The 144,179-nt window shown below is 41.3% G+C and overlaps 2 protein-coding genes across 2 annotated transcripts; both read right to left on the bottom strand.

The window, feature by feature from the left end:
* Nucleotides 1–15,587: 15,587 nt before the first annotated feature.
* On the bottom strand, nt 15,588–30,380 carry MATN1 (matrilin 1). Its single transcript, XM_088140228.1, has 8 exons — nt 30,028–30,380; nt 26,753–27,099; nt 22,115–22,337; nt 21,084–21,209; nt 18,711–19,118; nt 18,033–18,185; nt 16,058–16,149; nt 15,588–15,644 (listed from the first exon to the last, which is right to left on the bottom strand). The coding sequence occupies exons 1-8, from the start codon at nt 30,110–30,112 to the stop codon at nt 15,588–15,590; spliced, it is 1,491 nt and encodes a 496-aa protein (XP_087996354.1). The 5' UTR covers nt 30,113–30,380.
* A 24,452-nt stretch (nt 30,381–54,832) lies between these two features.
* Nucleotides 54,833–128,393, bottom strand: SDC3 (syndecan 3). Its single transcript, XM_088140059.1, has 5 exons — nt 127,877–128,393; nt 74,002–74,128; nt 70,823–71,379; nt 65,426–65,678; nt 54,833–63,704 (listed from the first exon to the last, which is right to left on the bottom strand). The coding sequence occupies exons 1-5, from the start codon at nt 127,970–127,972 to the stop codon at nt 63,538–63,540; spliced, it is 1,200 nt and encodes a 399-aa protein (XP_087996185.1). The 5' UTR covers nt 127,973–128,393; the 3' UTR covers nt 54,833–63,537.
* Between the last annotated feature and the right edge of the window lie 15,786 nt (nt 128,394–144,179).

Here is a 144,179-nt window from a genome sequence, read left to right as displayed (position 1 = left end):
ACAAGTCACAAAGAGTGCCAATCAAGGGCTGGCTCAGGGAGAGCCACGGCTGAGCAGTAGAGCATCTGTTCGTTGAGTGGGAGACATTCCAGGTTCATTTGCAGGCATATCACCACAAAAAATCAGAAAAGAAGAACTGTTCCTTTCAAGGGCTGAATTCTCTTGAGGCGGAATTGTGTTGGACAATTTGTGCTTTGGCGTATTGTGGGAACCCATCCATGGTCTTGGTGAAGCCATCATTTGGTTTAATTACACAGATACAGCATCTTCCCTGAACAGAGCAACTGTGTTTCATAAACTTGGGTTTAGTTTTAGTGCATTGCACGAACTCAGTCATGTACAACCTAAAGGCTCCATGGTTTATTTCCATTTCTGCTCTTTGAACATCGTTTGATTTTTAATTTACCGTATCATGTTTGCTCATCTCAACCCCCCAATGCAATGGTGTGCATTAAGCATATTCTCTTTTAAGACTGAAGTTCAACAGTATGTCAACAAGCTGCTCTAGAATGGATTAATGCTAAGCTGCCTGATAAATCTCATCTTCACACTCCTATTATTTCCCAGGCAGTTGGCAATTAGCACCATACACTAGGAAGACAATCGTGCTTTGCTTTGTGCAATGAGCTGCCAGCCTTTGTGCTGAGAAACAGCAAAAAGAGGATTAAATTCCATTAGAAGAGAATTCTGCTTCCTGCAGCTTGCCTCGCTTTCTGCATTTCCCCTATGCACAAATGCACATGCTCAGGGCAGAGGTAGATCAATATGTCGCATCATGCCCAGTTTGTCATCGATCCAAGAACATTCCAGGCAAGCCGGTTGGAGAACTCCCACGGTTGCCAACAACAGAAAGGCCCTGGCGAGCGGTCGCTCTAGACTTCACCACTGAGCTACCTCTGTTAAAGGGAGCCACCACCATATTGGTGGTCATGGACACTCTTGCCAGGCTGGCTCATTGCATCCGCTATGCAGGTCTACCCACAGCCAAGGAGACAGCAAGTCTATTTCTCAATAATATCTTTCTTCTGCATGGATTGCCTGAACACCTGATTTCAGATCGAGGCCCACTGTGCGGTTTTGGCAGGCACTCTGACAGTTTGGGGGTGCAGGTCTGTCTTTCCTCCACTCATCATCCCAGTCAGACAGGCCAACTGCATGAATGCCATTCTTGAGCCGTAGGTCCTTGTTGACTCTTGATGCACAAGCAAGTACCCATCATTCCAATGCTGCTCCTCCACCACCTATTATGGTAGACAATGAGCCTGAATATGAAGTGGCATGATGGTCGAACATAATATATGGTGGCTGAAAAGGGATATGTCCCTTCTGTCTGTCCGGCTCCCATCCAGATCGCTGTCTGTCCATCCATCCATCTGTATGTCCGTCCATCTGTCCACCTGTCCGCCCGTCCATCCATCCATCCATCTGCCCATCCGTCAGTCCATCTGTCCACCTGTCTGTCCGCCTATCCATCTGTCTGTCCGTCCATCCTTTCATACAACTTCTGCATGAATTGTCTCATTCACACCGTTAGCAGACTTGGAAATTAGCAACAAATGCTCAAGCTGGATTCTACACAGAAGGACCTGTTTTCCCTGAACAAAAAGGGTTGTTTCCCAGAAGCAACCACTTAAACCATCTTGGCCTAAGCATAAGCAAAATCCTTACAACCTCACACAATATGGTCAAGTTATTCTGAGCTTTTGCCAAAGATTTCCTAAATATCACCAATGGGTGCCACTTATCATCATTCCCCAGATTGCAGAATGTTATAAAGCTGGGAAGATTGTACATAAAAGTGTGATTTTCTATCCGTAAATGGCTTGTAATTTGGGATAAAGTATGTTATTACCTAGATCAAAGCCTCTGTTTAGATGCCTGCTTAAAATATCAATTAAGGGAAGTGTCTAGTTCAGGCGCATAAAACAAATAGCTAAACTCATAACTCAGATCACCTGAAGATTTCAGAGAGACCATCAATGAAATTGTGATACATTTCTATCTCCCCTCAATCTTTGTTTTTATTGTGGCCAAGCATAAAAGATTAGCATTTTAATCCATTGCTAAAGCAGCCCTTTTGAAGATAATTTGAACAAGGTGGGGGAGAAAACATAATGGAAATTACATCCCGTGGCATTATGGACCCAAGAGGAGAAAGTGGGAGGGATCGTTTTATCAACCTGCCCCTCCATTTTTGCATACAGCCTTTTAAAATGTTGCTCACTCTTGCTGGTTTGCTTTTTATTGGCACTTACATATATATTTATTACTCCTTTGGTGGCACAGCATACGGAGGCCGGCTCCTGCAACCCACCAGGCCTGCTCAGCTGCGCTCAAGTATCAATCCAAGAAAATTGCTTTTAATCCATCAGCTGTACCATTTCAAAAGAGAGGAGATGAAACGAGAGAAAAAGAGGGGACCAAAAGGGGGTTTAAGAATGCATTGATGAGCTTAGTTGCTTCCGATGAGTACATACCAGCTGGAAAGGACAACAAAATAAAAGACAGCCTTTTTATTCTTGTCTCGTTTGTTTTTCTTTTCCATTGTTGCTTCTTGTCTTACATAGTGTCTTACTTCTGGAACATTTCATATATTTTACAACCAGCTTCAGCTTCATGCACACATGGAAGAGGCTGCGCATTAAAAGCCACAAAGGGTATCATGGCAGGTAATGGAGGCAATGACGAGTCAATCTGGCAGGAGGCTGCTGCAGACCACTGAGGCTAATGCTGCTTGCCTGCAATGTCCCATTTTTAAAAACAAGTGTCCTTTTTTAACTATTCCAATCCAGATGGAGTTATTCCAATCCTTGATGTAGATACAAGTGCAGATATGTTTTTGGTTGTTACCTTAAAACCAAGATAAAACCAATCAACAGTAATAGGTGACCTCGCTTGCATTTGTACCCTTTCCTGATGGACATGTATTCATCCAAGTTCATGTGGTTTCCTTAGCAACACTTTTTAAGTGTTTGCCATTCCCTTCTTCCTAGGGCCCAGAGAGAGTGACAGGTTTATTTATTATACAGGTAGTCCTCTCTTAGCTACAACAATCTGTCCGTCTGTCTCTCTATCTGTCTGTCTCTGGCCGGCCATCTGGCCATCCGTCCGGCCATCTGGCCATCAGCCCATCCATATGTCCGTCAGTCCATCTGTCCATCCATTTGTCCGTCTGTCCATCTGTCCTCCTGTCTGCCATCCGTCTGCCCGTCCATCCATCTATCCATCCATCTTTTCATACAACTTCTGCATGAATTGTCTCATTCACACCATTAGCAGACACTTGGAAGTTAGCAGCAAATGCTCAAGCCGGATTCTACACAGAAGGACCTGTTTTCCCTGAACAAAAAGGGTTGTTTCCCAGAAGCAACCACTTAAACCTCAGAGTGTATATCTTGGCCTAAGCATAAGCAAAATCCTTACAACCTCACACAATATGGTCAAGTTATTCTGAGCTTTTGCCAAAGATTTCCTAAATATCACCAATGGGTGCCACTTATCATCATTCGCCAGATTGCAGAATGTTATAAAGCTGGGAAGATTTCATCAACAGATGCCAGGTGATCTCGGGGTGCTTTGTTTACTCATGGAGATGGCCTTGAGGGAAATATTCAGTGGCTGTTGCAAAAAACAAAAAGGGCAGAAGCATTCCTTAAGCCCTGGGAAAAGAAACACTGTTAGGAAGAGGCTCAGGCTGGCTCTTCTCCGACTCACTAGGATATAAGCAGGAGGGAAGGAAAAACACAAGCAGACTTGCAAGTTTCTGTTAATATAAATCAGTAAAGCTTAGCTTTTGTCTTCTTATAGACTCTACTTCCTGATCTAGACAACTTCGAAGACTGACACTCTGTATCCCATTAGGTTAAAAAGATAATCACTCAACACTTATGAAATTCCAAAACTAGTTGTTAATCACAGCACTTTTATACAATATATGTGTGGGTTTCTCATGATTTATATAAAATACCAGTATTCGGGGTGGGGTGATCACCATAAGGTGATTTATTAGGGAGGAGTGTTAAAAATAATTGTTTTGGTCCCACATTCTTTTCTGTAGTGGGGATGGAGGCAGTAACTGAAAACTTCTTTCATTTCCCTGAAAATTCAAATCACATTTGTTTTGTTCTTTTGTGGTTCATGTGTTCATTTTGTAAACTTGCATCTATTTTCCCCCTTGCCAAAACAGACTGGTTGGAATTAAAAGCCAGAAGGAATGTAGTAGCATCTTTTGTGACAAATTTTACTCAAAGGCTTTTGTGCATCTGATGAAGGAAGCTGTAGCTCACAAAAGCTGATGCCTTTGAATAAAACTTGTTAGAGTGCTACCAGACTCTTCCTGACTTTTTGCTTTTTTTTTTAGACTAACACAGCTTTCCTCCTACAATGTCTCTTTTGCCTCCATGAATACTCTTCTATTGTTCATTGAGCAAAGTCAGAGTTTATTTCTAGTATTTCTGGAATTCTTTGGGCTCTGAGGGATTGAATGGATCCTTAAGTCTTATCCTGGTGTAAAGCTTTTCTGTATGGATTGTTATTATTCATTATGGTTACCGTGTCATTTTTTTCTTTCCTTTCTTCTTTCATTTTATTTATCACCTGTGATTAGAGATGGATAGAGATGATAGATATAGATGATAGATAGATAGATAGATAGATAGATAGATAGATAGATAGATAGATAGATAGATAGATAGATAGATAGATATAGGATTCATGATTATGTGCCATCAAGTTGGTGTTGACTCTTAACATCCACATATAATTTGAGTCTGGTTATTTGGGCCTCAAGTGAGAAGTCTGGGTTGATTTGTTTTCTTGATGGCTGCCCATGTTATTCTCAGGAGTCCTCTCCAACACCAATGTTCAAAAGTGTCAACACTCTTTCTATCCTGCTCCTTCAAAGGTATATACAAATAGACAGATGGATAAGTATTTGTAATGGACGGACGGACGGACAGAAGGATGTCTGTCCATCCATCTGTCCGTCCATCCGTCTGTCCATCTGTCTGGATGGATGGACAGACAGACGGACAGACACAGACAGAAGGGCCATATCCCTTCCAGACCACCAAATAGTGTGATTTGTGTCACTGCCATCATGCCACTTCATATTCAGGCTCATTGTCTACCATAATGGGTGATGGAGGAGCAGCATCGGAATGATGGGTACTTGTTTGAGCATCAAGAGTCAACAAGGATCTATGGAAAACCAGGTACAGCTTGATTGATGCAGGTAGTTTAACCCAATAAACTACATGCTTAATCCAAACCAAGTCCCCAACTGACACGGTGGCTCCAGGTCATCGCTGTTGATCAGCAAAGTGCTTATAGGATTCCTTTGCCTTCTCTACCTGATCCTGAAGAGCTTGGTGGATTGCCTTCAGCTGCTGAAGGAATTGATCTGCAGCTGGGATAGATGAATTAGGAGAATCCAGAGGGAAGAACTGAGGGTGAAAACCTATTCCTGTTAGCAATGAAACTTCATACTGGAGCAAAAGATAGAATGTGGAAAGAGTGAAGCCAGTAGAGAGATTTTTCTGTCTGGTTAATAATATTGACTTTGTTCTCACTCTCTGCTAAAAAAAAAAAAGGTGAAGAAAAATTAGAAGAAAGTAAATGGCCCATAAGCGACTTTGAGAAAGTAATTAAATTAATTAATTGTTCTCCAGGCAGGGATCCCCTTGATCCTGGTGCTCACCAAATGTGTTAGAATCCAGCTACTATTACTGTTCCAGCAATATATGCATTACCCTGATGATTGGGTGAGTGGAAGTTGGCATCCTGGCCCAACATGTCTCAAGCACCAGGTTGCAGAAGGCTGGAATATAATAAATTTACAGAATATTTTGATCTGAGGTTGTGTTCACTCTCTTGATGGATGGATTTGACCACAACTTAAATTACTTTACATGTTTTATTGAGCATCAGTATGGTGCTGCACGTTCCTTTTTTTCTGCATTTTTAAAATGTATTTATACTTATTTAGGGTGGACCTGCATGTTCATGCAACAACTGCAGCAACAGCCACATAACAAAACTAGAAGAAGCTAGAGTAGAACTATCGATCATGGGAAGAAAGGATTCACACAAACTGAAACAGATTCAAAGAAGAATGACAAAGTTGACCAGGAGACTGGAACAGATTAATGGAACTGGGTATTGCATCTGTCTTCATAAGGCACTGGCCCAAGACACTTGATCATTGTTACTCTTTTTCACACTCTTGTATCCAATGTTTAATCACAGAAAGTGTGAAGGAAATCACAGTGAGAGTGGTAGAATTTGGCTTATTAAATGAGCTTGCACACATACATACACACAGCTATTCCAAAGAAGGGAGGAAGGAAGGAATTTCTTTGCACATAATGCTTTAGGAAATCTAACGTAGTAGCAAGAGGCTGCCTCTTGCCTCCAAAATAAGCTAATATAAAGATTAAATTTCCTTTGTTGAACTTAACTCCTAGTGGCTTCAGGGATATACCCATGCAATTTTCTTGGCAACAGTATAGAGGAGGCTTGCTAATGCCTTTTTGGGGGATGTGTTCTGACTTCCCAGCCCAGCCTGCAGCCTGGAATTCCCTGGTCATCTCCCATCCAAGTACGAACCAGGCACAACCCTGCTTAGTGCCTGTGGTCAGATAAGGCCAGCCGTGTTCTATTCCCTGGGATCAAATCCATCAGACTTTAAAAACAAATAGGGAAGGCAGCCATAAGATGGGTCTCACTGATGCCAAGGGCCCCTCAAGACAGGATTTTGCTAAGCAGCCCTTCAAACCTCAAGGTAGCCCAACTCCGAAATAACACTTCCTTGATTTTTGTTCTAATTCGAGCCATGCAACCATACCTGCCTTGGTCTCATAACTTCCTGTCTTCTTCTCACTGGCTGTCATTAAAGAAAAGCTCAATGATTGCTGCTTGCAATGCAGGAGAGTATTGCTGCTTACAAATGAGATTGTGCATCCTTTCATGTGCAACTGCCGTATTCTCAGCAGCATGTTCTTTCATCGTGATAGTTAATAACAAGATGTGAATACAGTAGCACTGCCTCCTGCTCCCTGGGACTGCCTACAAATTGGTGGCTCAGATGGGGATATTGCTACCACAGGCCTTAAACAATTTCCTCATGTGTCTGGTTATGTGTATTCATCATGAGCTACCCTGAGCCAAACAAAAATACTAAAAATAGCTCTCAGCATGCTTGGTTTCAAAAATATCCATACATGGCAAAGACAGTGATGGACACAGAATAAAGGAGGACCCTGTGCGGAGGAAAGTGAATAAAATGTTGATCGACAAAGCAAATACTGCCTAGCTTCACTGCGCATTGGATTAAAATTGGAAATGAGTCTGACATCCATTACATCTTCCCCAGACTCTCCTTCCATTCAGGGTCTAGAGCCAACACTAAAATACCAGAAGCTAAAAGGAGATGTCAAACTGTCAAGAGGAAAAGAAGGGGACTGAGAACTAGGTCTGGTGGTAGGACATCATCTGAATAAGAATCTGAAATGGAAAAAAAATGCACAGGAAAGTTCTGAAAGAATAATTGGAGAGAGTTGAATAGGACTGAGAAAGCTCAGCACTGACCCTCCCTTTCCAAAGAGCAAGCCAAACCAAAAATAAGGCAGTATGAACAGTAAACTGTATCAAACACTGAAGAGCCATCAAGGGAAATTGGATGGGAGAATCAGAGAAGGTCAAAAAGAATGTAGCAAGTGAAAAGTAGGAGGATTAAAAGAGGATTAAGAGAAAAAGAATGAGAAGAAGGGTAATAGCTACACTGGAAAAAGATCATTTCTTCAGATCTTTCTGTAGACGAAAGAAAGATGGCACCTGTTTCAGACTGAGCCCATACATGCCGGCGTGATTTACAAGGGGTTTACTGAGGTATAATACCACAAAGGCAGCTAAAAAGCCAGCTGTGCAAGTGTACACATCACTCCAGGAAAATACAGGGAAGCAAGACTTTACCTGGTAGGTGGATGGTTAGAGAGTGAAGTCCAGAGTCAAACAGGCCATGGGTTCAGAGAGGTCATCTTAGCCAGTGACAGTCCAAGACTCAAATGTCAGCCAGTCTGGGTTGAAGAGTCAAGGAACAAAGCAAATGCAGGAACACAAGAACCCATGTCCCAGATTAATGGGTTGTTCCCAACAAAGGGCCACTCACAGGTAGCTGTTCTTAAATATGCCAGATGCAGCTTCAATTGCTTCTTGAGGAGCCAAGCAAAGCACCCTGGTGAGCTCCCCAAAGCTGGCAACCTGTCTTTGGAGACTCTGCCAGGATGTGGTCCTTCATCACCTAACTCCTCCTGGACCCGCTCCTCCTAAGTTTCTGCTGCGTCAGCCTCAGGTGACTGATTTATGCTGACTCCTAAGGATGCCAATCTCATGGATCAGGACCCTCAGCCTCTGGCTCCAAGCTAATAAGAGATTGGGGGTGGGGGGATCCACAAGGAGGTTTTGAACATAGAATTGGAAAACAATGGCATGTTTAAAACAAAGAAAGAAAGAAAAAAAGAAGACTTTACTGGAATAAAGATAAATTCCAAATATGAGCATGAGATGAAAAAACAGAAGCAGCCACACATGAGAATCCTGTTACCTCCTTATTGAGAAACACAGTAATAGCTACTGAGTCATGTATAAGGTGGCTTATTTCCAAGAAAGCTTTATTTCTGGGGCGGATAGCCTTTGGAGGGACATCCACATGGGATCAGCAGCATCAAAGTGGCAAGCAAAACCATGGTGATCAAAGCCCGCCCCATTTTACATGTGTGTGATGCATGTGAAGCATGTTAAAAGGGCTTTGATCAACCAGCCACACCCACAGTTTTGACACTGTTGACCCCCCCCCCTTCCCCATGAATATGCTGTGAAATATGATCTCCATTCTACTTTTACATCATTTCCTGGTTTCCTTCTGATCACATCACCAATATTTAATGTCACAGTTGATCATTCAGCGGTAGCAGTTTAGCTCGCACCATAACTTAAGAGAGCAGTTTTCTACCATCTTCAGATGGAAAAGTCATAGAATAAGCTTAACAAGAACAACCCCCTGATAAAAGTTAAAATAATTCCTAGGACTGTTAATATATATCAGATGGCACAACCCACTTATTTTGCCCACCATGGACCTTGTCTCCTCCAAAGAGAAAATGAAACACATTCAGCATCTATCAAAAAGTTTGACTACTCTTGCTTCAATTGCGTGAACAAAGCAACAAAAATTACAAGAGGAAACTGGATCAAAAGGACAAGATCTAAAGTAGAACAACACAGGAGAAAAGTAAGATTAAAGATAGAAAAAGAAAAAAAGGAAGTCAAGTAGGAAAAGAGTGAGCAGGGCCCAGCTTAATGCTATTTGAACTGAAATAACAAGCAACTGAAGCTCAACCTGACATGCACATATGTGTAATGTGTAGTTCAGCCCTAGGTGTAGTTGAGCAGAGGCTGAAAGAAGAGTAAAAACATTCCAACCGATAAGACAATACCAAACATCAAGAGCCATTGTCCATGCAGACAGAATGACAGACAGATGGACGAACTGATGGATGGACAGACAGACAGACATTTGGGATTCACAAACATTGCAAGAAAACTAGAAGGAATGCTCCCCAATCCTCTGATGGAGTATATCAAATAAGAAACAATAAATTGCTTATCAGTTCCTGAGGCTCTCATGTGTCCTGTGCTTTGCTCTGATTCACTGCACCTGGGAAATTCTCATTCAGCAGAGCAAGGAAACAGCTGATGTTGAAAGATGCGGAAAACAGAAGGAGGAAGCGTGTATGATGCCCAGGTTCATAGGCACACACACACACACCCAAAAAACTTTGATTCAGTGCAAACGACAGAAGGCTAAATGGTGTTATTCTTAATTATTGTCCATGTCTGGTCTAATCACTACGAGTCTGGCAAAAAGGAAAGAGGAGATGGAGCCCTGTTTATCTGAACTGGGAAAGAGAGAGCACCACCTTGATTTACATTCCAAGGGTACCATCTAGTGGTTAGTGTGAAACAGGCGATATTGGTTGAGGAGGAAAGTGATTTGCAAAGCTTATTACAAAAGCAACCTGTAGAGGACTGCTTATTTATTTACTTACTTACTTATATTAATGGTCTTGGGAAGAATTCTTTGCAAAGCTAGCTTTGATGATCGTGCAGATTATGTTACATTTTATTTTTCTATATCAGCACTACGTTGACTCAGTTTGGACAACATGTTTCTTGCATGCAAAGCTTATTAAAAGCATGGAGGCTCTAATGAATGTGCCTCAATGGATATAATGGTAAAAGATAGTGGAGTTAGGGTCGGGCTGAGAAGTTAAAAGAACAGCAACAACAACAAAGCCGTGTTCAAAAGGAAAGTGGTTTGTCACTTCCATTCTCAGGAAACTGCATGGATACAGTCACCAGGAGGTGATCGTATTTATGTAAGGACTGATATGGCCATCCAACAACAGTGTGACTCCAGGCAGCATACAGCAATAAAAACAAAATTACACTGTCCCCAGTTACAAAAACAGCCCAAAATCAACAAGAAGAAAACACAGTACGGATACACAAACATACACTACACCTTGCAGGGCAAGTTTATCTAACATCCTGGCCCCAACACCCAAGGCAGTAGCCAGGTCTTCAAAGCTTTTCTGAAGGTTTTGATGGCCTTTCTGAAACCCAGTAAGGTAGGGGCCATCTTGATCTCTGGGGGAATGATATTTCAAAGAATGCAGGGCAACAATTGAAAGGCCGACCTCTGAGGCCTTTGAAGGCAGCAATTTCTAAATGAAGAGACCTGAAGTAGTCCTTCTACCAAAACTTATCAGATTGGAAGAACAAATTAGGAGAAGGTATTCCTGAAGATATTCAAATCCTATGCCATGAAGTGACCAACACCTTGGTTTGCATCCAGAAGCTGTCTGGTAATCAGCGTAGTTCTTAATAGCAGTATCCCAAGAGTAGATCATGATGGAACCATCACTACTCAAGCCACATTCTAGACCAGCTATAGTGCTCAGGTAGTCTTCAAGGGCAGCCTCGTGTAGATATATTTCACTTGTCTTCCATTTTGTTGGTAAATTCCTTATGAAATAAAAACTGGTGCAGTCAAACAATTTACACTGTTTCTTCAGAAACCAGCACATAGTCTGTTTAAGGTTGTCTTTCAAATTGCAAATTCTGCATTATAGAGCGGTCATATGTAACTTAGAAAATGCCTGATTCTTGGTAAGGAACACACATTCTAAGGCATTTTAAATTGATATGCCTTAGGATGCAGTCATTTATAAATCACACCCCGCTCATCAGCAACATATGGATGAATTCAACATTGCACGCACTACCTTAATTTCTACATAATTAATGTGGATCGTGTAATTAAAAGATTACAAATGTGCCTGGAACGAAGGGTCTGTTGGTGTCAGAATCTGGTTTGAATCTTTTCATAAAGTCTAATTATATGCCAAACATTGTTGCCTAGTCTAATGTCTAATTAACATTAGAAGCAAGAACGCAACTTTTCATATTTTAAACTGGGACACATGGAGAAGAGGGGATTAATTAATTAATGTTTCTGTCTATCCACTTGACCAAAAACAAAGCAGAAAGTGGTTTTCCAACTGCTAATATATTCTAGCTATTGTGCTGTTTTGTAGCAAAATAGCTGGAATATGCATATATTGGCATTAGATTTGGCTCATAAAATTACTATTGTATATTTTGCTTGGGAATTTATCTGGGTCCTTAAGGCTGTTAATATGTCTTGCCCTGTATATGAAAAGCTGGCCATACATTAATATTCATGACCTTGAAGAAACATTTTGATTCTAAGCAGAAAGAAGTAAACATAGATCATGGCTGGTCCAGTATCTTTGCCATCCATTTCAAATTCCATATGCAGAAGCCCACCAGTTGGCAGTTACATCTTATTTCAATAGGCATGAGGGCACAGCATTTTCCTAAAGGCAGCAAGGAGTTTTGAGGGTTGGGAAGGCTACCTCTCCGTCCCATATTGCCACTGCCCAGGTCCATAAGCTGCTGTCAACTGAGAAAGCCATCTCATTCATCCTAATGATATGTCCATAAATATGGATTATGTCCATGAAGGCAAACTATCTGAGAATGCACAAAAGCTGACTACTTCTTGAAGGTTTCAGCCAATCAACTCTATCTATCTATCTATCTATCTATCTATCTATCTATCTATCTATCTTTATATAACCGCCCATCTCACACAAGGTGACTCTGGGCGGTGTACAATTAAAAAATAAATACATAAAAACAATTACACATAAAAAACTGGAAAAGCACATAAAACAGGAAGGGATAAAATTAATAAGGGAGCCATCGTAACATCTCCCAGGTCCCCTGCGAGCCCCATCACATAACCAGGTCTTGAGGGACTCATGGAATGTTAAGAAGGATGGGGCTAATTTCACTTCACTTTCTATATTTCCCCTCAAGCCATAATGGAGGCAGAGAAGGAAATGGCCTATGTGTCATGTTGCCAATAACTCCATTATCCATCATGGTTCATTCTCTAATGCCTTAGCAAGCTCACCACTATTCTTCCTGCCTGACCACAACTTATGAAACTTAAATGAATTCAGCTAAATGTTAAGTTCTATCCAGTCTTTCCCAGTTTGGATACCCTCCAGAAGTACAGATTTTAACTCCCAGAATTCTCCAGCTAGCCAGGCCATCACTGAGAATCCTGGGAATTGGTCCACACATCCAAAGGATGCCAAGACTAGGAAATGGTACCCTATGTCTTTATGTAGAATAGCTCTAGCTTCAGAAGTTTCCTCTCCTCTCCTACCTTTTGCCACCCTTAAAGCAGGTTAAAACTCGAAATACAACTTTCTTCCAACCACGACTGTCTAGACAGAGCTGTAAAACAGAACATCAGCTTCTCTTCCGAACATATTAGCTGCAGCAAACCAGAGATTGACTAAATTGTATACTTCAGTAAATCTCACCTTCAAACCAAAATCACACTCCTCTTTGGTTACTTCCCATAGGAAACATAACTTTCACATAAGCAGATATATGAATGCCATCTTGGTCTCATATACTTCCATTATTACTGCGTTCATGTTCTATATGTACATGAGAATAGAGGATGGAAACTCTGACCACAAAGTTGGTAAAATATTGAAGCATTAAGCTATAGACTAATGGAATCTCAAAACTGCATGGGTGGATAGGAAAAGATCAAAACCAACTAGGCAGAAATCTTTTCATCTCCTCCTATTTTAAGGATTCCAAGCCAGGTCCAAAATTATGCCTTTTGGTGGTGTGCTGGGAGTTGCACTCCAAAATGTAGGTGGAGTCAGGATAAAAAGGTAGGTAGGATAAACTCTAAAGTTGATCTGATGGAAATCTAACGGATGTTTAAGTTAATACGGTTAATATGATTGTATTCCAGTACTTCATGTTTGTTTTCTATTACATTTAAGAATACTGTTTATGGCTGGAGAGCTCCAGGGAATACCTGTGTGTCTTTGAGAAAGGCACACGTGTTCCTTGCAGTTTAGGCTTCAGATTCCTGTCCCAGCTCATCTATTGTACAAAGATGCTGTAAGTTGCACCAGAGATCTTCTGCAATTCATTGGTGACTTTTTACCTTTTTGATTTGCAAGCTTAAAGGTATGGGTCTGTTTCTTATGGGCATATATATGTACAGAGCCTGATGCCATTTTGGAATGCTTTTAATATTTTAACCAGAAAAGTGGGATTAAGATATGAAGAAGAGAAAAATGGTCAGTAAAAGCCACAAAACTCAGGGTTAACTCTTCAGTGACCTTTATTTTTTCCTACACAAGACACCATTCATTTAGCATGATATTTCTGAAAAGGCCTTTTATGTATCCTCAGGTACAAATATTTTGATACAAAACCTTTTAAAGGAAAAAAGGAACTGAAGTTCAACCACTTGGGCTCACCGTGGGAGAGGGGCAGTGATGATAAACAAATGTGAGATGGACAGCATGGCTTGAGGTTCACTTTTTAGTCTTCTGAAGCCAACAGGAATGGTAGTATCCCTGGGTGGCTGGTAGCTTCAATACCATCTGAGATGATATCCTGCCTTGGCAGAGAAGAATGTGAATTGTGTGACATTATAAAGGTGACAAAAACATCATAGCTAGAGTCTCCTTCAAAACCAGTGTCCTGCACTTCCTGCTTGATTTGACTATGACACTTTTGTTTGCTGAGAGTGTAGTCAGCATTCAAGGTTGTCCTCAGGGTGTGGTCAAAAAAAGTCAAGATGATGGCCGCCAGAATGCAATTGAAGCTCCACCCATTTTGCATGTGTATCACACGGAAAAATGGGTGTAGTTCAATCACACCATCATGGCTACTGTCTTGATTTTTTTTACCACACCCTGAGGACATCCCTGGTAACATTAGGAGGGATTAGGTCAGCAGCATAATTGCCATCATTGTAAATACGTTCATAGATGAGTCCATTGTAGAAAACTCCAGATGTGACCTTTTAATACCAGGTGTTATGCTGCTATGAGCAGAAATATCAGCCTTGGTTATTATTGTTCTTGTTATTATTATTAGATATCTAAACTCACCTTCTTTTTCCAGGCTTGTAGCAGATGCATCTTATTCTAATATGTCCTATCAAGTATTATATAATTCTTTCATCTACTCATAGGTATTTCATAGTGAATTATATATTTACCATTTTTTTAAAAAAATCATAACATTCAAAGTCACATAAGTCAAATTAAGTTCTTTAAAAAAACTAAGGGCACAACGGACCCCCACCCCCCAAAAATACAGAAAATCCCAATTACCATTCACAGAACTTGCAAAAAGAATGCATTAAAACATAAAAGATGTATATATTAAGCTTTGATTAAAATGATTCTTCAGGTAATTAATGCATGCATATTCTGTGAGGTAAGAAATGTTTAGTGTCATTCAATAAACAAGAACATACAAGCTTTTGCTGTGATTTATATGCGAAAGATTCAACTTTTTCATCTCCCAAAACAAAGACACTTCCAATAGTTGGACCTTGGGTACCATCTGAAAGAGCTCTCCAGCTGTATCAGCAGAAGTCTTCTGGTATCCTCATTTTAAGTTGGGAAGGAGCCACATTATCCTACATTTTAAACAGTGATCCTGTTTTCTAGAATGGCAAGCTTTTTTGATACAGCTTCAAGTGAGCAAGAATTAAGGAATAATATACATAGAAAGAAGATGAATATCTTTTCAATGGCTATGTTATGGAGATGGACTGAATAAAAATCATGAAATACTGTACAAAGAACAAAGATATATAAAAACAAAGTTGCTGGATACAGCTACGAATCCTCTAAGCCAGTATTTCTCAACCTCAGCAACGTTAAGATGCATGGGCTTCAACTCCCAGAATTCACCAGCCAGCATGGGACTTGAAGTCCACACATCTTAAAATGGCTGAAGTTGAGAAATACTGCTCTAAGCAAAATAGAAATATCAGCTGTCCTGAAAAATGGTTTGCCCAGTTGTTCCCCCATCACCACCAAGTTCCTGCTGCTGATCCCAGAGATCTCATACATCCCTGGATATAGTCCAAGAATGAACATTCACTCTTTGCTGAAAGTCACATTCTTTTGAGAATGATCTGTTGAAGGTTCTAATGTCTGCCAAGAGTGGAGGTCACTTAAGCAAACAGTGGGGAGGGGTGAGAATGGCATCCTTCTGTCTTTCTGACCTCTCCATTGTCTTTCCAGTATCATTTTCTTCCCCCCCCCTCCCTCCCTCCCTCCCTCCCTCATCTATCTATCCTCAGCAGAAGATATAAGTAATTGGATCTGGCATGGATTGCTGACAGAAAGCTGCTTTTGAAATAAGGTCAAGGTCTACACAAAATAATGCTAAACAACATATACAGCCTCAGCTTATTCATCATTGCATAGGAAGAACCATAAATGTCCTCCTATTCAAATCCCAAGCACACTGGACAAGTGCAACATCTGGTGTAAATCAAGTTTGTGCTTTCCATAACCATTCCAAGCCAAAAAGGTGCCCTAATGCACTCTATTCCAAGTGGTACCCAAAGGATATGTTTTCGTGTCAATGCCTTTATGAGGTTGTCTACCTTTCTCTGGAATTTGACAATGGCTTCACATTCACATGGATCTTCTTCTGGAGGAGGCAAGATAAAGTGCTTCAGTAAATTAAATATTAGAAGAAGGTCTTCCTAGTTGGGCATTATGAAATGATAGAGGCTTATGAAACATATTTTGTCTAGTCCAGGGACAGGCAGCCTGTGATTGTAGACTGCAAACAACATGAGATCACAACTTGGCATCATTGAAATTCAGCAATAGCCAGTTCTCAGCAGCACAATTTGTGTATTTTGTTTCTTCAAAAGTAAGGGTGCAATAGGACCAGGGAGCCTTTGATGAGGGAGAGCAAACCATTCTAATTTTCTCTCAAAGAGCCCCAAATTGCACTGCTGAAATTCTGTCATTTGGCAACTAAGTTTCAAGCGTGCAATTTTGGGTCATTTTGGAGAAATTTTGATATGTGTATGTGTGTGTGTTTTAAGAGTAGAAAAGGGAACAATATGATTTTCAGAGATTTCTCACACCAACCCCTACCCCTAAACCCTTTCTTTCTTTTTTTAAATAAATTTTAGTGAAAGTTTTAAAGAGAACATAAAAATGAACACAAACTAATACAGAATAAAGAAAACAAAGAAAGAAAAAGAGAAAAATCAAAAGTGCAAAAAGAGAGAATAAAAAGAAATAGAAAGAAGAAGCTAAGCTCTTTCCAAAACAATACAAAGCTCCCCACCCCTTCCTCTTGCACATTAATTCATCCGGTAAGTTTACCTGTGGATCTGCAGCTGGTTGAGGGAGCAAATTGCAGTTCTCACTTTTGGAAATTTGGTCCCCCCTGTTCTAGCCCCTACTTGTTTCACAGAAAGAAACTGACTGTAAGCACTGGGTATATTTTAACTCAAGATGGGAACAGGCTAATCCTTGCTGAGAAAATGAACTGAGCCCTTTGAGCATTCATTTGATTGCTGGACCACCCTCAAGAGGGTTAATTGAGCATTTCAAATAACTCTTGAAGGGATCACCTCTTCCTACCATCTGCTCAGGGCCAGACTGAAGTACTTTGCAATCTGAAACACAACAAAGAACAAGACTCTCCACCACCATCATTTTTCTTGGAGATGTTCACCAGTTTAGCAATTTAATCTTACTTCATTGTTGGCAATGAGAGTGTTCTCTACCATCCTTGAGGGAAACAGGTTGGAAAGATACTAGACAGATTATTTGACATCCATTACTATGTCCTCTAACACATTGTCTTCCCTTTGCCTGAAACAGATGCTTAATTTTATCTAATAGTAGGGCCAGTTTTGTGTCTACTTGACAGCCTTCATCTTTAAGAATGGGACAAAACTCACCGTGAGGGCAGGATAGGGTAGCAAGCAGTGAAGACTGCTTCCTCAAATATAGGTAAAGCCTCTGGGCTTCTAACTCCTTCCCCCAACTTATAGAGTAAAGGCATTGGCAGCAGTTCTTCCATGCGGGGATCCTGAGAGATGAATTGTACACATAGGATCTTCAGTGGGATATGGTGCTATCAGTCCATTGAGAGTTATAGTAGTTCGGGGAACCAGCAGGAAGCCTCTGCTCTGAAGATCTTAATGTATAGATAGTTCCACAAGGAGTGAGGGGATAACAATACAATAAGCGTAATATGAACCACTTTGGAATGAGCATCCCACAATGAAGGCCCACCATTAAGAAACCCTCTCTGCAATAGCCATCCATCAGGTGACGGAGAACCTATAGGAGACATGATCACTGAAGATGCTAATTTAGAAACTTATGGAGGCAATTGGTATCAATAATGCCAGAAGATGCTATCATGACAATAATGGTTCCTAGAAAAATCAAGACAAAATAACAATGGAACTGTTACCTTAGTCATTATATAAATGGAGTCTGCAATTATTTGTCAAACCAAAAAGTCACAGTGTTGCACATCCTATGCACAGCTTCACTCACCAACACATATTTTAGTTTGCAGCCTCTTTCCAATTTGATTGATGGTTCGGAAATCAGCTGTATAGAAGTAGTGCTCTGCCACTGGTTCAGAGGCAATTTCCTTGAGTTCATCTTCAATAGCATTGCCCACTCCAACAGCAAACATCTTATATCCTGAAACAAACAAGAACTAATCATCCGTGTGTTATCACGTTCACGGAAGCACAATAAAAGCGTTATTGATCAAAAGCCACTGTGCTGCTATACTGTCTTTCCCCTCAAAATGTGAGTTTGTGTGTGTGTGTGTGTGTAAAGATAAAAGAAATCTGGAAAACACAGAGGAATTACAAATAAAAAACATTCATCTGGACTGTTCATCTCCAGGGGCCATCACCTTATCTTCTGACAATGATTTTCAGGTGTTGCATCAGGCAAATTACTTTGTTATGTATCTCCTTGGTTTGCCAATTTCACATCTAGCTTAGTAAATATAGTTACAGTAAATCATAGCTGCATGATTTGGATGCAACAGAAAATAGTGGGTTGATCAATCCCAGAGGTCTTTCTTTCTGGAGGAGAAAAGGCACTGGTGTAATAATCCTCCTTGATATAATACAGTGTTTTCAATGTATGAGATTGAAGTAATTGTGTCTAAACTGAGCTCTAATAAAATCACGGTCCTAATTGCCAAGCACTTACCTAATTCTTTGGCTTTCTTGGCTGCATCATTGATGTAATCTTGGGAGCGTCCATCAGTAAACACAATGGCCGCCTTGGGGACTCCAGGCCTTGCTCCACTGGAGATGGCAAAGGAATTGTCTACTAAATATTTCAAAGCCTGGCCAGTCATGGTGCCTTTTTCCATATATGACATCTTTCTCACTGCTGCTTTGATATCCTTCTTGTTTTTGTATTGCCCCAGTGGGAACTCCTGCTTGACTGAGCTAGAATACTGGACCAAGCCCACCTGAGTGTTTTTATCTGACACATCCAGAGAATCCACAATCTGGTTAATGAACCTCTTCACCAGCTCAAAGTTTTCAGGCCTAACACTTTTTGATCCATCTATCAGGAAGATGAGATCCATGGCAGGTCCTCCAATACACACTGTAGAAAAGAGAAAACAGAAAGCGGGAAGAAAGCCATTGCTGAAAGAATCACCTCTTTAATTTAAATGACAACACTTCTTAAAAACTGACTTTAACAAGTATTTTGAACCGGATCTGCATCTTTGGAGTGGAGCACACTCACGAAAAGCAGTGGGACAAGTCATAAACGCAGTGGGACAAGTCATTTATGTTTATAGCATTATAATTTCTGCTTGGCCTCTTATTTTCAAGAATGAGTCGCTCGGCTATACACTGAGTGAGAGCAGTTCAGAAGCTAAGATTCATGTGTGTTCTTTGTTCTCTTTGGCTATTCAACAGAGTGACAGTTTATCCTCAAAAGAAAATGTGGAAAACGCATTTTAAATGGCATGTAGTAGACGCAGAATGAGCCTGCTTTGTTGAGGGAGGGGGCAGTATTATGGAACCTTCCCAAATCTGCTTTAAAAGCTGAGTTGTGCTTCAGTGATTGGACCCTCTTCCTAGAACTCCTCTGATTCAATGTTTAAGTTATGCAACATGTTTGTATATTTCAGTAGTTTGGCCAAGGGCAACCTGTGCAAAGTTTTATCTGTATAATCGGAACTCTCTGCTGCTCTGAAAGCTTTTTAGAAGCTTGTCCAGAAAGGTTATTTAAGGATTCCACAACTGATCCAAGCAGAGTTATTTTTGCTGGGGTAATGAACAGTGTCCTGAACAAATTACTCAGGAAACAGATCCATGAATAAGTCGCTTTCTATCACTTTTTATTATGACTTATTGGCAGGACCCTAGCCATTGTCCCTCTGCATGGAAATTCAATGATGATGATACTTTAAGAAGCATGGAAGTGGGGCAAAGGCTATGCCCATAAACAAAGGCTTGTATCTGTCTCAAGAAGCATTCTGTCACACGCATGTAAACATGTGCTATCTAGGATTCTGTTTTTAATGCAAGGGTGGGCAACTTGTGGCACCTGAGCTGCATGTGACCTTCACCTAGTGGCAGCACAGTGATTTTTTAGAAGTGCAATGTTTACTTTTTTGCACAATTAAAGCATTAAAATGTGTCAAGCCTCTGGGACACCTAATACGTAGTCTTCATGTAGGTGTCCTTTTAAAAAGTGCAAGGCTGAAAATATTGACCTGGCCACCCTGTTGACGGTTCTTTCACCATCACATTTTCTGCATCCCTTGTAGGACAACTGCATGAATTCCCTGGCCAAAAACAGTTGCCCAGGGTGTTAATTTAATTCCACAGTTGGCCTAATTTAATGTTCTCCTCCTTTAAGATTAAAAAAAAATGAGAAAGATGGGTTAAAGGGTATGAAAATGATGACTCTATTGTATCATATCTTCAAAGCTATTCTCTATCCCCAGCCTTAATAGATGCAGGTCCAAGGATATCAATCCAGGTGGCATCATTAAACAGTTCACTATAGCCTAGCCCTGACTTCTCCTTTCTCTCCTTCTTCGAACTCTGGCACTGATATTGCTTTCAGTTCCAATTTCTTATTTCTTGTATGGATTGTCAGGAAGTCACACATTCACCAATAATGGATTTTTGTGGGTTGACTAACAGAAGGTTAAAAGAGAAGATCTGGGGCCACCCATCACCTATTCCATTGGAAAGGCACAGTAGAAGAACCATGATGAAGATCTAACAGAAACCTATACCTGGCCCTGGACAGACTTAACTAAGATTTTCTGGAGATATAGGTTTTGCCAAAGCAGAAACAATATCTTCATTATCATTTCCAAGGAGAAACAATAGAAAAGGGATCCAGAAACTGAACCTTACAAAAATGTGTTTCAACCTGGAGTATCTGCTAAATAGTACAAGGTGTTAATGCACTGCAGAAGCATATCTACATGGATATTTAACTTGAACAGTGATGTATTTCACACATTGTGAATTGGGCATGCATTTCCATGATTTGGAATCAACTTGGGTTCCCTTTACAAAGTTTTAAACAAAACTCTTTTACCACTGCAGGTCTTCCCATCATTGTTAAGAGTGAAACCCGCTTCACAAGCACAGGTATACGAGGCTCCTGTACTGACACAGATCTGCTGGCAATCATGGTCTCTGGTGGCACACAAATCTGACACAACTGTAAAGCAATAAAATAATAAACACAGTAAACAAGCAGGGTCTGATCTTAGCTTATAATATCATTATTCTTGTGCAAATCAACTAGAAATGTTAGCAGTTCAGGTCTCCTGGAATCAACATCTGAGCTTATAAACAATCTGAATGTTCCTCTCTTCATAATCTTATAACCAGGATCAGTAATAGATGGCCCATGAGCCACATGCATCCTTAGAGCTCCCTGCAGAGGGAGGCTTCTCATCATAACACGCACTTCCCAAAAGTCCAATAGTCATTCCAATTCCCCCAACATATCTCAGGGCTCCTGAACAAAGAAGGACCATGAGCCCCCAGAACCTAGGCAAGAGGCACTTCACTGTAGAGTATATTTCATTAGGCTTAGCAGGTGATAGCACTTGGCTGATTTTGTGTAATCTCCAAAGCTAAGCAGGATCAGATATGGTGAGTATTTGGATGAGAGACTACCAGGGAATATCAAGACTGGGCAAAGGCAAACCTTTCCTCTACAGTTGCCAAGAACACTGCATGTACTTCAGATGCTTTGGATAGAATCTCCCACACTTTTTGACCGTAATACAGTGTTAGGGCTGGGTGAGCTACCATAAACCAATCCACTTGTGAAATGGCCAATGTGGGTTTTCTTTGCCTTCTAATTATTTCTAATCATATGCTTATTTTTAACAACAAAATACAGGTAGTCCTCGGGTTAAGAACGCCCGGGTTACAGACAACCCATAATTAAGAACGGAGTCTATTGTAGCAAAATTCGGGTTAAATACACACTGGTTCAAGTTCATTACACAATACTATTTATACCACAATACTCTTCTGGCTTACAGAAACATCTTGTAGTTGAGAAAGGGCAATTTCTTGTATGCATTGCCTTCAGTAAAGTTTAAGACTTACCACAGAAAGCTTCTTGAAACTTTTTGGTCAGCTTCTCAATGACACTATAACTTTCAACATAGTCAACATGGTCATCCAAGGGCTGACTAGCTATCTGTCGCAAGGTATGCATGTCGACGCGGCCCACGCCAATGGCAAAGATTTCAATCCCGAGAGCTCTTGCCCTTGCTGATACATCTTTCACCCCATCCTGGGGATGACCATCAGTCACTACGATAGCCACCTTGAGAACGAGACAATGAAGACTCAATTGATTTTTCCAACTGGGCCCAGCAAGGGGTGGAATGGGGGAATGTTTGTCCTCCCTTGGATGGTGTCTATCGTACACAGTGAGATTAGTAACTCATATTCAGCTATCTTAACCACAAAGAGAAACAAAGAATCCTATTCCCTAGATATTGTAATAATCTCTCACTCCTTTATTAAAAGGCACTTTGCAACAGAGAAGGCTCCCCAGAGAACATCATAAAAGGGCAGAATGTATCTGCGCCTTAAAAGTGATGAACGATAATGCAATGCAGTGCTCCTTGATTGCCAGGAGGGAGAGCCATCTATTTAACCAACTGAATGAATGAATGAAAAGTGAAAAATAAGGTGAGTGAGAGCATATATACATCAAAAAGAAAAAACTAACGAGCAAGAAAATATATCTATATCTATATCTATATCTATATCTATATCTATATCTATATCTATATCTATATCTATATCTATATCTATATATACAGGGATTTTGTCAATTAGAACAAATCCAAAACAGCCTTTTCACAGAACATTCCCAACAATGCAGGTGCATTCTTCGTTTTTTTTCTCTGAAACACTCACAATTTGATTTTTGTGGACAGAATCAGGTACAAGTATTCTTCATCTTAACATTACTTTGTTCTCTTTTCTCTCCAGTTCTTTAGAGATTTTCATTTTCACCCAGGTAAGCTTCATCTGGATATTTGAATCCTCAAATGAAGGATCATTTCCTAATATCTTACAGCAAAAAATTATTTTATCCTCACATACAGACAAGATGCCCCCAAAAGTTAAGATGGCACCCAACCTTTTTTAATGTGTGTCATACGTAAAAAGGGGTGCAGCTTCAATCGTGAAGTTGACCCACCCTCTGCAGATGCCCCTTTACATAAACACTTGTCATATGACTGTAAAAGGCCACGTGCAGACCTGACACACACATAAACACCATTTAGCATATTCGATGCCTCTTCTCTGCATTTTCAAGTACCCTCTCTTCTTCTAACAAGGTTTCAACCTGTTATAGCCTCATTGTGTTCAGACTTAAATGCAGCTACAGCTGTTCAAATTGCTGGATATAGGCCTGGCTAAGTTAGGTGAATAAATGGTGTAGTACTCTAAATAATTAAATCAACTGAAGAACAACAGGAGGGGACAAAAGACATCTGAGAGGGGGGGATGCAAATTTCTTTTACTTCATACAAGCGCTTGGCTGAACAAGTCAGTTTCATGGTGTCATTTGCTCTGAAGAGATCTTCATTGCTCCTGCTTGCAGAAGTGTTAGATGATGCAATTCACCTGATTCATATGCTCAGTTACCTCCAGGACTTTTCTTAAGGGCTCGGTCACAAAAAATGCAAGAGCAGCCTGAGGGATTTTAAAAATAGGGCACCAGCCAAAGTATTTTTGCAGAAGCATTTGGCTGCTGCAGAAATGAGTTAGCAAGGAATGTCTCTATTGGCTTGCAAAGGACAGGGATCTAAGGGATTGCTGGCCCTTCGAGGTAGTCCAGACAAGAAGCACAAACCATGAGTACTAACGCTATCTTTATTGTGAGGTTACATTAACAGAATCTTGCACAACTGAAAGTGCTTCTCCCCTCCTTTCCTTTTACTCTCTGGAAAACTAGGGAGGGTCCCTTCTGAAATGCTTCCCATACCTCCTCTCCTTCTGCGGGCTGAGAAATCTTTTACATACCAGATGTCCAATTTGGGGCTCTTCCTCCTGTCTCCCAAGGTCATTCCCACATACCATTACACTAATTCTTTCTAACAGTCTCACATTAACTTTTAAAGCACACACAGACTCCTTTTAAGCTCATCATGCATGCTTCCCTGTGGTGTCGATGAGTTGAACATTAAGGAAATGTGGTAAAAAATTGAAAAATGAGTTGCCCACATAGAACTATATCTTAACTGTATCACTATACAAGTACCTCTTCGAGAAATAGAAGTAGATTGGCGTGTTCCAAACAGTGTAGCTTGTCAGTCTCAGCCATAGGTGGAGCTGTAAAATCTCTTACACCTTCCTCAAGACCATGCAATGTTTGCAACCTCATATCTACACTAACAAACCCTTTGTGCCTTCAGCAATCCATTCATGTAGTCCGAGGAGTGCTGCAGCAAAAGAAATCTCCCTAGGAAGCATTCTTCCCTGCTATGAACATGCAGGAGATCAAGGGAGCTTGAACAGATTTCCTGGCCATGTCATATGTTGAGAAAAGCAAATGCAAATTCCTCCCCACCTGGCAATTTTTTTCTATTTTTTATTATTATTTTTTTAAATGTACGAAATACTGAATCAGCCGGACCTGGACTGCCAAAGCAGAGGATCAGATTTTGAATGAACTGCTCATTCTAAGCTAGTGTTTCTCAACTTTGGCAACTTGAAGATGGGTGGACTTCAACTCCCAGAATTCCGCAGCCAGCCTGGGAGTTGAAGTCCACACATCTTAAAGTTGCCAAGGTTGAGCAACTCTGTTCTAAGCAGACCAGAAATGCTGAGCCTCGACCCCAAATTAAAGGAATGGCTTCATTAGAGATTTAACAAATAGAACTTAAAAAGAGCCATGGTTACCCAGGGACAAGCAACAGAAAAGAGACTGGTCCCGATAAACTTTTGGTCTTGATCTTCATGGATAGAATGAAGACAGATGGGGAAATGAGATGATCAGTTTCCATCTTTAGGCATTCCTAATCAAATACCTATCAAAAGACTTCACACATACAACTTTAGGCACAAAGGTTCTTACAAATGTTGAATGAACATCTGTAGTCATGAATCAGAGCATGACATCCAGTTCCCCAAGTCTATTGATTTGACATGAATCAATATTTGGAAATAGAAAGGGGAGATCATGTTGCACATAGTGTTCTTTCAGAGTTGTCCCTTTCACCTTGTGAAATTGAAACTCTGTTTGGTTAAAAACAATGGGATGCCAGCTAAATTGTGGTCTACCACTTCTGCCCTTAAGGACAAAGGTTTTCATGATATATAAGGTTCCTTTAATGAAGTTGAAAAGGCCTTCTGTTTGAGTTAATTTTTTTTTCCTGCACCAGAAATAGTCACAACAATAAAAACAATAGCAGTAGCAGGTATCTGGAAAAATTAAATTCTTAAGGACCTGAAAGGGAGATTTTTTGAAATTTCTTAGCATTTCAAAAACGATCTCTCCTGCAAGAGAGAGTTGTCCTACCACTGACTTATGGCTCTCCCCAAAGAAAACCTGAGTTTAGCAACTGGTATACATTTAGCTTCTAGCTCACCTGTAAGTGAAGTTCAAGGAGGTAACAGTCAACTATATTTAGCTAATTTTAAATCCCCAAAGAATGAAATGTTCATAGAAAAGGGCATTTATGCATAAAACCTAAACACTCTAAACAGCCACTCACTTTAACCCAACTCTCTTCTTCAAAGAACCACACCTTTATATCTCATCTCAACCAACTGAATGTCACAGCCTGATGAATCTGTTGACAGCATCCACAAGGCTGAGGTATACCCATTCCCCAAACTCCAGGCTTCATGGCTTTGTGCCTAGCTCTACAAGGCTAGGGGGTTTGAAGTGGTGCCTCAGAAGATGACCAAAGCAAGCAGGAAAGGACATACAGAAGAAGGCAATCTTTGTTCCTCATGAAGGAGTGTGAAGAAATGTGAGGAGACATTTCTTCAAAAGGTTGTTACTCTGAGTTGTAACTAAGCATCAGTTAGGTAACTGGGAAGCAGAAAAGCAGTTGTGAGAAGAGAGGAATGTTATGAAATCAAACACACAAAATAAAATGACTGCAAACATTTGTTCAAGGATAAAATTATATCCCTCTTGGGCAAGAGTACTCAACTGCAGGTCCGCAGGCCACATGTGGCCTTTCAAGGCTTGTTTAGATGTGGTGCACATAAAGGAACTCTGCCCATTTTTCCTACCAGCTAATAACAATGGAAAGGCAGCTATCTACATTAACTTGCTGGGAGGAGATGAGGCCCCTGGGATGGGAGGATATGTTCTTTGGAGACCACAGTTAGTTGCTGTGGGATATGTCAGGAGCATTAAGTTTCCACACTTCCCACTTGCCCTGCAATTAAATGGTTGAAATCCATTGAGATATTATTATCATCATCATCATCATCATCATCATCATCATCATCATCATCATCCTGTTTGAACTATTACGAGATTTCTAACAAGCATGCCAAAACCTCATTAGACTTTAACCATTTTTAAAAAAATATTTAAGCACCCACAAAATGTATGGTACTTTTGAGGAGCCCCAGTGCTCCTGAGAACACAGGTTGCAGACAAGAGAGACAGAGAGGTCTAAGTTCACATAAGAGTTGCAAAAACCACAGGCAACAAGACAATGAAATCAAGCTTCTTGACAATCTACAGACTTTCCTCACCTTGTTGATCTCTGGGGATCGCACCCTGGCTCCTTCCCCTTCACTGAATGCTCTGTTGATGGCAAACTGTATAGCCAGGCCTGTCATGGTCCCTGTGGAGAGAGGCTCAATCCTGCGAACTGCTTGTAGCAGGCTGGCCTTGGTATGATGAGTTTTTAGGGACAATTCATTCTTGACAGCACTGGCATAGTTGATGACTCCAATCCGAGTTGTATTAGGACCTATATCAAGTGCCTCAATGACCTGAGACACAAAAACCTTGACTTTGTCAAATTCATTGGGGCGCACACTTCGGGAGCTGTCAACAATGAACACCAGATCGGTAGGTCTTGTCCTGCACTGGGCACCTATTTGAGAGAAGTGAATAGCTTTTTTCAAAAATGAGAAACAGGACAACTCAGAAGTAGGTCCCACTGAATTCATCTGGACTCACTCTTAGCTAAGTGGAGATATTCCAGCCTTATGATCTCTTTCCATATGACTTTGAAAACCACAGAGTCTCTTCCTATGATTGCTTCTTTTATGCTACAATCCTATGGCGTCCAGTGTAGGCTACTGCATATTTTATTATTTATTTATTTGTTTATTCAATTTGCATAGCCACCCATTTCAAACAAGTGTCTCTGGGCAGCAATGTTTATTTATTTGTTTGTTTGTTTATATTTCAAATTTGTCACCGCCCATCTCACTAAAGAGAGACTCTGGGCAGTTTATAGTAAAAACAGAATAAATATTAATTAAAATAGAATAAATATCAATTAATTAATTAAAATACACTACAACAACAAGATTCCTAGATAATACTTCCAAGAGGCTGATGTTAATTAGGTGTTAATAAACTCAGGGAGCATCTTCATGTTGTATGTTATGTTGCACTTTGTATATTATGTTGTATTTTGTATGTTGTATTTTGTGTGGTATTATACTGCATTATATAGATGTTGTATTTTGTATGTTGTGTTGTATTTTGTATGCTGTATTTTGTATATATGTTGTATTTTCCTCTGTGAAGTCAGAACTGGAGTTCTCTTGGAGAGAGAAATCCCAACACTAGTTCCTCCTTCTCTCTCCTCATCAGCCTTTATTGCTGACTTTGGTCAATAGTGGGACATCCAGACACTGGAACATCTGAACTTGAGGTGTCGTGGAAATGGAGCTGTGGGCAGAACAGGAGGTGGTTTTTACCCCAAACCATTCAAGATCCCTACCCTACCCCAAATCTAGGAGATATATGTAAGTCCTTGACCTGACCTAATTCCCCCTTCCCCATTTTTCTACTACTGGTCTGTTGGCAGCAAGCTTATGGCATGTCAGAGGACTCCAATAACAGAGTGCTTTCCTTTAGGGCTGTTCTTTCCAAAATAAACCAAAACCACTAAGGTAAATATTTCAATCCTTCTGAATAGTCAACATTCAAAACACTCATTTATGTTACACATAAATCCTTGACCAAGTTTTAGGATGGACTGAAGGTTTTTTGGCTTTCCTTCCTTAGAGGAAGCATTGTCTTTACTCTAATAGGACTTGAAATTCAGAATGGATTACTTTTCTGGGATTTACTTTAGTGATGGAGGCGTTGCCTTTCTTCTGATTTGCCTTCAGACCTGATCGCAAGACATTATTATAAAGCCAAAAGGAAATAAGGGCACAATCTCCGTCCAGACATTGGTGTCTTGCAAAGAAAAAGAAAAACAAGACCACCATCATATTTTTGCCCACACACTCTCATCCACACCTCTCTCCAAAAATCACAGAAATCCACACCCAGCAACCCAAACAGTCATGGGTTGAGTGGGGGCTATTTTGGCCCAGCACTATATCTTATGTTGAATCCTCTTGCAAACCAGGTTTTGAAATGTTTACAAATCCATCACATCTTTACACTGCAGTAAAATATTTTTACTACCCATCACACAATACTTGCTCCATTCTGTGATCCCTAGAGACTGTAAGCAAATATAGTAACTGCCTGAAATCTTCTGCCAAAGGAGTGTGGTGGAATAGCTAACTCAAGGTCAAAATAAAATTTGATCTTAAGAAGCAAGAAAAGTGTGTGAGTCAAGGCAACTCCATTACTTCTTCTAAAAGACCAGCTCCCTTTGCTTTTCCTCCATCACCAAACTGAATGCTGTTTTCAGTTCAGCAAGGCATAACAAAAACTATCATTTTAATCTTGTGTATCCAGTATTTGAGATTACAAGCCTAAGAGCAGGAAACTCTTCAGGGCTGTAACTGAGTAATACGGTAACAATGAAAACATGCTAGAAAGAGGGGAGAGAGAGAAATAACTGCTGTGCCTACTAGCCATTGATAAACCTAGCTTTTGATTATGACTTTCTTCTACTTTTGTGGAAAATAGAACTAAAAATGCATCAGTATGTAAAGAAATACTTTTATACATTATAGCTTGCCCTGCATTCAGACCTTCTTCAAATCCATTCTTGGATCAACTACCCTCCACAAAGAATCTACCCAGCAGTAGGGTACTAAACGCTTCCTGGTACAAGGAGTCTTGCAGATTAATCAGTGAGGTAGTTTTCTATTCTCCTGGATGATCCCTTTCTTAACTCCATCGACAAACCTTTTCATTATCTCTCATGCAATCTTTGAAAGTAGATTTCAAAGTAGATGTCTCAGAAGACAGGCAGCTCTCCTACCCTCTACTCACAGGATGTCAGTTGAGAAAGCTGAATAGGACACTTGGTCATAGTCCTAGGAAACTTATTTTACTGAGCTGTGCCATGGCATTATAGTTTCTCTCACAATTGTCCTATGGGAATCTCCAGAAGCAGAATTAAGGTTGCAATCCCCCCAGCCAGAAAAGGCTCAAGACTCAAATGTAAAATCCCAGGGCTTCGTGAGATTATTTCTTTCAAAAGGAGGATCTGCAGCCAAGTTACTGGAGAGATTGACATGCATGTACAATTTCTACATGTTCTACAGAGGCACCCAGTTCACTCCTGAACTGGAAGAACTGATCGAGAACCAAAGCTCTTGGACCAGGATTCTAAAGCTGGCATCCATGGTAATGGAGCACTGGAGTAAAGTTAATCATGATGCTGTGTTAGTGGGGGGGGGGGTTCCAAAATTAAGAGGCAAGCATCAGCTGGGAAGAAAGCCTTATAGTGAGATAGCCTAGGAAAAGGGAAGGGGATACGTCATATAAATATCTAAGCCACAAAAATTCACACCGCTGCCTTTTTCTGTGTTCCCCTCCTGTACCACTGCTCTAACCTGGCAAAGTTTTGTAAATGCTAAGATATTCTGTGACTCACCTCTCAGCTGAGGAGGGACCCCATCAACTCCCTGGTTCTGGAAAAGAAGCGGGAGCAAGAATAGGAAGCCAGAAATGAGCATCATTATGGCTGCTGGGATGGAAGCAAAGTGGATTGTTTCAGTGGTGGCTTTGAGGTATTAAGGGGCCTTTCCTCAAGAAGGCAGTGGGCCAACCTCTGAGATGCATGAATGATGGGGGAGTGAGAGGGAGGAGATGGAAAGGATGTGTGGAAGGATGGCAATTGACAAGGAGAGGTCCCTAGGCCTTTTCCAGTACCTGAAATCACCACAACGGCTTCATTGCTAGACTAGGAAGTGGGAAGTTGTAAAAGAGACCAGCGTCAGGCTTGGAATGCGGGGAATTTGAGCCCTGAACAGTGAAGGCAGTCAACTAAGGCTGAAGAAAAGAGTTTATCTGCCAATCACCAGCTTTAATCTGGCCCAAGGGCTGCCACAGTAAGTAAACTGTTTCTACTGTCTTGAGCCAATGGCCTTTTCTAAGCTCTGGAACACTGGGGACCGAGGCAGGGTTGCACAAATAACTATACAGGCACATAAAATGTTTCTTAAAAAGGCATTAGGAATCAGCAGCGCTCTTATTCATTTTTTTTTTTAACGTGCCTGGTTGTTTTTTTAGGAAATGTGGATTGATTGATTTGGAAAGTAGAGAACTGAGGGAAAGAAACAGAGGAGATAAAAACTGAAAATCCAAAAATGACAGATGAGTTTCACATTATAACGCGGTTCTCAATCAAAACGTTCCTCCTGACGGGTTATGAAGAAATACAGCGATAGAAAGGGAGAGAGAAAAATGCATTAGCTAGAGAGGTGCCACTTTATTTATTTATTTATTTATTTTCCATAGTAATATCGACTAGGACTGTGAAAACTTCTCTTTGGAGATGACCTTGTAAGGTGAATTAGTATAGATTGAAAAGCTGAGTTGAATGCTTCCCAATAATTCTGATGATTTAGAAAAGTTTTGTGCATGTGCACTTTTTAAAAATTGCTTTGGAAAAAAAATTACTCGAGTCAAAGTTTCAAACATATCAAATCTAATGTTTCAGACAAAATCGGTGATTTGAATCTAAGCTGATCCCCTTCATGGCTAATATAAAACTTTTCACACCGTTGGGATATGACACCTTTCCACATACGCGTGAGAATATAGAAAATATATAAGCTCAGAAGTAGTTCTGTGTGAGGAGGCCACAATTTATTTATTTGTTTGTTTATTTTATTTATTTATTTATTTATTTCTCTCTCTGTCTCTCTCATTTTTATTAAGAAGTTTGATTATAATAGTAAAATTTAAAAGACATTTTTGCTGCATTTTTTCCCTACTAGTACTCATTCAATTGGATAAAAAAAGAATTTGCTTTTGCATTTTCTTTCAAAAGAAAACAGAATTTTAGAGACTTATGGTGTGTATTTTTCTTTATTTTTTTAAAAGTACAAGGTGTTCAAGGGCTGTGTATGACTTTTTGCCCTGTCTTTAATGTTCAAGTCATCTCTCTGGTACAGTTTTTCTCAACCTTGGCAACATGGCTAGCTGGGGAATTCTGGGAGTTGAAGTCCACACATCTTAAAGTTGCCAAGGTTGAGAAACACTGTTCTAGTGGCTTACTGCCTCCCTGGCATCTCATACTTCTACTCAATCCCAAAGAAAGATATCAGGTGAAAACTTCTCCAGTAGGGCTTTTTCAGGGCAGTGCTAGGGTTAACACCAAGAGGGAGTTTTATTCTTGAGAAAAGGCTGGAGAATCCTTTTCCCTCTAAAGTTTTAGCAAAATCATCTTCCCATCTATCTTTGCTTACAAATTTGCTCCCCCAAAAGTTCCAACCTGTATCAAATGCACATGGATATATCTTATGTGCATACTGTATATAAATCTACACCTTACAGTCACTTAGGAGAGAGTATGTTTGAACTACCTCTAGATAACGCAAATGTTATTCCAATTAATTTAAAATAGTCCTCATTCCCATATAAACATTCTACAGCAACATTATTAGGGAACAAAGCGAACTTTAAATGTACATGTGTCCCTCTCCCAGAACTGCATATATTTTTTTTCACCCATTGCCTTGTACACAAAGCTCTTTTGGTATAGACAAGTACATATGGTCATGAATGGGATTCATTCACAGCCTCCTGTAAATGAACTCTCTATGGCTGTTCTTACTTTGAAAAAAAAAGTCTGAGTTTTCTTTCTGTGATTTTTCTGTTAATGAGCATAGAAAGATAAATACGTTGCTGGGCATTTTTTTTAGAAACTGTGGTATACAAGAAACATTAACATTCTAAAAACACAGCAAGGCGGCTTCAGTTTTTGTGCATCAGTATTTATAGATATGTGTAAGGCAAAGAGGGAGCATGTTTGGTATCAAAACACAGATCATTTTCCCCTGAGCTTCAAAGGGCAAGATCATGGCATCTTATTTACCTAAAGGAAAATGTGCACTCCTGGATTCTTCCCATGTCCATTTATAACAAAATGTATGAACTTTGAAGAGCGCATTAAGAAAGAACAGCCCCACCATTTGGTATAATTTACAGCAACCGCCTGTGTCTCTTGAGTTGACTTAGCACCTGCATTAATTGGTGTTTGCTGTTCTGCCAGTGAACTGAAGTTTGCTTCAGAGGCCTGGTTCCTTCTATTCTTGACTTCTGAGCCTAACCAACTGGCTTATTAGACAGAAGGCCTTTTCTGCAATGACATCAAACTGTGAAGCTACAAAAATGATGTGGTTGTCCACAGGAAAGAAGCTATTGCCCTAGCAGTTGTTCATAGATACTTCCTTTTCTACTACCAGCACATGGCAGTGATCAGATCTTCCTACTGCATGGAAAGCTACACATCAGCTCTTGCTCTGTCGAAAACAGGGAACAAGCAAAAAATGTAGTCCAGTAAGTAAAGATCAGGAAGCAAGAGACACTCAAAACAGAGGGAAGGCAACAAGGTTAGTTAAAGTCTAATACAGCATTCAGAATAGCAGAGGCAGAACCATAAACCTAGAGGAGCAGGCACAGAACATAGTCAAGTTTGATGAGATCTAGGAGTCCAAATGAGCAGGCATGAGCCATTCTGGATGCACAAGTACTAGAAAGGTTATCATCAACATTACTTTAAGAAGTTGATTGTCTTCTGCTCAAGATCTTTATACAGAAACAGTTGAGGTCTCCACCTGAACCCAGCTGGTACTTCTTAAGAGAGCATGATCTCAAGAAACTTAGCCTTGAAACTTAGTACTTCTGCACCATTCTATTTGTTGCTCTATGATCCAGCAATAAGACTGTTCTCATAGGCTGCAGGATTGTGAGGTATCTCCTAAACTGCAGATTCAAAAGAGGCTGAAGGAGCTACTTTGGGGACCCAAGTCCCTGCTCAGATCTCCCTTGGTTCGTTCTCCAACCTTTCTATCCCTTCCATCTTTAATACGAATTCATCCAAACTGGTTTATGACACATATTGTGCATGTGAACACTTTTCCCTCCCAGAAGCTGATAAGACAGGACAGCTGTAGGCAGATGTGAACACCACTTTCCAGGCTGATAAGGATTCAGGAGATAATTTTATAAGCACCCTCTGAAGAATGAAGAGGACTGCCAGTTCTTCACATGCCATTCATTTACCAGAATTCTTGTAACCCTATACTGTTTCTTCTGAGTAAATCTAGGTAAAGAATCTCTGTGAGAAATATGCTTGGAAAAAGAATTACTTTCATTCTGAGGCAGATGCCAAGTGCTATTTGCTAGAGGTAAGTCCAAGAGTTCCTCTCCCAATTTCCCTGTTATTCCCCACGATGTGTCAGAGGGCATTTCTAGAAGGATCTTCATCTAGAAGGATCTTCTAGAAGGATTATTTTTAGGACAATGGTGCCCAACCTCTTTGACATCAAGGGCTGTACTTGGTTTCTGAGTGGCTACAACCTGTTCTCTGTTATCATAGAGGGTAGGATACAAACGAATGCATTTACAGCACAGGAAGGCAGATTTCAGCTGAATGTCAGGAAAAACTTTTGAAAAGTCAGAGCAGTGGAACCAGCTGTCTAGGTAAATAATGGCTCCTGGACAGCAAATATATTTAAGGAGAGGTTTCCTGGAAAGATGAATACATGGGATGTTTTAAACTGGATTCCTGCATAGGTGTGGGTTTGGATCTTCTGGCCTAAAGACGCTTCCAATTCGTGGATTCTACAACATTCCTTTTGCACAAGTAACTTGCAAAAACTCTGATGTGAATACAGATGGATGGTTAGGATATTAATTTCACTTGTTGAATCAGGCATGCAGGAACAGCTTCAGAAGAAACAGGTCTGAACCATACTTGCGTTTATTTGGTCCTGCTAAACACACCTCTGAGTAATTGGAGTTCTAAGTTCAGACTGTCCATTCTTCATGTTCCACTTCAATGGATATTTAATTATCCATCATGGACCTCCTGAGTTTTCAATCCTAAGCACTTAAAGCCTGTGTTCACAGAATACATTTAACTAGATCAATACAAACTTACACAACATGCTACACTTTAATGCTAACTCTGGTTAATTCACTTTTCAACTGGAAAAATGAAAAACAGAGAGACACCAAAATTATAAAGTTGCAAAAAACCAACCAACCACCACCGTTGAAATGGAGATGAATCAAAAGTGACAGATTAATTGATCCTTGGTATTTCTGTGAATGGCCTCTCTCACAAATGATTTATTGGGGAGCTATCTTCCCCCCTTCCTATAACATCTCTTCTGCCTCTGTCTGGGAGTTTTTATAACAGCATCAAGTCATTGGTTAGATTCACATAACATGACCCATATCTTGTTTTTCAGCAGGAGCAACTGTGTGTGAGAGAGAGTGAGTGTCATTTTGGGCATAATTTAAAAAAAAAACTGGAAAAAAATGCACATTTGAAATGCCCATGAAATATCACCATCACCCCATTTGGGCCCAAAGAAAAGCTTATTTATTCAGTGATTAATATCACTAACAAGCCTTTCCCACTTTTGAGAATAGCTGTGTAGCAACTTTGCCAAAAAGATTGCTTGTTTATGTGTACATGTCTTATGTACATATGTGGTATTTATTTGAAGTATTTATAGACCCCATCCTGTTCCAAATAGCTCCAGGTGGTTCACAACAACAATAATATAAAAAAGCTAAGTGTTATCCCCACTTGCTTTTCTTAGAAATCCAGAGCTGAACAGCTTTGTCTGATTTTTTGAAGGAATAAGTGAACTGATAACCATTATTAGCAGAGCCTTCACAAATCAGACTGAGTATTCAGAGCAGCCATTTCAGTAAATCTGGCCCCAAAGTAAAACAGTATAGCTAAAGCCACTCCCAAAAAAGACCTTTTTAATCAGGTTCAAATAGAGCATTGATACCTCGTTGCTTGACTTATTATTAGCCAATTTGTGTCAGCTGTCACTTAGTTTGGATTGGCTAAAGCATCTAACCTTTCTTGAAACCAAATTCTTTTCCTGTCTAGCACCCAGCTTCTGGCCTGACTGAAAAACTCACAATAAATCCATACATTTCTTTAAAAAGAGTTTATTTTTTTAAAAAGGGCCCTTTTGAGACAGCTTTATTTTCAGTCCTGAATCTCAAATAATACTGAAAATGAAGCAGATCGAATGGTTTTGCAAGCCTGCAGAACTCATGTTCATTTATAAGTCCAAGTACCCTTGCTTCATCGTAGGCTCAAAAAAACAAAATGCATCTTCGTGCATCATGTGCTGCACGGAACATCCATTTTGTAAAGTATTTGAAATGGGCAGTCAAGAGATTAGATTTCAAACCAGGAAGTGAAATTCAGCCAATGCACCACAACAGGTTTTTGTTCTTATTTCCTACTTAAAGATTTCAAGGTCACAGTGTTTTTAACTGTGTAACATTTCTCTAGTATACCTTCTCTCATTAGTTCTTTCCATGGAATTTAAGTGCAGCATGGGAAGTCAGAGAGGGGGATGACTGCTGGGAGAGAAGATTGCCTGATTGAAAGACAGAACAATTACTCACATACCCCTTATCCACATCATCTTTCAATAAATGGAAGAACACCTTACTCCACCTATGAGAAGGTCCCTAAAATTTCCTTCTCCTTTGAAAGAAATTTCAAAACCAAACCAATATTAATCAGATTAAATGAGAACTGGTAGAAAATAATGATGTTAATCACATATCTTACATATCATGTGATGCATGTAAATAAGGGGTAGGGCCCTACTTGCATGGTTGTGTCATCTTGACTTTTCTGATCCCCCCCTGAGATGCTGCTGATATCCACTACTAACCTTTCTGAAATTTTGTGAGATCACAGTTCATTCTATAATCTCACTCAAATGTTTGCTCACCTTGCAGTTTCATCATGATTTCAAGAAGTGTCTTGAAGTTTCCTATAAACTGGATCCATAAAGCTAATTTAATCCTAATACACTCCAACAATTTTCCAGTGTCACTGTTGGTAACACTGACATATACCTGTTTGTCAGGATCCACCTATGTCTCAACTATGGATTGGAAGTAACCTGCTCTACAAAAGACCAATAGGATCACACTATAGCCCCAAACTCAGACTGGGAGCACAAGAGGCTGAAGGACTAAGCACATCTTGCTGGTTGCTCCCTCCCAACTCTTTGTCCTCATAGCCCAGAACAACAAGAGCAAAGTCAATATGAAATTATGCCAAAGTCAAGTAAATGAGCTTTGAATTGCTGTTTTCATCCCACATGTTTAATCAGGTTATATAAATAATCCATATTCTGAATTTGCACAATACACTGAACCATAAATTAACCCAACCCATAAATTAACCCCATTTCATAGCACCCTAAGCAACAACAGCAAAGATATCAAGTTAAACATCTACCAATACATCAACACTTGGGTTTGTTAAGTGTTAAGAGCCAAAATGTAGCAACTATGGGAAATGCTTGCTTGGTATACAGTATTTATATTCCAGAATGTCAAGTACATATTATAACATACAAATCGATATCGTAATGCACCAGTTGTTGAGGCTTAATAGAGGACTGCAGCTATCTGGCCTTGGAGTCCTGCTTAGTGAAGCAGAATGGCACTACCATCTTAGATGGCAGAATCCAAGGAGTGAGAAATGGTGGCAAGATATGGCAGGCCTGAGCTATGTGTGCCATGCAGCACTGAGTCACCAAAATTGTCTTGCAGACGGTGCTGTCTACAGAAGAGTTCTGAGCTTCCATTTCATACGCCAGGAAACTGCAATTGGCGGGAGCCTCCCTTGTCCTCATCTCAACTGGGCACGCAATCACAGGGGTATGCAAATGAACACTGAGCCTTGCAGAGAAGAGCTGAAGCTTTCATAGCTTTGCGCCAGACCAAACATTCTTCGCCATATTTAACTGGATTTGATGTGTCTTGCCCTCCTTCCAACCACAGAAAAATAGTCCTGAGTAAATACGAACACATCCCAAATGGTGCTGAAGTAAGAGGAGGTTATGTCACACCAACAAACAAGGATGAAAATAAACAGGGATGAAAGAAAGAACTTGCCCAAGAATTCATCATATGAATGAGCTGTCAATTCCCTCTCTCTTGTGTTTCCTCTTAGGAGCAGGACCCTGCCATATTCCAGGTTAGTGTGTTTGTTTCTCCAGCCCAGTCATGTCTGCTCTGACTGACCATAGCTATCCAGGATTTTAGGCAAAGCAATGATTTTGTCAGGTACCTTCTATTTGATCCTTCTAATGAAATGTTCTGAGTTGAAGCTGGCATCTTCTAAAAGGCTCTGCCATAGAGCTATGCTCTTTCACTTTATACTGGACAATAAATAATGAACCTAGTGATTCTGTTTTAGGTTAACATCATCATTTATTCAAGGGGGAGGGTACTTTCCCCATAGGAAAACTAGTGAAACAAGAATGGATTTTTATATCTTGGTTCTCCAAGTGTCTGAACTGACATGAGAATAAAACCCATCCTAAGGACATTGCTGAGCTTGGCAGAAGACAAACCCAACTTCACAGCAATTTGGTAACACCCCAGACTTTGAAATAAGGGGTGCACCTGTAATACCTTAGAAATTATTTCAGATGGGAAAATGCTCATTTCTCATTGCCAAAAGACTTGTCTCCACCTGCAGGAACAATTTCACGCCACTCTGGGAATGAGTCCTCTGATCATGCTGATTAAGAATGCTTTCAACAAGGGAACTCAGCCTTCCACTGTATGTCTCCAAGTCAGTGTCAATAAACAAAAACTCCATGGCAGTTTTTCCTTATTTGTGGCTAGTCCCATAATAAACACTGAGGTTCCATTTTGGTTGGTCTAGTGGGTGAAACAAGCACACTTTATTTTTTTCAGCTGTAAACATCCATAAACACTTATAGGCTAATCGGGTGCCTGAAGAATTATCCTATACTTATCTATCAGAATTTGTCATGGTATGTAGGAAAGACCTTGGGAGATGAGGTGAAAAGATCCTGTTAGGGGATGGTCAGATAAGAGAGGACATAGCCCACAGCTGGATAGTGGGTGGGGCAAGAGGCTCAGAAGAGACCCTCCCGAGGCAGCATCTCTTTGCCCCATCTCCCAAGGTCTTTCCCACATACCATTACAGAATTGTTATCCAAACAATTCCCAAATATATCAAGATGATTTGTGCCAAAATCTGGCAATGACATGTGATCATAACGAATGATCCATTAGCTAGCCATTCATCACATCCAGGATCTGCCACCTAAGGTGACCTCCTCACTCTGCCCATTGTTCCAGGACCTGTTGAAGATGGAAGCATTCAGTGTGTGCATGTGAACATTTCTGAAAGCAGGAATCTAAGTCATGATTATTGAAGCAGGTTTTATAATTATAGCTGAAAGGAGGTTTTGTTTTTGTTTTTTACAGGAAATGCATTTTTTGTTGTTTAGTCGTTAAGTCGTGTCCGACTCTTCGTGACCCCATGAACCATATTGCGCCAGGCCTTCCGGTCCTTCACTGCCTCCCTGAGTTTGCTCAGTTTCATGCTCATTGCTTCAGTGATGCTATCTAACCATCTCATCCTCTGCCGTCCTCTTCTCCTTTTGCCTTCAATCTTTCCCAGCATCAGGGTCTTCTCCAAAGAGATCTCTCTTCGCATTAGGTGACCAAAGTATCTGAGCTTGAGCTTCATTATCAATCCTTCCAATGAGCAGTCAGGGTTGATTTCCTTTAAGATTGACTGGTTTGACCTCCTAGCAGTCAAAACATCCCACCAGAATGAAAGTCCAAGGACATGTTCTAGGTGCATGCTTGGCAAGAAAGAAAAAAGTAGATTAGTAATCTTATTGACAAAGAGCAGCTAGAGTAATAGACAAAGAGGAAACACAGTGTAATCCTCTATCTCCAACCTATTGGGTCCCTTGTGGTCAGTAGATAATGAACTGAAGAACAATCAGTGCCATTGGATTTGCACCCCAGCAGATGCAACAACAGAACTGCCCATCTGGAAAGGCACAGTTCTAATAGATGTTCACCAGTTTTCATTCTATGGAGATGAATGGATCTTCACTACATCATGCTCTCAGAGCATTCTTCACCTGTTGACTTTTAGCAAGCAATTGTTCAAGTTCCAAAAGCATCAGTCCATAAATGTGTCATCCTAGCTTTATGGATCTGGAATACAGCACAAGAAAAGAGATTCAGTTCCGTTCCCTATAATATAGCCTTTGGCTGAGTTTGGACTTTTCTGAAATCAGATTTTTTTTTCAGGAACTAAGTCACGGTGCAAATGAATCATTCTCATGATATACCTAAATCTTTATCAGAAACACCTTCTTCTCCCAAATATAATCAGATCATTGTGGTGGTTTCATGAATTAGACAAGCAATTACTTGGGGCTATGCCAAACCACAAGGCCAATTTTCATGCCAGAGTGTCAATGAAGTTTAACACCTGGCCTCAGGGGGTATAAAACCTACAATCCTGCCCTCTTTGAGGATCTCAACCACAGCTATGTGGAAATATTTAAAATATATCATTCCTCCCTCCCATCTCCCCCTCTACAAGACAAGTTTCTATAGACAGTGCTTCTACCACTGAATTAGGGCTTATTTTACAGGAAACCTTAAATAAAAATGAGGCAGCGGGTATAAATGGAATAATTTTTTTTTTTTATAAAACCAACAGTGTTTGGGTGGGCCCAAATTACTCACGTTGAGTTGCGTTGGTCCCAAAACTGAGGATGGGAGAGTTATATGAAATACTCCAAAAATTGTTCAGGGTGGGATTTTAAATGTGTTTAAGGAAAAAATTGCTTCCTTACTTTCTGTTGCCATTTCTGCTCCCCCAAACCAATGGGTGGGGGCCCATATCTTGCATCAAGGTGCAATATCAATGGCATCAAATTGGGGACATAAAATGGCAAACAGAAGAGTTCCTATAGAAGACTTTTTTCCTTTCTTTAGAGGCAATGAGAGAAACATTGTGAAACTTAAATTTGGAAGAGTAAGGAATGACCCCGACAAAAAGAAAACAAATCAAATTATTCTTCTCCCCATAATATACCAGTGTATAAAATTATCTGAATTTAAAGAATAGTGCTGTCACATGATGCCAATATGAAATTATGCTTATTTACATATTCAGCCATTACAAATTCAGCATCATGAATTTCTGGGGGTTTCATCTGGCACATCCAAGAGACCATTTCTTAAAGTGCTTGCTTGAATTGTCTCCAAAAGCTTTCAGGGACAATTGAGTCACTTGGATAAAGTGGGGATCACCCCATAGGATAAAACACTGAGGACCACCCCGTAGGCAGGAATTTCAGAGGAATATTCAAGCCTGTGAATAGTCATCAGTGCCCCCCTCCCCAAACTTTTACCCTAGCAATTCTCCAAAATCTGAAGGTAACAGAACTTCCCACTGGAACTGACTCCTTGTGGTATCTTATGGAGCATGGGTGAACTGAACAAGAGACCACAAAAATGGTTCATGCAAATGTAAAAGGCTGTCTTTATGTGAAAGAGATTTGATGGGAAGGGAATCATGGATGAGAAAGAAATTAGTTGGAAGTTTGCTGTCAATTCCCAGAATGCTATATATAGTTGATCCCCTATTGACTATCTTATTGACCTGTGGAATGGACTGCTGTCAGACATGATGTCGCAGAGAAATAATTCTGTTTTAAAGAAAATGTCCTTTTTAAATGTATGGTCTGCAGAAGTAGGTGCTCAGCCTGAAACAGACCTTTGTTAAAACAGTTTTTGGTTTAACTGGAAGACTACAGAAGAGAAAGAGAAGAAATTAAAATATATCCCATTCTCAGATATTTCTTGATTGAACATTCCTCATATTGTGAATATGTATGAAGAGTTACAATTAGAAAACAATGAAAATGTGTGGGGTTTTTTTTAATGATAAATATCTCAAGGCATCAGAAGAGACGGCAGTAGACTCCTGTGGCAATTCATAGCACCATGTTGACTGACTGATTGATCATATTTGTATAGCTGCCCATCTCACAAGAGTGTGACTCTGGGCAGTGTACAACACTCACAAAACTCATGTTTGCAGTACAAAATGCTCCCACTAATCTAGTTTCAAAAAAGACCCAGTTTGTATGTTAAAAGAGGTGGAGAAAAACGCACTTTTTCCATTTTAAAAGGAAAATGGGAATAATCTTCCTTTCTTCCTTCCTTCCTTCTCCAACATCTCCAATTTCCTTGCATAAGCAGAACAGTGGGTCACTTATTTCAAGAACTTACATTTGTTCTCCCAAAGTGAGCAAGCAGGAATCAGAAGAAAACATAGGTTCCCTGTCTCATTTTCAGCCTGTCTGGAAATACTGAGGACTGAACCTGTAGCCTTGAATCTATTTTCTGACAGAGAGGAATGGGTCCACAGCTGGTGGTATCTCATGAAGCAAATTAACAAGGATAGAGTCCCAGATTTTGCTCCCTTCCCACATCAGGCACTTTCCTATTATTCCCTATATCAGAATCCTATTTCACCAAAACAGCTTCATAGATTAGGTCTATTTTGGCAAATTCCATCAGAGGGAATCATTTGCACTGTATATTACATGAATTTCCTTTCCTCATCCAACATACTTACTTATTCCAGTTTCTGAGTTTGGAAAAGCAGAATTAAACAGCTGTATATAAAGTTAATGAAACAATTGTTGTTAGAAATCTTATGTGAAAGGAAATCTTTAAAAAATGATTATGGGATTGGAGAAGATAATAACTGGAAAATGAGATAAGTGAGAAAGATTGCCTGATTTGCCAGTAACTGCTGGAGGGAGGTTTGAAGAACATTAATGAAAAAGCTGTGCCATGGAAGAGCTACAGAATAAGTAGAGTTGTAATTAGATGTCCTGCTAGGAATGGAAGAACCTATGAATACACACACTCACAAAAGCATGTATAAATTAAGCCTGGATATAGTTTAATTAGATTATTGCAAATATTGTCCAAGCCATTCAAATATCTTTCTTACCCTAGGAGTAGCAAGATGAAAAGAGGTCTGGTTACCAAGCCCTCTGAGGAACACTTTTAAAGGATCTGGGTATGGTTAACCTAACAAAAGGCAAATGAGGGGAGATATGATAGCAGTCTTCAAATATCTGTCATAGAAGAGGTAGTGGATTTTATTGCTCCAGATGACAGAACCAAAACCAGTCGATTAAAAACACAAGGTTCAACCTAGACATCAACTTTGGACTGAATGACCCATGAACTGGTAAATTCTTCACTAGAGATTTTCATACAGAGATTGGATGCTTATCATTCGGAGATGCTCCAGGGGATCCTGCACTGATCAGGGAATTGGACAAGATGTCCAAGTGTATGATTCTATGATAAAAAATTCAGATTTCCTCAGGAATGAGCGCTGTATGTTGCATCCCATCCCATGATGAGTCATAGAAGTCTTAAATCTATAAAACAAGGATAGGGAATGTGGGCCATTGGATGTTGCTGATCTATAACTCCCAGCATCTTTTGCCATAAGCCATGTCCCCTGGGGCTTCTGCAGGTACCCAGTGGCCCTGGTTCCCCTCTCCTAAAATAAACAATGAGAAAAAAACTATCAATGCAATTATAAGGGTAAAAAGCAGAGGCAGATGCTTCATGGAAGATAGGAATGATGATGTAAAGGACAGGTCTGTGAAAGGGCAGCAAGGAATGCACCTTTGTGAATAGCCAAGTTTTTTCAAGCATGATCAACCTGGAGATACCTGTGTTTTAGCCACTGATTCACTATGCGCTCCTGTCTTCCCACAAGAACACTTCCATGGTAAGCAATAAACCAGGATCTCTGATTGGCAGTTCCTGCGTATATCACGCTATCTGGATCACAGTGTTCCAGTATGTTGTTAACCTTATCCTCTTATCATCACTGGCAATACCAGCCTATTGAAAAACAAGGGTGTGTATCGTGCCTTTACAATAATTTATCACTTCTGGTTTGGAAGTCTGCAACTGAATGAGAGAACAAGGGGGTAACCTGTAAACAAGTTTTTATACATGGATAAATATTTGAAAGATCAGCCAGGCACTTACACACTATGTTCTGCCAAGTGTTTTGGAGAAGGTCTCCACATATTTTTTTCTCTCCCTCTTCAGCATCTCCTAATAAATTTGGGAGATGTCTGAGCACATCTGCTGCCAGATCTCCCTTACCTCCCCTGCCCCCACCCTGTAGCTAAATTAAAATATTGCACCGAATCAACATAGAAATGCTATATCCTTGGTACAAGATCAGTCTGTGCCTTAATTTTTGGAAGGTTGACAGTAATCTACCACTGATACCTAACAAATCCTGTGCAAAAGCCTACCTAAACATGCTCCTCCTTTGACAAAATGCTTTGCAGGAACCATTTTGATAGAGTACCCAATCTGAAACCCTTCAGTGCCTTCCCACCAGGAAATTAGAAGAAGGGCATCTTTGCAATCAGATTATTTCCAAAACTTTGGATTCTCAAGGGGAAAAAAACCTTGAAACCCAGGATTCAGACTGTATTTTGCAGGTAATCCATCCCAGAAATTGTTTTGAAAGCTTTATAGAGCCTCTCAGAAGCCACCACCAGTGGTCTATGTCTGAGATGAAGGAGGCTCTATAGTTGTCCAGTCTATAGTTCTCTATTGCTTTTTTAACTTCAACTCAACATGTGTGGAAATATGAAAACTAGTGCCCCAGAGATCCACATTTATTCAGTGCTTGAATTATTTTGGAGGGAGGGAGAGGCAAGATGAAGTAGGCCAGGCCTCCCTCTTTTTCTTCTTAGCTACCTTTTCAACAAGCTACGTGGAAGCATGATTTGGCTAACTTCAGGAAAAGACAAGGGTGAGGTTTGTGAAATGAATAAAGAGTCTCCCAGATCTTATCCCAACAAGCCATAAGAATGGAGACCCTGATTAAGACTCAAAGAAGCCTGGGAGAAGAATGTTGCTTTGAACTCCCCCTTCTCTTATTGTATCCTACAGCAATGTATTCCTCCCCTCTTATTCTTGTCCCCTTTGAGGTCCATCAATCAGTAAAAAATTGTGAAAAATCTCAAACACTGAAAGTTCTCTTGGATTCTATGATGCTTTATTGCTTTCAATGAAAAGTATTCATCCTTCAGAATAATTTCAGAGACTGATCAACTTCCAATGAGGACATGGAGAGCTAGACATCCCTGAAGGAGCAGGGGCAGCATTACAGCTGAAATTGGTGGCCAGAGGGTGGATCCTGGCCAATGAAATCTCTCCAGAGAAAGGAGAGATTGTGAGATCATCAACATGTACTCTGGACAGCTGCTCCTCATGAGTAGACTGTGGGAACCAAGGTTTTTGTATTCAGCTGGTGACTCAAGTGGCTGAGAATCGAGGGATTCCATCTAACCTCACAGTCATAATGTAGCCTATATGGACATAAAGCTTGGCCATGTGTCATTTCTTAATCACCTTTGGAATTACTTTTTTTTTTTTTTACTGCTTTTCCAATATTAAGAAGCTTCAGAACAGCAAGTTTTATGGCATTCACTGGGTGAGTTTCCTTCAGTCCTTAATGAAAGAAGTTTTAAGTACAAGTTTAAAGAAAAAAATCTTTTTGGGGGGAATAAATGGCAAAAGTGTGATTAGAGTATTGTTTTTTTAAAGTTGCAATGGACTAAGGGTCCAGATGGATTTGAAGTAAGATTTTGAAATTAATTATAAGAATCCTTCCCATGGGAAACAGCTGTTGTTTTGAATTCTGAAAAAAAAAAATGATAGGATGGCACTTTGAAGGTTGGACACTAGAGGGAACCAGAAGGAATTAAAGATTATAATTAAAGGAGAAGAACACTTAAATTTGACTAACACAGAAAAGAGCAAAATATTTTAACACTGGGCATATTGATGGATATTTGTGAGCAATGGACTCAGAAGTTAATGTTAAGAATCTCTGCCATCATAGATAGACTGTGTGTAAATGATGTTATGGAACATGTTCTACTGGACAAGACTGAAACTGATTTGAACACAGAATTAAAAATGACAAGCTACAGGAATGATCTGGAAAAAGACAATATACTGGACATACAAATGAAACCAGCTGATGTCTTAATAGTTAAAAGGGATATACAAATAACAAACCAGAAGAATAACTTGGATAACTTTCCTATATTGGATTTACAAAAGAGACCTATTAAAGTTTTGAAGCATTTGGTGAGAAGGGACAAAGTAAAAAGGAAAAGAAATCAAGTGCTAGGACATTATTTGAAGGGATTAACTACCAAGATTGTTAAAAGTAAAGGGAAGGAATATAAAGTTGGTTTATTTGATCAAGGTTAAAATAGATGTTGTTGTTTCTGGCAACCCTTAATGGACTTTTGCTGACCAGGACTGAATGATGAGGTTTTAAGGATTTGTTTATAAAGAGATGAGATATGGGATAAAGAGACTGTTTGTTGTAACAGAAGGTGATAAATTGTTAAAATTGTTTATACTTGTGAAGAAGGGGGAAGTTACTTCTTTATATATTTTTTCTTTGCTATACTTTTTCTTTTTCTATTTTTCTTTTTTTTTCTGCACTATTTTTTCGTTTTATTCCTTTAGTTTTTGTATTAATTTTTCTCTGTATAACTGTAATGCTTAATAAAATTATTATATAAAAATAATAATTTCAGAGAAATTGGGCAATTACACTCTCCACAGAGGGCATCTTGCACAGGGCTCTCTCAATATTGGCAGTATTTTGAAGGCTGGGAGGCTATAGGGATGGTCCCTGCTTGAAGGGGAAGGCCTGGAGAAAAGTTGTGCATCGTTCTGAATGAACATAATCCGGGGGGGGGCGGGGGGAGAAGTATTCTGTTAGATAACCTATGAATTAACTGGTAGGAACAAGATGAGACAATACAGAAAAAAGTAACGGACTATTCAGTGATTAAGAATGAATGAAAATTGATGAGTATCTAATAAGAAAAAGGTCCGCTTCAAACATGTGCTGCTAATTCTGTATGGAAATCAAAATAGGAGGCAGCTTCCTGTGCTGGAAAACTCATCCAAAGAAACACCAATTGGAAAGGACCCATCAATTGTTTTATTAGTTCTAAAACTAGCAGGTTACACTGAGTCACAGGTCTGTTGAACTCAAATAAGCCAACAGCAGCAGCCTCATGGGTATGTAGCACTTCTATGGAATGTGGATCACAGATGATGTGAGCATGAATATATACTAGTAGAGTCCCCAAATACAGAAATCATCAAGAGTCTCATAGCATTTTTTCAGACTACCACAGCTTTTCTCCCACCATGTCCAAAATACAAAGATAATTGCTTTACAGAAGATAAAAATGCAAGATAAGGGACAAGGGGAGACAGGTGTCATTCAAAGTGTGAAGACACAACTGACACATTCTTTGAAAGGTACCATTACAGCTTATATGATAATATAATTATATTATATATATTATATGAGAGGCGCCAAGTCTTTATGTAATGCTCTCAGAATGCTATATATATAGCCCACCTTTCCTTGACCCCTCAGAGCAGAGAAATACAGATGTTATAAATCATGTCCCATGTACGGGGTTTACATGATTTCCACATGCCCCCTTGGAGAGAATGTCTTTATTTTTCTCCAGAGTTTATCTTGTGTGATGTTTTCAGCCTCCTGATTGCCACTGTAACTCAAGTGTCTAAGTGTTATCCTAACTAACCAACTCTGTGTTGTACTGCCAATGTGTAGAGAATAAGGAAGATCACCCTGCTGGAGATATGCAGAAACTGTTGCCTAGACAAAAGGGGCTAAAACATTTTTTAAGTCCAGGATGTCCAGATAACATTCGGAAAACTCAGATAGATGCCTCCCTAATGCACTGAACTATGAGAAGGAGGTGGTGGTGCAGGGCAATCAGATTTGTCAGCCTCACTCAGTAGATCGGGCCATGAAATCAACTCCACATGAAGGCTAAATTTACTTTTATTAAAATTGGCTATACAAGTGAAACTCGAAAAATTAGAATATCGTGCAAATGTTCATTTATGTCAGTAAGGCAACTCAAAAGGTGAAACCAATATATGAGATAGACGCATTACATGCAAAGCGAGGTATGTCAAGCCTTACTTTGCTATAATTGTGATGATTATGGCGTACAGCTTATGAAAACCCCAAATTCACAGAAAATTAGAATAGTGTGAAAAGGTTCAATATTCTAGGCTCAGAGTGTCCCACTCTAATCAGCTAATGACTCCATAACACCTGCAAAGGGTTCCTGAGCCTTTAAATGGTCTCTCAGGCTGGTTCAGTAGGAATCACAAGCATGGGAAAGACTGCTGACCTGACAGTTGTGCAGAAAACCATCATTGACACCCTCCATAAGGAGGGAAAGCCCCAGAAGGTAATTGCAAAAGAAGTTGGATGTTCCCAAAGTGCTGTATCAAAGCACATCAATAGAAGGTTATGTGGAAGGGAAAAGTGTGGTAGAAAAAGGTGCACAAGCGGCAGGGATGACCGCAGCCTGGAGAGGATTGTCAGGAAAAGGCCATTCAAAAGTGTTGGGGACTTTCACAAGGAGTGGACTGAGGCTGGAGTTAGTGCATCAAGAGCCACCACACACAGACGGATCCTGGACATGGGCTTCAAATGTCGTATTCCTCTTGCAAAGCCGCTCCTGAACAACAAACAACGTCAGAAGCGTCTTACCTGGGCTACAGAAAAAAAGAACTGGTCTGTTGCCCAGTGGTCCAAAGTCCTCTTTTCTGATGGGAGCAACTTTTGCATCTCATTTGGGAACCAAGGACCCAGAGTCTGGAGGAAGAATGGAGAGGCACACAATGCACGATGCTTGAAGTCCAGTGTGAAGTTTCCACAGTCTGTGTTGATTTGGGGAGCCATGTCATCTGCTGGTGTTGGTCCACTGTGCTTCATTAAGTCCAAGGTCAACGCAGCCGTCTACCAGGAGATTTTGGAGCACTTCATGCTTCCTTCCACAGACAAGCTTTATGGGGATGCTGACTTCATTTTCCAGCAGGACTTGGCACTTGCCCACACTGCCAAAAGTACCAAAACCTGGTTCAATGACCATGGGATTACTGTGCTTGATTGGCCAGCAAACTCGCCTGACCTGAACCCCATAGAGAATCTATGGGGCATTGCCAAGAGAAAGATGAGGGACATGAGACCGAACAATGCAGCGGAGCTGAAGGCCGCTATTGAAGCATCCTGGTCTTTCATAATACCTCAGCAGTGCCACAGGCTGATAGCATCCATGCCACGCTGCATTGCGGCAGTCATTGCTGCAAAAGGGGCCCAAACCAAGTACTGAGTACATATGCATGCTTATACTTTGCAGAGGTCCGATATTGTTCTATTTCCAATCCTTGTGTTATTGATGTCATGTAATATTCTAATTTTCTGAGATTGTGAATTTGGGGTTTTCATAAGCTGTACGCCATAATCATCACAATTATACCAAAGTAAGGCTTGACATATCTCGCTTTGCATGTAATGCGTCTATCTCATATATTGGTTTCACCTTTTGAGTTGCCTTACTGACATAATGAACATTTGCACAATATTCTAATTTTTCGAGTTTCACCTGTAATAACAGGATCTTGCAAGTCTGATTGCTTCAGATATTCAGTTTCTGCATATCTCCATCAAGGTGATCTTCCTTACTCTCTACAAAATGCAGAAAAGAGAGAAGTCAACCCTACGTAGCCTTGAATCTGCGGCTTAACTAAAACATAAATGCTAACAGTATTTGAATTATTGAGAACGCAGCAGCCGTAAAACTTCAATCTTAAATGAGCATATGTAAGTAGATACACAGTCACACGAATAAGAGTGTATGTGTTCAGTGCAACTATTAAAGGCACATAAGCAAATCTGGCTGAATTTCAGATCTTGGCAACAGCTTCCTCCTTCAGATAGTCCTGGAAGAATTTAACGTTTGGCACTCTTAGGTCTAGTAAGGTCTTTGCCACTCAGGGTATAGGTCATGCCAGTTAGTGGGACTGTGTCAGTGGGACATTTGTTATAGCACTACCCACTTTATAAGGCTTTGTGCTCTGTTTATTACATTTCCTTCAGAGCATACTTGGGGGAAGAAACTCATATCAACCCATCTCTTATCAGCTAAATGTGCTGAAATTACAATGTTGCCAAGTGTAGCTTAATAGCCGTCTGTAGACATCGTGGATTGCTCAAAGTAGTTTAAGTGTATTAACATTATGTTTGTCGCTAATTGATAGGTTGTGGGCTGCCTTTTGTAAATTTTTAATATGCTTGCCAATCTTGGATTGTGGATTGGACTTTCACTTACTCTGCAGAAGTCTTCTTTTCTTTCTTCAAAGGATGTTACAAACTCCTCCTTTTGAGGAATTAACTCTTCTGAGAAATTTTTGAGAGTCACTTGCACTGCAGCACCCACCCCCCTTTCTTCCTCTTTTCTTTCTTTTGTACAAACACAGCACGCAATGCCAGACTTCAGTGCGACAACATTGACTTCTTAATTGGAAACAGAACTAGGAATTCACTAACCTGTCTGCTTCTATCAAATTTGGACACCTTTATAGCATTTACATGTATCCTGCATAGATATCCCCATAATTCAGGAAGGAAGGATCGCTTAAGAGTAATACAGAGAAAGGGAGAATGTGCTCACAGCCTTCCCGCTTCGTTTCTTTGCAACTATGAGGACTCTTCTTAAACTTTCAGTTAAATTGGCTATTCTCACTATTTTACATTTAGATTGCAAGAAAGAGACAATACAAGAAATCAGCAGTTTACAGGGAGCAAATAATATCCCAGCTGTGTATGCTATTTGGGAAGGCATTATAACCTTTCATTTCATGCTTATAATATGGTGGCAGTTGTTTAAAACATACATTTCCATATGATTGATTAATCGATTGAATGATGGAGCAGACAACTTACAGGGAGAAATCTACCAGCAATTTCTGGTTTGTAATCAAAACATTTGCAGCCTATGATTGATACCAACTGCTCTTTTTCCTTTTCTCGAGGATTTTGCAACAATCCTAAAGGCACTTCTCTCACATATTTGAACTGCCAATTATTTCTACATAGCCTGTCACTTCTCAGAGGACAACTCTCCACTTTTCCTTCAGAGATAGTACTCCAAGCATTTACATTTCAAAGAATCAACTGAATTAATTTCAGACAATATGTAAATAAGGCACCTGGATTCTAATCAAGAGAATAAACAGTCATCTTTTTCTTTTTTGCATGAATAAAAGAACATGTAAATGCAGGGACATCATGGTGGCACTTCTGTGGGTATGGGCTACCCCACAAACTTCTTTCATTAACATAGTGGGAATGAGCCAAGAGAGAGAGAAATAAAGGAGAAAGAATATTCTGTTGGGGAGGAGCAACATATAATCCTTGTTTTCTGTGCAGCCTTCCAATTATTTTCTGAAATTAGTAGAAAAGCCAATAAGCAGCAAGCCTTCCTTTAGAATTAGCACATGTTCCAAATATGAAAACATTCCTCAGCCCCCTTCAAAAGCCAGTCGAAATGCTGATCTCACCTATTTCAAGGCTGTCACGAGCTCAGTGGCCCCCCATTACAGTCCTTGGCTATCCCTCCATTCCCGCTTTAAAAATTGGCTCTTAAAACATGACCCACTTCTTTCTTCACAAGTCCCTGTCTCTGAGGGCAAAAGTGAGTGCAGAATTACACATTGCACATCTTTTGTGAGTTGAATGAGAAAGACACATCTGAGGAGATTGCTTGAAAGCTACTGGGGCCTAATTTTAACTACAGGAACTGACCCCACCAGAGCAAATTTTGACTAATCAAGAAAACTACAGTTGGGTTCACAGAACAGGCTTTGTCAAACCTGGTAGCTGCATTCATACAGCATGCTAACCTTTGTTGAGTTTAATTTTGATTACTTTTTTTGTGGCTTACTGGATTGTCTTCTGTCTTCTTGGTGTTTCTGATAAAGCTCTTCTAGTGCAGGAGAGCAAGCTTTCGGAATATAGGAAATGGTTTGATGTATGTCCTTTTCAGCCATACTGTTCACTAACACTAGCGGTTCAAGGTTTCAGCCAGATATTTTCCCCACCTACCTGGAAATGCTGGAGATCAAACTCAAGACCTTTTCCATACAAAGTACTCTGCTACTGAGCTATCCCAGTGTCTCAGAATTGTCTAGTATAATCGTACTATGCTGGTCTATGACCAAAATAAAGATTTATTGTTGCATAATTGTACAAAGCATAAGTGGACAGGAGCTTCTTTTCAGTAACTTGCATCATCAAAGCTTGATTCTGGAATCCAGATGGAATTAAATGAAATTGGCATTTTCATTGGTGGGGTAGGATGCATATGGCAAAATTTCTTGAGAGCAGGCTGTCCTGGACTTAGCCCATTCCAATCCTCAATGCACTTACCACTAAGGTTTGTCGACCCTGTTGAACTGTCCCCCAACCCCATAAGATGAAATGTAGGCATTTGGGCTCAACAGCAGAGAAACTTCTCAAAGTAAGCCTGAGTTCACACAATATGGTAACCACAAACCATGTTTAAAACCACAGTGGCTAAACCAAACCAATCACAATAGGACTTAAGTTGTATAAAGCAGTGTTTCTCAACCTCAGCAACTTTAAGAGGTATGGACTGGGGAATTCTAGGAACTGAAGTCCACACCTCTTAAAGTTCTTGAGGTTGAGAAACATTGGGAGAAAGCAATCATCACATGGTTTGCTTGTTTGGCTTAGGGTGTCAAGTCAACATAGCCACTATGGTTGGGGACCATGGCTGATGTATGAAATACAATTACTGTAAACTGCAAGTCATTGATGGTTTGGGACTTGGAATGTGCTACTTCTGTCATAGTCATCTTTCTCAGGGCAAATGTGTTGAAAAGTCCAACCCGCAGAATGATTTGAAGGGTCAAGCACAGCAGTGCTAGCTTACCCCATTTAGTTACAATGTGCTAATATACTCTCTAAAAATAGGATAGGATATCCTAACCATTACATCCAGACTGATACGAGATAACCAATTAGTTATGTGCAAGAGGCCCACACTTCTAAAAGCGAGCAGGGACAAAAACTGCATTTGATTTAACGTATCTCAACAAAATCGAATGCAACTAATAGGTTCTATCCCTCTCACCCACATGTAGCACTACAAGTGGTAATTCATTGGCCATTATTAGAGGACTTCTGGGGATCATATACAAGGCTTTGAAAGAAAGAAAACGTGCATCTCTGGTCTAAAATTATTACCTAGTGCATCAGAGCTACTGAGCAATAGCCATTTTAAAGTATGGAAGAATTTTTAAGAATATGTAGCTTCTGGGATTCAAAAGGAAATCTAAATATGTAGTGGCTATATGTTTCCCAGTCTTGGGTTTTTCCTCCTTCGCCGTTTCCTTCACCCACTCTCTTAACCCTCCTTTAGGACTACCTGTCAGTTGCTATCACTGGCCCACCTGCTCCCTCTACTGAGCAAACCTGATATTCTGAGTACAGTTGAGGTTAATTTTGCAGGCTCAAGATAGATTGTTTCATAAAAGTCTGTCCCAGGAGTTCTTGCTTTTTAAGACCTTGAATGGCAGAACCAAATGTTCACATTTGCATTTGATACAAGGCAAGCTTGATTAATTACACAAAAGCAAATAAGTGTATTATTCCATATTCCCTTTCTTGAGCATCTCCAGATCTTTACTCTGGGGTTAAACCACAAATCATGTTTATTTCATGACATTCATGAAGGGTTCTGAGAAATCAGTTTCTGATGTGATGCAGAATGAAGGGTACACGTAACTGGCTCTTTCAATATTCATCAGAGGACTTGGTCTTATATCTTCCCCCAGTGCTGATTCACATTCTCTGGACATAACCCATTTGCCAAGGTCTTAATTAAAATTTGACATTCAGATTTTGGCATAGGAGTCTGCAACCTGAACATCACAGAGCAGAACCAAAGGCTGTTTTCTGTGATCTGGGCCTTATACAGCTCTAAGGGCAGCCTGAGGTGGCATTAGGGACTGCAGCAGAATCAAACTCAAAATCAAACATGGGTACTGCTCTTGGATCAGATCTCCCCCCTCCTAAATATACTCCCTTTGATATTTAATTTGAACTGATCCACTGAATTTTATATTAATATTTTGGGCTGAGTATTTTAGCGTTTCAATGTTCTTTTTTATCATCTTGATTGTGAATGGGTTCACACATTTGTTTAACCATGTGTTATTGAATAAACCACAATTAGATGGGCTCATATAAGTGACAAACCATGGCTTATAAGCCATCAATGGCTGGACTGATACAACATGCTAAACCCCAAACCAAATAAACATAGAGGCTCTGTGTGAGCACAGCCTGTCTTCCGGGTAACAGCTATGTCTCCTTGCTTTGTGACATCTGTAAGTTGTATAACATCCCTTCTATACTTTCACCCAAACCATTTATGTGAACGTAGGATAGGTTCTCCAAGTAGATGGAAAGGTTTTATAAACACATGGTGTTGCTTTAAGCAGCTGTAGTTTCACCAAGAGTCCATCTACATGTTTCCAACCACTGTCAAAAACAACGTGCAACCTTAACACATACTTCGCTTAAATTACATTGTATTGCTTTGACACAATTCATGCTTATGTTGGCTCTACTGATCAATGTATCCATTTCTACATGATCACAATCCTTACCTCTCAATAATCTAGAATTGTGCCTGGTATGGAAATCAAATGGTTTGATTTGTGGCTTGTTCCTCTTTTTGAAGATGGCAATATTTCTCTCTGCTCTCCTGGAGCTCATATGTTCTCTAAGAGTAAAGGCTACAGTCAGCTGCTCCAAAATCATGTCCTCAACACCCTGAGGTATAAATTATCTGCCCCTGGAGCCTTACAATCTAAACAACTCATTCAACCTGGACTTAAATTCTTATCATTGGTTCCATTTGTCCCCAGCTGGAAACAACTGCTCTTGTAAGAGATGATTATGGCAAATTACACGTTGAGTTGTTCTTATTCCCCTCCATGACTAGTTAATGTGTTGCATTTTCACATTTGAGTATTTGAACTCTGAAACATTAATCTTCACGGCACAGTGGCTCTATTAACCATGAGAAATCCTCCTGGTGAGTTACTATGCAAGTTTATATGTGTCTACCTGGAACTAAGCCCCAAATCATAGGTCTGCAGTGGGTTTTTTTTTTCCTTCAAGCTAAGGCCTGCCAAACTGGTTAGGCTGCCAGACCCAGAATTCCTAGCCAGCCTGAGCATTATTGCTGGAACAAACTCATCTCAGAAAGATGATGCTCCAAAGGGTGGTTAAAAACAAACTGCTTTGCTCCTCCCCACAGCATTAAAAAGAAGTACAACCAAAGACTCCAAGTCAGCATTTGTGTTTTATTTTGGCTCCTTTTTATAAATGGGCACAACACAGGAGTAATAAAAAAAAATAGACATTACCATTACAGTGTTACATTGGCAAAAAAAAAAAATATTTTTAATAATTTTTAAAAGTTTTGGCCATTGTCTCTGGTCAAAAACAATTAAACGTGTGGTTCTTTTTAAAAGAAATCTGTCATCCGCCCTCCATTTTTTTTAAACAGACACTAAATAGCCATCTCAGTACTAATCTCTAGAAGTTATATACATTCTCGTTTTAAGACATTTTACCCTTAAAAATATTTACATGCTTTGCTCCCCAGTGTTAATAGCACAGAATATCATTTGAGCCATTTTACCTAAATTGTGTCGAAGTTTTCCACTGCCATTTCGATCCTTCCTGGGAGTTAATTGGGAGATAGATGTCTCCATGCTTTTTTTTATTTTTTTATTTTTATACATGTTTTGCTTCATATTTACAAAACTGGTAGGTTGGATTTTTGTCTTGAGAGACACAAACAACGGTGAAGTCATTGCAGCAAGCAAGCTATTTTGCTGATAAAAAGGGTTTTTTTTAAGAAAAAAAGCAGTTGTATAAAACAGTGTATGAATATGGTATTATTTTTTGCTCTTATTCTGATTGTCAGTTATAAAGAAGCTATTTCTGATTTCTCGCTCACACAAACACACATTTAGATGGATCATAGAAGATTCTCTGCATCTAAACACACCTTAGTGGAGTACAAGAATGCTGACTTCCACAGCTTTCTATCTCAGGGCTTCCATTCGGATTGGCAGCAAATGTCCAAGCAGATGTTTTCCCAGCCCTACCTGGAGATATTAATCATTAAACTTGAGACTTTCTCCATGCAAGGCAGGGGTTCTGCTATGGAGCTGTGATTCTTCCCAAGCACAGTGCTCAGACCGGACTAGAATGTTGAACATAATTAGAAAAGAATTAAGCTCACACATACATCATTGAAGTTGAGGACACTACCAAATAAGAGAAGTGGCATTTGTTCAGAGGTCAGACTTCATAAGGCTTTCTCTTCAGGTTAAATCTTTTACCAGAGCGATTGGCTGTTCCTTGTGCTGGTCCTGTCATGAGTAAAATTTAAGGCAGTTCTGGAAGATTTCTCAGAGCATGTTCAGAGCAAGAGATGAGGGCAGAGTCCCAAGGTCTCACTCTGCAAAACGAGCAAGAGAGCTCCTTTTGCAGAGCTCTGGGAAGGAAGGCAGGAGGAAGGAACTTTTTTATTACTACAGTTTTTCTGCAGAAGGGTATCATTCCTTTCTTTGTTAGTCTCAGGTTCCAAAATAGCTTAGCCCTCAAGGCACAAATTAAGCCTCAACACAGTTTGAATGTTTGGTTGCTCAAGCCCAGAAGCAAAGAAGTGGTGCTTTCTAGATGTTGTCCCCAGCATCTCACATCATTGGCCATGCTAGATGAGGCTGTTGAGATGTAGTAACATCTGAAGGACCATAAGCTTCCCATCTCTTGTCTGGTTCATCATCACCTCTTGGAATTCCCAGCCACTGGCTATCTTGGCTGGAAATTCTAGGAGCTGCATTCTGCTCTACATCTAGAAGGTACCAAACTAGACAAGGTGTTCTAGCTGGCAGAACTTCTAAGAATCTTAAGTCAACACATTCTTTTACCTGGTGTTAGTTCAGTGTTTCTCAATCTCAACAACTTTAAGATGTGTGGACTTCAAAACCCATACTGGCTGGGGAATTCTGGGAATTGAAGTCCAAACATCTTAAAGTTGCTGAGATTGAGAGACACTGCCATAGATAAATCCTCAAGGAAAATACAGGAACCTTTTCAGGTTGAGAAGCAAGGGCAGCCAGGGACACTCCTGTGTGATAGAAGTTCCATACAAGAAAAGCAATGAAAGCAATGACTTTTGCAATCTCCTCCCCAAAAAGGTCAAAAAGACTACCAGAAAACATCTGAATGCATCCAGAGTTGGAGGAGAAGAAGGAGGAAGCTTTTATAAGGAAGAAAAAAATATTATGAGGAGACATGAAGGAGCATCTCCCATGATGTCTGTCACCCCCAAGCTTGGAAAATGTGGACAACCAGAACAAATGTAGCAATGGAAAGGTATGGATCAGTGTTTCTCAGTCTTAGCTATTTCAAGATGTGTGGACTTCAACTCCCAGAATTCCCCAGCCAGTACCCTAACCCAACTATCATGAAATGGCCAAGGTTGAGAAACAGTGGTATGGATAGATAACACTCTCTGACAACTCCAACTCTGACTTTAGCTCAAAAGCACTATCAAGAGAAATTCAACAGGAAGGCACTCTGAAACTAAAGTAGAAAAGCAGAAACTGTTTCACAAGGGAAGAAATCATTTGAGAAATTGCAGATTTGAGCACATCAGACTTAACAATAGTTCTTATTAATGTATAATCTGTTGATTTCAAAGGATTAGACATATTACATCTGGATCCAATCCAAATGGACTGTTTGTTTGTTTTGTTCACCAGAGTTTGCTTGCTTGCTTTTAAAAAGTCACTATGATATGCAATCAAAGCTTGGTGATCCTTTCCTAGAAACAAAAATCCTTTTACAATCTCAAAGAAAAGCCCATTGTTCTTTAAATAGAACACATTTTCCCATTCATTTTTGGTAAGAGAAAAAGAAGTCATACTTGGATACAGAAGTCAGATTTGGATAAAATAGTGAGAATCCAAGAGTGTCCATAGGCTGGGTCAGAAAAATCAAGATAGCACCCATGCTGGTGCATCACACATAAAAACCAGCTAAAGCTTCAACCGCACTGTCTCAGCTGCCATCTTGACTCTTTTAACCATACCTCATGGATCTCCCTGTGAGATTCCATTGGTTCAAAATTCTTTTTTAAAATTTATTTATATTTATTAAGAATCCTTTCATAGAATAAAAGACAAATTTAAAGAAAAAGAAAAAACTGCAAAAAACTGCAAAGAAAGAAGGGAGGGAGGGAGGGAGGGAGGGAGGGAGGGAGGGCAAAAAATGGAAAAGGCAGGAAAAAAACTAAAGTTAAGAAATATATGAACGACTTCTGACCTTCTCTTCAACAGATAATTACAATCTTATTGTTCCTCCATTGGATCAAAATTCTTGCAGAACGGGAAATTCAAAAGTGCATGAGCAACATCAAAGCCAAACCATATCCAATAACAAACAATTTAGGGAGTCAATTGCTAGGAAATGCCACTGCTTTATCTGGTTTGAGAAACAGCACATTGATTGTAGCAAGTAATGTAGTAAGTATAACGTAATTTGGAAATGTCTTTCCTATAACTCAGGAGATGTGCAAGTTCAATCAGTTTAAAACTACCTTAGGGTTTGCTCAGGACATCAAAGGTCATTCTTCAGAAGCACGTGGGATCAGGACCCAGAATGAGTGGGGGAGGAGCTTAAAGGATTAAATGTCTCTTTAAGTCTCCCCATCCCTCCAAAAATACAAGAAGGGGCAACATTGATTCTCTGGTGGACTTTTTTTTTTCTTTTGCACCCTGGCTATACCCTCTTAGCTGGAAGTACACCCAACTGAATTCAATGAGACTTGTGCATAAGACTGTCAACCCAGTTTCCAGATAGAGTTTATTTAGATGCTTAAATAAGATACTGGAGTCTCTCATTTTCCTTAATCACTGAACATCTGTAGTGTAAAGGCAGTGTTTCTCAACCTTGGCAACTCTTAGATGTGTAGACTTCTAACTTCATGCTGGCTGGGGAATTCTGGGAGTTGAAGTCCACACATCTTAGAGTTGCCAAGGTTGAGAAACACTGCTCTAAAGTCTTTCCAGAATTTTATATTTGGTTCACATTTCAAAGCCATGGTATGAGATATTTTTGAGATTGGCTTTGCATCATTTCCTAAGGATCTACTCTAATGCACGTCCCTCCAGGAATAAGCCCCACTGAATATAGTAAGACTTCTCTTATAGTAAGAATGCACAGGATTGCACCAGAAGTTACTTTTCTTGGACAATTAACAATCTGATGCATGCTTATTGGGCCATCTGTGAGAGAGTAGTAAAATGAAAAGTGAAGATGGTGGCTATGACCACACAACTTAAGCCCCACCACTTTTTAATGTGTCACATGCACCATGCACATAAAAAGGGGTGGGGCTTCAATCACATGGTTGTGGCTGCTGCTTCTGCAGGTTTTAGAACTAAGCTGTTCAGCTAATTTCCATCATAAAGTTCAAGGACTCTGCTTTAATTTCTTTTAGCAGTATTAAAATTTGGCTGCAAATCAAATCCAAATCAAATCAATGTCAACTGCAATTGTTCACTACCCAAATCATAATATTTAGAGATTATTTCTAAGATCAATGAACACTAGCCTTCCCAATTCTTGCACCTTCTACATGTTATCAATTGGAACTGAGTGGCTTAAAGTCCCAATATAAGTGGGAGACTCCAGATTAGGAGAGGCTGAGCTAGACAGACCATGGTGTTTACTCACTGCAGAGCTTGAAAATCTAGCACAGTCACCCCCAACTCGGTGATTAGATATATTGGAATGTGAACACCATAATTCACAGTCATGTGATGTCACTGCCTGGGGATGATGGGAATTGTTATCCAACACATCTACAGAGTGCTGGTTGAGGAATGCTCATGCAGTGTAGTGCAACACTAAACTCAACAACTCATGAGCAGCATATTCCAAGTTGTCAAAGGGGGAGGTTTGCTCTCCTTTTACCATCAAAGGGAACCTATTTAAGCTCTTGCTTAGTAAAACAGATCATTCAACTCCTCCAGATCCATTCTTTTGGTTACGAATTATTTAAGAGGCAAAATGCCAACTAATTCCATCTCCCACCACTGAGTCAGGCAATAACAAGAACCCAATAGGTTTCTGTTTTCTTTTGGATAACTACATTTATCTTCATCACTGGAGGGGAATAAAAGCATAATATTTTGTTCTGTTTTTCCTTGCCTTTCTCCCTGTTGATTTACCTTCCTTCCTGGTGAGAATAAAACCATTAAATCAAACCTGTTCATTCTTCCTCTCAACTGTTACGACTCAATTGTGTGACTTTTCTGTTCACCACTGTTAAGAGAGGCTCATAAAATCTCCTTCAAAACCTCTAGAGACAATTTTCCACGTCCTGACATCAAACGGTTTTTAAAATGCAGCCTATTTCTTCTTGGTATCTACAGCTGCAATTCTTTGCATATTTTCTGTGGAATAAATCTCAGTCAACCCATTGGAACACAAAAACAAAAAACAAAAAACCCTCTTGAACCAAATGAAACATTTATAGAATGCCACAAATGGATTCATGCACATTGCTAAGTCGTTTAAACTATAGTTTGCCGAACAATCCAAATGATTGCTAAGCACAGCAACCAACCTTTTCAGGCAGCAAGCACTACCACTCTGTAACTTCACACAATATCAGGTGTATAGAGAAAGGAGTGGGGATGGAATGAGAGAGCAAGAGCAAGCCAACCAGTATTGTGTAGGGTGGCTGAGGTGCTGGACTAGGAGCAGGGAGACCCAGGTTCTAGTCCTTCCTTAGGCACACAGCCAGCTGGGTCACTTTGGGCCAGCGACTTTCAGTCCTAGAGAGGTCAAAAAACATCTCTCTACCAACCTGCACTGGACTGACAGATGATGGTCCACAAACTTCAATGGAATAATCCTTTGTCCTACAGTGGATTAATATGGGCTGAGAATAAACATATGCATATACCGTCACATATTTTAAGTATGAGCATACACAGACACATACAAATCGTATTTAAATACTTTCCTTTTGGCCAGTTCTAATTTTTTTTTTTTTAATTCAACAAATAAAGTGTTTCTCAAGTCGGGCTCTCCTCCTGGTGACTATCTGAATTTAGCAAGAATTCAGAAGTTGTTTTCCCATGGTCTTTTTCCCAGGTGTTTTTTGACTGGATTCCATCCAGATACTAACCAGGCCCAACTCTCCTTAGCTTGTTCAAGCTCAAAGTTGGCAAACGATGAATTAAAAAAAAAAAAGGGGGATCGCTGGGTGCCATCTTACACAATGGTCCCATCAGACCAATAAAATTTGGTTCAGATTTTAAATCAAATTTCAAATTTGTTCAGATTTGCCCACTCAGACATGCCCATAGAGAATTGCATGAAGGAGAGAGGGAGGATGAATTTATTGCTCCCACCCCATCTGTTCTTCCTTGCCCTCTGTACATTAGAGGGTACCTTGGTAGCAAATTAGTTTTCACTTTACTCACTTGGGCTGTCCAATCAACTGAGAGTCTTGATTTGTCAGATTTTTCGAAGCCACAAGTTGGACAACTGCAGGGCAAATCAATATGTAGATATTGAATGGGTGGGATGAATTTATTTTTCTCCATTTCCCTATTCAAATGATTGTAATATTATGTGATGGATAGGGTTTTAACTAACCATTGTTGTTTTGACGAGCTAATTTTTTTCCCTTCACGCTTAGGAATGTTAATATGCTGTTAAGTTACATTCCAAAAGTTTGGAAATTGTCTATCTATAAAAAGCTTTGGATATATCAAGTCTGGACTGTTGTCCTTTTTTTTTTTTTTTGCGTGATTCTGATATATTCCTGGAAGGAGACATCTATAAGATTCTAAACAGTGGCTCAGTGAAATATGTGAGTTCTCAACCTTTGAACTAACTTTCGTAGCAATGAAGAGGCAATATTGGACAATATGATCCTGGGTGGTCCAGGTTTAACACAAAGTTTAAAAACTGATCTGTAACCATTTGAATAAACATCATACAATACTACTACTTTGACTTAATAGAAAAGTACTGATTTTTTCACAATGTTTAGTGTTTTTTATTTTATATTTTTTCATTCCTTTTTTTTTTTTAGTTTGTGCTGTTTAATTTTTTAGGTATATAACTTACTCAAAATGGTTGAAATGAAATGAAGTGTATCAGTTTCGTTCTTAACTATTATTACTTGTATTATTACTAATGCTACTACTATCATTAACTGTATTGGTTCAAAAATTCAATAAAAATTACTATCTTTCAAAAAACAACACTCTTCTTTTTTTTTTCATTTAGTGGCTTTGACAGACTTTTAGATGCTGGAAGTTACTTCTCTGCACCTTTGATATTACTTATTTTCTCTACTTTTTAAAAGTGAAACATAGTTCCCAGCTTTTCTCCATATTATGTACTTGTCAGGATTGTATTACTGTACTACTCTAAATCCTCTCCACTTTCTTTACAACCCCAAACAATATGATCACAGCTTCTGGTCATTGCACTCTACTCAAGGTGCGTGTGTACAACATTCAGTTAATGCAACAGGAATTATCAATTACCGAGAGCAACAAGCATCTTGCGACAACATTCTATCACTGACATCATAATTACAGCACATTTATCATTCATATGTCTTTTTTCAAACAATTACTATATATTTGTTACTCTGACTTTACCTTCCAATAGGTTAAACACTGATCTTTCCTTTACTTGATTTTATTGCATGATATCCAACATTCCAATTATCTGGATCAATTACAATTTTTACCCTTGATCTTCGTTCATATTGGGGTTTATATCATCAACTCTTTGGGGTCAGCACAGTCACCTCTCCTAAGTTGTTATGAAAATATGAACTTGCTTAATAAACTTGAATGAAACATTTCTCTTGTATGCTTGCTGTTACTCTACAACTTACTGCTTCAGAAGAATCAGGGTTCCCCCCACTCAAGTTGTGTATATGCTTTTTTCCATCTTTTTTTCCACCTATTTACAGAGTCCCATGGAACCAAAGATCTGGGCTCGCATCATTTCACTCTTGGCTTTCCCAATAATCCCCCTGCAAGTCCCTCACCAATGAAGAAATGACCACACCATTCATCAAGATGTGTGAAATATGATCTATTTCCTACAGGATTTTAGAAGATAGCTTGACTTATTAAAAAATGGGTATTGCCATCTCCTCCCCATGAACAATATCTTAGAAAAATGTCCCTCAGCCACTTGCCTAGGCTTGCAATACTGTGCTAGTCAAGATTTAATGTCACAGTGAATCCCAATAAATTTGGGCACAAGCTTCAGTTGGAAACCAAGGCAAGCTTAGGATGAGCTTGCAACAGGAAGGTAGCATCTGATGTCTCTTGGCTGTGAACAGTAATGAGATGAAGGGAGAAAGGAAGCAAGACACGAATGTAAGAAGTGCCCCTGCAGACCCGGTGATATCTTCAAGGAAGCAGTCCCAAGGGTCAACTCCAGCACAGTTGCTCAGTCGGAAGAGGTGATGGCTTCTGAGCAGCCTGGTCTATCAAATATTGCATCTCCTAGCACATGAAGTCAAACCCTTGTCTTGAAGAGTATCACAAAGTACGGTATTGACAACCAAAAGTGTCCACTTAATTAAAAAAAAAAAATCAGTGCTCTAGTCCTGAGTTAGGTATGAATCCAGGACTTCCTGCTAATTCCAGAAGATCCTCCAAAGGAGACAGCCAAAAGAACTACCTCTTGGGTCCCCCACATCAGCGTTCCTTTCAGGACTTCCTATGCTACAATATGAGTCAGCTCTGTTTCCTTCTAAAAATGTGCAACTCTTTTTAAAATTGTTGGTTTCTTCGATCTTTCTGGTTAAACTTGACAAACTTGATTAGAAAGAGACGGGGTGAATCAGAGATGGGTTTGTGTTTTTTTTTAAAAAAAGGACAGCATTGAGACAGAAAGAGATGGCGAGGCACTCGAGGTTCCAGTCTATGCATAAAATTCCTCCTGCTTGTCAGGTTTTTGGTATGTGACACTTGCCTGCTTGGGCTCTTCCAGAGTGTAGCTCCCTTCATCTTTCTTTTTCATCCGGTAGATCAAGAGCATCACCAGGAAAGCTGCGAAGAGGGCCCCAACAACCCCTCCCACAATCACAGCTGCAAAGGGACAACAGAAGAAAGTTAGCAAGATCTGTATCTGCTTACCTTTTGTATAAAAAGAAAACTAAAAAATAATTGAATGTTGAAACTCTGAGGATGGATGGATGGATGGATGGATGGATGGATGGATGGATGGATGGATGGATATCAGGAGTGTCTATAGAGGTGGAGATCAAAGAAGTCAACAGTGTGACTGCAACTGCACAGTTGAAGCCCCACCCCCTTTTTAACATGTCACACATATAAAAGGGGGGTGGGTCTTTGATTGCATGGTTGTGCCCACCATCTTGAATTTTTTTATCATCCCACCCCCCACCACAGACACCGCTGACGTATTTTATATTTCATTTGTTATAAAGAAGGAGGTTGATGCTCCCAACCCTATTAGCCTTCCATAAAGTCTGAAAAAAATGATTCTTCCCCCAGGCACTGGACCAGGGCATTAGGTGAGCCTGTTCTGTAAGGGTTATGAGAATGATTGTGGTTGGCCTTGGATGTACACAAGAACATAAGCAGTGCCCTACTGGATTGGACTCCTGGCTCATTTTAGTCCAGCAGCCTTTTGAAAGTGGAATATTGAAATGCATTTGTATTTATGATCAGCAATCACAGAAGTAGCTACAACAACAAAAACAGCACATAAAGCAGGCTAAAACACAGTAAAAGCAAGGTGATACAGAATAAATCAAGCATGGTGGTAGTGGGGAACTTTAGGGAAAATGTGTTTTAAAAACCAACATGAAGAAAACAAAAGTAAAAAGAAAGAAGGACATAAGAAACAAGGGTTGTGGAAAGTTTGATTTATACGTCTGTTTTGTGCTTGCTTAAACTGTGCTTGCTAGGTCTGTTTTGAGAGCAAAACTCTGAGTCAAATCTAGCCTTTGAATCAGATCAGATCAAATCATTGAACTGAATGTCTCTGAATCGATTCTGAATCAGATTGGATTAAAGGTGATCTTCACCCGCAATAAAAATGGTATAGCAATGGGATATTTAGGCTGAACATTATGTACATATGGGAAAATTGCACAGAAAAGCTTTGAGTTAGGGAAAACTGAGAATGGCAGGTGAATGTGGAGTTCTACAGAATCATTTTTTAAAGGAATCTCTAGAAAGTTACCCAATGATGGCTCAAAATATTGCAAGTTTAAGTATGTGAACGTTTTTTTAGCAGTGCATTTCTCCTTCCTCTGCCTTCTTTCCCCCGTGCTATATTCTAGTTTGCAGTGTCAGATAGTCTGGCAGCTGCCTCAGTTACAAGTAATGTGTTTCAAGCAAGATTCTCAGGGTCTTCTTTAATATTTATTGAGGTTAAAGAGATGGGAGGTGGTTACCAAAATTCTAGCCATGGAACTATTTTCTGTTAAGAATCATTGTATCCCCACGTGCGTTAGAGTGGAGACTTTCTGAACTTCTTTCTAACAACCTTCCAGTGATTCAGCGAGGCAGTGGGTCTTTTCATGGATAATGGAGAAGTTTGCAGCTAGCTGTTTACATAATGTCTCTTGAATCTTGATCAGTCAGGGAACTAACCAATACAGTACATGTAAATTCCTCAAGGCAACATTTTGCTTTTAGCGCTCTGGAAAGCCACATCATACACTCTGATGAAAAGAAACCAATCCCTTGGTTCTCAGTGCATTTGAAGTTGCTTTCCACAGTGGCAATTTCATCAAACATGGGTATGGACCCAGACTGGCAATCTGTATACATCTTACCTATGAGTACTTCTTTCCTTTCCAGTATGTTTTTCTGGGGGAGTTGTGCTGCTGAATTTCCAGACTCTATTGTATTGTCTAGGAGCCCTGGTTCCACTTTCTTTTTCAGCCCTGGCCCAGCTGCAGGGGTGACCAGAGGCACAACTTCGTTGCCAAGCTTGGTCTGAGCTGCCTCTTCCTCCTCATGGATTTCAAAATCTCCACTGACAGGAACTTCAAGTTCATTATTCGTAGCTGTGGAAAGGGTCATTTCCTGCAAGAGAGAGGGGAAAAAAAGCACAGAGAAGTCAGGAAGATGAAATAACGCCCCACTTCCTTCAATGCATTTCTTTCCAGCACTTGGTCAGGCTTAGGAGGGAGATGTCACTTGTCCATGGCCAGGGTTGGCCTGAGATAAAGGACAAGACAGACAACTACAGCTTACAAGCTACAGGTGGGGCAAAGGTTTCAACCCACGTTGTTTCACCTCTTTAGGGGATGAAAGAGAAGCCTTGAAGGATGCCCACTGCCCCTTAAAATCTCAAAATGAGGAGGCGGCATTGGGTGTTCAGAAGCAAAATGGATGCCTTCACCCTGTTCATGGGAAGCTACAGGAAGAGGAAAAGGAGGTGAAATGAAAAAATGGTTGTATCCAAGAAAAAGGTATTCCTCCTCCTGCCATGAGTCTAAACAGCCTGTAACTTGGCCATTCTTCTGCTACAAATTTTCCCTTCCCCACCTCACACACACACACACACCTGCCACCCAAAGACTGCACCGCCCGTGGCTACCTAACGTGAGAAGAAAATTTCACCAAGACTTTTTTTTTTCCTGGATCAAGCTTTGCACTTTTGAGAAAACAGACTGACTTCCTTGTATATGGCCTCTTTTCCAATTTATCTTCCCTGGGTTGGTAATGAGGTACATAGCAGGTAGATGACAATTTTCACTAGGGACCGTTTGCTGCCTTTAGGGACAATGGCCAGGAGGGGGAGCTAGAGCCTCATCCCTTTTGAGCTCGCCCCCCCCCCCCCCCGCCCCGCCTGTATTTAGTCATGCCTGCCACAAATTGAGTCTTCCAGATGTAAGAAAGGAAGTTGTCCTGTGAGTTTGTTTGGGAAAACAGGGGGAGGGTGCCTAGATCAGCAGACTGAGATGTCCAGCGGAGGTTCATCTTAAATGCCTAGGAGAGAGAATTTAAGATGAAGGGATCTGGTTGGATGGCAGCTTCAGGATAAAAGATATTATACATAAAAGAGCAAATGTGGGCAAATACCATCTTGAAACACTGGTGGCCCGGGGGGGGGGGAATGGGAGGACCTGAGTTCAGACATTTTACTTCAAGCTGGATGTGGACTTCATCTCCCAAAATTCTCAACAGTAATGGCCAGGAAATGTTGGGAGTTCAAGTTTACACATCTGGAATATGCCCTATTTAAAGATGGCTGATGTAAAGGGATGAGAGAAATGGAAACATAAATAGGTAATGTAACAATGTATTTTCATAATACTGCAAAATGTCTTATTCTCCCTCTGTTTTCTTTCTGGTATCAACCTGGACAGCCCTTGTACTGTCCAGAGTGAAAGAGAGAAACAGACAAGAAAAAGCTTTTAAAAGATGGCTCCAAACGAACATTTAAATGCATACATTTCCCAGGTATATTCATGAAAAGGAGGAAAACCCCTCTGGAGTCACAATCTGGCATATCTGAAAGCCAGGATGGTAGAAACAACAACAACAATTAAGGCATAATAAGGCGGCTTCACTTGGAACAGCTTACATCCTGCAACGATACCTTCACCATCAAACAGCTTCTGCCTATGGTCCTTGGGAAGGACTCGACAGGTGGATAAAAATGCCAAATCCAGTCTTAACATCTAGCTGACTGTGCAACCAACAATAATAATTTATTACATTTATATGCCACCCAACTCCCAGCAACTCTGGGCAGTTTCACTGATTGCCACGTTCCCCAACCTGGTGACCTTTACATGGGTTACAATTCATCTTCAATCATTCCCATCTAACACTGGGAAGTAGCAGACTGGGGAAAGCTGGTGATGAAACTAGAATACTGGGCAAGGGTTGGAGAAACCCAGACCTGAATTCTCACCTCAGCTACAAGGCTCAGGGAGTGACGTCAGCTTACTGCTGTAGGGCTGTGGTGAGGATAAAATGGAAGAGAGAAAGCTTAGATAAACAATCCAGAAGAGTAAATCCAGACCCTATTTATTCTTGGCTTGGCACTGCCCTGTTCTTGTACTTAATCGTTCACCTCAGTCGATTCCCACCTACACACAGCTGGTCACTGCTTTTTCATATGTAACAAGAGTGAAAAAATGCTACCATTCCCTTTTCTTCTTTTCTTTTTTCCAAACAGGGGATAGAGCAAGATCAGATTTCCCAGGAACACCTGTCATATCTCCAACCACCAGACTGTTAAAAAGGATGCTATACATGGCTGTGATTCAAACAATTCATTCAGGGACCGTGCCGTATCTATGGGCTTATGTGACCTTTTCTTCTTTGTCTTCTTAGAAAATGCCATAGCCACAAAGCATAGTTGATTCAGGAAAAACCACCTTCTCCCACAGGCAAGCCAAGGATAGTCTCTGGGAGGAACTTTGGAGCTGATATCTGGGCTCCTGAAGTGCTGCAGGATTGGCTAACCAAAGTTTCAGGCAATACACATTCAGCTAAAAGTTCAGCACCCCTTTTCTATTGATGCAAAGACCACAGAGATGTTCCAACCCAATGGCTGGGTCTGGAAGCCATCACCCTGAGGAGATGGTACATTTTATTTTTCTCATTGCTTTTGTTGCTTCAAGTAGAGCCACCTGGATTGGATTGGAGGGTCCAAAGATAAGAAGGTTGATACCACTGTCTGAAATAACAGCTGAAGTGAACTTGATCCTGGGTCTTCCCAGTTCTGAGCGAGTACCTTCAACCACCCCTTCACCAACATTCCCCATTGTCTCACAAAGGTCTAACAGATCTTGATAAATATATAACACAGCACCAGTTTTAATTTCATTTAGGCACCATTTGGTTTCCCAAACTTTAGCGGTATGATCTGTTCATTTCTTGATTTTTTTTCTTGATTTGTGTCGTTCCTTTTTAGCAATACAGTCCATTCAATTGTTTTATATTTAAATTCTCTTTCTAAGTTGCCATGGAGACCATACACAAAGGAATGAGACATTAAAGTATTACCTGCTCATGTAAATAACTAAATTATTAGTCAGGTTAATTACAGATTTCACTGATGGTGCTCCTGGTTACTCAGTGGAGATCTTATATATATTATATATAAATTGGTGCCTTTGAGTCAGTGTTGATTCCTGGCAACTGCCGAGATTAGTCCCTGCAGATTCTTGGCAAGATTTCAGAAGTGGTTTGCCATTGCCTTCTTCCTAGAGCTGAGAGACTGATTGGCCCAAAGTCATCCAGCTGACTTTGTGCTTAAGATGGGACTAGAACTCACAGTCTCCTGGTTCCTAGCCTGGTGCCTTATCCACTATGCCAAACTGGTGCTCAGTGGAGATCTTACATTTCTTTAAAAAAACGTTGTAACTACTTAGCTCTGTATTTTCCCATGGTGATCTCATTTTTCCCTCATCAGCTCCCTGTTTTCCAAAACTGGCATTCAAGAACGTGAGGAGGACTTGATGAAGAGAAGTTGTAGACCACAAGTAAAGAAGTGGGATTTCTACAATTAGTTTGATCATTTTTAAGAGTCTGCATTCTAGCAAGACGATAACTTTGATATCTTTATATCTGTTGTTCAGGCATTAAGTCATGTCCGACTCTTCGTGACCCCATGAACCACATTGCGCCAGGCCTTCCTGTCCTTCACTGCCTCCCTGAGTTTGCTCAGTTTCATGCTCATTGCTTCAGTGATGCTATCTAACCATCTCATCCTCTGCCGTCCCCTTCTCCTTTTGCCTTCAATCTTTCCCAGCATCAGGGTCTTTTCCAAAGAGTCCTCTCTCTGCATTAGGTGACCAAAGTATCTGAGCTTGAACTTCTTTATATATATCATGTATTCTATACTGTGTTTCCTCTCCATGCTAATGAGTGGTGTGTTTTACAGACTCACCGAGGGAACACAAGTCATTAGATACCAGGGATCTAATTCAAAGCATTCTCAAAGATGTCTGTTTGAACATATCTAGTGAGGGTGAGCTAATTACCCTCTTATGATATTGGTTCCTCTGTTGAACTGATTTTTATGATTAGAGATTTCCTAACATTCAAATGGAATCTGCCTTCCTGTTACTTGTTCTGTATTTGGCATTCTGGCTCAGTAAAAAACAAGTCTTCACCTTCTTCTTCATAAAATCTTTTGTAAATCACTATCATATTCTCCCTACTGCTATATTCTTTTTTTAGAACAAAACCAACCCCTTGTGTTTCTCCTTGCAAGCCTCAGTATCCCGGCTTTTGGGTATTCTTGTTGCCCTTCTTTGTATTTGTTCCATTTTTCCTGAATGTTTCTTAACATGGTGCTTAGATCTAGACATAATACTCGAGGCAGAATTTGACCAATGCAGAACAGAATGGAACAACGACACACACACCCTGATTTGGAAACTATACTTCTGCATTTGACTTTTTAGCAAACATGTCACACTGTTGACTCACATTTAGCTTGTGATTACAGTTTCCTATTTCTTTCCACAAACACTATTACCAAGCCTGGTATCCCTTGTCCTATATCATTGCAACTGATGCCTTTTTCCTAAGTGAAGAACTTTACATCTATCTCTGCTAAATGTCAAGCTGTTACTTTCAGTCCACCTCTGATCATCAATCTGAATTTTATTTCTGACTTCTAGGGTAGTACTAACAATCCTACCCAGTGGGATGTCATCTGGACATTTGATAACCATTCCCTTGACCTCTTTATTCAAATCATAAAGGAAAATGCTGAAACTACTGGAAATTAGGAGCAAGTGCTATGGTACTCCTTTATTACTCTTCCAGCTTAATTATTTATTTATTTTCCTTCTTTGCATATGCAAACTCTACCCGAAATCCTTAGCAGCAGGTGAAGGACTAAACACAGAGGAAACAAAGAAGTGATGGAGATTTGTACTGAAATGGCACTACTAGGGTTAAAGCTATTGCTTCAAAAACAATTGGCCCCGATATTATTGAACTGCTTCTAAACTAAGAAAGACAGAAAAATAGGCAGAAAGGGTGGGAGGAAGCTAATGATTGACTGACTGACTGACTGACTGACTGACTGACTGACTGACTGACAGACAGACAGACAGATAGACCAGAAGGACGGTTATCATGATCTTATACGATATCTTTAGTTAGCCCTGAAAGACTATGGTTTAGATCATGGAGAAGCCAGCATATTGACAGAGAACAGCCAAGTAAACTGTCTTTCCTAGCTTCATGCCTACCTGAGCAGATTCTGTTGGTGCTGCTGTAGGAGGTTGGGACACTGTTGTAACATCTGGCTCCTGTGAAGTGCTCAGCTTAGCCATATCTCTGACCTTTGTCCCACTGGTTGTCCCCAGGGGAGAGGCTGTCATTTCTGTTCTGGCTACAGTGGCAGTTGTTGGGGTTTCAATCATCATTGACTGTGTCATGGCAACAATTGTGATCACAGGCGGCAGGTCCCTCAGGACAGTTGTTGGTTTAGAGGTAACCGTTGTTGTCATGGAGGCTGTAGTAGCCATGGTAGACGCAGCAGTAGTAGCAATATCGCGGGCTGCAGTAGCAGCAGTAATCCCTACTGCCTTCCAGATGGTGGCCGCTGGTGCCTCTGAAATTCTGGGAATGTAGAGACCATTGGTAGCTGAGTCAGAGATAACTTCCTCTGTAGGGAGTGGTGCCAAAGGGGTGGCAACTGGTTGCACAGACATGGCAGGCAACACAGCTGAAGTGGTAGCAAGGAGGATGGGTGAATCTGTGGTGAGCCGCACAACTGTCTTGGATCCAGGGTCCTGCTTAAAATCTGCAAGAGAGAACAGGAGCACCATCTAGAAAATGACAATACTCTAGGTTACCCAAATGGAGGAAATGACCAGGAATTGTGGATTATTCAAGCTCGTTAATATTACCAGTTATAACAACTGCAATGGTACAACTGAAACAAACTGCGACAAAGATCTACAGTGGTACCTCGGGTCACAAACTTAATTCGTTCCGCGACTCTGGTTGCGACCCAAATTGGTCGCGACCCGAATCAAATTTTCCCATAAGGTTCAATGTAAATACGGTTAATCCGTTCTGAACCATATGTTTTTTTTTTTAAAACCACAAAAATATGACACAAAGTACAGTACAGTACAGTATGAAGAGAGAGCACTAACCTTGCTTGAGGCGTGGAGGACAAGAAGGCGGGTGGGGAGGCGGTTATTGTTTGGAGGGAGAGTCCCCCTCCCTACAGGAAGCCACGACCACGTGTGTCAGCAGGGAAAATGGCCGCGGATCCTGTTCGTCACCTGATGTGGAGTTCACGAAGGGAAGCAAAATTTTGCTAACGGTGCTGTTCGTGACCCGAATTGGTCATGAACAGAAGCGTTCGTGACCCGAGGTACCACTGTATCTTATAATATGGATGGGAAAAACTGTAGTCCTCCAGATCTTATTAATCCACAGTTCCCCCATAGCCCACAGAGAGTGCCCAAGGGTGAGGGGTGCTGGGAATTGTAGTTCACAGGATCTGGAAGCCATGCCAGTCTTCCATTAGATATACTAGAGGGTATGCCCCCAACCTACCAGCGATCTGCCTTTCATTCCTATCTGATGGCATCCAGATTTGCCATTTGATTTGCTTCTACAGAAAACTCCATCTCTTTGAAATAATTAAAGTCAATGAATGAATCAAAACAATGCACCGTGAACTGAATGTAAACTAAACTATGGATATTAGATGGCAAATTGGAGCATGGTAACTGCTCCAATTTGGTTTTTAATGGGCATTCCTGCTATTTTAGTTAGAATTAAAAACCTGCTTTGATTTCCATGTTATTGCAACCAGAGCTGAACAATAGCACTGTGATTATCTACATGTTTCCTCAGAAGTCATTCTTTTGGGTTCAGTGGAATTTACCCCTGGTTAATCTTTAGAGATTTATACTCTCACAACATTCTTCTTCTTTCTCCTCTAAGAGATGCAAATCTCCATGAATCCTAAGGCATTATTCAATATTCTTTTAATCTGTAGAATTCTGTCTGCAGCAACAGCACTGACTTTCAGTGAGAGTTGCAAAGGACTTTGTGGGTGATTGGAACTCCACTGTGCAATATTTGGATCCAAAGGATGCAAGGATGTATCAGATCCTGTGTCAGCACCCTCTCAGGGTCTTTGTGGGAGAATATGGCAACATGGCACACATAAAATGGGGACAAGACTTCCATCCCACGGGCACCGCCATCTTAACTTTTCTGACTTCCCCCCTTGTGGACACACCTCTGTTCTCTTTACTTGGCATCTATTCCTCAAAGATGAGCATGAACGTGAGCAAACTCAGGGAGGCAGTGAAGGACAGGAAGGCCTGGCGCAATATGGTTCACGGGGTCACAAAGAGTCGGACACAACTTAACAACTGAACAACAACAAAATTCCTCAAAGATGTGCTTTTTCCTGGACTCACATGGTAGTTGTTCTATTGCTAGGCTACACAATTAGGGGTAAGCAACATTTTTGTAACTGGGGAGAGAGGTTTTTATTGTTAGGGGCCTGCAAAGACAATAGATGACATGACCAGGCATGAAGTGAGCTCACCAATTTGGGATTCAAGTAGTAAAAGAGGTGACTTAAGCCTCAAAGAGATTTTACATACTCTGCCCCTTATTTTGTCAATAAAAACAAGATTGTTGGCCATATCTCAGTGTGCTCTCGGGGAGTACAAAAATTGGGGAGGGGGCTTTCTACAAGTTGCCTCTACCTGCTCCCTACTCATATTGCATCAAAATCCACTCTCAAATTTCTCAAAAGCTTGGTTTCTCTGAAAAAGGCATCTTATTTTTTAAAATACTTTTGAAAGTGTTTTAGCATTTCTTTAGAACTTTTTCCAGTGAGTTTATGGGGGTGAAGAGAGACTTGATTGTTGTGAGGGAAGAGATGGTGCTCCAGTGTGTGTGTGTATATGTTTTATCTCTCCATCATTCTACTGATCTCTGAAAAAATGAGCATACCATGAAAGACAAGGTGCTGGCCAGGTTTGCAGACTGTGTTAAACCATGGTTTATTGTATAAAGCAGAATTAGTTGAGTTCACGCCACATCCTAAGGGAAAACCATACAAATCCCATGGTTGGCTTAGCATAGTATGTGAATCACACACACTTCTCATCCACCTCATATCCAGAGAAAGTGCCAGGAAGCCCACCATCTTTAGAACTTTCCTGAAACTTTCTTCTCCTATGAAAACAAAAAAGCAATTGGTTTCCCCTCAGATGGAAGCTGACTATCCAAATATACATGCAAACATCTACAGAGAATAAAAATTCAACCCAAAGACTTCTTCCGCCTTTTCATCTATTCTATTAATCAGAATAGCAGCACCACAAGTTTGACAATCAGCCACAAGTGGCATGACATCTTCCTTCCATTTTAGTTACATACTCACATCCTGAGCCAGACCCCGAATAGAAGTCCTCCATTTCCTCTATTTCTTCATCTTCAAAGGAGTCGTCATCCCCAGAGCCTTCCATGTCAATGGGCCGTTCAAAGTTTTCATTCCGCCACTGCTGAGCCTAGAAGATCAAAGGTGCCGAGAAATAAATGTATTATTCACATGAACCTGATATCAGCAACTTTCTGCAGAGCAGCCTAAATGGTTTGAAGCCTAGATGAAGAGCCACCACGGGATGGATTAGGGCCATGGGCTACAGATCCCTTATCCAGGACCGGGCTACTTTTTCTCAAGGGAACTCAATATCCTTTCACTTGCCATCTTCTGTACTTACTAGACTGCATTCCCATAAATCCGAAGCAGCACAATTCTTTGGCAATGAAGCATTCTTATCTTCAGCATGAATTTCATAAAATCAACTAATACTGATTGTCAAAGTCAAGCAGCTTGCAACAGGCCACTCGTCTCTGTGTCATTTATTATATATTTTCCCCTTGAGAAAAAGTGATAAAAATAGATGGAAAAGACACTGGGAACTGATAGTTGCTCATTCTAGGTGTGGTGGCTATTTTCCTGTTTTTAGAACTCTGCTGAAAACATTTTTATAAAAAAACGGTTTAAAAAAACCTGGAAAGCATGTTATAATTAATTTTTGCCAGGATAAAGCGTTGCTGGTTTAATGGTGCAGAACTATTTATAAACTGCTTTAATGGGGTTTCAAGCCCTTGCAGATTTGCATTAGCAGAATGTTCTTCTGCCCTTACAAGGGACCATATTTTTGTTAATCCCCACTTCATCTAGTGCCACAGATTTTTATATCAGTAGCATATTTTTTTCTCAGAACTCAGTCCAAGGACCTAGGAAGGGAAGCAGCACGATGTGTGCATTTAGAAGTAAAGATATGCAGTTCTTCACTGGAAAAGTTCAACAACAGCAGAAATACTAGAAGCAATTCTTGCATGCTTAGCAGGAAAAAAAGTCTGAAATCTGCACCAGGGAATCTTGCCCTATCAGAATTCAAATGAATTCTGCAAGCATCACCATCTGAATATGCTTACACAAGCAACTGCCTTGCATAAACCAGAGTGCCGTAATAGTTAAGGTGTTACTGGAACTGGGAAGACCCTCCTTCTCCATCTACCATCAGCCACAAAAGCTCACTAGGTGACTTTGGGCCAGTCATACCTCTCTTTTATATAATTGTTATTAAAGATTTTTTAAAAGGAAGATAAGAATTAATGGAAACTAATATAAAGTAAGAAAATGAAAAGAAAAAGAAAGAAATCAAAGAGGTAGCTAAAAGTGCAAGAAAGGAATAAAGGAAAAGAAAAATAGAAAAGAAAGAAAAAAGATACAACGAAGTAGCTTCCAATCTTCTTTACAGCAGTTATAAGTACAATTATAAATTTACCACTTACTCCATAACTCTCTTCTTTCTATAATCTATCCTGTCTATTCATCAAAACCATAAATCATAAATTCATTTCTTCTGTTTCACACAAGAAGTCCATAAGGAGTTTCCAGTAATAAAACTAGAATAAGTAAACAGAGATACTGTCTTTTCTTTGATCAATAAACATAGATATTGTCTTTTCTCTGATCAAAGAAGTCAGTTTAGCCATCTCAGCAAGTTCCATCACCTTCACCAACCATTCCTCCATTGTAGGTAGTGCAGAATCTTTCCATTCTTGTGCCTACAAGAATCTCACTGCAGTTATCATGTACAAAAACAAAGTTCCATGACTTTTTTCCAACTGTTATCAATCCCAAAAGAAAAACCTCTGGTCCCAAAGGTATATTAATCTTTAAAATCCTCTGAATCAGTGGCCAGTCATATATCTCAATCATCTACCCCACAGGATTACGGTTACTGTTGTGTATGTTGTTTTGAGTTCCTGCAGGGTGTAAATCTAACAAATAAATAAGCAAACACAGGTTGCTGGTGCACCTAACCTAATACAGCCTGCTCTGACTGGCAGCATTTATTAAGGGCAACCTTCCAAAATTTTTCAAAAACTAGGTCCCATCCAATCCTGGCTATTTGCTATGCTTGTTGGAGTAGGCAGAAACCAGAGTCACAAATGTCTGGAGGACATCACATTGTTGAAGGTTACTCAGGCCACATAGAAAAGTTAGGCATAAGTGACGCAGTAGCTGGGTCAATGAATGAATGAAACACTGGAGAAAGGTTGGAAGTACCCAAACAGGAAATGCATTCCTAAGCTGTCAAAATTCAGGGAATCACCAAGCACTGTAATCACCAAGCACTGTTTGACTGCAGATGTACTGTATCGCTCATATTTCACATTTCAAAGCTGGGACTCATCTAACAGCAAGAGCATCAGTAATTTTACTAAGCCACAATAGCCAACAAGCACTGGAATTGGGTATCTGAATTATCCCTATTTAAACTTAAATGGCACTGGGATTTTGCCAGTAAATAATTCAAAGGGAAAATGAAAAGCTGCAGTCCATCAGTGCCAAGAAGTCAGTCCAATGTCTGGTCATCCTTCCAACAATCTCACCTGGCCATCAACCAGGAAAACTGGTTGTGCTGGCAGACACTGAAGCACCATCAAACTAAAATATTTATGGCTTGGGAGCATGTAAACAGGAAGATGCCGACATTGCACTGTTCAAAGCAAAGGAAAGGCAAGGGGACAAAGAAAGGTTTGCTCTTAGAGAATCTCAAGAGCAGTGTTTTCCAAACTTGGCAACTTTAAGATGTGTGAACTTTAACTCCCAGAATTCCCCAGCCAATTCTGGGGAGTTCTGGGAGTTGAAGTCCACACATCATAAAGTAGCCAAGTTTGAAAAACACTGCTCTAGAGCCTATGAGAAACCAGTTCCTATCCTAAACATCTCCACTGGGATACCATGTAAGAGATTATAAATTCACCTAATGAAAACCACCAAGCATTCTTCCTGTTTATTCATTTGAGCAATGCATGTTTCTATAAATTGCACAGCTTCAACATGAGGCAAGTTCAGAAGCCATCCTTCATATCAAATGATGTGTTTAGTCTTCAGATACTCAATAAATAATCACATAATGAGACATTACACAAGTCTCTCTCTTTTCCCCCTGACATCACTCTGTATTTATAATGCATTTTCCTGGCAAGAGTCTTCCAAGATTTCAAGCTGAACTTTTTGGAGCCCTTGTTGGAGGTCCCAGAATGTGGGATATTCTGCACACAAAACAATGGGCTACCCTTAAACTATAGTCCTTCCTCATTTCTCAGAGCAGTAATGGCAATTTTCCAAAGGTCATTTCCCAAAGCTACTGTAGACAATTTTCTGGACTGTGCCCAATTTTTTTTGTTAGGAGTATTTTCAGTTCTAAGGCAGGAGTGAGGAGCAAAGTCTGGAATGAGTTTTGAGAGTTGGCAAAACCCACAGGTCTAACCATCTATCAAAAATATCCACCAACACTGTGATTGGTGGGTGGTTTCTCCCTGGCTGGTAACTTCTGGCAAGTGGAAGTATATTTGTTGTCTCTGGACTATCTGTGGAAGCTAGTGATGTGCAGTACATTTATCCATTATTTTACCTCTCAGGCCTTTTAAGATAGAAACCCTTTTGTTAGATGGTATGACAAAAGCTAGAGATAATCAATCTATCGGTAGTGCTGATAAAAATAAGCCTAAGTCAATACAGTATGACACAAGTTACATAAAATGATAGAGTTATATCTTGTTCCACATTAACCTCAATGAAATTGTTGGGTTTTTTTCTCAAGGGAGATCACACAAACCCATTTATCATTTTGGGGGGCTGTGTAACGTTGGCACAAACGTTATAAACTCCTGCTCTAAGTGGGCACAGCAAAATCACCAGCATGGTGTTTAGCCAACATTTTCAACATTTTTGATTCCAGAAAGTTGAGGTTGTCTGGTTAATTATTTAATTGATTTATACAGCTACCCATCTCACAATTGTGACTCTGGGTGGTAAGCACAGGACTAAAACCAACAAAAGCAAAAACAAGTAATAGTAATAACAACACAATAATAATATAATGGCACCCAAGGACAATCTGACCCAGTCCATACAAACATAAATCATATAAAAGAAATCACATCAATGGGTTTACCCAACCTCAAGACTCCTTGCCCAAGGGAATATTCAGGTTTCCAAAGATTTACAAATTGCCAGCAGGGCTGGGGCTAAGTGCATCTTAGGAGATATGGTGTTCCAAAGAGCAGGCACTGCAACAGAGGTATTTTTAATACCAAAGAAATGTATTTGGCTACCCAGAGGCTTATTAATACAATCAAAAATAGCTATCAACTCTACATGGGATAAGATACTGTAGATATGCCCCATTTCAGTATATTTTTGGATCAGAATGAGCAACTCCTAACATTTCTCCAGCACCCAGGCATTCAATAATTACCAGTTCCCAGCCTTCTGCAATCTGGTTCCCTAAAGGTTTGTTGAATGACAGCTCCTATTACTCTTAATTGACCATGTTGACTGGGAATAATGAGGCTTATAGCCAAACTCATTTGGAATGAACCAATTTGAGAAAGAATGTGATTAGGATGTGCTGTACTTTCCCAAGAACTGCTCCTGGGTGGATCCATCTTGACCCAGGTTTGGTGCAGACCTGTTGAAATCAATGGCAAATCCCATAGTTTTTTCCCCCTAAGAACAACTAAGCTACATCCAGCCCACTGTAGTTTTGCAAAGAAAAGAATGTCATAATCCCTATCAAACTTGATAACAAACCAAACTAGTCTTAGCAGATTTTATTTTATTTTATTTTATTTTATTTTATTTGCCAATGTAGCGAAACTCAGAAAAGCCCAATCAAGGTATATTGATAGAAGTAGACTGTAAGACCCAGTTAGAAGAACTGAGGAATCCTGCTGGGATACTATTCTAATAGTCACTGACATGACAACAGTAACCATAGTAACCGTTTCCTCCATCCTAATGCCTGTGCTCTCCTCTCTCTTTCTGGGCTGCAGAGGAAGGCAAGGAGATTGATATGAAGGAACATCATTTGGAAGTCAGAGATATTCTCCAATTCTTTGATGTCAACTGTGTGACCTTGGCCATCCAACTTAGTTCTTCCAGGTAGTCAGCTCTGGCTGGTTTCACTTTGATGTAATACAAACCTGTAAATACCTCCAAGGGAGGGCAGACTGTATTTTAAATAGCAACCATGCAATCAAATGAATATTAAAAAAACAAAATGAAACGGTAGCCCACATAGCCGAACAACTTGACAGCAATCAGATCCAGGTGTGTGTGGATATTTTGACAGCACAAATTGTATATTCTATCTCTTCAACACCTTCCTAGCTTTTGGCTATTTTAAGAAATTATGGTACCCCAACATCCTATGCATTAGAGTGCTTCACAGATCCAGAATATCCTACATAAGAATGACTAGTGTTCTGGTTTGTGAGCTGGGTCTATTGACTGTCTAATTTGCTAGACATTTTTTATGTTGTCCTCAAAGTCTTCTCTGCCCTTCTGTCATTGTTTTCCAGTTATAAAATTTGCCTTCCAATAGGGCACACATGGTTTTCCCCTACAAAAGAACCATTTCTATTTAAAGGAAAGAAAATACAAATAGCCCTTGCAAAAATTATGCAAATTCAATTGCATAAATAGAAAAAACACACAAAATTCTCCCCATCCAAAATTCTCCCAGATTTAGGGGTTCAGAAAAACCAGATCTTATTCCCAAGGTTGCTCCGTTATTGGCATAACCTTGTTTTGTTAGTGTTGGAATTGAGAAACACACACCTGAAATTAAACAAATTAAGTCCATGGTATAAGCATATATGCAAGATTAATTGAAAAGTAAATTAATTTTCTTAATTATCTTTCGCCAATAATCAAATTTGTAAAGATCAGACCAATAAAAATTGTTTGCTTTTTGTCTGTGTGTATGTGAGTGCGACTGCAAACCCAACTATATGCTTAGTTTATGTTTCTATATATTGTATGCACTCAGAAGCCACAAATATTAAGAACTTCACAGAGGACAAAAATAATTGATTTGGAAGTTAGACTTCCCTTCAAGAGCATCCATGGGGAGAGGGGGTGTTAAAAAAAAAAAGACAACGTTGTGACTACCACCACACAGTCACAACCCCACCCAGTTTATATGTGTGTCACCAAGTGGCAATCTTGGTGTGTTGATCCCAAACAAGCCAGGATTTGTAAACCAACATCAAATCCAAGCTTGTGTTCCTAGCTCATAAATAGAGCAACAAGCCAGAATCTTCACATCAGTTTGCACACTAACCAAACAAACCTTGATTTGTTTGGCTATGCTGCTGGGAAAGGAACAAAATGAGTTTCCACTAACAAAATCAAAGCAGAAATTCAACAGCAAGAGTTGTATTCAGGGGTATGAGTATTTTGTTTTGTTTTTTGACGAAATATACTAAAACTGGTATGTTAAACCTCTGTTAAGCTTAACACACTAATTTCCCTCAACTCCCTAAGCCCACTCCAATACAAAATGCTTCTGTGACATCCCTGCTTTGAGGCGAAAAAACCTTAAGTGTGACCTTGGACCAAGAAAAAGTATCAGCCCTTGTCATATGACGAAAGCAACTGGTCTAAAAAGAGCATCTCCTTTTTAAAAAATGCTGGGAAAAAACAAGTATTAGAAAAGCAACTTTTAAACCAGGATATAAATAAAATGGACATAAATAGATAAAATGTGTTCATACGCTCTTAAATTTCTCAGGATTTATTCAGGCGTAATATAAAATGCTCATCACATGCCTGTTAGCAACACGCTATTTCCAAACTGGCTCAGCTCTGCCTTCAGGGAAGAGATGTAAAAACACCCCTCCCCTCCCCACCTCTCCAGCCCCAGCTTTAAAGCTGGATGGGGCATTCCAAGCAAGGCACTCGTCTCTTGGCATAAATTGCATCAGTCTGATCTGAGATTTATCCCCAGCTCTGAGATTGGAATGTTGGATTACCATGAGCAATTCATTTCCCCAAGGATCTCATTTTGTGTCTGCGTTTCTAAAAAAACAATAATAGTAATAATAAAATGCCCTTCACCCTGCCTATCTTCACACTTAGGATTCCACTTTCAAAAACACAACCCTGCTAGTTGGCAGAAGATGTTTGCATGGAAACACCGAGCTATTTATTTTAACAAGGTATGCCCACCTTTTGATTGAAGCCATTACTGTGGCAAATTGCAATCAATTAAAAGAAAATGAGAATCAAACGGTTTTCATTTGAATAAGCAACAGAGCTTCAGCAGATAAACTGATGAACTTTCATCTTCCCCTACTTCCATTCATTCTATTGTCTTCTGTCTGGCTTACAATACCTGCATTCGTTTCAGGACTTCTCAAGCGAGGAGAATCGAGCATGGCACAATCTCACGCTGCTGATTGCTCTTGAAATTAGCCTGTGCCATGACTGTTAACCAACTTGCAAGGGCAAGCACACAACTGTGCGAGCAGCGATTTTGGAGATGGTGCGTTTGCTCATGGACAGCAATGGGGGCTCTTGGCAGAGAAATGTTCATGCCAGACAATCAATGTCCTTGTCTAAGAAAAAAGGTTACTTCTGTCACCATACCCTGCTAACATTGTATACAAAGGGTTTCTTTGAACTGATACAGAACATGCCATAGATTTCATCACCACTTCAATGAGATACATCAAAGCCATTAGACAAAGAAAATACCACCAGTCTGTTTCATTTAATGTATGTATGAGTAATCCTCAGTGTGTTAGAACAACACTCATCTTCTTAGAAGCCAAAAAAAAATCACTTTCCCATTATGATATTTTTACAAAGCAGGAATAACATGGCCTCATTATTTAATGTTCATGGCACTGGCACGATTTAATTCATCTAACAAAGGGCCCCAAAATATATGCACCCGCTTGTCATCAGAGCACATTTTCTTCATGGGCATATTCAGCTACAGGCAGACTTCTGAGCCTTAAGAAAGTTGGGGATTGTTCTCACCGGGGGGAGGGGGGTGACTTGCAGACAATTAGAAAGCCGCAAAATGTCCCACTGAATCCTGCATGTTTCTGAGACTCGGTATCAAAAGCTTTATACTGATTCTTCTCAGTGCAAAGGATCCCAGAATTGGAACAGACTGTAGGATTTTGCAAGTATGGGGTATGAGAGATGGGCACCAGGGTCTTCTTAAATGTTTCCTCTGAAGTAGAATCTAAAGTAGCAACTTCCACTGCTCACAGCTTTTATTGTTAGGAACCTTCTCCCTATATTTTGCTGAAATCTTACATCTTTATCCACTGATTTCTTGACCCGTCCTCAACCAACAGAGAACAGCATCCTTCCTCTGCAAACATGGCAAGAATTCTGGCTAACCACCAAGGCCAAGCCAAATGTTGGGGTTGTCACATTTAACTATAGTTAGACTCTGCCTTCCTTCCACCACCAATCAAGGGAGTATATAAAGGGGTCCCAGCATTTCAGTCATCCAGGTACTGATGATTGCTAAAGATTTGATTAGTTTCAAGAAGTCTCCTAAATCCATGACTTCAAATAAAGGCCTTGTATGAATATCTATCATTTATCAGTGCAATTTATCAGTGCAGAAGAGGGATGACTAATCTGCAACCCTAGTATCATTTATGATCTTTGCCTTGATTTTATGAGACCTTGACCTAATGTTATGCAGACTTTGGCCTAATATCATAAGTCTTCTGCAAACAAACAGTTCAAACTTCTGATAAGAGCTACTTGTCCAAGAGGAAGGCCCTTTGTTGTGCAAATGGTGTGTTCTATCACTGAACAAAGGTTCTTTCTGAGGAATCAGGTATATTTGACTTACTGTCTGTGTTCACACAACTCACTCCTTCTGGTCCTTACAGTTAGTCATTTGCTAGGATTGCACAGCACACTGGCTCATAAATTAACCCAGCCCAGCATGTTGTGCAAATGCAGCCATTAAGTTTGAAACCAAGAACTGACCTAGTGAAGTGGGTTGTATGCACATAAGCACGGACTCAAGGTTTCATTTATTATTTTATTTCTAATTAAAACAAGCTTCTTTCTCCAAAAACCTTGGGTTACCTTACATCATTCACTCTCCTCTTCATTTATTGGATCTTCATAAAAAAACTTGGAGGTAGCTTCATCTCAGAAAGAATGACCCAGTAGTGTCCATCATAAATAAATGACAATCTCATCCCAGAAAGGTTTATGCCAATACGCTAAGCATTACACTGTCTGAACCTTATCAATGCACAAAGCAGATTGATTTTCATCAGAAGCAACTTTCAGAAATTGACACTTTTATTTCAGTTGCTGGATTCAGTTATTTTTTAAACTTTGCTGTTCAGTAACACTTGTAACTGCTTAGGCTTTTTTCCGAGAAGTTCCATAGGCAGCTAAAAGGAAGTATTTGGACTCCTGAGTGCTGCTAATACATTTCTTATTTGCGTTTCAGTGTTAGATGCAATGCCATTCACTACGACTAACTGCAGTAGTGTTAGATTTAATTTTGCAGTGCTTCAACCAAAAAGGGAAAGTGCTAATACTGCATTTAACATTATCTGCTTCTTTGTTCTTAAATGCTGCTGAGTGGGGGAGGAGAGATTATCAGAATCAAGCCCATGATGTACATGATGTGGACAGTAACTGCTTCCTTGCATCCTACCAGCAGAAAGTCAACCAGAATGTGGGAAATTTTAGTCAAGACAATGACATTTGCATGTTGGAGATAGAGGTGGCTGCAGAATGTAACCATGTTGTCAAAAGATGTATTGAGCATCACAATGGGTTTGCCACAAGCTCCGTCCCTTTTGAACATGCAAGCAATATCACAACATATATACAAAAGGAGTGGGGCTTGTGTCGTGCTGTCATGGTATTCGCTTCATCATTTGTCCCACTTCTTCCCCATGGACTCCTCTGCTTGGGGGCAGAATTAAACATTCATGCCTTGTGTGACTTGATCCAGATTTCTCCCTGCCCCACAGTAGCTCTACTTTTTAAAAGGTATGATACAATAGAAAGGCTAAAGGCAGCCTTTTTATTGCAAGGTGTGCAATTTGGTCTTAACACTGAGAGTTTGCAAAGATTTTTTTTCTTTAGCTCTGTTCAACTGCAGCATGATCCTATGTATGTCTAGATCAGGGTAGACAATCTTTTACAGACTAGTAGGCACTCTGGGGATTTTGAAAGCACAGTGTGTGAACACCCTCACAAAATGACTGTGGAAGAACCTGCCTGTTTCCAGAATGGCTGCTGTAGTACATGAAGCATCTCACCAAAGGCCCAGAAGACTAGCTGTAGCTCACTTAAGCCAGGTTGATTAGAGAGAGATTAGGGAGTGCACAGGCATGTACATTATTCATGGCACAATGTTGCCCACTCCTAGATTAGATACAGGAGACAAGGCTTAGGCTAAACATTATGGCAAACATCTTGAAGTCTGAGAATAGGAACCATTTTTGTTTATTATAACCGTGTTTAGTTGTATAAAGTTACAGGAAGGATGGATTTGCTACTGCTGGACCTCTTCAAGCAGAGACTGGCCAGCCCTATCTGGGGTGCATCTGCTCCAAATCTTGCATATCAAACATCAACAGGAAAGTAGATTCCATACAAGACTGCTAATTCTCAGGTTCCGAAACTATAATAAGCAAACTCTTTAGAAAAAATATCCACCACAGCTGTGGGAAATCATTCATGTAAGCCGGAAGCTGAGGGTAGATGTCTTGGGTGGCAAGAAGGCCTACAGCGCATTCCAGTTTTGGCATGTCAGATATATGGACTTAGAAAAAAAACAGCCTTAGATTCACCTCAAACCTAGATCTGTGTCTGCATGCAAGCCAATAAATGCAGCAGGGGAAGAAGATGGGGGACCATTTGAAACTCCCTTTGAGCATGGCTATTTAAAAAAAAAAATACTCAAGCAAAATTCAATCTGCCTACCACCATCCAAGAAAACTGGCATTAAAGAAAGCTCTCTTAGCCAGTGAGAATGGCTTCTTCAAGAACAGAGGGTGGGTGGCGGGGTGGTGTTCATGCACGCGCATGTTTTAGACAGGAACATTTTCCATTTGACAACAAAGTTGCCATTCTTTTAAACATACGCTGTTCCCTTCCAAGTGCAGTCCATTAACATTCTCCCAGGCAAACACAAACTTTTCCAGTGAGACAAAACATAGCCAAGAGGAAATCCAAAGCCCTTTCCCCCTTTTTTTCTTTTTACTCCCTTCTTTACTGCACAGCAAAAAAAAAAAAGCATTTTCACCCCACCCCCTGAAAAAAAAGGTCCTGGAATTGGGAAAGCATTCTCTGCCAATTTAATCTATGGAGGATCTCTGCAAAAAGGAAACCCAGCCTGAACGCAACCCATTGCGTTGATGTATCTCTGTAAGCCATTATCTACTTGATTTGCTTTTATCTTAGTGTGATGTGCCAATAGGTGGATGTGTTAGGGAATGGCCAATGGTTAGTTTGGAAGCAGTACACCATTGTCCGAAGCCATGATTCACTGTTGGCAGCCACTGTGATTTACTGCGAATGGGAACTTAGGGTTCATCTGTGGTTCTTGGCTTATTTCTGGTTTGTTTCAGTACCCCAACCAGGCCCCTAATTAGTCCAGAAAAAAGCTAAACATCAGCAACGGCAAAAAATGGAGAAAAAAAACAAAACAAGGATTGACCACACAAGCTATGAGGAGGTTGATCAGCCATAAGACTCAGATTTGTAATAGATAATCATTATCCAAATAAATAACAGCTACTGGATCCACACCACATGTGAAGCCAAAAACCATGGATTACAAGCCACAACGGTAGCTTCATACAATTTCTTCAGCCAAATACAACCTTGGTTCGCATAAGATATGAATCAGCACAACCCCTGCCTGATTCAGTAGCTATGGTTGATGGGTGAATGCTATTAATGTTAGAGTAGCAATTTGCCTTGTTTCGAGCATTCTGTCAGGAAGAAACTGAATAAAATCAGCAAGAGGACAGGCAGATCCAAAGACATGAGCTGAAATCCTAAGGGCTGAACCTGTAATTTATTCAGGGTTGGTTCACTGGCCAGCCAGCTCCATCCTGCACTCAAGGTCTGAGGGCAAAATTACAAGGCCCTGAATTATTGGTCCCTTTGGTGTTCAGAACGCCCTTCAAACTCTTCAATTCTGATGTAGTTTTCCGTTTCTGAGTATACAAACCCTTTCCCTCAACCTTCCTTCATGGCTATAAATAGAGAAGTAAACAGAGTTTGCTACCCTGCCATGCAATTACAGGGGAAAGCTTAGCAACAGCCAAGAATATGCAGTCCCACTACAGTTTAAGAACATAAGATCACTGCTCCTTGTAGTCCAGCTTCCTGTTCCCTACAGATGGTCAATCAGAATTGTTTGGGGAGTATTTAAGCAAAGTAGAATGTAGGCACTTTTAGGGGCCACAACTTGTCACTGAAGAGAAGGGCAGAATGTAGAATTAGCACCATGCCAACCCCCCCACCACCACCACCAAACCTCACCCCACCACCTTCTGGCATTTTGTCCTACTCAATCTCATTCAATCTAAGAAAAAAGAATTTGCCTCTGAAAGTTTTTTCAAAGGATAAGCAAATGTTGGTGAAATTCTCACAAAAACAATAGTGTTCTTGCACTGAGCAAGTGACAAGTGGAGATGTTGTGTGTGAATGCTCCTTCATGGGGCAGTTGTCTCCTTCCAATAGACGGGGACATCCCTGGCTTCCCACCCTGCTATTTGATCCCACAAAACAGGATCATGAGCATCTCCTCTCATTGGGCATTTTGAGCATGGCAAGAGAATGATGGGAAGATGTGCAACAGAAATACAGAATACAGAAAAAAACAAAAGCTTCTTTTTCAGAAGAAAAAACCCTCTGAGAAGTTGAGTCTGAGAAGATTTCAGTCCAGAATACACAGAGCAAAGGAACAGATAGTGTGCACCAAATACTTTGTTTCTAAATTAACCCATGCACAAGATATTGATCCATGTACTAACCATCTGGGTCTGCCCTCCACACTGTCACAAAGAAACTCAGTAAATGTAAAAAGGGGTATGCCTTTGATCATCAAGTTGTGGCCACAATTTTGGGCTTTTTACACAAACACACGTAGATGTTTATGCATGTTGCACAAACACAGCTAAGACATTTAACTGACTTGGTGAAACATGTTGTATAAAAGCTGCCAATGAGTGAACAAAGCACATAAAGTGGACAAAGGCTGAAATAATGCCAATAATAATAATAATAATAATAATAATAATAAGAAGAAGAAGAAGAAGAAGAAGAAGAAGAAGAAGAAGAAGAAGAAGAAGAAGAAGAAGAAGAAGAAGAAGAAGCAGCAGCAGCAGCAGCAGCAGCAGCAGCAGCAGCAGCAGCAGCAGCAGCCACCCGACTCCCAATGATTCCCAGTTACCATCATGGATAATTATGGTATATTGCCCCTGAACATGGAAATTCAACTTAGGTATGATACCTACTATGATCTCCACTATGGCACTGAACTCAGCCAATGAATGATGCCCACACAATCATGTTGCCTTTCCCATCCCACCTCCCAGAGAATTACTGGGCACAGATACTGTATTGATATTGGCCATACCATGCATGCCTCTTTCTTAGTTAGCGCTTCTCCAAACTAAAAAATCCAAATTCTTTTAATCTATCCCAACCAGGAAGATACCTTGGAAGGAAGGAAAGAAGGAAAGAAAATCAGAACTATACAAAATAAAGCTCAGTGAGCTACACAAATGGGTTAAACCCCAACAGAATTGACTGGTAGGTTCTCTCCAGAAAAACTTTGGGCAACTGCATGCCAGCAAATGCCCAGTGGCCCAGAGCAAAGGCCCCTTCACCTCCACTGCACAACGCTCTCAAACATTTCTCCCAGAGTACATAATATTAAGATAAAGCCAAGAAAAGAAGGCCAAAGCGGCCTGAGAAATAGCCACATCACCCTTGAGACAAGGCTGGAGCATCAATGAGGAAACTGTCCCCGTTGTGGGGCAAGAATCACAGGGCAGCACTTACATGGGAAAGGAAAGGAACATTGGCAATGCTCTCTTGATTTATTTGCACTGAAACATTGGCAGCATTGTAATCAGTTGGGAAGTGATGCAAGCAAGGAACACTAAGCCATCTATTACTCCCTTTCTTCTCTCCTGGCATCCATCTTTCTTTCTTTCTTTCTTTCTTTCTTTCTTTCTTTCTTTCTTTCTTTCTTTCTTTCTTTCTCTTTCTTTCTCTCTCTCTCTCTCTCTTTTTTTCATGTTAAGGCACCAGAAAAAGCTTCTGGCACAACTCCAGACACAACTTTTCAGCCTATGTGCCTCAATGAGCACAAGCTTTGAAATATACACATCTTTCTGGCTGGAGAAGTTTTTACATACATTGGGAAGCAGTTGGATTTCAGAAATGAGAGTGCCATTTGCTTGGAAAACAGGTGTGAAAATAATGCCCCATTTTAAAACGCATCCATTTAGAGAAAACTAAAGCCTCTTCGTGTGTAACCAGCATGAAGAGGAAACATGGGGAGAAGAGAATTGCAAGGATATACCCCAGGACCCCTCACTGATAAACCACAGTTTCCCCTGCCTTGTGGCACCCCTAACTCACAAGAAGGAGGTATGAGTGAGCCAGAGAAAACCCCAAGATTTGCATTTATAGAAAAGCATAGAAACAAGCTGTAAATGGGGAAGACCAAAACTGTTTAATGAGGTTGAAACATTCTCAGGGACTACAGGAATGGTGCATCTGGGAAGACAGCACAGTTGGCTGGTTGGGAAACTGAGCAACATCACATCACAATACTAACTTTTGACACAAGATGCAGTGAAACAAAAAAATATGAGTGCTTTGCATGTATTTCAAAATAAAAGGATGCTATTAGACACTTCTTTCTCCTCTCCTTGGGCCATTGGGAGCTGGGACACTCCACAATATTCTACTGCAGATCACCATGAGTTGTGATTTACTTGTAATCTATATCTTCAGTAATTAAGCAAGTATCTATTGATAACTACAGAACAACCACTGGCTGTTCTCCCAGAACACTTCTATCTGTCAAAACTAGAAGTAATAGATGATCTAGTGCAATTACATCGTTGCCTACTTGCAATTTTCCCCAAGTGAGGAACTACCTTGACATGGTTGTGGGGCCTGCATGCTTTCATGTTGTTGTCGTCGTCATTACTACTACTACTATTACTACTACTACATGGTAGTAGTAGTAGATGCATAGCAAAATAATACACAACTGTCCCTATATGAATTATCAGTGCAGCAGTTCATGTATCCTTTCTTTCCTAAGTCTATTCACATGGGATATTTTGGAAAGGATGGAAGGCTAGAGCTGGATTGGTTGTTACGCAGGGCACCCATAGGGGTGAGTCAAGAAGGCAGCTGCACCCATCCCTTTCTTACATGTGCCATGCCTCTGACCCAGGTAAAAAGCCGCCCTCTTGACTTTTTTGGCCCCTCCCTGCAAACAACCCTGTTGTGTCCAGTCCCATGTGTAAATGTGGGACAAGCTCAGAGTAATTATGATTGGATCAGTATCTGAGTTGGCATAATCACATCAAGAAATAATGCTTCCCTGCTCTGTAGCCCATCTAGTTTGCTTTCTGTGCATCAAAACTAATCAGCTCCTCCACATGGTAATGCTCAAACCATAGTTACTGATGAGGAAGCCAAAGGAACTTATGATGAGTGTTGATCTTCCTTATGGATTCTGGTCCACATGGCAGGGAGGAAGCACCCTAGTACTGTGTTAAATGAAGCTGACAACTGCAATCCAATTAAGGCGGTGCCCACAGCTTAATTATATTGTTGTAAATAAAGACTTTAGTGTTACTGGCTCAGTAACAAACCATGCTGGTACAAAGCCCAGGATATAAAGAGCTACTATAGGGAAGCTGAAGAGTTTGAATCAAAGTAGTGGGATCTTGGCATACTGATTCTTTGAACTGCAGACCCCCGTGCGATAGTAGGACAGTTCTGAAACCCTTGGCTTTAGAAAGTCTATGCCATTTGGCACCAGAGAGCAGTTTGTCCCCACATCCAAACCCACAGCTTCCTTGGGGGCACAGCTTTGAACTGAATGGTCACTTTATTGATCTCTTTGTGACCTCTACAGCTTGTCCAAGTTGGCCAGCAATAGTAAAATTCACAATGAAAAGTCATGTAACCAGCACTATGAACCCATTCTAAAGTCACAGGCTGAATCATCTTAAGGTGGGCAGCCCACCTCTGTGGCTGACAGTGCGTGTTTGCTTCACTTAGAACTAGTTTTAGCAGCCAGGATAATGGCAAAGTCTCTGGGAGTTGGGTGGTATATAAATTTAATAATAAAATAAAATAAAATGCCAAGTGTTATGCAAAGGGTGCCAGGGCATCCACTGGAGGTGCAGGGGTCAAAAAGTCATGATGGCAACCACAACTGTGCAAGTGAAGCCCTGCTCTTCTTTTATGTGAGTCACAATGCGTTTCACAATGCGTGCAAAAAAGTAGCAGGCTTCAATCATCAGGTCGCAGCCAGTATTTTGGCTTCTTTAACCACATTCTTTAAAACATCCGAAGAATAAAATAACTACATTAAAGAAAAAAGAAGAAAATAAGGACAGACATAGTGGCTGGAAAACAAAATATCAGTAAATCAGCAGGGAATTTACAATTGTCATGAAATTTAGAATTCATTATTTCATTATTCCTTTAATTAAATAATCAATTGAATATATATAAACCTCAAATCATTGTATCTTCTTAAGAGATAATCGTAAATCACTACCAAACTGTCATATTTATACTGAAGTCACCACTATCGTTATCTAAAATAAACGCACATGATCTTTTTAACATGCAGCCCTCCATGAATGTGTCAGGATGCCAGCTGTTCAAGAGGCTGGTAGTTTCAGGGGTGGGGTAGGGTGCTGTTTTTCCAGAATCTTAGAGTTGGAAAGTACCACTGAATGCTAAAGATGTTTCCTCCTCATTCATTAGCTCACAAACTTTTTCACAGGAAAAAAAAATCCTGTCTTTTCCTATGTTTTATTTTTGTAAATCTATAAATATTTGTACCACTCACCCTGAATGTAGTTTGGGGTAGAAACAGGAATAAATAAGGTTTCACTTCCCCTCCATGTCAATCATCACCTCCAAGAAAAAGTCCACCAGAAAACACATAGATAATAGAAGAGACTGACATTTGGCCAAAACACACATGTTTGCACAACAATCTTTGCAGGCTGAGAACTGCCACAGCACATTTTTCCTCTTTCTTTCCTTGGCAAACTTTTTTCAGAATTTTAGGAGACAGTGGGATTTGCTGAGGGACAGGTCTCCAAGTACTATAGTCTCCATTGTTGAGTTATAGTTTTAAGTTGGATGAGTCTCTGCTCCCCTTTTTTTTTTTGGAGGCTAAAAAATCTTTCAAAGTCTGGGGATCTATAGGAGACCCTACTGAAAGATGCTGAAAGAACATTGGGGAGGTCAGAAGAATCCATGGGGGAAAGCCACCTCTTCTTTCTCATACATGTGCTTTGAACTCATATCTGAGGGGCTCCAAGATGGATGGATGGATGGATGGATGGATGGAAGGAAGGAAGGAAGGAAGGAAGGAAGGAAGGAAGGAAGGAAGGAAGGAAGGAAGGAAGGAAGGAAGATGAACCAATGATCTGACATAAACCAGCCTTCTTTATTTCTATACTAGTTGAAATAAAATTGCATGCAGATAAAGCCTGCAAGGAGAAAAAAACATCATTATAATATGAGTTTAGAAGGTCAAACAATGCCAATGCTATGGCATGTCTCCTTGCTTGCAAAATCAAAGAACTGCGGACTGATTCTGTCCCTTATCCTGCCTCCCCAAGCAGCTTCGCAATTGAGATGTTCAGCAATGGCCTCTCCCAACATCATCATCTCATGGGGTTTCAGTTCAGCGACACCTTTGGCTGGTCAGCCAGCAAACCAAAGGCAGAGGGCTTCCATGTACTCTTATAAACGCCTGGCATTCACAGCCCATTTCAAGACACTGGCTTCCTGCAGCTCATGCATGAGCATCGATGGAACACTGCCTGTTATCCAGGAAACCGTTCCCATGGCAACTCATCTCTCGCATTTGAAGAAAGCGGGGATCAGAAGGGAAGGAGACAAGGGGGACAAAAGAAGATGCAGTTCCAATAAGAAATGGACACCAGGAAGCCTGAAGGATAAGAAGAAGGTATGATGTTTTATTGGTGCTTGAAACAATGCTTTAAGGTAGGGAGAGTCAACCTTTTTGCAACCCATAGCCCTACTTTGCTCTTCTTCTTTTTTTAGCTATCAAAGGTCACAGGGGTGTGGCAGCAATGTGACAACACCTCCAGGAGCTGCAGGGCTGGATGGGGCACTGATTTTTATAATTTCTGTTATGGTTTTTTTGGTCTTAATCTTTCTATGCTGCCTAGGGTCACCTCGGTGAGATAGACATCTATATAAATTGTTTAAATAACCTAATAAACAAATGGCAGCCTTTTTCTTTCAGGGAGGGTGGACATGTTAGCGTACCTGTTTCTCTTCTTATTTTAAAAATAGAGAAGGGGGCCTTAAAAATATAACATCTCCCTCGAGTGCAGTTCACAGATACCTCCTTATTTATTTGTTTGTTTGTTTACTTATTTATTTATTTAACATGTTTATACAGCTGCCCATCTTATGTGATATGACTCTGGGGGCATACAAACAGGCCATAAAAAAACTATTTTAAAAACATACCAAAAGTATGAAAAATAATATATTATGACAAGGCTAAGAGAAAGCATCAAATTATGAACAATGGAGCCACCTCATCAGATCACTGTTCCCTTGCGACCCCCAGACCTGTTGACACAACCAGGTTTTAAGGGACTTCCAGAAGGTTGGCAGAAATAGGGCCAATCTCACCTCAGGTGGGATAATGTTCCGCAGGGCAGGTGCCATGGCAGAAAAGGCTTGTCTCCTAGGTCCCATCAGATGTAACTCCTTAGCAGATGGGACCTGCAATGTACCTCTTCTGCCAGATGTAATTGGGAAGAGGCAACCCCTCAAATAACCTGGCCCCATGCATGAATGGCTTTAAAGAACCATCACTTTGAATATAGTTTCCTGGGCAACAATATGGAAGTGATGTGCCATTACCCATCTTCTGAGATGTTTCTTTGAGTTCCCAGTCTTACCTAAAGACTTAGGATTTCTTCATGGTCCTCCCATCCAAATACTCTCCTGGTATTTAGGAAGATAATAAAAACAAAACAAAATCCTATCTTTTTCACCAAGTTTTTAATTGTTAATTATTTAATGACTTACTTTTTATTTTAGCTGTATTAAATTTCTTCTGTTTTGCACTAAATTATTTGCAATAAATAATTTTATTATTATACTGTAAGCCAGCTTGAATGTTGACATAATGAGAAAGGTAGGCTATGCATCAATAATAAATAAAATAAAAATTCCAGCAGGGTTCAATCCTGATTAGCTTTTAGCATCAGCCGTGAGCAGTACAATCTTTGGTTCCCAGATAAACATTCAGGAGACCATACAAACAGCCAGCTGCAAACTTCTCCATTATAAGTGAAAAGAGCCACCTATTTGTGAGATCATAGAAAGATTTTTAGAAAGAGAATAAGAAGTCTCCACCCTAATTTATATGAAAATATATTGGTTAGAATTTTGCAACCCCATCCCTTCTCCACAAATCTTGCTAAAGAGAACTCTCTGCATCATGGTTTGAAGAATCCCTGTCAAGCCCACAGTCAGCTATGAAAATTACACCACTGTATTCAGTATTCTTCTACCATATTGTGATCTTATGGGGTTTCAGGGTCTTCAAGAAGGGGCCTGCCCAGCTCTTTAAGGGCTTCATCTATCACTGACCTATGCTCACTTTTTCTTCCTCCTCAAGTTGTCTTCATGCTCTTTTGTCCTCCAAGAACAATCATGTCCTTCCTTTGGTAGGCACCAAGCCACATTACTGCCAGAGATCACTAGATCCTACTCCCTGTTACCAGGGACTAGAACTATGCAATACTTTGGATTTAATTCAGAAGACATGCTTTGGAACATGCAGGACCATGAATGCGATACCCATCTGTGACTTATTAAAGCAGCAGTATTTGTTTCCAGAATTCTGTGACTGTTCCGGGGAGGCTTCAGCTTATTCTACTGTTGAACAGCTAGGAAGATTTTCCCTCCTCACATTCATCAGGAATCCACCTTCCTGTAACTTAAATCTATTATTTTATGTGCTCACTCTAGAACAACATACTTCAGATCTTGACCTTCAGTGTGACATCATTTCAGGTACTTGAGGAGTGCTATACTCCCTCCCTCCTCTCTTCTCAAGGTTGAGCTTCTTCAAGATGCATCCTTGAAGATGTCAGGTTTGATTAATTCCACCACCACTCCATGCCATCCTGAACACTGAATGTTTTACTTAGTGACACAAAAACCTGTTATTCTCACTGGGCTCAGTAGCACAGCATGCAAATTACCAACCCAATTCCAGGACACTCCTTTATAATGGAAAAAATGGAGGGGTTGGGTGGGAAAGGCAAAATAAAAAAGGGGAGGGAAGGAGGGAAGGGGAAGGGAGAAGATGGAAGGGGAAGAGGTTATGAAATCCTTACTTTTCTGATCCTGAATCCTGCATCTATCCAAATTTCTTCCGTGTCCACACAGCTCTTATCCGACTTGTTTTGTCCAGATTTACTAGCCCAGGCACAGCAGCACTGCTGCCAACAAATGCTGGTAAATTTCCGTGGGCAGCGGAGAGGAGCATTGGCCTGCTGCCAGTCTGAGAGGAGATGCTAGCCAGCCAGCAAGACTGATAATAACTGCATCGCCAGCCTCCATGCAGGCTTCTCCCAGCCTCCTAATTGCTGCTTAGCAAACAACTGAATTACTACTCTGAACCCAAAACAATTATCTTTGGATAAATGGAAAACAGGAGCTCCTTTCAGTTCTACACCAAAAACAAAAACAACCAATTAAAGAGGCCGGGGCAATGGCACAGCTTGATATCAAGAAGGCAATGAGACTGGGAGTATCAGTTGACATAATTTCTGTTGGAGGCTGGGACAGGGTAGATGGAAGTCAAGGAAGGGAGAAGACTGTTACAATTCTCTATACATGGAGCTGCCCTTGAAGACCATCTGGAAACACCAGCTGGGTCAGCATACAGCAGTACAGGTAGTTATGGACACACCAAGGTTTGCTCATGTATTACCACTATTCCAGGAGATGCACTTTATGTTAGTTAGCTTCCAGGTACAATTCAAGGCACTAGTTGTCACCTTTAAAACCTTACTTGGTTCAGGGGCTGGATATCTCCAAGACCACCTGGAGATTTAATCTGCCAGTCCATAAAATCTGGGAGAGAAAATTTGCCGAGGCTCTACCACCAAGGGAATGCCACCTACAGGGACCTCACAGTGGAGATTTCTCAGCAATGCCCCTCTCCTTTGCAACAGCCTACCTCTAGGCATTCTGACTATGCCCTTCCTACGTACATTTTAGAAAAGTTAAGAACTTGGCTTTTCAGAAAAGCACTTGAGAACAATTGAAATTATGCCACACCAAATTGTGGCACATTAGCTGATCCTTTGTTACAGCTCTTTTATTTTTTAATCCTATTGTATACACTGTGTAAGCAGCTCAGAGTCTCTGGAAATGGAACAACATATAGGAGGGAGGGAGGGAGCATATCTTCATCACAGGCCAAATTGATCCTTATACAACCACATCCACCAATGGGCATCCAGTAATGAATGAAAGAACTAACTCGGAAGGGTGAAACCTGAGCTCCTGGGAACACACAGCTCCTAACACCTTGGGTGCAGGAGTCATCACTGAATTCTAATTTTGAATGTGGCTGAAGGAAGAAAATATTAAACATATGACTACAGAATCATCTAACTATATTTAGCCAGTGGAGTATAATGGTTAAGGTGCTGAACTGGGAGTGAGGGGACCCAGTTCTAGTCCCCCTTAACCAAAGAAGATCAGTGCAGAATTTTGCGGCCATCATGCTCTTCTAGCTCAACATACGTCACAAATTTGATGTTGTGGAGGAAAAAATCTGAAAAAGAAAGTGTTTGGTGTGCTACCTTGCATTTCTGAAAGAAAGGAGTGGTATAAATCTAACAAATAAATACATTTAATTTTAATTTAGTTTAACTTAGCCTAGTGTAAATGAAAAAAAAAATCCAACTTAGTGTTTGTCATGGTCCCTACCTACTTTTGTAGAGTGTGGCTCCTGACAAGACTATACAAAAGCCTAGTATACTCCTTCAGCTGGAAGAGGATGCATACTCTGAATCTCTACAAAATAAATCCCAACTTCGAAAATCAAAGCCACTGGCCACCAAGTCACCATACTCATCTGATACAAATCATCACTTGCCACTTTGCAGAGAAGCATCTGCATCTCCTGATGGGGAGTTGTACTTGCTGGACACCTTTCTTGCTATCTGACCACATCCTCTTGCTGGTATCCAGACTGGTCCATTTTTTACCTGCTGATGATGTCAAAAGCAGGAGATGCCCAGTTACAGCAGGAAAAGTACATGAAAAGAGGTAAGAAGAAGAATCAGGAACACTCAAGCTCAGGGTTAATTCCAAATGATCCAATCTATAGTCTAGAGAAACTGTGTTAGGTCCACTGAGAAACTGTGGCTTAGGAGAAGTTGTTATATTCAGATTTGGAGCCATAATTTAAAGCTGCTCTGTAATAGGTTACTGTGGGAAAATGGTGATGTGCTACTGCAATATCTGAACTGACAAACTAAGACTTGGAAACTGGCTTTGTTCTTAGAGAACTTTCACTGAGGTGGTATCTACATATGTTCAAGGACAGCAGGGTTGCTGCCCCTTCCCTACCAAACAGTCTTCTCTCTCTTTTAAAAATATTCTGGCTTCTATGCCTTCTGGCTCATTCTCCTATTTCCTAACCTCTCCTTCTACCTCACTGCGCTGCTTTGCCAAGTCAGCTCTGTCAACCTGCCACCACCCTGTCTCTTTTGCTCACCCCCTTTTCTCAATCTTCTCCCACATTCCTCTACTCACCTTATCTTGCCCTTGATTTTCTGCCCAGATGGGGAGTTGTACTTGCTGGACACCTTTCTTGCTATCTGACCACATCCTCTTGCTGGTATCCAGACTGGTCCATTTTTTACCTGCTGATGATGTCAAAGGCAGGAGATGCAACCCATTCCATAATAGCTCTACACTAGGCTGAAGATAGCTGCCTCCTATTCTAGCTGTCCCCAACTTGGTCACCCTCCAAAAGGTCACCCTATTAAACTTCAAGTCCAAGAATTCCCCATCCAGCTAGCCATTGTTGAATTCTGGAAGTTGAAATCCATGTATCTGGAAGGTGTCCAGGTTTAAGAAGGCTACTGAATTCTTCAATACTCAACTGTATTCTAATAGCTATTCCTCACAAATATAGGCCAACTGCAAAGGGAGACAATTCTCCCAACCATTCCTCAGAAAAAAGTAATGAATGAAAGAAAAAGATCACAACAGCTGCTCTTCCACATGTGATCCAGTGATGTAGCACTGGAGTAGCAATCAGAAAAAAAACCATTCAGTAGTGCTCATTATGACAGACCCTCCATAACTGGGCCTCTATCCCAGCTGGCACTTACTGCTGTGAGTTAACATGAATCCTTTGGACAGATTCTCCAGAGAGTTGACGTTCAGATGCTCAACTAACCCAATTTCTGTAATCTTAATGTAAACAGTAGGAAACAAGAGTCGACTCTCCCAACCACTGGTGTTCCAATCTCTTCAGTTTCACTAGTTAAAACTCAAGAGGGTCAAGAAAGACTGGAACACTGCACAAAAGACCCAAGATGGTAAGGTAGGGAAACAAACAGCAGAGGTGAAAAAGGAAAGGAAGGGAAGATCAGTTCACCTATGTTCCATTGTAGTGAGTATATTCCTTTATCTACGCCAATTTCTGAAAACAGAGACAGGCCATCAAAAAAACTGTAGAAAAATCTGGCAATGCTGGTTCAGGAGGTGGGAGTTTCAATCCAGCACATCTCAAAGTTAAGGATGGCTGTTGTAAGGGTTAGAAAGATCACAGCACATTCTCTACAGAGCGGGTAAGGAAAAGGCCTAAGGAATCAACTACATGCTAGAACCATCTGTGCCCACCCTCCAAGAGAGGGGCAGGTGGAGAACAAGAGCACAGCTCACTTAGATGACTAGAATTTGTACCAGGTAGCCAAGAAGTCTCTCTACCAGCTAGATAGGGTGGTTTTAGCTTTATAACAGAGAATGGCAACCTTGCTACAGCTGGGGAGGGAGGCAACCTTTTTGAAATAAATACTTTTAGAGCAGCCAAGAGCCACAGAAGGGTAGCACGGTGATAATACAGTAACATCTTTCGAGGGAGCAGACCCAGAATTTTCAACACCATTTTTCCCCCACTGGGAGGGGTTGCTTTTAAAAAGAAGAATACAGTTGGTCTCTTGAGCACATGGGAGGCTTTACACACCTATATTACTTCTTGTTTTGCAAAAGGGAAAGAAAAATGCAAAAATAGCCCTACCAAATGCTAGCAGAACAATAGGAGGAGGTCCTGGAAATAAAGGAAAACAGGCTGGAGAGCCGCAGACATTCACTGAATTGCCCACACAATCCATAGGAAAGAAATGAGTTGCATTCCAATGGCCCTGTTTCTCATTTTTTTCCCCAACTGAACTGAATTCAGCAATGCACAGGATCAGTTGCAATAAATTATGGCCCTTCTTGTTTTGTTTATGTAAATCATCACGCTCATTATCATCATGGCAGCTTTGGAAGAGAAAGAAATATGTTTAGTATTTAAAAACATAAGCATGAATGAAAACGTTCATGCAGTGGCAGGAATACACACTTCGGGTTCTGAATGGGGTAGGTGGCTTTTAAAATAAAATGAGTTCGGAGATATGCATGTAAAGAATGCCTGCATTTTAAATATCTGACAGCCGATGATGAGAGATGACAAGCTCTGCTAATTTTAATTTTTTTTAAAGGCAATCCATTTGCAAATGCAAAGGACTAGCCAAGATATTCTCTTCCCACCCCCCTTCTTCTCCCACATTCCATCACAAGCACATGCTAAGTTACTGCATGATATTCATTACTCTTAATTGTTTCTTCTTTGGTTATGGACTGGGTTTTTGAAACCTGAGCCAAGCCAAGTGCTTCTTTATTGCCAAAGCCACCACCAATCTCATCCTCCCTATTCAGGTTTGTTCAATTTAATCTTTAATGAATGGAACTGGAGCTGGTCTCCTGTTGCGAACTCATAATAATCGCGGGACGGGAGGGAAGACTATCCCATTGCAACATTGCTGGAAAGGCTGTGCACATTCCTTCAATTACCTGCACCCTGTTAAGCAGTTACTGGTACCATCCAAAGTGCCAAACTGATTGTCTCCAAGTGCCAAACTGTTTTTCCCTGAGCTGCAACTTGGTAGGAGAATAAGAGAAGCAAAAGTTACTTCTTAATTGCCAGTGTTGGCCTGGCACATGGAAGCATTCAGCTGAGGTCACCAGGTCCAACCTTTTTTCCAAAGGTAGCAGAAGTGTCTACCCATCATTCCTGCCACCTCCCCCCCAAAAACACGCTCCCCTATAACTCTATACAGGAACAATGGGCTTGCAAACAATGCAGTTTCTATTTATATTCCTTGGATTATTCTTAGCTCCTTCCCAACTCAAAATGGCTTTCAGAAATGTTTATCTTGGAACGGAGAGGACACAGACCAAGTGAACGCAGGAAACCAGACCAACCCCTTAAGGGGAGAATGGATTGGGGGGGACATATTAAAAATGTTCAGGATTCAATAGGAATTGGGGAGGGGGATGCAACGGGAAAGAGCAACGGTAAGGAGGAGAGAGCCATTTGCCCCAAAAGCCATCCACGATCAAGAGGGAAGTTAATTCTTGGAGCGGGGTGGGGCGGAGAGAAAAAGGAAAGCTAACCTTAACATCACAGTAAACACTTGTATCCAGAATGAGTGTAGGAAGGTGTCCAGAGTTGACAGAGTTGACAACGACTATTCTGCCAGGCAACTGCATCTTGGCTGAAGAAGCATTTAAGTGGAAGCTGTTCTTGGATCAGAAGAGGATGCTCATAAGCTTTGGAGTAAGTCAAGATATTAATTCATGATTTAAGTTTGTCTAATATCCTGGCTTCCTCTTTCCAGGTTGGGTGGAATGGAGAATGCAGGTTCCGTAGAAATTGCCTCGTATAATCACAGCTAAGGGAGGTAAGTTAGAGGCCAAGTAAAATATTTCTTGTTTGTGCCACATGGCCTGCACAGGAGACCCAGCTGGATGGGACACACACACATTTTGCATTCCATCTCATTCTGCTAGATGGGCAGGTGCCACAGCTACTGGTGTGCTCAACATGAAAGACTGGAGGCAACAGCACAGTCTGCTGCAGGGGCATCTGCCAAAGGGGGTCAAAAAAGTCAAGGCGGGAGCCACGAGAGCAAAATCAAAGCCCTAACCTTTGCAAGCTCTGTGCACCCTATTTGTCTAGTATAGGCACAAACATGTGAATAGGACATTGCATCTGGCTCATCCCTACAAAATATGACCTTTAAGATCTTGTCTACATACTAGACACATACCCTGTTTTTCCTCCAGGAATATAATGTGACATTCATAGCACTCCTTCTTCCTGTTTTTCCCCACAAGAACAACCCTGTGAGGTAGGCTGGGCTGAGCGAGAGGGACTGGCCCAAAGTCTTCCCGCGAGCTTCCATGGCTGAGAGTGCATTTGAACCTGGAACTTCCTGGCCCTAGTTGAAAAGAAACCCGGGTCTGAAAAACAAAAATTACTTGCAATCCACATTGCAAACAGACATGAACGCGAGATGATATTCATGCAAAGGGATTGTTTTGAAAAAGGAGCTCCCAAACGGCTTCACCAACTCTGGCTAATTCTGCTGCTAAGGTCACTGGTTCTTTCAATTATTGCTGTCATCAGAGCGTAAGGGCAGACAACCGGGGATTGGAATTTGATCCTCTTCTACAGCTGAGTTCACACATTGCTCCAAGCTGTAATGTAGCTTGTTTGCTTTTGGCTTAGTATGTTGAACAACCCCAGTCATTATGTTTTGTAAGCCATTATGACACTGCGATACGCATGCCTAGCCAACTGTAGCTTAGTCAATAAACCAGGATTAAGAAAACTATGGATTAACAAGAAGCCTGAATCGACCCAGGCTACCTGAACAACTTGGCTCAACTGGCCCTGGAATAAGGAAGCTCCAAGAAATGTATCCTTTCAGGTCTTCAACACTGAGTTACATGCCAGGATCTAACATTTTCCTCTTTAAAATGGAAACCTAGCAAAGAATGCCACTGTGAACAACCCCAAATTGACAGGCAGCAGGCCTGAGCTACAAACATAGGGGTCCATTCCTAACCATGATGATGCCATCAGGATGAAAGTAAGTTGTGATATCACATGCTCCATCCTTTCGTACTTGCATCGGGAAGGCAGACACAAGTACATAAAGGGCGAGGTCTGCACTGCAATGTTGTGATGCACTTTCTGTCCCATAACTCTTCTTCCCTCCCAGTGCAAATGGGTAAGAAAAGTCTCTGTGATACACTGGCTTAGAGCTAAAACTGCCTTTGAGTTTAGGGATGTGTCTTCAACCCCTAGAAAAAGATTTCAGCTTCACCAAAACATCATGTAGGACAGCGGGCATTCACAGGGGGTCAAAAAAGACAAGAAGTAAAGTCCATGTGCTAGGGCGTGCACCATCCCTACTGCCATTGCATCCCCTTCTCTGGTGCCCAACTGTTTCTTCTATCATTAAAAAAAATGGTACAGTAGTCACATCCTGACCAAATCCTGTAGATCATGTGTTAATGTGGCTAGGAGAAACTGTGCTCCTAAACTTTATCCAGGAATTAAATATTTTGACATTTAGGAAATACCAATTCCTGTTTCTGGGTGCTCTGCTTACGGATGTGGGGAACAGGGCTACCCTCCAACATAAAGCCACCATGGGAAAAAGTCTCAAGCCCATAGCTTTCATTATCAAACTACAGCAGTGTTTCTCAACCTTGGCAACTTTAAGATGCTGGCTGGGGAATTCTGGGAGTGGAAGTCCACACATCTTAAAGTTGCCAAGGTTGAGAAATAGTGACTTACAGGATGCAAGTGGGATCACGAGGTCTTCAACAAAATGATACTGATGGGAGAAAACCATTTAGAGGACAAATACTCTGCATTTGGCTCAGGATTTTGAGATCTTTAATGGAACTGAAGATCTGGCTGATGTCTTCTCTTTTGTTTTCTGTAAGGGATAACACCCCGTGCCTGTAAGTCTTCAGTAACAGTGAATCTCAGATTTGCTTCCCAAGATTCAGCACATGCTGGCATATGAAGACAGACACGCACACACACTTCCAGGCCTGCTGAACCACATGTGGCAACACTTCAAGCTGTTCTCCAGAGTGATCCCTCCTCCAGGCATCTGGACTAGGTCCAAGATGAACTGTAATGAATGTAATAGAGAAGTGACTGGAAAACTCTTGTCTGTTTCCTTTCTCCCCTAAATGCCATGGCATTGGTCCAAGGAATCTGCCTCTTGGCTCTAGCAAGCTTGTCTTTCACCACATCCTTTCACCTGTGTTTTACAGCCTGCATCTCTCTAGCCAGAATAAAGGGTTTGAAGTTCTCTTCTTCTTCTTGTGATTGCAAGAGGAAATTAACTGCCACTGATACCTGGGTCCAACATTCTCATATGAGAAGGTGTAATGAGGAGTGGATAAGGTAGTTCCTTGGTTCTTTCAACTCTCAAAATCACATCTTTCCAGCACTGGACAGAAAGAGAAAAACCTTCCTGAGGAAATTCTATGGAAGCAAAGCTGGCCATCCACTATTGTCATAATTGAATTTCAACTGCAAGGGGTAAGGAATGGTATTTGTGGACTCTTCTGTCTCCCTTGCCCAAATAACTCAGCCAACTTTAGATGTTAATGAGTGGGAGAAGGTGGTTTCTTTGCTGCTCCACCTCATGCAGAAAACTACCTTGGACTAGTCTTGGGACAAAGTCATCAGAAGCAAGAGTTCCTCCCAGCTCAAGTATTTCTGAAAAGCCAAATATTCATGGCAGCCAGCTTCAAGGCTCCAGAGAGGGCTGGCTTAAATAGAGACCAGGAACCACTGCAAAAGCCCTGTGTCTCCCACTTTACTGGGTAAAACGAGCTGGCAGCAGTCTCAGGAATCAGTGCTTCAAGCAGCCCCATCCATCAATGCTGGACTGGAGTCAGATTGGGTAAGACTATGCAGAAGGAAATCAATCACAATGGTGATTGTGGAAACCGAGTGCACACACACAATCCTTCATTTTTGCTCCTGATCCAACAGTAATGGTATCTCTAACCAAATTATAACCAAAGGGTATAATGTACTTGAATGTCCTCTGCAGAACAGTCAAAAGGGCACGTGTAAGCAAATTTCAAAGCCCTGCAGAAAGTAACAGTTAATCTGTCTTAATAGCTCCAGTGACAAGCTGAACCTTAAGCTCCTAAATGAACCAGTCCTAGGGCAAGAAGTAAGATGGGAAGAACCACAAGAAGTGGTTTTGTGCCACTGCAAGCCAAGTCCACAGAGGAGTGAATCCCCAAAGTCCCAAACAGAGGGGCAAGAATCATTCCCAGGCTAGGATCATACCTCCAACCACTATATCAGTGTTTCTCAACCTCAGCAACTTTAAGCATGCTGGCTGGGGAATTCTGGGAGTTGAAATCCACACATATTAAAGTTGCTGAGGTTGAGAAACACTGTTGTAGTTAGTCAATCACTCTCATAGAATAAGCAGTTAGAATTGGTGGCACAATCTTCACATCTCAGAAAATGCACCCTGTTAGATCTTTGGCATCACCCATCAACCCATCCACTATGTTCTCTTTTGGTTCTGTCCTTCTGCCAGTCCTCAAGTAGCCAAAACAGCTATTTTGCCACAGGCAGTGAAATGCCAACCACTATGTTGGGTGTTGGTGTCACTGCTGTTCCCTAAATTGGTTGGGATTTTTTAAGCTGCTAGGAAATTTCCCCCTAAAGGTCCTGTCCTCCTTTGGCCCATAATTAAGAACTAGAGGCCCATAATTCTGTTCCAGGGGAGTATATGAGATGGGCAATCTTTTTAAGCTGATGGGCATGTCTGGAATATTAAGAAAGAGCTCCCTCACAAAACGACTGCGGAGGGAGCAGGAGTGTCTGCAGCAAAGTAGGACAAGGTATGATGGGCTACTTCACTGCTCAAGCCCTCCCTTTACGCACCTGCATCATGACACCGCTGCAGGGCGGGGCTTGCATAGTGCCATCACTGGGCTGCAAAAAGACGTTCTTTGCTTGTGGGCAAAAAGCAGGTCATCCAGCCCACCCCGCTTGTTTTCTGCTGATTGCCAATCACTGACCAAGAGCAGACAGGTTATAGCCTGAACTGAGGCTGAGAGCCTGTTTTTTTGCTAGCAAGGAATAATTAAAGCGCCTTTTTTTTTATTTCCTGCCTTTAGTTTGGATTAAAAAAAAAATTGGGGACCAAGTTATTTCAATTAACTTCACTGGCAATAGAGTAGACCTCCCCCTGTGAGGCAGGTTTGAATATTCACAAAACAGCTGCCGTTGTGAGTTTGGCCAATCGCGAAAGACCCATTTACCAGTTGCTCCTTGCTAAACCCCTCATTCTAAAAGAAATGCTGCAAACTAACACAACTTACTTTTGTTTTTTGAGGTATACACAATGCCCTAGGCTTCTATCTTCCACCCTCCTTTTTTTCCAATAAAAGGGTTTCTAGAGACTTATGGGGCCAGAAGATGTCCCTCGAAATGCCAGCAGCCTGTGCTCTGCATGATAGAATGCCACTTTGCCCTTTTTTTTTCTTTTTAACAGCAAAATGTTTTTTAAAATTACACCTAGGCAGGACAAGGAGTTCAGTGGTACCTCAGAACAGTCTGCATTGTTGTTCACACTGCCCACCCCCGTAATATTACGACCATCTGGCATTTACTTCTCTGCTGAACAAGAGATTATTTGCCCCCTCCCCCAGAAACAAACAAATCTTTGATGAAAACCAAATTTGACACCCTCCCACTTGATTTACAAATACAACGAACTGTTTGAGACGCTCAGCAAAACCTTGGAGATCACAGTTGCCAATTCACTCCTATTCCTATTCCTCTAACTCTAGGAAGACCGAGGAGGAGCAGGAGGAGGAGGAGTGGTGGTGGTGGTGGTGGTGATCGTGTCGTCCCCGGAAAGCAAAGATGATTCAGCAAGGAATAACAAGAGTGCAAGTTCCACCCATTGCTGCCAATGCCAATGTCTTGCCAAAGACCCTGGTCCTTCCAATCACTAACTCAAGGTATTTTCTGAGCTACAGTTTTCAAGAACACACGGATAAGAAGGATGCAGGAAGAAAAGAAGAAGTAGCACTTTATGCTGCAAAAATTGGGCAGACCAGGCAGGCAGGCAGGCAGGCAGGCAGGCAGGCAGGCAGGAAAAGGAAGGAAGGAAGGAAGGAAGGAAGGAAGGAAGGAAGGAAGGAAGGAAGGAAGGAAGGAAGGAAGGAAGGAAGGAAGGAAGGAAGGAAGGAAGGAAGGAAGGGAGGAAAATTGGTGGTTGTTTCCCAAATAAGATATTCCCTTTAGCTTCCTGACTCAGGGGCATATAATCAATGACTCCATTAACAAACAATTTACTGAGATGGAAAAAAGAAACACATTAGATCCGGAAGACAAACTGGTGATGTTACTTCCCACCATTTCCTCTTCTGCAACTAAGGAGGTTTAACTACAATTATATCTGGGGAGGGGGGAAGGAATTATATCACATGGATCATGATATTATTACTCAAATGGTACAAACTACATCATTTGCATGACTATGTCATGATGCCCATGACACCATCATGGCTTGTCCCAGATGGCTATGATTCCATGTTTTTCTTTTCAGATGAGCACATTTTGAAACCCAGCCCTGAGTTAACAGATGCTTACCATTTTTATTTTCTAGGAATGCCTGCAAGAGCCTCTATGGGACTAAGGGGCATTCTTAGATGATGCTTTGTTTTGTAGCATATCCATTTCTCAGTCCATTTACCTTTTACTAAAGGAATCTTGAAAATGTAGATGTCTGGTCAGGCAAAAGGCCTGGGAGACACCACCAGAGAGGTCTGTGGAGTTCAGGCTCACACATATCATGGTGGGACTTCTGGATCAAGGGGCTGATTCAGAATAAAGGAACTTCTGCTCTCAATTTCTTGCCAGCACATGCTGCCTATGAGTAGGTGAATCATCTAAGATCCAAGATTAATCATCAGTTTGATTCGACAAGTTGATTTGAATCCATTCAAATTATCAACTCAAGAGTTGAATCAGATTGATTTGATAAAAACTGTACAAGCATAAGAAGTCCACTGAATTGCTAAATCAATTCAAAGATTTCAAGTCCATTCAGTGCACTGAACTGATTAAACTATTCAGTCTGATGATTTGGTCTGAAGGGGTAATTCAGCTGAATCATGATTGCATCAAATCTTCAAATCAAACCTTCACTTCAAACCTTCAAATCAAAACTCTAATGCTTATAAAGCCAGAAATTGTTGATCAATGATTAGGATGTTCAAAGTGAGATTAGCTTGAGAGGTCTCTTTGTATTGGTGCTGGATGGATTGACTGAAGTCATAAATGGCCAATTGAAAATCATAGATTTAACTCAAGCTTGCCCAACTGTACTTTTTATTCTCCTTGAACAATGCTGCATGCAAGTGGGCTGCAACTCTTAAAACATGTTACTTTGCAATTCAGTGAAGCTTTTTGTGCTCCTTACCAACATCGTTCATAAACCTCCGGTCTTGTGGATTCATCTGGATTTTTTGCACGCAGATCCATCTGCTCAGAACAAGCAAGGTCACAAGACTTGACTCAAGAAATTGCAGTGGATTTGAATGTCACAAATGCGGCTTTCAGCGATAAGCACCGAATGTAGCATTAATACAGAAAAGGCGGGTTCTTTGCCAGCAACTTTGGACCCTCCACACTAATAAGGCACTGAGCTAGGCCAGCTTGTTCATAGGCCATTCTATTTGATGAGTTTAATTAAATGTTCTCCTACAGAATAAACAAGCTAGGAGACCAAAAGCTATTATGGAGATAACCATTCCCTGGGATTATGCCCCAAGGGACCATAGAACTGGTGGCTGATCTAGCCACGGGCAGGAGGGTTTCAAAGCAGTGACCTTTCCAGTTCAATTTACTGAAGGCTCATCAGACAGGAACCATTACTGTTCATAATGGGCAATCTGTGAATTTAAATGGCCACATAAATGATGCCTCCTGGGCACAGATCTGAGAAATGACTCTTCTCATTGAGCTGACTGAACAGAGCTCCCTCCAGTCCAAGCTCGTGTAAATGAAGAGGCAGAACCTACGAGGGCTGGAGGTGGGGGGTAGCTAGGCTTCAGTGTCACAACATTACAGAAATATATTCATTTGGGCTGTGCAGAGCTTTCAAAAGGGAGTTTCACAAAGTTTGTTGACAGAAGAGCATTAAAGCAGCTGCATCCTCCAGAAAGTTCACGTAGTGGATTTAAAGGCTCCTATGCGTGTATGCTCAGACAACAATTCCACTAGCCCTTCCAGAGGAGCAAAATGGCTATGCATACATGAATATGTGAGGACAGTGAGGGAAAGCTGTCAAAGCAGGGACACAAGCATGCTGAAGAATGTGGCTGCTTTAACACTTGGAAGAGGGGCGCATCAGCCACACCAGTGTTTTGCAAACCTGGCAACTTTAAGATGTGTGGACTTCAACTCCCATGCTGGCTGGGGAATTCTGGGAGTTGAAGTCTACACATCTTAAGTTGCCAAGTTTGAAAAACACTGATCCACACTAATGGACTTTACAAAATGCCCCCCTTGAAGCTTTGCACAGCCTGAATGCAAATCTGTAGTTGCCTATAAGGCCAAACGAAGTTTAGTGATAATTTTGCAGACATGATTAATGCACAAGTGAGACAAACCACATGGCCCATGGTTGTCCATTCTTTCCCCCGTAAATCATACCAAGGACCCATCTAGCTGAGCATCACCATCAGTCATACAGTAGCATATCAAATGCATCTTGGAAGCCCCTAAACTGGACATTTATTTATTTATTACTTCATTTGTATGCCACCCAATCCCATGGGCTCTAGGTGGCCAGCAATCTCATCATGAAATAAAAGTATCCACAAAGAAAGAAAGAAAAGAAAAGAAAGGGGGGGGACATCCCCAATAAACCTCAAAATATAAAAATAAAAAGCGGAAAATATAGAAATCACATGCTTATGATTCCCCACCTTCAATCAAAGCTCACTGTCCCCCTTGTGCTAGAATAAACAAATAGATCTTGACAGCTTCCCTAAGGCCCAGGAGGGATGGAGCTGAACAAAACTCCACAGGGTGTTCCAAAGCTTGGGGGCATGTATTGAAAAAGCCCATTTCTGAGGCCCTGTCAGATGACAATCTCCTAAGGATGGAACCTGGACTGAGTTGACCCTGTCCAATCAGGTTGATGGGCAGATGAATATGGAAGAAGGCAGTCCATTAGATAACCAGGTCTAGAGTTATACAGAACCTTAAAGATGACAACCAGCACCTTGAATCTCACCCAGAAGCAAACTGGTAACCAGCACAGCTCCCAAAACAATAAGGACACTTGGTCTAACAGGATATACCCATTACTGCCAGGGCCACTGTTCAAATCCAAGCAGTTTTATCAGACAAATAACATAAAAATTCTCCACAACAGACTTTCAGATGGTCTTGGTGGTCATTGTTCCCCAAGAACAAACAAGTCACTTTAAAAAGGGATGCTGGGCAGCATGTGGCAGATGCAATCAGGTAGCAAGACTGATGCCAGCCCTTCAAGGTAGGCTAGGTGAAGAGACAGACATTGCAGCGATTGCAGAAATGCTACTTTATTGTTCTGGATATAATAACAGAATCCTGAAAGCTTCTCCAAGTTCTCTGTGTCCCATCTTATATACTAATTTCTTTCTCATACTTCCATCTTTCTTAGGACTATGTAATCTTTTCTCCAAGTCCCTCCTTAATGGCTCTTTCATACCTTCCCCAAGGTCAGCTCTAAATTACTTTACAATACCAAACCCCACAGTGTCTCAACATTTTCATGCCAGGAGCAACTCAAGGAGTTTCACTCTGATGAAACCCAGATTCCACATTATTCCACCTTGCATCCTTGTTCCAAATTGCACTTAAAGGGGACCAGGCAATAGGAAATCACACTCATCCAAGCCTGCCACCAAAGTGATCCCAATGATATAGAGCAGTGTTTCTCAACGTCAGCAACTTTAAGATGTGTGGACTTCAACTCCCAGAATTCCCCAGCCAGCATGCTGGCTGGGGAATTCTGAGTCTTGAATTCCACACATCTTAAAGTTGCCAAGGTTGAGAAAAACTGATATAGAAAGTCCCCCCAAATAAAGTCTGACCAGGAAACTCATGATTCAGTTGGCCCTACGCTGACAGCTGCTGACCTGCACCTTTGGCCAACACAGTACACTTTCTTTGGAAGTCTTCTCTGCTTCTTCTGCCAGTAAATTCAGGGATTAATGAAAGTAAATAAATTAAACAGGGAAGCTACCAAGATAGTGAGCACCAGCCCAAGGCCTCCCAGAATTCCAGCAAAGGGAATTAACCAACCCTCCTGAGCCTGAGAGAAAGACTCCAGGCCCGGGAGAGGTTGGAAATTTAAGTTATGATGTCACATGGCCACCAGAGATCTGCCACGCCTCTTGCTTCATGCTGTCAGCACGCCACCTCTTCAGATACCCTAAACCTCCAACTGGGGATCTCACCATTTTTCAAACCTTCCACCCCAGACTAACATACCACTGCTCCTTCTCTGCACTACTCCAGCACCATGACCCAAAAGAAAAAAAAGATCAATGCTCTCTTCCACCACTGCTCTTCACCAACTTGCATTCAAGACACATGGCTTTGGATTGCTGAGCTAGTAGGACTGGCCTCTAACTATTCTCTGCAAGTGCATGATTTACTTATTTATTTATTTTACACTATTTATAGAGTGCCAATCCTACAGACTCTGGGCAGCGTACAAGTAAGGAATCACTAAAACCAACCAAACGTTACATTAACAAAGCAATAAAGGCTTTCACACGTAATATTAAACCATAAACTATGATTTACAAACCAGTGGCTGGTCTTAGGTGCAATATTCTAAGCCAAAATCAAACAAGCCCACTTTGTGGCTTGGTGCTATAATGCCAGGAAGCACATGAGGATTAAGTGCAGAAGAGATAACCACCAAAGTCAGCTGGACAATGCAACTTCTTTTCAAAGTCACATGCTTCTTCTCCTTTTGTATGCATTTGCCATCCCTCTATTACATCCTAGCTCCCTTTTAAAGCCAGTCTGAGAAAGTGCTGTTTTGTCTTGAAGGAGAATGTATAAATATCTAGACTGACTAAAAATACACACTTTGAACTAAACCTAGAAACCAACCAAGAACCAATGAGGCATTCTCAAATTGAGAATTACAGGCTCTGAGAATCCAGTCAAACATCAGATAGGCATGCAGCATGCACACCCACAGGCTGGAAAAGATTATCAGATTTGCCAAACAGGTAAGATTTTTCTATCATCCTTGCACTTGGTCACACATAAGAATGAAGATACAGTACAGCAACTCATGATACAATTGCTGCTCTTAACTAAGGCTTTCTTACTGTCAGTGATATGTTCATTTCTCATTTTCTCTCTCATTTATTCATTCTCTCTCCAGCTGGATGCCCACATTAAGCTAAGTCTTCATGTCAATCTGTTTAATTCATGTTGTTTCAACCTACCCACCAGGATTTGCAAACCATTATTTATGTCTTGGCATGTTGTGTGAACCCAGCTAATTGTTGCTTATTCAACAAACCATAGCTTAGGGTGATGTGTGGTTCCAGCCTCTTCTTCTCTCTTACACAGACAGAGAGAAGAAGAGAGACTCTTATGCAGCCCAAAAGTTATGAGTTGTGTTGACCTTCTTCTATAATGAGACTTAGCAACAGCCTAAGAGTAAGCTTCATTATTTGCAGCAGGGAAGGGTTACGAGAAGCAATTTTGATCAATATGTTCCATTTTAGCTTCCGGGGGGCGGGGGGCGGAAGGAGGGGACAGAGTAGAGCGGCTGAGAGTTCGGCATCTCCTGTTTATTTAAGGATCCTGATTTAATTGCTAGCCTTGGAAAGCAGCCTTGTGCTCCCCAATGGTTTCGTAGGAGGGGTCATCAGACACTCGCATTTCTTTTTGTTTAAGAAGAAGCAGTTTAATGGAATGTATCAGCATGTGCTCTCAGTACTTTCCTTTCATATCCAACCAAGAAAAAAAATCTTGCTCATTTTGTTCCTGATGGAGATGGGAGCAGACTAAGACTCCGTGGCCCAGTTACATTTTCAAATTCGATCAATTGTCTCCTACTTGCTGCCAATGAGCATTCAAGGTGACAGCCCATGTGGTGTAGTGGTGAAGGTGCTGGACTACCAATGGGGTGTTGCTGGTTCTAGTCCACCTTCAGCCACAAAAGTCCCTGGTGTCACTCTCTCTCAGCCCATACTCAGATTATGTTAAGTAACCCAAACTTCAGATGCAGCATAAGCCCATATGTAGATTTATCATCCACAAATGGCTTCCAAGTTGAATTGAATGAGATTTGTTTTTTGAAGATGAGTATATTTTTGACATCAATACAGTCCCACAAATTAATTAGCCATTCTTTTATAGAAATAATTATACATTATTTCCAATAAGAAGCATATGCAGCAATGAATTTGATAGTGGTCTTTCCCAACAGGGTACTCAACTAGCTTGTTAATCTATAGTTCCTATCATCCCCACCTTCACAACAGCTTCCTTACTGTTCCACTCATTAGTTTTGATCCTGCTGTTTGCACAGAACTGCTGTCTTCTCTGGACAGCCCTGCAGGTATCTGAAGTCTGCAATCTTCACTTCTCCATCTGGGTTTTTTTCTCCATTTTTCCCTCATATGACTTGGCTTTTCAATCCCTTACTGATTTCCATTCTTTGAATAGCCGTGATGGGAGACCCTGTCTCCAGAGAGACATGACTGGCACCAAACTGAATCATCTACAGGATCAGTTAGAAATCTTTTCAAATGTTGGTGAACATGGCCATGTTATTTTATGGTTTTACTGTGATTTCTATCACTATTTGATTTGAATTGCAAATCACACTGATTTGAACATTTTCAAAACTGAAAAGAAATAGACTAGCTAGGGGGAAAAAAAGAAAAAGAAAGAGGCTTCAAATAGTAAGCATGACAACTTTTAAACCACAGAAGAGAAAGTCCAAGTTCTGGTGAGGACGTTGAGTGCTGAGTTTCACAACTGAAAGAACTTCTTATGCTCACCTTAAACAAAGCTCAAAGAGATGCATTCATTCAAGAACATGTGTTCTGGGGTTGACAAGGTTAAGCATTTTGCCCCAACATTTTTAAAGCAATCTGTAGAGGTTAATGGTCCAACAGTGCAATCCTATAAAAGTTTCTTCCAATGAATGTATTCACTTGGATTTATGCTCAGGCAAACAAATATAGATACATAGCCAAAAAGTACAATCCTATAGAAACCAAAATGGATAAACTCCATTGAACTTGTTATTATATCTGCAAACTGCATTAGCCAAAGTATGGTTTGCAAATCCATGTTTTGTTGAATAAACCACTTGGCTATGTTCACTTGGTATCTTCAGCCCAAAGCAAAAAACTCCCTACATTATGGCTTTATGTGATATGTGAACCCAGCCCATGAAACAGACTTCTGGGAGGGGGAGGGGGGGGGCACTACAAGAACTGGAATCTCAAAAATGGGACCCAGATTACTGATTCTGTGGCAGATCTTAATATATAATCAACTTCACATGGAAGGTAGATATAGTATACTTGGTTCTTGGGAAGAGACAGAACCATGTCAACCTTGATGCTTGGAAACTAGAGTTGGGCCGAGTTAGTGCTTGGATGAGAAACTGCTTGGGAATACCAGGGCTATATGGGAAGTCAAAAATACATTTCAGGAGAAGGCAGTGACAAACCACTCCATGCTGTTGCCAAGGAAACTACATGGATACATCTATATAATCTCCAGGAGTCAAACTTGACTTGAAGAAGACTTCACCTTTGTAGAACCTCAACAGGTGTCAGCTTCCTAGTCAATTGTGGATGATCTCAAAAACTAAGCAGGGTCAGTTATGTTCAGCACTTGGATGGGGACTTCCAGGGAATCCCAGGGCTATTGGCTAGGTGCAAAGTTGAAATAACATCCTGAAAAGAGATAATGGCAAGCAACAACTGTATTGTTACCAAGAAAATTATATGGACATATTGATGAACTTATCAGAAGTTGATCACAAGATTCGTATTCTTGGTTACAAAAGAGCTAAACAGTGCAATTTCTCTCTAGCTGTCTGCAGTCTCCTTAGGTTCCCATGCTTCCATTAAATCCCAGAGGAAGCCATCAGAAGGAAACTACTTCTCTGGGCCATTTTCAGTTTGTGAATTATGGGCAGCTGAAGAGGTGACAAAGCGATGGTGAGAAGTGGAGTGATACACATAAGACTGGTGCTCAGGACTAAAGATAAGGGCCTTGGGAAGGCTCCAAACAGAAGATGATGACCAGTGTTTCCCCCGATAAAATTCCACAGAAAAAGGCAAGGCAATTGCATAATCTATCAACTCCCAAAGAGTTCCAATAGACTATTTCAATATATTACTGCAGCGATATTACTATATGCACAAAGATGGAAAGATTCTGTGCTACCCATCATGGAGGAATGGTTGGTGAAATTGACAGAACTTCCTGAGATGAACAAACTGACTTCTTTGATCAGAGAAAGGACAATATCTACATTTATTGGTGACTGGAAACCCCTTATAGACTTTTTGCATAAAAATGAAAAAAAATGAGTTTGTGATTTATAGTTTTGGTGATTAGACAGGATAGATTATAGAAAGAAGAGAGTCACAATGTAACTTTAGAGAGAGAGGTTAAAATATAATTGTACTTATAACTGCTGTGAAGAATACCTGAAGCTACTTCTTTATACCTTTATATCTTTCTCTTTTTTTTACTTTCTTCTATTTTCTTTTCTTATTGCACTTTTAGCTTTTTCTGTTATTTCTTTCTTTTTTGTTTTCTCTGTTCTCATTTAGTTCGTATTAGTTCTGATTATTGCTCTTAAAACGTTTAATAAAAATTATGTGTGTGCGTGTGTATAAAAAATTCCATTTGATACAGCCCTCAATTTTAAAACAATGTGTCTATTCCTGTAATACCCCACAACCCCTCTCTCATCTCAGTTACATACACAAATTAAAACATTTGTGCTAATGAGCGCAGTAGGATCCCAAAATTGTTTTCTTCTGCTTTTCTTTTGCTTCTGTAAGCCATTAACCCAAGAAGAGAAAGATGGCATGATTGTAAGCAAAAACAGCTATCAGCAAAGCTTGACTAAAATATGGAGAAAGTGAAAACATTTATCTCAAACTTGGACATCTTTATTGCTCATTTACCTATGCCCCCGATTGACTGAAACAGCTATATCCAATGAAGACATTCAAATATGCTACACTCAGCAGTTAAATTATGGAAACCCCCTTTACCAGCTCCAGTTAGAGGCTGATATCACAGTTCACAGATGAAAAAGAAGAGGAAAGAATGTTTGCAAACTCTACTGTATCTCCTTTCCTTGTCTTGAATGCTTATAGTAAGCTTTAGGTTATAGACGTGCAAAGGTCTTGCTTGGAAATTCAGAGCTCATGTCTGCATTTAAATGTCAAGGGCTCCCACTGAACCATTTTTCTAGTTTCAGTCCTGTAGAGAATCAGAGTTTCAGCTTTTAGTAGCTGAGAGCAGGCACCCTCTCGACAGGGCTGTGCAAAGAATCAGTTCAGAGATTTGATGACAATTGGATCAAATCGCCCAATCAAATGACTGAATCTGAATGAACAGATCGGAAGTGACAGATCTTCTAGTCCAGGGCTTCTCAACCTCGGCAACTTTAAGACGGATGGACTTCAACTCCCAGAATTCTGGGAGTTGAAGTCCACCTGCCTTAAAGCTGCCGAGGTTGAGAAGCCCTGTTCTAGTCAACCCCTTGCCCAATGTAGGTATCCACTAGTACAGCATCCTGACAGATGAACCTCCCACCTCTGTTTAAACAGCTCCAGCAAAGGAGAGGCAACCTTGTTCTGAGACAGTCTGTTTTACTGCTCAAATGCTTACAGTTAGAAAAAAATTCCTGATGTCCAGAGAAAAATTTACTTCCTTGTTTAAGGTACTTCCAGGGCTGAACTGAATCATCAGAACAGTTCAAATCATGTGATAATATTATTGCTTCTGCACAGATGCAAGAGCATCGTTTTTCCAAACCGAGCTGAGAATTGCAACCAACATTTCAGGCGGAATCATTTCGACGTTTCAAACTGGAACATCATTTTGAATTGAAAGAATTTGACATTTTGAATAGAACTGGACATTTGAATTGGGCCAGGAGTGAGTCATACATCCAATTGTCCAAGACCTAAAATCTGAGCAGGACGTTAAGACCAACGATACTAGTCACACTGTTACTTATTTGTCTCTGACAGACAAAACAAAAATATAGCCTTAAGAGCATGGTGAAAGAGCTAGAAAAGGAGGAGCCTTTCTTCCTGAATTCTGATTAATTTTTTTTTCAGATTGTCCTGGCTGGCTGGGATGATGGGAGTTGTAATCCCACACATCTGCAGATCACCATACTAGGAAAGGACAAGAGGAGTAAAACAGGTTGTGTGTCACCTTAAATCTCATCCAAAACAAGCCATGATTCAGCAGGATTTTCCAAAAAACTTGAGTCATTTATAACAATTCCAGTTTAAATTATTTCCAAGGAAAGCTTGCTCGAAAATATCTCTTACATTACAGAAAGTATATTGAATTTTGTTGTTCCAATATTTGGTCTCTACAAAGAGGACTCTATATGGATGCAAACCATAAATATTATATTTTAGTTTTTACTTTCATTTATTCTAAATATAAACCAAAGAAACATGAAACGTCATTAATCAATTACAGACTTGGGTGAACTTTACTGGAAAATTAACATTGCCACCAAAGACAGATGATATCTTAGGACCGGAAACAAGGAGAAAGCAGAACCTGGATTTGTAGCTGACTAAGAGAGAAGTTAGTTAGAGAAACAAGAAACAAGATGCTATATTTCCTTGAAAAGAGGAAAACTCTGAATTTAAAGTCACCCCTTCTTTTAAAGAAGATTTCACTCAGGGACTCTGCATTGGAGAAAAGTGGTGTTCAGAATCCTGAAGAAAGCGATTTTCCAAAGAGCACTGGGTTTTAATTTTAAAAAAGTCAAGATTTTAAGAATGCCTTTCTCCCTTATTTCTGAAAAGCAGTCAGCTGACTACCTATTTTCTTTACATGATCAAATATGGTTAAATAATCCATGAAGCCAACGAGGCTTGAAGAATGAGGCGGAGATGTTTTTAAAAACTGGCTTTTGTTTTATAATTGTTGCTTCTGTCCTTATTTCTTCCTTTTCTTTTCTTTTCTTTTCTTTTCTTTTTCATTGTGCAACTGTAGGCTGAGCCTGGTCTCCTAGGATAAATGCCAAAAAGAATTGAAATGGAGATTCTCATTTATGGAACACATCATTCATATTTATAAAGCAATACCTGGAATTGTTCAATTGCCATTCATTTCTATCTAGCAACCCTCAGCTGAAACAGGTATCAAGCGGAGGAGGCATGGGAGAGAGGGAAAGAAATTTTAAAATTGTTAAGATACCCCTAGTTCATTATTGTATATCTTTTATCCTAATGAGTGTGTAATTCTTAGGTGGGAAGATATCATTAGGTAGAAGGGATGGGGTCATATAAAGGGCAGAGATTAAATCCCCAGCCTAAATTATGGATTAAGTCCTCAACCTAAATCATCCTTGTAAACAACAAAGCTATTCAGAGCTCTGAAGGGGTGTTTTGCTTTGTTGATACTGCAAGCAGGATCCTCCTCTGAAACTGCCCTGCAAAGCAACGCATCTCCCACTTCAGAAGGGCAAAGCAAACCTGGATCTGAGCATTGCTCCAACAAGCTCCTCCAGCACATTCAGTAGCCAGAAGAGGCATCTGCAGATGCATCGGGCATGTCTTTTAGGGGGCTTCCAGCAAATTAACAGACATGCCAAAAGGTGATCAGGGCATCACAGACCATAGAGCAGTATTTCTCAACCTTGACAACTTTAAGATGTGTGGACTTCAACTCCCAGAATTCCTCAGCCAGCATGGCAGGCTGGGAAATTCTGGAAGTTGAAGTCCACCCCTCTTAGTTGCCATGGTTGAGAAATACTGGTGTAGAGAGTATAGAAGATTACCTTGACAGAGATTTACAGATTCTGTTACCTAGGCAAAAGGGGATGAAATGTTTTTTAAGTCCGGAGCAACAGGATAATTTTTGGAAGTGGCTCAGGGAGATGCTTCCCTAATTCACTGAACCGTAAGGAGCAGGAGGAGGTACAGGTAGTCCTTGCTTAACAATGGAAATCGGGACTGGCAACTCCTTCGCTAAGTGACACGGTCATAAAGCGCAATGTCACATGACCACCAACCTACGACAGTAGTTGTGGCAGTCCCAGTTGCCATCATTTGGAAATCCCACGTGGTCACAGCATTCCACAGTCATGTGGTCGCCATTTGCAACCTCCTGCTAGCTTCCCCATTGACTTTGCTTGTCAGAACCTGGCAGTGAAGGTTGCAAATGGCGATCACGTGACTGTCACGAGACTGTGACCGTCATAATTGTGAGCTGGTTACCAAGTGCCCAAATCGCAATCATGCGACTGCAGAGGCACTCCAAAAGCCGCAACTACTAGGACCTGTCATAATTCCCTCTCGTTCAGTGCCATTGTAACTTCAAACACTCACTGAATGAGTGGACATTAAACAAGGACTACCTGTACAGAACAATCAGACTTGCAAGATTCTGGGTTGGGTTTTTTTCATCCTAGCATTTTTCCTGCATGTGTAGGGTCCACAATTGGGGTCGGGGGGGGAATCAACCAAATGTTGATCTATTGTTTGTGACAAGAATTGACCAACTGGCTTGTTGCCCAAGCTTGACACTGGGGGCTGAGAGAGTGACTGGCACAAAGTCACCCAGCCAGCTTTCATGCCTAAGGCAGGACTAGAACTTATGGTCTCCCAGTTTCTAGCCTGGAGCCTTTACTGGCTCTCACGTGTAAGATTCTTATAGCTGAACTCAATAAAATTAGTTTTAGCCTTCCTGTGGAGTTGATTCCCTGGTTTGGTCTACCTCGTGGGGCTGACACAGAGTGTCTGGAAAGGCCAAACTGTGTCTGACTTATATGGCTTCAGATGAGTTACAAAACCTCAGTTCTCCACTACCAGCCCACTGGCTATGAAAGACAGAGTTTCTCTCCTATAAAGCATGTTTGGTTTATATCAGGCACAAGGCACTTTGCCTCCCATTCAGCAGCCCACTCTCAATTGCCATGGAATTTCTTCTAGCTATTATGACTAAGCAAACACTCCAGCATAAGGCTAATATTGACACCTCTGTTAAAATGCCTGTCTACTTTTAAAAGAAACGAACCTTCAGTGGAATCATAAGCGTTCTTTACTGCAAGCCAAAGTATTAAAACATGCTGTACAGTCTGTATGTGCTCCAGCCCCCTGCTTGATGAAGAATCAATGGCTGGTTCACACAAGAATAGTAAACCCTAATTCCAGGCACCAGAACACAATTGCTCGGCTCACAAAATGTTTGCACTCCAGCCAATAAACCAGATTATGGCTTAACCTGATAGTGTAGCTCCCACTGCATTTGTAGAGAATGACCGGGATTGTACAATACTGTAACCAACTCACAAACAAGCCAACTCCCCTTTAGCCTAGATTAGCATGCTCTGTAGACCCAGGGGCAGTTTACCCCAATTTTTAACCCCAATTTACCAGACAAGTCATTATGTCTTGATTTGCACATGATGCCAACTATGAGAGCTGAATTTGTACATCATGCTAAGCTCAAAACAAGCAACCGATTTTTGGCTTAGCATGATCTGTAACATGGCCAGTGTCATTCCACCATACTGCTTATTAACTCATCTTCCAAGAAATGCCCCTCATGTGGAGGCCATCTAACAAGAACTCCAGAAATAATGGGAACACATCTGGTGTTTCTATAGTCTATCTGACTCAGAGCTGCTTCAGAAGATAGCTCCAATCAATCAAAACTGTATAAATCTGATTCCCAAGAAATGAAACATGCTATCAATTGGTCCTCAGAATTTGGAATAAGAACCAAAGAGCAACTTAAAGCAGTATGCTTTTTGCTTAATTTTAATTTAATTTTCTTTTCTCTCTCTTTCAAACATCTTGGGTTTGTTTTTGTTTTTTAAAAGAGCTTGGAAAAAGCTTTAAAAAAGCTTTTTTTTAAAAAAAAAAAAGCTTGGAAAAGCTCCCATTTTTAAATGCTTGTCACTTGTTTGAGATGGGCGGCCATATAAATTGAATGAATGAATGAATGAATGAATGAATGAATGAATAAATAAATAAATAAATCCAAACGTGCTTGGAATATCACATTTCAGAAGTCCTTTGCTATACGGCATATTCCTTGGCAACACTGCATGCTTTGCAGAGGAGCTGCTATGGGGTTATTAAAATGGGGCACAAAGTCCAAAAGGTCCTCTAACTAAGTCACATGGTTCCTTAGATTCCATGTGATGGAATGAAAAAGTGGGGAGTGTCAGCATTTCTCACTGGATTGTACCAATTCAGTCAGCAAATGCAAATGACCCACTAGGATGTTCCCCCTCCAGCACTAAAACACCCCCACAAAAATACATCAAAGGTATAAAACTTTCCCTGTTCACAATATACAGTACTAAATGACATCCCTAAGAGGCAGGTTACAGCAGTTTCACCCACCATATTAAGGTCCCCCTTCAGTGCAGTCTGAACTGTGATTAAGTTCACATGTCACGCCAACACATGTTTTGCTCGGCTGCAATTTACAAAGCAAACTCGATTCATACAATATATATCTGCAAAACGTTGAATAAGCCACAATGGTGGAATTCTAGTAGAACTTCAAGACATGAAACATTTATTCATTCATTCGTTCGTTTATTCAATTTGCATCTCACTTAAGCAACTCTGAGAGGCTCACAACAGTTAAAAAAACAACCAAATAGAAACAGGTTAAAACAATCATGCAGATATATAAAACCCATCAATAAAGCCACATTAAAACAAAAAAAAATTACCATCAATAAAACTATCAATAAAACCACATTAAAACAAAAAACCATAATCAGCCAGAATTCTGGGAGTTGAAGTCCACACATCTTAAAGTTGCCAAGTTTGAAAAACACTGACTTAACAGAAAGGTATATATGTAGCTCAGGGTTGAACTGTGGAGTCCTTGGTGCCCCCTGAGTTTGGTTGTTTGCTTGCAGATATTTCATTACCCAATTAGGTAACATCATCATCATCAGTGCATTGATGATGTTACCTAGTTGGGTAATGAAACAACTGCAAGCAAACAACCAAGCTCAGAGAGCACCAAGGACTCCACAAACACTGATCTATAGATAAATGATGGATAGAATTGAACTGGCAGAGTAAAAGTCAAAGGGAACCATTGGTTCCACCTAAACCAGGTGGACAAGCCAGGATCTGCTTGCAGGCTCAGAGCATAATAGCTGAGAGAGAATGGCTTGCATGCAGCTTGATAGAAGGGAGAGCAGAGGTTGAGGTTCAAATAAGCCAATTCCAAGGAATTGAAAAAATGGGGTAGTGATTAGCCACACCCTTAACGTTTATGCAGCCAAAGACTTGGGCTTTTCTCAGGGGAAAAATACTTCGCTTCTGCTGTTCATGTAAACAATATATCTCATAAAAGAATGGAAAAAGAGAGCATTTGACTCCATGTACAACACATGAACCAAAACAGAAGCTATTTAAGGATCCATTAAAAACATCATCCAAGTTTATTTCTTGATATTCAACCTGCTTAGCAACTGTGGAGTGAAGCAGAACTCATTCACTTCTGCAAAACAACCACTGAAATATATCTAAGTCACTTCACTCCCAACACAATAGTTGGGTTCAGCACATTATACTAGAGCTTCATGTGATTTGTTTGGTTTAACATGTTAGATGAACTCAAGGATTTGTGGTTCATTCAATTATATATGGTTGAACAAGCCATGCATTAGCGTGAGGTGTGAACCCAATTAATAGCTACTGAAAGAATTAGTTCAGCCCAGAGACAATGAGTCAGGAGAACCATGGTCCTTAGAACTACATTGAATTGGCTTTTATGTTGAAGCAGTCTTTTTGAAGGACCTTCCATAGAGGTGCTTGGAATTTGAAAAGGATCTTGTGGATAACAAGAGCAATTTCTATCACAGCAGGAAAAAATTAAGAGGGAAAATCTATAGCACAGATTGTATATGTGCTGTGAATTATCCTTGGAGAATTTCTATATGCACAAGGCTGGACTCAGATATACATCTAGAGGGGTCAACATCTTTAAGAGTTGAGTCAATTCTAACTAAATTAAGTCCTACAGATTTTAGTGATGATGCTGACATATCATACTAAAAGTGGATTCCTTATTTGTGGCTTAGCACAGTATGTAAACCCAGTTATTGTGGTCTGTGAATCACAGTTTATGGCTTAGCATGCTGTCTCATTCAATTAATGGTGGCTTATTCCATCAATCATAGTTAATCACATACCTTAGCTAATTGACTCATCTGAATCCAACTCAAAGAAAGCAACTTAATATTAGATTAAGCCAATAAGTTAAGCAGGCCAGTATTATCTGTGATCTGGCTTGGCATCTGGGCATAAGCATCGGGGGAGGGCACGATGACATATGTGATGACGTTGTCATGAAAATATCACAGTATACATATTTGCATCAGATGTCAAGATGCAAGGAGGCATTTGCATGATGATGTCATCACACATGCACTGTCATTTTGGCATCACTGCTGTTTATAGCAGATGCCACTGTGTCCACCGAATCTTCTCCAACTGAGCACATTCAAGATGGGTTAGCTTCAGTTCCTGGAATTTGCAACAATAGCCGTGGTAACAGGAGAATTCTGGGAGTTGTAGTCTACCAGTCTGGAAGACACCCAAGTTGGAGGATTTGTTGTAACGTAATGGTGGAAAGCCTCTAGATGTTGCTGAACTACAACTCCCAGCAGCCCCAGGAAGCAGGGCCTTTGGTGAGGGATGTTGGGAGTTATAGTTCAGGAGCATTTGAAAGATAAAATACATAAAATGTGACTGAAGTATAGCTCCTCTAGAGACATGAAAGCTCAGAAAAGTGAAGGAAGAAGGTACCGTTCCACAGATACATGGACACCATAGCCTTTTCAGCATTTCTTCAAATGGCTAAGGCTGGTGATGTGTGCTATAAATGGGGTTCATAACCTGCATTAACTATGGTCTACTGAATAAACCATAGTAGTTGGTTTCACATATTGCACTGAGTCATAAAGCAAGTTCATTTGTTTCTAATATATTTTTAGATCACACTTCATTAATTTAAAAGCAATCTCATAGAGAAATATGAAGGAAAAGAAAGAAACCCCAAGCCAATAAAATCATACAAAACTCCTAAACAAAAACTAAAATCATGCAAAGGTGCAAAAATTAAAACCATATAAAATACCCAAAACTATAAATCATACAACTAAGCCACAGCAACAACTGGGCTCAGACATTATGCTAAGACACAAAATAAATCCAAGCCAACAAGCTTAGCACTTAGCAAGTGTTCAGCACACCTGGAAGGAAATTTGACCTAACCCACCATAGCCATTTTCCACAGCTGCTGATGGAATACTTTCCTTTGCCCGGTTCAACCAGGAATTTCACAGTGGATGAATCCTTCCGGGATGCCTTCGCAAACTTGACATGGTCCCCCTAGTCGTCAGTTTCCAGTTGCTCAACATTTGTCTTTTATGCCCCATCACAATGACATGTTTTTTTTTGTTCTTACTATATTTTGGTGGAGTTGAGACATTTGTTAGCAACCCTGAGAAGTGATTGCAAGAGATGTTTAAAAAAAAAAAGCCTACAATTTATATTGAGGTCAAAGTTTGGTGTTTCTTTTTGATAAACTTTCAGAAAAATATGCTTGGGAAATGGATGGTCCACTAATTGAGTAAGCTAATTCCTATAAATATTTGTCTGTGTGCATGCTTAAAATTAAACTGATAGAATTGAACAGATAAAGTTGTTTATGCAGAGAACGGACTGTTTAAGAAATAAGACCATTTGGATAAACAGGTTATTCTGCTATTAAAATTGTTTTTTTAAAAATCTTTTGCAGCTTGTGTGCTAAATCTTTTTTCAGTGTCTTCCTGTTACAGAGATTCAGAAAGTTGCAACCAACATTGATCAGAATAAATTTATCTAATGACACATACATTCAAAAATTGTCCTTTTCTTGCCCATGCTATAAAAAGACCATCTTGCAGAATTTTCTTTAGTTTTCTCTGAGTTTTTTGGGGGGGGTTGTGACCATATTTTCTTCTTACACTGCCTCAGAACAGTCTAAAGCAGTGTTTTTCAAACTTGGGAACTTTAAGGTGTGTGGACTTCAACTCCCAGAATTGGAGTTGAAGTCCACACACCTTAAAGTTCCCAAGTTTGAAAAACACTGCTCTAGAGCACTGAAGGAGATTTAAAATGGTGGCCACACTGTCAGTCCAGAGGTGTGTCATTACTAAGACTAAGCCTCATCCCTGAAAAACCTCTAGAGCCATGGTTCAGCATCAGTTCTGGGCTACATAACTCAGAGGACCTCAAAATGGCAAGAAAGAATAAGAATGTTCAGTTCCCTGCACTGGTGGTCACCTGGATTTCTGCAATCCAGATCTAGTAGCCCCATTCAACACGTTGCATTGAACCCAGCTAGCATTTCCTTACCCTGCAGAAATTCAACCAAATGATCTCTGGTTGACAAATAGCTCCTTGCTAACCCATAAATGTTGAGAGGTCATTTACAAAACAGGGCTTGTTTCTCTGCATTGTAATTCCACCTCACAATTTTTGGCAATAAGGAGGAGGGGGAGACCACATGATTTACAAAGCCCCTTCTATACGAGAGCACCAGCATGAAAAGGTAATGAAAAAAAAATTCAGACTCTGCCCTCCAGATGAAAGCAGCAGCAATGAAGTTAGACATCGTTCTCACAGCACACAAGATTGTTAGTTTGTGCTTCTGTATGATGTGATAACCCAGCCATTGACTCAGGATATGATATAAACTAGACCATTATCTTAAGCCATATGGTTTATTGGTTTGGACATAATGTTTTGTTGTACGCCACCCAGACTCACTTTTTCATGAGATGGGCGGCCATATAAATTTGATGAACGAACGTATGAATGAATGAATGAATAAATAAATAAATACTAAGTGATCCCAGTAACTGTGCTACATTAATCCAGATTGAGGATTTAGTGTATTGTGTGAACCCAGCCCATGGGAGTCACCGGAGGAAAGGACTGGTCCTATCCTACATATGCCAATGAGTTTCACAGGCAATTATTTCATTTTAAGATAGGCAATTCAAGCCATCCATAACCCTCAGTCTAATTTCAAAAACATATTGGAAGAGATCCCTGCAGATTGCTGGTGAAAGCTCTCTGTTCCTTTGCTGCAAGCTGCTGTTGTGAAAGAAGAATAGCAGAAGAAACAAAAGAGAAAAGAATATCAAAAGTGAGGGAAAGGTTATTGGAAAGAAAAGGGGGAGGACACCCACTTTTGACTTTGCCCCCCTCCATTTCTTTTTTTCAGCCCTGAATACCACGTAGAGAGTCAGTTTGGGGTAGTGGTTAAGGCATCAGGCTAGAAACTGGGAGACCATGTTCTAGTCCCACCTTAGGCACAAAGCCAACTGGGTGACCTTGGGCCAGTCCCTGTCTCTCTCAGCCCTACGGAGGAGGAGGCAAGGGCAAACCACTTCTGAAAAACCTTGCCAAGAGAACTGCAGAGACTAGTCCAAGCAGTCGCCAGGAGTCAAAAACTGACTCGAAGGCACCCAACAAAATCCAAAGAATACCATGAACCCTCCACTGTCTGTGTTGTCATGGGTTGTGGGGGGAGTTTGCCTATAATCACCACTTTGAAATGGTGCAAGGCTGGCCTTCATTCATTTAACGATGGATTCTGGTACAACACAACCCCATTCCATCGCCCATCCCTCTTACCCTGCCCTTTTGCAGTACAGTAACGGGTTTCAAAGGAGCTTTATTCTGACGCAGGAATTAGGAAGTCCAGGCACAAGAGCAGCCAAGCGCAGCAATAAAGTGGCTAAAAGAAGTTTAGCGGATTTTCCCCACTGGATTTCCCATCAGCATCCCGAAGGCATCCGAGAGTGACCTCACTGGCTGTGAAGAAGGCGCATCAATCAGGCTCAGGAGCAGCAGAGACTGCGTAGATGTTAGGAGAGACAGAAAGCTTCTGCCACCAGACAAGCCCTCCCAACATCTAGGTAAGCTCAATGCACGACATGATGTCATCTTGGCAACACACTGGCCCACAACTTGGGCAACAGCCAACATCATGAAATCAGGGCAGAAGGATACATGGATACATAACACATTGCCTTGCCCCAGATCAGCTTTAACTCAGGAGTCTCCAGTCTCCGGATCTTGTCCATTATACTCTGCCAGAGAAAGAACCTGGGATCTTCTGCATGTCTGTAGTATGCACTCAGCCACTGAGCCCTGGTCTCTTCCCCAGGCCATTCACAGCCCCAGTGATGTCACACTTCATTTGTCTAGACCAGACTTCTTCAATGTGCTATTCTGCCAGATGCCTTGGACTACTGCTTCCATCATCCTCAGCCAGCAACAGTGCCTTTGAAAACCACCCCCCCCTTGTTAAAAAGTAGCTCTTACATAATGTAATAGTTTCAGAATTCATGATATCCTCAACTCCTACACACCCAGAGCATGTATCAAATGTGGGCATCTTCCATGCCCCAAGAAGTGTGATGTATTTTTTTTGACCCCTCTTTTTGGGAGGGGGGTGAAGAAAGCAAAACAATAGGCTTAACACACCCTTCTTATACTAAACCCTACCCCCCAAAGTGTAAAAGGATGGATGTTTTCAGCCCCACCCCATTCTGATGATGTCACCCCAATACCAGCCACGCCCCTTGCAGGCTTTGGAGGCCTAAAAACACAGGAGGGAAGGTAACCTGGGACCCCTGGCCATGGAAAGATTGCTGGCGTGCAGAAGATAGGCCAAGCAATCCTCTGGGGGGGTTCCCCTGGAACTCAATGAGCAGCCCCCCTCATCTCCATTTCCCCCATCGGGACCCATCCATCCCAGCTTTTGGAATGGACAATTGTTTCCCAACTCTGGAAGAGAAATCCTGGAGAGGAGGCACTTTCTCCCTTATTACTTTTACTTTCCTTCTGCTGGGCGAGGGAGCAGAGGGCAGAAAGACTGAGTGGGAAAGCAGAGAGGGTTACAGTGCACTCCCACCCAGCCCACCCCTCCCTGTATTTCCTTGCAGATCTGACCCGCTGAGCTGATGGGCAAATATTGTTCTATATATAATCCTATACATAATCCTTTCCTCTCCCCCCCAACCAAACAAGACCCCCATGCTACAGTGCAAAGCAAGAAGGGAAGGGGGAAAGAAATGCCCCCTCTATGCAAATCCATCGACCTTCAAATGACACCACAGCTCACCTTTTCCCACCCCACCTCTCACATCATCCTCCGGAAAGGGGGTTTGTAGCAAGTCAGAGGAAGAAGAGCTGGGAGCTGAGGATTTGCAGATGACCCTTTGGTGTGGCTGGAGCCCCCTGAAATGACTCAAGTTATGCAATCAAATTGGGGGGAGGGAGAATACCTTCTCCTCTTCCTCTCCCTCCCATAAAGACTTTTGCAACTAGAGCTACAAGCCAAGGCATCTGCCCCACTGAAGGAAGGAAGGAAGGGGGAGTTCATTCTCCAACAAAGCTGCAACCTTCAACACGCTGACCTGGGAGTATAGAATGACCGGGACCCACCCCCCGGCTTTTTTTCCAGATCAGTTTGTGCAGCATCTATTAGATCCATTCGCTCCGGGTGCCGGACACTCCCTTGACCTGCTTCGGAGCGGGCCGGTGCCCGATGCTCTTCTCGGGAGCAGGAGGCTGGTGCAACCCCCAGAAAGGGGCGTGTGAGTCTGGCCGATTCCTCCAAACCACGCGCGCCCGTTAGAGAAGCCACTGTCCCCCCACTGCAAACGGCGGCCGCTGCTGCTAATTCAGAGCCCCTTCCTCTCCACCCACCCATCTCCTCCAAGCCACACGCGCGCTCCGCCCCGCTCAGCCAAGGGAGTGAGGATACCCCTAAGCAGAGGAGCCGTTAAGACGCGACTCCGGGGTGGCGGTCCCCCCCCCCCCCGTTCAGCCGGACTGGTTCACGCCTTTGGAACCCCTCGCAATCTTCTGCATTCGCTTCCTTAAAAAGCGCCCCCCCCCGCCGCTCAGGGAGTCCGGGGTCTCGCACTGAAGTGCCCCCCGCCCCCGCTTCAGCATCCCCCTCTATCCAAAAAGGCCCGGAGGCAAAGGAAATGCACTCCCCCTTCCCGGGCGGAACGGTAGCGAGGGAGTCTGGAAGAGAAGGCGGGGAGCGCCCCAAAGCTCGCCCAGCACTGGGCGGGGGAGAGCCGGCCCGGGATGCCTCGAAGGCGCGGCAGATGTCACTTACCCGGGCTACGTGGCCGGCCAGGAGCAGGAGCAGCAGGAGCGGCGGCGGCGGCAGCCCTGCCTGGCTGCGGGGCCTCGACGGCAGCAGCCGAGGCATTTTTCTTCCGGCTGGGCGAGGAAGGCACGGCCGATCCGGCTGCCCCCCGCGGCTGCGAGACGCGTCGGGAGTCCAGAGGGACGGAGAGAAGAGGCGAGGGGAGGGACGGGGAGGGACGGGGAGGAGCGGGAGGGGGGCAAGAGCCTTTCCTTTGTTTCCGATGCAACCAGAAACCCGGAGCAACGCAGCGGCTGCGGGGGGGGGGAGGAGGAGGAGGGCGGCGGGCGGCGAGCCGGGGGCTGTGAGAGGCAACTGCGAAGCGGGAGCGGGAGAGGCAGCAAATTGGGAAGAGCGGAGGCCGGCCCGAGCTGCGAGGATGGCGACTCGGACGCCTCCTCCCTCCGGCTCCAGCCCAGAGTCGCCCGCCGGCGCCGGGACCGTAACAATCAGAGCGCGCCCCGCTCAGGAAACGTGCGCTCCTGATCCGTTTCCATTCGCTCAGCGGCTGGGAGGAGGCAGCAGCGCGAGCCAGAGAGGCTGCGGCGCCCTCTAGCGCCGGCCCGCGCTCCCCACCCGGCTCCGAGCGTGGCGCCCGGCGCGCGAGCGGAGCTGCCGCCGTTGCGGGGGCGAGTTGCAATTCCGCCCCCCCCCCAGGCTCAACGCGAGCCTGAACGCGGTCGCTCCCTGTTCTGCCCACGACGGCGGGTCGCTCCTGCGGTCTGTGACGCTCTGGGGGAGAAGAGACATCCAGGCCGCCCAAGAGGTCAGCGCGTGCAGCGCCCTTTAGGCCTCAGAAGGCTGCGTTGGAGGTCCACGTCGTGGTTCCGTAGGCTTACCTTCGTTTTTAAGGATTCACTGGACAGTCCGTGAGCCGCTGGGTCATCGTTTCAGAGACGTTTCCTAACCTAAGCAGAGAAACAGAATGGCCAAGGGCAAAAAAGCAGATGGAGTGTGATCCACTTACGACGTGCTGCCGGCTTCCCCATTGACTCTGCTTGTGGAGGCTGGCAGGGAGCGTCAGAAATCTTCCTTCCTTCCTCCCTCCCTCCTTCCTTCCTTCCCACATATAATATAGGCTTGTTCCATCTGCCCTCCCCTCAGGAGAGCCTGGTGAAGCCTTCTCCTCCTCCTCCTCCTCCTCAGCTGACCAGTGGAACTGCTTGCCACTTTGCTGGGGGAGGGGGAACAAAGGGAGCCATGGACTGTGAGGAAAATTGCACCCCCACTCCACATTCCAGCATGTCCCCAGGGGCCCCCTCCCTCAAGGGAGGAACAGGGCTCAGCCATTGACTACTGCCACCCTCCAGCTAGCCCTACCTGGCCAGCAGGCATCCAAGTCGCTCCCTCATCCTTCCCTCAACACCCACAGCCATTAAGAGATTTCAAATTTTGGCCTCGTTTCCAGAGCAGCCAATCGCCACTCGCCCATTGGGCCTTGCTGCCAGCCAATGGGGCGCAGGGGACAGAGGGAGGCGGGAAAGAGGTCAGGGATACAGTTGTGATGATCACATGACCTGGGCTGACCACGGTGGCGCAGCAACACAGCAGTGCTGAAGCAGCGACAAATGTCCCAAATTTCAATCCCACAGGATTTTGGATGCATTCTGTAAATTAGCCCATTTGACGTACCTTGGTTCAAAAATGGTTGCCCTATGATACACCGTTCACCCAGTTGAAGGTTACAGACACAAGAGTTTTAGTAGCATATAGATAGATTTGTATGATTTATTGGCTGAGTCTTTTATATGCGTGTGTGTGTGTGTGTGTTTATGGGTATGTATGTCTGTATGTGTACCTACAGAATACAAACTTATTTATTTAGCTTACCACTGCTATCGGTTTATAGATCCTAACACAGCAATAAAATAAAAAGACTTTTCAAAACTTCAGTATGTTTATTTCTGAATTACAAGGGCTTATGTTACTTCAGCCAAGCAAATCTAAGAGTTTTACAAAGCTATATGACAACACTCAACCACAGGAAGTGTGTGTGTGTGTGTGTGTGTGTGTGTGTGTAGTTTATTAAATATATTTTAGTGTTCTTAACTACAATAATAACAACAGAACCTTAAGCAGTACCCATACATCTCAGGTACATTTGTTGGCTCCTCAGTTGTAGAATGTCTGCTTAACCATTAGATTTTCACAAGCTTCCTATATGTTAATAATGAGGATGCTGGTCTTATGTCCTCCTGAGTCTGTCCATTGATTTATATTCTCTGCATTGACTGCCATCATCTGACCCTGAAGATGTCAAGAGCTAAACAGAGGACTTCCTGCTGCAGTGCTTGTGGTCCACCACCAAGTGCCAAGTGTTCCTTGGGGGGAGACTCTGATTGTCACTGGGGATTTGGCACCACAAATGGAACCCATGGGCAACTTTCTGGATTGAGGTTCACAAGGAAGGTAGTGCCACTGATGTTTCTGCAGCACTGAGGTCTACAAATGCTTTAAAGGAATATCTGCTTCCAATTCACAGAAGAGCTTTGCAATCGTGTAACTATGTCACAGGAATTAAGGATGGTCTAGGAAAGGAGAAAACCAGCAGACTCAGTTCTCATTGTTTTTAATGCCAGAACAGGTGGAACGATAACTGGTGGAGCTGATTCTAGAATCTAAGAGAAAGTAACCCATCACCCATGATCCTAATTGCTTCTCCCCATTTCTTCTTACAACTTTTAAATGGGTTGACTATTGACTATTCTTGGAAGAAAAAGCTTAGTTGCCTTTATTCCCAAGCAGGTTCACGAAGAGGAACAGGATGTCTGTTCAGTCTGTACCAGACTGGTGCTTGAAGAGGTCCTAGCTGTTTCTCTTTTGCAGAACTCCCAGGTGCAAGGGCTGCTGATAGACTCTGCTTTTTGGGGGAGGAACCTGATGCTTTGAGATGGGCTTCCTGTCTTTCTGTCTTTGTCTGACAGCTGCCAGGTGGAATGGATGCTAATGGAGTCTTAAGGAGGGGGGTAGAGCTGACTGGTAGTTCCTCCCAGTTAGTCTCATGAAGTGGGCCTAAGTATCTCCCCCTCTCCTTTTGACTGCTGTTGGGTACCTTGGGTGGTTGCGGAGTCTGCTTTGATTGGGAGGAATGAAAAGACTGCTCATAGTGAGAGTCTTTCTCATTCATCATCTGGTATGTGGAAGCTGGAATGTCAACAGGTGGAATCTGTATTAGGAATGAAGAACCCAATGATGGTTGCTCCACGGCAGGCTGCTCCCAAACAGGCTCATGGAGAGGGCCTGGGTACCTCCCCTTCCCCTTCTTACAACTTCCAGGTTGATTGACACTTGATGAGGTTTGTTCTGAGAGGACAGATCCAAAAGTCTGTGGGTTCATATCATAGAATGTTTTTGGCACTTTCTCCCTTCCTTTCTGATAGCCAGATGTTGATATAAGCACTGGTGGAAATGCATCTGAAAGGGAGGTGCTCAACAGTGATTGCTCCCAGACTGGTTCATGGAGAGGACTTGGATAATTTTCCTTCCTCTTCTTAGAGCTTTCTTCCCATCCTGAGGAACCTGATGGCTTTTGGCCCAAGCCAGAAGTTTCTGGCCTTTTCTCCCTTTCCTTTTGACAGATGCAAGGTGGAATAAAAACTGGTGGCACCAGTTCTGGAGAGAAAGAACCCAATGATGGTTGGTTCCAGGTAGGTTCATGAAGAGGGCTTATCTGTTTGTTCATCCAGTCCTGACATCTGTGCTGTGCCATGACTCCTGGAGTCCATTCTGGCCTGGAAAAATCCAAAGGGATTTCAGAAAGTTGCTGTTCCCAAACAGCTTCATGGAGAGGGCCTGGCTCTTTGGCAATCCCTGCTGGATTCCCACGGGATGGAACAATTACTGAAGGAGCATGTTCAAGGGGGTTAGAACCCAATGATGGTTTCTCCCAGACAGGTTCATGAAGAGGTCCTAGCTTTCTGTTCATCCCCTGCTGACAGCTTCCAAAAAGAATGACTATAGATGGTTGTCAAATGAAGATGGGTGAGTCCTGCTGATAACGCACAGCAAGCTCATGAGCAGCCTTCATCTTTCTTTTTCCCCATTCTGGCAACTCAGCTATGGAATAATCTCAACTGTGGAATAATCTTCCAAGAATCATTGTGTGTGTCACCTTGAAATATTTGCATCAGTGTGAGCAGTGTGATAGTGTAGTTTGGACATTTTTAGTTTTTGTTGACATTGGTTATTGTTGCATGGGGAGATGTGTCATCATGGGGATGAAGGCCTTTATTATAGTGCGACTTGACTAATGAGCAGAAATTATAGCACATCTAGTGATTAAACTAAGAAACTAATAGATCCTGGATGATCAGCATTTTCCTTGGCTTCCTTCCTTTGGGAGCCATGGTAACTATATCTGATGTGGGGTTTCTGAACCTATTTCATGTGGTTGACATTTGTTTGTGATCCATGGTAATCAAATCAAATCTTTATTATGGTCATAGACCAGCATAATGATCTATGCTAAGATGCACTGTTTCTTGTAGAACTAGTAGTATATTGACACCTTCTGCAAAGCAGTAACTCAAAACAAGGAAGAAGTACAAAGGTACTTCTGTTGAAGGTGCTCATAGATGCACATTAAACATGTGAAGCCCACAAATGCATTTAGTCAGAAGCAGTGTTCTACCACTGGTACTTTGTATCATTTCTGTTAACTTTATCTTTAAAGCACTTATATAGTTAATGCAATGGTTTCCATCAGAATGGCTTGCAATCCAATGTAGGTGATACTAAAAGTAACAGAACCAAAAGTTTGAAGAAACAAGCACATTCAGGACTTGGGAATGCTAATTTTTAATGAGACCAGGTAGAACTGCTACTGATGGCATTTGTTCTCAGAGGGAGGAGACCTCATCACACATTCTTCTAGCCAGGCTAATAGGAAAGATTTGTTTCTCCCACTCTCTTCCTTTGGAGTCTAAGTGGAATAAGCAGTGGAATTCATTCTAGGAGAGAGGAACCTAATGGCTTTAATCCCAGGCAGGCTCATGGAGAGGGACTGGATGTCTGTTCAGTCTGTACCAAACAGGTGCCTGAAGAGGGCCTGGTTCTTTCTTCACTTCCTTCTGAGAGCTGTTATCTTTAACAGCTACAGAGGAATTTTGCTTTGGAAGGGAGGAGCCTGGCCCACAGAGAGGGTTTTCCTGCCGCTGCAACTTCTTCTGACAGTGGACAGGTGGAATATATGCTAATGGAGTTGCAATGAAGAGGGGAGAACCTACAGTTAGTTTCGTCAAGAGAGTCTCAGGAAGAGGAGTTATGTGTCTCTCCCTCCCTTTCTGAAAGCTGTTTGATTCAATGGCCATTGGAGAAATCTGTTTTGATTGGGAGGAATCCAATGCCTGCCCGTGGAAAGAATCTTTTTCTCTTTCCTTCTGAATGGTAACAGCTGAAGCTGTCAAAGATGGGATCTGTACTAGAGAAGAGCCTAGTGGTGGTTGCTTCCAGACAGTCTTTTGGAGAAGACCTGGAGAGTTCTCCTTTTCTTTTACAGAATTTCCAGGTGCAAATGAAGTTTGTCCTGAGAAGACAGACCCCAAAGGTGATTGACCCAAGCCCTGGACAGCATCTGACCCTCTCTCTCTCACCTTCTGACTACAGCTACAGGGCGGTAAATTTGCTGATGCCATCAATTCTGCAGGTCTGGAATCTAGTGATGGTGGTTTCCAAACAGGTTCAGAGAGAGGGCTTGAATGCTTCTCTTTATAGCTTTCAAGTGCAGTGTCTCTTGACAAAGATTGTCCTGATGAAACACAGCCCAATGGCTGGTACAAAGTGTCTGGTTGCTTCTCCATATCCTTCTGAGAGCTACATGATGGCATAAATATTTGTTGCTCATTGACAGGCTCATGTAATGGGCTTATCTGTTTGTCCATCCACTTTTGACATCTGTGCTGTGCCAGGGCCACTGGTGGAGTCCCTTCTGGCTTGGAAGGTTCCAAGGGGATTCCATGAAGCTGTTGCTCCCTACCAGCCTCATGGAGAGGGCATGACTCTTTGTAAATATCCAGATTGCCATGGGTAGGAATAGTAATCAATGATGGTTGCTCCCAGACAGGTTCATGAAGTGGACCTGACTTTCTGCTCATCCCCTGCAGTCACCCACCAGGGAGAACAACCATTGAGAGTGTTTCTTCTTAACTGGTGAGGCCCTTCCTGGACTTGGGCTGTGGAATAGCCACTGAAGAGATCTCTCTTTAGAGTTATTGCAGCTTCTTATGCAAAATTTTCATCAATTGCCAAGATAGCGATGTTATATGATTGAAGGTGATAAGTGGGTTGGATTTGGACATCTCAGTTTTTCTTGACATTGGTCATTATTGCATGATAGATGTGTCATCATGGGAGAAGGAGGCTACTTGGCAAGTGTTTTGTTATGATGTAGTATGTCCATCTAGCTTGCAATGGGAAGGTTTGGCTACCAGACTACTTAGGAGACTCCTGGTTTGTTTGTACTGGGAATTCTGGTAACAGCACCTAAAACTATGAATGATATCATATGGGTGAAAGCCAATCACGTCCAAAGATTGCCAACATCATTCTTCATAACACTGAGAGACCATTGATCAACTGTGCAATGCAATAGACAAACACACACATGCACACCCGCACACAGAGAGATGAAAACAGTATTTTCTGTCATTTCACTGATGTGTATAAGTCCCGTTTGCATGTAGGATTTATTGTAGGATATTCATAGGGGAAACAAGCACCACTGAATTGCTTGCTTCCTTTCCAATATAATATGCTTGGGCTAGTTCCACACCTGGTATCTATTCTTTGAATATAGAGATCAGTTAAATCAGCAGCTTATGCATAGTTGTGCCTTTGAAGAAACCCACATGCAGCTCATGGACTTTGGATGCCTGGAATGGTCCATGAACTGGAACCAATTCCACCATGAGCACCTAATATTTGGTTAATGAAGGACTGGGCGCCCTGAGAAAGAGTTGGTAATCTTTTTCCATCTGGGGACCAGACATCTTCTGTCTCTTTGTGAGAGAGTTGTAGTGACTTTATGATGTCACAGGGGTGGGTGGAGCCAAATTCTTCAAACCTCCTCTGGTTTTTAGTTGCTAAGGGGACCTTTATTCTTTTAAAAGCTTGTTGGCCATTTTGCCTCTTAAAATCTCTACCTTGAAAAATATTTTTTAAAAATTAAAAATGGTAGCCCTGCTCATTCTGGCAGGGGCCACAAATGACTGGGGGCCACACTGCTAGCTATTGTTGCTCACCGATAGAACATAACTGACAATACAACTTCCACCACTTTTCCCCTTTGGTGCCCTCTATTTTTCAGACTACAATTCCCATTGGTATAAGCTAGGATAGCCAATAAATGAGATGACAAGAGTTGAAGCACAAAATATAATTACAATTTGAAAATGGCTTGATGGCTGATGGTATCACTAACTTATATTTTTAAGATATTTTGGGCTTTCCATTTCATTCATTTTTGCCTCTGGTTTTGGAATCCCACATGTGATGTTGAACCATCTGGAACTAAAGGAAGGATCCAGATAAGTACAGGGTCACCAATATCTCTGTTGTTTAGGCATGGTGTGGCTAGCTGGATTGTTTCTTCAGGAACACCAGGGCCCACTCCATCTTATTTCTCCTCATTATTGATTCTCCTTTGCATCAATCCTAGAACACTTTGGGTGGTCCAGAAGAAATAACTATAGGCAACTGATAAAATCACATGTTAGTCATTGAAGAACATACTAATACATCTAATTATTATCTAAATTAATAGTTTCTCCATTTCAAACAAAATTTCTACAGTGAGTCTTTTTCATGTAAAATATTTGCTTTGCTACTGTGTTAAAACCAAGTGGAATCTTAGGGGATTGGCATATCTGCACTGTCCACATTTTCCAGGATTTCAGAGAGACATCTTTTTCAGCTCTATCTGATAGGCTAGGTTTTAACCTGGAGCCTTCTTTTGAAAACTTTACAATCCACACTGAGCTATAGAAGTTATTTTGAGAGAGACACAGGGTACCACAGACTCCACGGGCAACTTCTCTTGTTGAGATTTGCCAAGAATGAGACCACATGTTAGTGCCTGACATTATCTTTTGCCTTGAAAGATAATACTAATACTTCATATTCAGTGGTCTGGTCATAGTGTTAACACATCAGGGTTTTTTTAATATTTAAAATTATGTTACATTTTGTACAGCACTAAGAAGAACGCTTCTCTTCCAATCTGTTGAGGTCAGCTTTTATGACAGGCAGCATGCAAGTTTTTAAAATAAATGTACGCTTAAACTGTCAGATGTGTTCTTCACGGATTACTTGTAACCTAATAAACATAGCATAGCAAGTAGGAATAATGAAAGAAAGGGGAGAATAAGAAAAGTCAGATCTCAATTATGTTCTTTTTTTAATGAAGCCAATTAGAATTGGTGGAATTCTCTGAAGGAGACATATCACATGGGAAAAGTCTGACTTTTTCTCCCAAAATTTTCCAGCAGTTCTCCAATAGCATAGTCATTGATAGAGTTCTTTTAAACAAGTAGGAGTTCAATGACAATTATTCTCTAGCAGATTCATAGAGAGGGATTCAACATATGTTCAGCCACTATGAGTCAAGAGCCAAAAGAGGGAGTTGATGTTTCCCCACTGATAAACTCAGGTTTGGCCAGGAGAAACTTGGCAGATTGAAAGGATTTACCTGTATGTCTATTGTGTTCTGGCATTTGGCAAAATAATCACTATTGGAGTTTACAGAAAGTGAATGGAGACCAGGGGTGATTCCTCAGTCTCCTCCCTTTTTGAGAGCTCCTGGATGTTACTGGCTGAGAAGAATGCAATTGTTCCTCATAGTGGGAATCTTTCTCCCATTCCCTTTGAAAGTTGACAGCTGGAACAGCCACTAATGGATTCTGCACCAGTAAGGAAGAGTCTAAAGTTGGTTGCTCCCAAATGGGTTCATGAAGAGGCCCGAGGTTATTTCCCTTCTTATGGCTTTCAGATGCAGTGGCTCTTGGTGACTCTTGGTTCAAATTATTCATAAATTTTAGCTCTTTCTTCTTCCCTTTCTGACAACTGGGTGGTGACATAACTACAGATGGAACTGGTTCTGAAGGTGAAGAATCTAATGATGGTTGCTTCCAGATAGGTTCATGGAGAGGGCCTAGATAGTCCTCTTTTCTATTTTTGGAGCTTCCAAATGAAGTAATCCCTGACAAAGTTTGTCCTGAGCCCAGTGGTTGTGGTTCCAAGCCAACATTGCAGAAAGTATCTGGCTGTTTCTTCCTCTCCTTATGACAACTGCACAATGGAATAAACACTGGTGGTACCAGTTCTAGGGAAGAGGAATATAGTGATAGTTGATCCCAGACAGGCTCATGCAAAGGATTTCTCATGTTGTCTATCCACTTCTGACATTTGTGTTGTGCCTGGACCATTGGTGGAATCCATTCTTGTTTGAAAGAGTCCAAAGGGACTCCAGAAGGCTGTTGCTCCAAAACAGCCTCATGAAGAGTATCTGGCTCCTTGTCATTCTGTGTTGGACTGCCACAAGTTGGAGGAATCACTGAGGAATCACATTCTAGGGAGGAAGAGTTCAGTGATGCTTGTTCCCAGGCTGGCAGAACTGGTTTTCTGCTCATTTCCTGCTGTTAGTTTGCAGAAAGAGTGACAGTTGATAGTATCTCTTGTGGGAAGGTAGTATTCAACAACAATCTCCATCAAGCTTATCTGCCTCTTGATTTTTTCAATAGATGGATTTTAGAATAGCCACTGTTGGAGAATCTGCTGAGATTTATTGTGGCTTGCTATCCAGGATTTGCATCAATCGCTACCATGTTGATGTTGTATGAGTATGACTGATAATGAGATAAATTTGGACATCTCAATTTTTGCTGACTCTGGTCATTATTACATGGAGATATGTGTTGTCATGGGTGCTGGAGGAGTGTTGCTATGATGCAATATCATTGATGAGCAGGAACCATAGGAATTACAATGATAATAATTGGTTACTGGTGGACTTGGGATGATCCCTGTTTTTCCTTGACTTGCTTGTGTTGGGAGCTACGGTAATCATTACTATAAACGAGGTTCCTGAATATGTTTACAAATGGTTACAGAGTGATTGTGATTCATTCAACAAACAAAATTTCTGTGGAATGGTGCACTGATTGGGTCATTGAACAATGCAACAATACAGCATTTGATCACGATAGTGTGTGCATAGTATATTCTTTATGCTCAAGCAATAATTCAGTGTAGCGGATACAGGAAGCTCACCACCCTCTATTTACTGTCCAACAGTTCTTATAGTTAGATTTTTTTCACTTAACATTCAACCAGAATCTGCCTTCTTGTTACTTGAAATAATTATCTTGTGTCTTGCATTCTGTGTTCTTGAGATTCTTCGGTGTGACATCTATTTAACTATTTGGAGAGTGTTATCTTATCCCCATCACACCCCACCTCCAGTCATCTTTTCTCAGGACCAAACACCCTTGGTTCCCTCAGCCTTTCCTTGTTAAATGTATTTTCCAGCCCTCCTCCTATCTTCATTACTCTTCTCTGCACCTGTTCCAGTTTCTCCCCAAATCTCTCTCAAAACAAGGGTCCAGAAATGGACACAATATTTAAGCTAGAGTCTGACCAATGCAGAATACAGGGAAACTATTAATCCCCACAAGTAGGAGACTGTACTTTTATTGATGCAACCCAACGTTATCTTTTGTTTTGTTTTGCAGCTATGTCACACTACTAATGCATATTCAGCTAGTACTCAGCTACGAGATCCTTTGCATAAGTACTTTTCATGTATACAAAGCATCTACACTTGAAGAATACTGTAGATGTTTCTGGGGGGGCGGGGGAACAGTTCATGCATAGGTATTCATTTTGGGGAATCCATGCTCAACACCTAGATGTTGAAGGACAGGAAACATATCTGATATAGAACAACAGTGCGTTAGTCACTATTGGCTGTATTTCAGACAAGAGCGTTTCTGAATTCTTTGTGGAATTGCTGGATGTTCTACATCTGAAGCATGCACTCTACCACTGAGTTGCCACCCAGCACACTTATTTGTTTGTTTGTTTGCTTGTTTATCACATTTATATAACCACCCATCTCACACAAAGCAACTCTGGGTGGCGTACAGCAATTGAACAAAATAACAAATGGATAAAAACAATCATTATAGAAGATAAAAAGTGGTTATTGAAATGCAAACATCATCAACAATTTTAAGAAATTTAGATTTTAAAATATACAAACCCCACGGAGAGAGCAGAATATCAATCACAGCGGAGCCGTCTAAGAATGTCTTGGGTTCCCAAAGACCCCAAGGCCTGATGACATAACCAGGTCTTGAGGGACTTCCTAGATGACAGCAGGGAAGGGGTGAACCTAACTTCAGGGGGAGAATGTTCCTCAAGGAAGGAGCCACGGCAGAGAAGGCCTGCCTCCCGGGACCCGCCAAATGCAAGTTCCTGGCCGAAGGAACACGCAGCATACCTTCCCTGCTGGATCTAATGAGACAGGCTGATGTAATCGGAGAGCAGTCCCTCAGATAACCTGGCCCCATGCCATGAAAGGCCTTAAAGGTCAAAATCAGCACCTTGAATTGGACTCAGAAGCAAACTGGCAGCCAATGTAGCTCACGGAGAAGAGGTGTAATATGTGCTCTTCTAGGAGCACACATAACTGCCTGCGCTGCCACATTCTGCGCCAGTTGAAGCTTCCGGATACTCTTCAAAGGCAGCCCCATGTAGAGCGCATTACAGTAGTCCAATCTGGAGGTAACTAGGGCATGAGTGACTCTGAGCAGAGCTTCCTGATCCAGGAAGGGGGGCAATTGGTGCACAACATGAAGCTGTGCAAAAGGCCCTCTTAGCCACGACTGCCACCTGTTCTTTGAGCAGGGGTCGCAAGTCTAGGAGGACCCCCAGATTGCACACCGGGTCTGTCCGGGGCAGTGCCACCCCAGCTGTATTCTAATGAGGCAAACCCTTATTACGGTTCTACATTTTGGTTTAGTCTAGTGGTTTAGTCTAGTGGCGAAGGCCAGTTTGACCTAGTGGTTAAGGCTCTAGGCTAGAAACCAGGAGGGTGTGAGTTCTAGTTCCGCCTGAGGCATGGAACCTGGCTGGGGGACTCTGGGCCAGTCCCTCTCTCTCAGCCCACGACGTCAACTTCAGGCAACAAGCCAGTCGGTCAGTTCTTGTCACAACCAATGGATCAACATTTGGTTGATCTGAAAAAAACAGACCCTGCACCTGCGGGAAAAGCACTGGGAAGCAAAAAAGATGGATTGGTAAGCCCTCTCCTTGTTTTCAGAAGTGTGTTTTCCTGCTACATCTGGAGATGCTGAGGACTGGGATCTCCTGAAGCTGGTATCTTCTGCTGCAAAGCATACATTCCACCACCAAGCTACAGAGATTGCTTTGGGGGAAACTTTGGTAGCCGGTGGGTATTTGGCTCCAAGAAAAGACCCCATATGCTATGTTTCTTAAGTTTGCAAGCTATCTAAATGAAGGCCAAGAACCCTTAATACTTTTCAGGGCTGCATGGCCTTGGAAAAGTAGTGGCAATGTTATGTATTCATTGTTGTGATCCTGCTAATTTTTGTGACTGTCTTCTTATTACACAGAGCAATCTGCTTCATGCACTATAGTTCTGACAGTAATTTTAACTGCTTAAATTATAGAAACATTGCAGCTGGAATGGGTTACAATCTCGTTGAGGTGGCACAAAAAGCATGAATGGTAGAGGAAAAATAAGAAAACAAGCCAAGTCACTGCTTGGGTACCTTCATTTTTTTACCAAAAAAAAAGGCCCAGATTTAATGGCTACTGATAGTATTGGGAGGAGGGAGAGAAGTCATGGCAAGTGGTCCCAGCCAGGCTCTTGGGAAAAGTCCACTTGTATCTAGCCTCTCTTTTTGACAGAGTTGGCCACTGATAGAGCCCATTTTAAGGAAGGAGGATCCCAATAGTAATCATTCCCAGAGAGTCTCATGAAGGGGACCTAAGTGTCTTCCCCCTACTTCTTGGCCTTTACCAGGTATGATACCTATGGATGATGCCCGTTCGAGGCAGGGGGAGCCCGATGGCAGTCTGCACCAGGTAGGCTCATGGAGATTGCCAAGATGACTACTACAACGTGGAACGGTCACTGAAGGAGTCTGTTCAGGTTGGGAAGTATCTGGCACATGCAATGGATCTAGCTGGCCCTGCCCTTTCTTGTGACAATTATCTGGTTGAATTGGCTCAGGTGGAGCCTGCAGTAGAAGGGAAGAGCCCAATGGTGGCTGATCCCAGAGAGGCTCATGGAGAGGTCCTAAATGTCTCTTCATCCCTTTCTGGCAGCCGTTAGGTGCAATAGTCAATGATGGTGTCTGTTTAGGTTGAGAGGAACCAGATGCATCAATAGGATCTAGTTGCCTTTCTGTCCTCTTCTGATAAAGGTGAGTTGAAATGTTCAGTGGTGATGGAACCCGTTGCAGGAGGTAGGAGACAAATGGCAGTCGACACCATACAGGCTCATGAAGAGGGGTGAGATGCTGCCTCTTCCCCTTTTCATGACTGCCTGATGCAACAGTCATTGATGGAGTTTGTTCTGGGAAGCTGGAGCCCAATGACTGTTGGTCCAAACTAGGCCCATAAATATGGTTCAGCTGTCTTGCCATTATCTTCTGATAGTTGTCAGATTCAGTGGGTTCTGGTAGGAAGGAGGTTCCCAATGGTGGTTGATTCCAAACAGATTCATGAAGTGGGCCTAATGATCCTGCTATACTCTTCTTAGAGGTCCTTGGATCAGTGGCTACTGTGGGAGTCTTCTCTGGAAAGGAGGTAGCTGATTGTTGTTGGTTTACACTAGGTTCATGAAGATACAACTGTCTCTCTTTCTCTTTATGAGAACTGCCAAATTCAATGGGTACTGCAGAAGTCTGCAGGAAGAGAGAGGAGCCCAAAGGTGGTTGTTCCCAGACAGGCTCATGGAGGGGGCCTAGACATCTGTTCATCCACTTCCTACACTTGCGTGGGGGAATGGCCACAGGTGGAATCGGTTCTGTTTCAGTGGAATCCACTGGTAGTTGGTTTAAGACAGGCTCGTGGAGAGGACCCAGCTCTTTGTCAATCTCCAGATGATAGCTACAAGGAGGAACAATTACTGATGGAATCTTTTCTACAGAAGAAGAGTCCAATGAGGGTTGTTTCCAGACAGGCTCATGGAGAGGGCTTGCTTCATTGGCCGTTCCATTCTGATACTTGTCATAGGGATTTGCCATTGTTCTGGGTGGGAGGAGCCCAGCAACAATTACTCCCAGCCAGGCTCATGAAGAAAGCCCATCTATCTTTCTCTCCATTATGTTGGTTGTGTGGTGGAATGGCCACTGGTGGAGGCTTTTTCTGGGATTTATTGCAGTTTTCTGTTAACACTTTGCAGCAACTGCCTGCATGGTGATGTTGCATGAATGTGGTTGATGAGTGGATAGATTGGACATCACAGACTTTGTTGACATTGGTCATTGTTGCATGGCTAGATGTGTCATCATGGGGGATGGAGAGTAGCCCTTTCCCATGATGTATGATGAGCAGGAATCATCTGGCTTGCATACCAGAGGATCTGTGGTAATTATTATTTTCCCTGGCTTGCTTGTACTGAGAGCGGCAGCAACTGTTGCTTTATATGTGGTTCCCGAAGCCATTTGTGATGTCACGTGAGTGTGGGATATTTGTAGTACCATGGTAACCAAACCATTCTTTGTGGCATAATATCCTATAAAAGCTAGAGTAAAGTAGTGTTTTTCCTGCACTCCGCTTATATGTTCAGATCAGGATAAAAAGGCTTATACCTTTCTAAAGCTAGTTATGTAAAGATACCGGCATGATCACCCTACCACAGACTGAGCATTTCCCATAGATTATAAAAACTAGTATCAAAATGGGATTCATCAAGAAACTTCCAACTCACCTGGAACATGGGTCTTGGTTGGTCAATAGCTTCTTACTCCACCCTTCGCTGGACTTGCAGACACCATCATTGCCTCCAAAGGTGATAATCTTAAAAGATCAGGAGCTGATTATACAAACAGGGGTAAAATGTGTGGTAAATATTATATGCAAGGTGAATTTAACTTAGTTTCAACATTCTCTCTGAACACTTAGGCTATAACATCTGTATTCAAACAAGCATTCATACACACAAGCCAGTTTTAAACACACCAGGAATGATTTAACTGTGGTTTAAGTCACAATAACTAGAATCACTCATAACACTAAGCCATAAACCATAGATTTCAAGTCAATGATTGGGTTAATGTATCACACTAAGTCCTATACAGATACTATGATTTAATATAACATGCCAATCAAATTAGACCACACCTAGGATAAGTTATACATTTTCCTGTTTCTTTGGCTGTGTTCAAACAACATACTTAATCAGATCATTGCATTTTCCCAAATTCTATGCTGGTTACTTTTAACCTTGGTTATTGTTGGGGGACGGCTCAGTATGTTGTGTGAATATGACCAACCCAATCCTGAAAAAGCAAGCTCGAGTCTATGAAAACTTCATTATTTGAGGTGTTGCAAATTTTGTTACTTGACTTTACTGCAAACCCTCTTGGAATTATGAAGCAGGTTGCAGCTCCCTCAAGTGGCCTAAACTGGACACCAAGATTCCACAACTGTGTTTCTCTACATAAAGTGCATGCTGAACAAAGCCATTATGCTGTACTTTAAAGACTTTTTACAATGATTGTTGGAAATGGCTAGATTATTGTGGCTCTATGGGTGGATTAAATGCTATTTACTTTTTAAAATGTATTAGCTAGCCACTTGAAGTCTTCAAATAAAGACACTCTTTATTTGAATTGATTGATTGATGCCTGCCCCCCACATAGGGCATTTTATTTAAGATTGTATAGAAGCTTCCTTTCAAAACCATTTTTTCTTAGAATGGTTTATGCATTTCTTAGAACTCCAACAGAATTCCATGATTGTTGCAGTCCTACCCTTCCTGACTTGTGAGCAGACACCATTGATTCCAATAGAAGAGAGTATCTGTAGGTGAAGTCCTTGGTGCTCTCTGAGCTTGGTGGTTTGCTTGCAGACATTTCACTACCCAACTAGGTAAGGAGCACTGATGATATTACCTAGCTGGGTAAGGAAACGTCTGCAAGCAAACCACCAAGCTCAGAGAGCACCAAGGACTCCACAGACACCATTGAACTAAATAGATTTACTTTTGAGTAGACCCAAGTCAGGTTCCTATAATGTGGTT

Source organism: Python bivittatus, unplaced genomic scaffold (assembly GCF_059951505.1).
Source record: "Python bivittatus isolate LINGU-HERP-01145 unplaced genomic scaffold, Pbiv_v1 ctg000310_np1212, whole genome shotgun sequence".
Classification (NCBI taxonomy): domain Eukaryota; kingdom Metazoa; phylum Chordata; class Lepidosauria; order Squamata; family Pythonidae; genus Python; species Python bivittatus.
The sequence above is the reverse complement of the archived record's forward strand: the minus strand, read 5'-3'. Positions and strand labels throughout refer to the sequence as shown.

What these genes read in the sequence shown, in the direction of transcription:
- MATN1 (XM_088140228.1), bottom strand. Translation starts at nt 30,112, where the DNA reads ATGATGCTCATTTCTGGCTTCCTATTCTTGCTCCCGCTTCTTTTCCAG. An exon ending in CAAGAAAGCCAAAGAATTAG is followed by an intron (nt 18,186 to 18,710) that starts GTAAGTGCTTGG and finishes TGTTTGTTTCAG; the next exon opens with GATATAAGATGTTTGCTGTT. An exon ending in GCAAACTAAAATATGTGTTG is followed by an intron (nt 16,150 to 18,032) that starts GTGAGTGAAGCT and finishes TGCCTCCTCCAG; the next exon opens with AAGAAGATCCATGTGAATGT.
- SDC3 (XM_088140059.1), bottom strand. Translation starts at nt 127,972, where the DNA reads ATGCCTCGGCTGCTGCCGTCGAGGCCCCGCAGCCAGGCAGGGCTGCCG. An exon ending in TTCGGGGTCTGGCTCAGGAT is followed by an intron (nt 71,380 to 74,001) that starts GTGAGTATGTAA and finishes TCTCTCTTGCAG; the next exon opens with ATTTTAAGCAGGACCCTGGA. An exon ending in AAGGAAAGAAGTACTCATAG is followed by an intron (nt 63,705 to 65,425) that starts GTAAGATGTATA and finishes GTCCCTTTGCAG; the next exon opens with CTGTGATTGTGGGAGGGGTT.